The 133305-nt window shown below is 42.9% G+C and overlaps 2 protein-coding genes across 11 annotated transcripts; one reads left to right on the top strand and one right to left on the bottom strand.

The window, feature by feature from the left end:
* Positions 1-28157: 28157 nt before the first annotated feature.
* On the bottom strand, positions 28158-105182 carry LOC130368332 (protein FAM169B-like). Of its 10 annotated transcripts, none has more exons than XM_056571853.1 (9): positions 87339-87467; positions 81501-81637; positions 77947-78046; positions 76235-76320; positions 70804-70981; positions 41835-42014; positions 40555-40679; positions 38171-38357; positions 28158-28540 (listed from the first exon to the last, which is right to left on the bottom strand). In XM_056571853.1, exons 3-9 carry the CDS (start codon positions 77981-77983, stop codon positions 28452-28454), a joined length of 882 nt encoding a protein of 293 aa, XP_056427828.1. In that variant the 5' UTR covers positions 77984-78046; positions 81501-81637; positions 87339-87467; the 3' UTR covers positions 28158-28451. The 10 variants fall into 10 exon arrangements, with proteins under 10 accessions (XP_056427828.1, XP_056427823.1, XP_056427831.1 ...); XM_056571848.1 differs by lacking the exon at positions 87339-87467 and adding an exon at positions 84851-85199; XM_056571856.1 differs by lacking the exon at positions 87339-87467 and adding an exon at positions 84593-84684.
* Positions 105183-119378: 14196 nt separating this feature from the next.
* On the top strand, positions 119379-132345 carry PGPEP1L (pyroglutamyl-peptidase I like; the record flags this gene model as incomplete). The annotated part of the gene is made up of 4 exons (XM_056569804.1): positions 119379-119423; positions 128749-128865; positions 131279-131505; positions 132147-132345. Coding segments are annotated over 4 exons (588 nt in total), but the record flags the coding sequence as incomplete, so codon positions are not given.
* Between the last annotated feature and the right edge of the window lie 960 nt (positions 132346-133305).

Below are 133305 nucleotides of genomic sequence, written 5' to 3'. Positions count from 1 at the left end.
TTGTAGTTCTGCAACATCTGAAGGGCCAGATATTGCAGAACTACACGCCCAGCATCCCTGACTGTTTGGGCCTGCTGGGAGTTGTAGTTTTGCAATAGCTGGAGGCACACTGGTTGGGAAACACTGCGCTAGAGTCTGTTTCCTAACTTTGTGATTCCAACGTGTGTGCCTTCAGCTGTTGCAAAACTACAACTCCCAGAATGCACTGACAGACCGTACATGCTAAGAGTTGTAGTTTTGCAACAGCTGGAGGCACACGGGTTGGAATCACTGAGCTAGTCTGTTTCCTAACTAAGTGGTTCCCCACCAGTGTGCTTACAGCTGTTGAAAAACTACAACTCCCAGCATGGTCTGTCAGTGCATTCTGGGAGTTTTTTGTGGCGCCCCCCTCCCATTTGAATGTACAGGGTACATTCACAAGGGCGGGGGTTTACAGTGAGTTTCCTTCTACAAGTTTGAGCTGCAGCAAATTTGCCACCGCAGCTCAAACTCCCAGCGGAAAACTCACTGTCAACCCCTGCCAGTGTGAATGTACCCTAAAAACACTAGACTACACACATAAAAAAAAGTAAAATACTACATATACGACCCCTTACACGTTACACCCCCCCCCCAATAAAAATGAAAAACGTCTCCTAAACGGAGCCTCCAGCTGTTGCAAAACAACGACTCCCAGTATTGCCGGACAGCCATTGACTGCCCTGGCAAGCTGGGAGTCTTGCTACAGCTGGAGGCACCCTGTTCGGGAAACACAGCTGTAGGGTTTTGGTGGAGAAAAGCCCCATCCTTGTATCTGGGTCCGCCCCTATTGCAAATTCCTCATTTAGGCCTTAAATGTGCATGGCGCTCTCTCACTTCAGAGCCCTGTCGTATTTCAAGGCAACAGTTTAGGGCCACATACGGAGTATGTGTTACAAACTTTGGGGGTCTTTTTCTCCTTTTACCCCTTATGAAAAGGTAAAGTTTGGGACTACACCAGCATGTTAGTGTAAAGAAATAAAACAAATTTACACTAACATGCTGGTGTTGCCCCATACTTTTCATTTTCACAAGAGGTAAAAGGAGAAAAAAAGTACAAAAAATATGGAAGTATGGAAATACCCCATATGTGGATGTAAAGTCCTCTGCGGGCGATCTTCAATGCTCAAAAGAGAAGGAGCGCCATTGGGCTTTTGAAGAGAGAATTAGGCTGGAATTGAAGGCCATGTGCATTTACAAAGCCCCCATGGTGCCAGAACAGTGGATGCCTCCACATGTGACCCCATTTTGGAAACTACAACCCTCACAGAATGTAATAAGGGGTACAGTGAACATTTATGCCCCACAGGTGTCTGACAGATTTTTTAAACTTTAAAAATTGTATTTTTCATTTGCACAGCCCACTGTTCCAAAGATCTGTCAAATGCCAGTGAGGGGTGTAGTTTCCAAAAAGGGGTCACATGTGGGGGGTCCACTCTTCTGGCACCAGGGGGGCTTTGTAAACGCACATGGCCCCCGACTTCCATTCCAACCAAATTCTCTCTCCAAAAGCCCAATAGTGCTCCTTCTCTTTTAAGCATTGTAGTTTACCCGCAGAGCACTTTACATCCATATATGGGGTATTTCCATACTCAGAAGAAATGGGGTTACAAGTTTTTGGGAGCTTTTTCTCCTATTACCCCTTGTGAAAATTTTGTTGAAAAGAATAATTTTTTTATTTTTACGGCCCAATTTAACGAAAGTTCATCAATCACTTGTGGGGTGTTAAGGCTCACTGTACCCCTTGTTACGTTCCTTGAGGGTTGCAGTTTCCAAAATAGTATGCCATGTGGTATTATTTACTGTTCTGGCATCATAGGGGCTTCCTAAATGCGACATGCCCCCCCAAAAACCATTTCAGCAAAATTCGCTCTCCAAAAGCCCATTGTCGCTCCTTCCCTTCTGATCCCTCTAGTGCACCCACAGAACACTTTACATTCACATATAAGGTATTTCCTTACTAGAGAGAAATGGAGTTACAAATTTTGGGGGGCCTTTTCTCCTATTACTACTTGTGAAAATGAAAAATTTGGGGTAGCACCAGCATTTTAGTGTTAAAAATCAAATTTTTCATTTTCACGTCCCACTTTAACGAAAGTTTGTCAATCACCTGTGTGGTGTTAAGGGTCCCCATACTCCTTGTTATGTTCCTTGAGGGGTTTAGTTTCCAAAATTGTATGCCATATGTTTTTTTTTACTGTTCTGGCATCATGGGGACTTCCTAAATGGGACATGCCCCCCAAAAAACATTTCAGCAAAATTCGCTCTCCAAAATGCCATTGTCGCTCCTTCCCTTCTGAGCCCTCTAGTGCACCTACAGAGCACTTTACATCCATATATATGAGGTATTTCCTTACTCGAGAGAAAATTAATTACAAGTTTTGGGGGGCCTTTTTTACCTTTTACCCCTTGTAAAAATGAAAAACATAGGGCTACAATAACATTTTAGTGTAAAAAATTTAGACTTTGATTTTTCTCATCCATTTTGTAGCTATTCCTGTGAAACATCTAAAGGGTTAAAGGAGAACTCCAGAAAAGAAAAACTGTCCTCCATACTGCCTGCAGTGGGGAGAGAAGGAAGGTGTGTATCCATTTTTTTTTTTTTTTTACTGACGGCAGTATGGAGGACAATTTTTCTATTCTGGAGTTCTCCTTTAACAAACGTTTTGAATGTCATTTTGAATACTTTTAGGGGTGCAGTTTTCAGAAATACCCTCAAATTCACTTCTAAACTTAACTGGTCCCTAAAAAATTCTGATTTTGAAATTTTCGGGAAAAATTGGAAAATTGCTGCTATACTTTGAAGCCCTCTGATGTCTTCAAAAAGTAAAAACATGTCAACTTTATGATGCAAACATAAAGTAGACATATTGTATATGTGAATCAATATGTAATTTATTTGACATGTCCCTTTTCCTTACAAGCAGAGAGCTTCAAAGTTAGAAAAATTCTACATTTTCAAATTTTTCCTGAAATTTTGGAATTTTTCACCAAGAAATGATGGAAGTATCGATGTAAATTTACCACTAACATAAAGTAGAATATGTCATGAAAAAAAAAATCTCGGAATCAAGTTTATTAGTAAAAGCATCCCAGAGTTATTAATAAATAAAGTGATAGAGGTCAGATTTGCAAAAAAGAAAAAAATGCTCCCATCCTTAGAGTTATAACGGGCTCTGTCCCCAAGGGGTTAAGGTGAAAATGGGCTGGGTCCTTAAGGGGTTAATTATTTTATTTTATTAATTTATTCACCAATCTAAATGGTATAATTCCATCCACATTATCCAAATTAGTCTTGATTAAATGGAATACCATTTTTGTGTCTGTTTCTGATTCTAGGAAAGCTGAGCGGTCCATCTTATCGTCATGGATAGCCATTGGTCTGGTACTGTATGATCAATCCGACTTGCTGGGATCTCACATGGCTTTTCCACCTTGTTGGACCTCTTTCCTTTGTGTGGGAGAGAGTTCTTTGTCTTTCTGTCTTTCTTTTTCCCTTTTCTCTCTTCCTTTGTGTCTTTATGTTCTCTACAATGTCTAACATCTGGTTTACCAGACTTTTTAATTAGTCATACCTCACTAAATTGGAATTCCCCAATGAATGTAGGTTGGGCGTGTACATATGGTAATGACTAAGACATCACTATATCACCCAGAATGCATTTAGGCATATCACCCATAACGCCTTTTATGATGGTGTAATGACAACTACCCACCTTCTAGGGGTGCTATTGTATAGGGAATTAGCATCATTACCATTAAGGGTTAACTGTCAATAACTGGTCTTAACCGGTTAACGACCATGGACGTCTATACTCGTCCATGTGTTGTTAACCAGGTATGGCGTGGGTTCCCGACTCGAGCCCGAGTCATACTGGCCGGACCCCAGCTAATTCTTGTAGCTGGGGGCCGGCGTTAATAGCCGACATGCGGTGATCACCGTGGCCGGCTATTCAAAGCTGACAGCGGTGTCTAAAGGTGCCTTTATCCCGTTCCTGGTGGTCCAGTTGGGTGGATCGACCCCTCACAGCGCGATAGCAGGGAGCATCCACTTCTGAGGTAGCCTGTGCGAAAATCTGCGAAAATCTAAAATAGCATATTTTTGGTCACTTTTTATACCATAACCAGCGGCACCTTAGACTCTGCTCCCTGGTACGGTTCAGTCAAAGTTCACACAGGACAGTGGATCTAATACAACTACTCAGCCCTTACAGTAAGATCTTTACAGGTGCATGTACTTAGAATAGTAATAGTAGTAAAATAGGTATCCTTGTAACCGTATGGACCTACAGAATAAAGATTTGGTGTCATTTTTACAGAAAAGTGCACTGCATAAAATCGGAAGACCCCAAAAGTTACAAAATGGTTTATGCCTACAAACATTTTTTTTCTGGTTTTGCTGCAAATTTTGTGGTGAAATTATTGATGCCATTATAAAGTACAATTGGTGGCACAAAAGCCCTCATATGGGTCTATATGTCAAAATTGAAAGCGTTATGATTTTTAGAAGGTGATGAGGGAAAAAACCAAAGTGCAAAAACTGAAAAATCCCCCCTTAAGAAGTTAAATTGAATACACATTAGCCATCTAAAGTGCATTTACCTGTATATAATGGGTTCAATCGCACAGTTTTCCATCCTGGGTGTAAGATAACAATGCAGTTTAAAGTGTTCAAATTGTATACACAAAAGTTTTCTGAATTCAAATTCATGTGTGTTTTCTGGGTTTAAAAAAAACCCATCATTTACTTGGATGTAACATAAAAACATAGTTTAAAGTATAAAAATTTAACATGCATTAGTCATCAAATGCGCATTTAAATGTATTTTCTGGGTTTAAACCAAGTTTATTTCCTAACCATCTACAGTTCCATTGCGTGGTGGAAATGTCTGTCCTAGACGGTCACGGTCTGTTCCATCATCTGTCTTTGTCCCCCCCCCCACCCCAGCTGGACACATGTTTGCTAAAACTCTGTTACAGCAGTGTTGCTGCAGGCTGTGTTCCTCCTGCAGCCTTGTCAATCAGCCGTCTCGTGTCCATGACCCTTGGACACGCTTATGCTGCTGTGTGACTCATCAGTGTATCAAGAGGTATGGTGACCCCTAGTTGTGGGATTTTAAAATGCAGTTTTCTTTAATGAAATGTAATTTTTTTTCAAGATGTATATTAGAAAAACTACTGTTTTGCTAAGAAATACAACACATAAAAAGTTTTTATATCAGATAAAGCCCAGATTTATACATTCGAGTTGAAGTTTCCAATAGAGAGTGAATCATGTGTTCTCCTTTATCCTGTGGAATGGAAGTATATAAACGTTCTGAGGGAAATTTATCTAATCATTTAGACTGCTTTTTTTGTTTACATTTGTTGCATGAAAAGTTATTGCATGAAAAGTTGCAAGCTGGCCTGTGCGACATTTTCAGTGATATTTAATTTAGAATGTTTAAATTTCTAATGAAGTGTTCTTATTTAAAGCACCTTGTGCAGTGGTCACTGATTTATCACATGCAACTTTTAGTGAAATGTCGCAGAAATGTTGCATGGGGCAGATTTAGAAGTTATCACGGAGCAGGTCAACCCTGCCCTATAGAACTATCGAAATGTTCGTGTGACTTCTGATACAGCTATCGCACGGACGCCACTTCTCTGCGACATTTAACCAGACTAGAGTAGAACAGTTCTGTGGTGATTCATCAAAGTTTATGCGGGATTTGATAAATTTGGCATATATCCGCCACTTTCTCTGTGACATCTGCAGACTAATAACAACCAAAACTCACACCAGATTTGAGAAATTCCCCCCAATATGTATATGGATGCTAGAAAGAGACCATTCTGCCATGTCATTTCCTTCAAACAACATAAAAATTCATTAGTGTCTTTTACCAATGCCGGTACATTTTTTTAAAGCGTACCCGTCAGATCCAACATAAACACATTTTTTTTAAAATCATAACCCTCTCAATTTTGCACCTAAAAATTCATATTATAGCTTATTTTTTGAACCACCAATTCTACTTTGCAGTGACATCAGTCATTTTACCCAAAAATCTACTGCGAAATGGAAAAAAAAATCATTGTGCGACGAAATTGAAGGAAAAACGCCATTTTGTAACTTTTGGGGGCTTCCGTTTCTACGCAGTACATTTTTCGGTAAAAATGACACCTCTTTATTCTGTAGGTCCATATGATTATGATTCTGTAGGTCCATATGATTAAACCTACTTATATAGGTTTGATTTTGTCGTACTTCTGTAAAAATCATAACTACATGCAGAAAAATGTATACGTTTAAAATTGTCATCTTCTGACCCCTATAAATTTTTTATTTTACTGCTTATGGGGCGGTATGAGAGCTCATTTTTTGCGGCGTGAAGTTTTTAGCGGTACCATATTTGTATTGATCGGACTTTTTGATCGCTGTTTATTCATTTTTTCATTATTTAAAAAGTGACCAAAAATACGTTGACCGTGAGGTTTAAATAATTATATATTTTTATAGTTCGGACATTTACGCACTCGGCAATATCACATATGTTTATATTTATTTTTATTTACATTTTTTTTATGGGAAAAGGGGGGTGATTCAAACTTTTATTAGGCAAAGGGTTAAATGACATTTATTAACTTTTTTTTTACACTTTTTTTGCAGTGTTATAGCTCCCATAGGGGGCTATAACACTGCACACACTGATCTTATACCCTGTTCACTGCAAAGCCATAGCTTTGCATTGATCAGGGTTATCTGCAGTCGATTGCTCAAGCCTGCTTGGAGCAATCAATCACCGAAGGGACACGTCGGAGGAAGGTAAGAGAACCTCCGCTAGAGTCCCAGCTGATCGGGACACCGCATTTTCACTGCAGTGGTCCCGATCAGCCCCACTGAGCAGCCGGGCAGCTTTCACTTTCGGTTTAGATGTGGCTTTCAACTTTGAACGCCGCGTCTGAAGGGTTAATAGCGCGCAGAACCGCGGGCCATGGGACCGACCCGATATGACGCGGGGTCACCGCGTGACCCCGCGTTATATCACGGGAGCTGGCCAAGGACGTAAATATACGTCCTTGGTCATTAAGGGGTTAAACAAACACAACAAACCTTGGAAGTGTACCTGTCAGATCCCCCTAAAAAATGTAAAATAATATGTTACTCAGTACCTAATCCTGATAATGTACATGTAAGATTTATGCCTCTATAACCTATATGTATTATAAAAATCCCTCTTTTCATTAGCTCAAGTTGTTAGAAATCCTCTCAGGGGAAGGGGGCGTGTCCCTCCCTCATGTGTCTGCTCATGTAGCCTTGTGCATGAATTATCTGTTGTCCATGACTCATGGACAAGCTTGATCCTACTGCAGGACTTGTTAGTGTCCCAGTAGGTATGGGGACCCCTAGTGGTGGGATTTTATGGAGCCATTTTCTTTATTAACTATCCCAAAATTTTAAACAACCATATTTAACCCCTTAACCTCTTAAGGACCAAGGACGTACCGGCACGTCCTGAGTCCTTTCCCTTTCTATAACACGGGGCCACGGGTCGGGCCCGGCCTCTAATAACGGCCAGGACCCGTGGCTAATAGTGCGCGGCAATGATTAACCCTTTAGACGCGGCGTTCAAAGCTGAAAGTGAAAGTAAATCACTGCCGGCTAGCTCAGGGGGCTGTTCGAGATGTCCGCAGCGAAATCACGGCATCCCGAACAGCTCTGGGACACGAGGATGGTCTCCTACCTTGCCTCCTGGTGTCCGATCACCAAATGACTGCTCAGTGCCTGAGATCCAGGCATGAGCAGTCAAGCGGCAGAATCATTGATCACTGGTTTCCTATGAGAAACCAGTGATCAATGTAAAAGATCAGTGTGTGCAGTGTTATAGCCCCCTATGGGAGTTATAACATTGCAAAAAAAAGTGGGGAAAAAAAGTGAATAAAGGTTATTTAACCCCTCCCCTAATAAAAGTTTGAATCACCCCCCTTTTCCCATTTAAAAAAAACCCAGTGTAAATAAAAAGAAACAAATGTGGTATCGCCGCGTGCGGAAATGTCCAAATTATAAAAATATATCATTAATTAAACCGCACTGTCCATGGCGTACGCGCAAAAAAGTTCCAAAGTCCAAAATAGTGTATTTTTGGTCACTTTTTATATCATGAAAAAATGAATACAAAGCAACCAAAAGTCTGATCAATACAAAAATGGTATCACGGCGCAAAAAATTAGCCCTTATACTGCCCCATATGTGGAAAAATTTAAAGTTATAGGGGTCAGAAGATGACAATTTTAAACGTATAAATTTTCCTGCATGTAGTTATGATTTTTTTCAGAAGTACGACAAAATCAAACCTATATAAGTAGGGTATCATTTTAATCGTATGGACATACAGAATAAAGAGAATGTGTAATTTTTACCAAAAAATGTACAGCATAGAAACAGAAGCCCCCAAAAGTTACGAAATGGCTTTTTTTTATTTTTTTCAATTTTGTCTCACAATGATTTTTTGGGGGCAAAATGACTGATGTCATTACAAAGTAGAATTGGTGGCACAAAAAATAAGCTATCATATGGATTTTTAGGTGCAAAATTGAAAGAGTTATGATTTTTTAAAGGTGAGGAGGAAAAAACGAAAGTGCAAAAACTGAAAAAACCCTAGTCCTTAAAGGGTTAATGATGCCGGACGTAAATGTATGTCCTGGTGAGCTGGTACTTAACGCACCAGAACGTACATTTACATTCTATGCATAACCACGAGCATTGGAGAGATGCTCGGGTCAAACTAGTCTGTGGATGAAAATATAAAAGAGTTATGATTTTTTGAAGGCGAGGAGGAAAAAACGAAAATGTTAAAATAAAATTGTCTGAGCCCTTAAGGGGTTAATTTTCATCAGTAATAACATATAACATGTTTTTGGATCTGACAGTGCCCATTGAAGTAGATGGGCTACAGCATCCAATGACCACATTGGGTGCCACTCCTGTCAGCTGCCACTCTTGTAACTGTTGTGGGTGGGTTTAAAGAAATTTAAAGATATTGATGGACATTTATCAATCGGGTTTAGTCAGGTTTTCTTTACTATAATTGTCGCACAATTGTCGCAACTGCGACTACAATTTGCATGAAGAACAAGAAAAGCAAGAAAATTCAAACTTGCTTACATAGTAAATTTTTCAAAATGGATTTGCTTTAGTCGGGTATTTATCATCTGCGACAGTCGCAACTGTGCAAAAAGGTAACAAGGCAACAAAGGCAACAAGGTTAAAAATTGACAAAATTTACTCCAGCTCAAACATGGAGCAGAAAAAGCTACTACCAAAGCAAAAAAGGAAAAATTGCTTACGTGAAAGAAAATTATCAACAGGCTGAAACCAGTTGATAAATAAGTCACACATAAGCAAAAAAAAAAAAGTAAGGAAAAAATTACTAAAAAAAAGAATACATAAGCAAAACATTGATAAATGTCCCTCATTGACCCAGATTTATCAAACTGTGTGAGAAAAAAAACTTCCACAGAAACTAATCACAGCTCAGCTTTCGTATATTACCGAGCAGTGCTAAAGTAAAAGTTGAGCTGTGATTGGTTGTTATGGAAAAATCACTCCAGGTTTTCTCTCTCAAAGTTTGATAAATCTGGGCCACAGGCTTATAAATAATGCAAATAGCAAAACATGAAATGTTCCTGTCTGCTTTGGCAATCTGTGAAATAAAGAAATATTAAAAGGAAGAACAAAAACTAAAGCTGGTATAAGTCTATTCCAGTTGCAATATTCAGATGGCAGGGTCAGAATTTGGCGTAAACAAAATGAAAGCATGGACCCATCCTGCCCTGTATCAACGGTTCAGGCTGGTGGTGGTGTAATGGTGTAGGAGACATTTTCTTGCCACACTTTGGGCACCTTAATACCAATAGAACATTGCTTAAATGCAACAGCCTACCTGAGTATTGTTGTTGACCATGTCCATCCCTTTATGACAACAGTGGACCCATCTTCTGATGATACTTCCAGAAGGATAATGCACCATGTCACATCACATCATCTCATACATGACAATGACGTCACTGGACTACCAATGGCCTCCCCAGTCACCAGATCTCTATCCAATAGAAAACCTGCATAAGTAAGACCCCCAATGCGTATAAATAACTTAAGGCAAAGAAAGCTAAAGCAATATAGACCTACAATGTCCTTAACCTAGACACAGGGTTAAGGACATTGTAGGTAGACACACAATATATATACGAAAAATTGTATCAAAATAGGTTTTATTGAATATTCACGAAATACTACAAAAACAACAAAAGAATCCCACCCCTAAAAAAACATGAACACTCCGACACGATTAATAGCATGCAGTGGGGGAACACCGAGTAGATGAGTAATAAAGTAATAGTGTGGCAGAACTAAACCACAAAGGATACCAATAAGGTATCTACTTAGATGTACTATGATAGGCTGGTGGCAACACTAAGTCATGAATTGACACTAAATACACAATTAATAAAAAGTAAGGTGCAGATGTGCGTATATTTAAGGTACAGAGTTCATATGCATGTGCAAATATATACAATACTTAAAGGGGTACTCCACTGGCCAGCGTTCGGAACTAAATGTTCCGAACGCTGTTTTCACGCTGCATGGGGTTGGTCACGCCCCTTGTGACGTCATGACCCCGCCCCTCAATGCAAGTAAATGAGAGGAGGTGTGACAGCTGTCACGCCCCCTCTCATTGACTTGCATTGAGGGAGCGTGACCACAACATCACAAGGGGCATGGCCAACCCCGCAGCCCGAAAACAGCATTCGGAACGTTTAGTTCCGAACGCTGGCCAGAAGAGTACCCCTTTAAGCTAATTGCACCACAATAGTTAGATAGTAATGAGTGATACACAATACAGTGTGATACCAGCCACAAATTGTAGCGTAGCCTACTCTGGTGTTCCCCCACCTCACACACCAACGCATTTCATCCGGGAGTGATGAGGAGGGAAGACACCTGGAGTTATTTATGTGGGGGGCATCCAGATACTAACCAATAGTGTGAAAACGGCGATGGCTCCATTGTGGGATTCTTTGGTTGTTTTTTGTATTATTTTGTGAATATTCAATAAAACTTATTTTGATACCATTTTGGTATATATTGTGTGTCTACTTTATTGCATTTTAGGGGTAAGGACATTGCAGGTCTCTACCCAATAGAGCATAGTTACTTTGTTATGTCCAGCATGTTCCCGAGATTCCCCGCATTATACAGTGGTCCCTCAAGTTACAATATTAATTGGTTCCAGGACGACCATTGTATGTTGAGACCAGAACTCTATGGAAACCTGGTAATTGGTTCTAAAGGCCCCAAAATGTCATCCAAAAATAGGAAAAAGTGAGAATTAAAGAAAAATAAGTAGATAACTAATATAGATAAAGCAAGTCCTTACATATAAAAGTAAGAAAGATCTGCTGGAAGCTGTAAATCACTGTCTATGTCAGTGTTTACCAACCACGGTGCCTCCAGCTGTTGCAAAACTACAACTCCTACCATGCCCGGACAGCCAAAAGCTGTCCGGGCATGCTGGGAGTTGTAGTTTTGCAACAGCTGGGGCCACCCTGCTTGGGAAACACTGGTCTATGAAGAGGACAGGAGCTTCTTCAGGGTGCACACAATGTCCTAAAAAAATAATGGAGTCGCCCTCACCTGGTGTCCAAAGGAGCAGCTAACCCTGGTAGAGGTAAAGTGTACAGAACATGTAATACCTCCCTGTACAGTAGGGGGCGCTATCAGACACCAGTCAGTGCATACACTTCAGTAATACAGGGGTTTTACCATTGAATGCCCATTCTGATTCTAGAGATATGTGGGTTTATAATTGGTCTGACCATTCAGGGAATCAGTCAGATGGGCATGAATTTAATTTTATTAATAGGAGTGAACATTAGGTAATGGGCGGAATTATATGGTCAGGTGGGGTAAATGTTTTTTATATTGAGGGGCATGTGTACACACCCATTACCTGATGTTTACTCCCATTAATAAAAGTAACTTCATGAATATCTCACTATAAAATATAAACCCTCATATCTCAGGAAGAGGAGGGCGTAGAAAGAAACTGTAAAAAAGTCTGTGATCAGGACACCTTAGCTATTTAATGACAGTATAATTTCTTTAACATACGAATTATATCACGTGGTGAACATTAAAAGGTGTTGGCCAGTTCTTTAACTTTTTAATGAAACTTACAGTTTGTGAATGATTCCTGTTAACTAGCTAAATGAGCTGTGTGTGACAGCTCATAGTTACTCTGTTATGTCCCCTGCTATTTCCCAATCCCCGTTTGTGTTCTCATCCATGGTACTCCCCTCCTCCTTGTATTGTTCTGTCATTTTTTACATTTAACAGCAGTCACTCCCATTATTAAAGTTAAAGGGGTACTACTCTACTGGCCAGCATGGCACTGAATGGCGGCTTTCATGCCCCCTCCCATAGACTTGCATTTAGGGGGCATGGTCGGGATGTCACGAGGGGGGGTGGCCGACTCCCGCAGTGCGAAAACAAAGTTCGGAAATATTTAGTTCCCCTTTAAGTTAACGCCCATGTGACTTGAATTGATTCCTTGAATTGACTGACAAACTATAAAACCTCATATCTCTATATGATAATGCAATCTCAGTTTTGGGGGAGTTTTGTCACATGTCGTCCTTCAATTTATCCTGTGGGTTGAGCACAAATCAATAACTACCGTTAAATTCTATCCCCAATGGTTTGTAAAAAGTAAACTCAGGCCCATAGAATCCTCTCAAGTACTGTGCTTGGGTTTTGCTTAAAGGGGTACTCCGTCGCTTAGACATCTTATCCCCTATCCAAAGGATAGGGGATAAGATGCCTGATCGCGGGGATCCCGCCGCTTGCATTGAGGGGCGGAGAATGACGTCACATGGGGGCGGAGGCGTGACGTCACACGCCGCCTGCCCCATGGTCGCCGGTAATCAGACCCGGAGCGAACATGCTCTGGGGACTGATTTTAACTGGGGTGCTGAGTGCAAGATCATTGGGGTCCCCAGCGGTGGGACCCCCGCGATCAGGCATCTTATCCCCTATCCTTTGGATAGGGGATAAGATGTCTAAGCACCGGAGTACCCCTTTAACCCCTTAAGGACTCAGCATTTTTCCGTTTTTGCATTTTCGTTTTTTCCTCCTTACCTTTAAAAAATCATAACCCTTTCAATTTTGCACCTAAAAATCCATATGCTGGCTTATTTTTTGCGCCACCAATTCTACTTTGTAATTACTTCAGTTATTTTACCCAAAAATCTATGGCGAAATGGATAAAAAAAATCATTGTGATACAAAATTGAAAAAAAAACAACCCATTTTGTAACTTTTGGGGGCTTCTGTTTCTACACAGTACATTTTTCGGTAAAAATGACACCTTATCTTTATTCTGTAGGTCCATACGATTAAAATGCTACCCTACTTATATAGGTATGATTTTGTCGTACTTCTGGAAAAAATCATAACTACATGCAGGAAAATTTATACGTTTAACCTCTTCAGGACATAGGGCGTATGGATACGCCCTGCATTCCGAGTCCTTAAGGACCGAGGGTGTATCCATACGCCCGTGGGAATTCCGGTCCCCACCGCTAGCCGGTTGGGGACCGGAGCCGGATGCCTGCTGAAATCGTTCAGCAGGCATCCCGGCATATCGCCCAGGGGGGTCATTATGCCCCCCCATGTCGGTGATCGCTGCAGATCGCTGGACAATTCAGTCCAGCGATCTGCGGCGATTCCGGGTCAATCGGGTCTCCAGTGACCCGGTGACCCGGAATTACTGGCTGTTCGGGGCCGTCTCTGATGGCCCCGAACAGCCAGAGCCTGCAGGGGTGAGGTGGCACTGGTGCCACCTCACGATCGCCCTGATTCGTTGGCCGGATTACCGGCAGACCAATCAGGAAGCCTGCTGCGGGTGTCACTCCCGCACCCGCTCCGCCCCTCTTCCGGAGGACGTGAGTGGGTGCGGGACGTGCACCCCGGGAGCTGGGGACCCCGATCCCCGGCGTGAATGTTGGGATCGGGGCCCCAGCGGCGGCGGCGGCGATGACGAGGGACTGACTCTCCGGCATGGATCGTTGGAGGTGAGTGACAGCCTCCTGCTGTTGCTTAGCAACAGCTCCCAGCATGCAAAAAGGGCATGCTGGGAGCTGTAGTTATGCAACAGCAGGAGGCAGACCACCACAACTCCCAGCATTCCCTTATGGGCATGCTGGGACTTATGATTTTGCAACAGCTGGAGGCACATTTTTTCTATGGAAAAGTGTACCTTCAGCTGTTGTATAACTACAACTCCCAGCTTGCACAAACAGCTAAAGTGCATGCTGGGAGTTGTAGTGGTGCATCTGCTGGTTGCATAATTACAACTGCCAGCATGCCCGTTGGCTGTCGGTGACTGCTGGGAGTTGTAGTTTTGCAACAGCTGAAGGCACACTGATTGTGAAACTTAGAGTTTTTTTTTTTTTACCTAACTCAGTGTTTCACGACCGGTGGGCCTCCAGCTGTTGCAAACTCCAACTTTCAGCAGTCAATGTACACCATGCACCGTACATGCTGGGAGTTGTAGTTTTGCAACAGCTGGAGGCACAATGGTTGTGAAACACCGAGTTAGGTCACAAATTCAGTGATACATAACCAGTATGCCTACAGCTGTTGCAAAACTAAAACTCTGTATAGTCTGTCAGCGCATGCTGGGAGTTGTAGTTTTGCAGCAGCTGGATGTCCCCCCCCCCCCATGTGAATGTACAGGGTACACTCACATGGGCGGAGGTTTACAGCAAGTATCTGGCTGCAAGTTTGAGCTGCGGCAAATTTTCTGTCACAGCTCAAACTGCCAGCGAGAAACTACTACACTAACAAAAAATAAAATAAAAAGTAAAAAACACTACATATACACATACCCCTACACAGCCCCCCTCCCCAATAAAAATGAAAAACGTCTGGTACTCCACTGTTTCCAAAACGGAGCCTCCAGCTGTTGCAAAACAACAACTCCCAGTATTGTCGGACAGCCGTTGACTGTCCAGGCATGCTGGGAGTTTTGCAACAGCTGGAGGCACCCTGTTTGGGAATCACTTGCGTAGAATTCCCCTATGTCCACCCCTATGCAAGTCCCTAATTTAGGCCTCAAATGGGCATGGCGCTCTCACTTTGGAGCCCTGTCGTATTTCAAGGCAACAGTTAAGGGTCACATATGGGGTATCGCCGTACTCGGGAGAAATTGTGTTACAAATTTTGGGGGGTATTTTCTGCTTTTACCCTTTTTAAAAATGTTAAATTTTTGGGAAAACAAGCATTTTAGGTAAAAAAAAATTTTTTTTTTTTTACATATGCAAAAGTCGTGAAACACCTGTGGGGTATAAAGGTTCACTTAACCCCTTGTTACGTTCCCCGAGGGGTCTAGTTTCCAAAATGGTATGCCATGTGTTTTTTTTTTTTGCTGTCCTGGCACCATAGGGGCTTCCTAAATGCGGCATGCCCCCAGAGCAAAATTTGCTTTCAAAAAGCCAAATGTGACTCCTTCTCTTCCGAGACCTGTAGTGCGCCAGCAGAGCACTTTTCACCCCCCATATGGGGTGTTTCTGAATCGGGAGAAATTGGGCTTCAAATGTTTAGGGGTATTTTCTGCTATTACCCTTTTTAAAAATGTAAAATTTTTGGGAAAACAAGAATTTTAGGTAAAAATTTTTTTTTTTTCTTACATTTGCAAAAGCCGTGAAACACCTGTGGGGTATAAAGGCTCACTTTACCCCTTGTTACGTTCCCCGAGGGGTCTAGTTTCCAAAATGGTATGCCATGTGTTTTTTTTTTTGCTGTTCTGGCACCATAAGGGCTTCCTAAATGCAAATCCAAAAACCGTTTCAGAAAAACGTACTCTCCAAAATCCCCTTGTCGCTCCTTCCATTCTGAGCCCTCTACTGCGCCCGCCGAACACTTTACATAGACATATGAGGTATGTGCTTACTCGAGAGAAATTGGGCTACAAATACAAGTAAACATTTTCTCCTTTTACCCCTTGTAAAAATTCAAAAATTGGGTCTACAAGAACATGTGAGTGTAAAAAATGAAGATTGTGAATTTTCTCCTTCACTTTGCTGCTATTCCTGTGAAACACCTAAAGGGTTAAAACGCTGACTGAATGTCATTTTGAATACTTTGGGGGGTGTAGTTTTTATAATGGGGTCATTTATGGGGTATTTCTAATATGAAGACCCTTCAAATCCACTTCAAACCTGAACTGGTCCCTGAAAAATACCGAGTTTGAAAATTTTGTGAAAAATTGGAAAATTGCTGCTGAACTTTGAAGCCCTCTGGTGTCTTCCAAAAGTAAAAACACGTCAATTTTATGATGCAAACATAAAGTAGACATATTGTATATGTGAACCAAAAAATTTTTTATTCGTAATATCCATTTTCCTTACAAGCAGAAAGCCTCAAAGTTAGAAAAATGCAAAATTTTCCAATTTTTCATCAAATTTACGGATTTTTCACCAAGAAAGGATGCAAGTATCAACAAAAATTTACCACTATGTTAAAGTAGAATATGTCACAAAAAAAACTATCTCGGAATCAGAATGATAACTAAAAGCATCCCAGAGTTATTAATGTTTAAAGTGACAGTGGTCAGATGTGCAAAAAACGCTCCGGTCCTTAAGGCCAAAAGGGGCTTGGTCCTGAAGGGGTTAAAATTGTCCTCTTCTGACCCCTATAACTTAGTTATTTTTCTGCGTATGGGGCAGTATGAGGGCTCATTTTTTTGCGCCGTGATCTAAAGTTTTTAGCAGTACCATTCTTGTATTCATAGGACTTATTGATCGCTTTTTATTCATTTTTATAAAAAGTGACCAAAAATGCACTATTTTGGACTTTGGAATTTTTTTGCACGCACGCCATTGACCGTGCGGTCTAATTAACTACATATTTTTATAACTCGGACATTTCCGCACGCGGCGATACCACATATGTTTATTTTAATTTTCACAGTTTTTTTTTTTTTTTTTATGGGAAAAGGGGGGTGATTCAAACTTTTAATAGGGGAGGGGTTAAATGATCTTTATTCACTTTTTTTTTGCATTGGTATTATAGCTTCCATAGGGACCTATAACACTGCACACACTGATCTTTTACATTGATCACTGGTTTCTCATAGGAAACCAGTGATCGATGATTCTGCTGCTTGACTGCTCATGCCTGGATCTCAGGCACTGAGCAGTCATTCGGCAATCGGACAGCGAGGAGGCAGGTATGGACCCTCCGGCTGTACTGTAAGCTGTTCGAGATGGCGCGATTTCACCATGGCTATCCCGAACAGATCCCTGAGCTAACCGGCATACTTTCACTTTCACTTTCGACGCAGCGTTCAACTGTGAACGCTGCGTCTAAAGGGTTAATAGCGCGCGGCAGCGCGATCAACGCCACGCGCTATTAGCCACGGGTCCTGGCCATTGTTAGAGGCTGGGCTCGTGGCCCCGCGTTATAGATCGGGAGCGGACTCATGACGTTCCAGTACGTCATGAGTCCTTAAGGGGTTAATGGGTACTCCGGTGGAAAACATTTTTTTTATCTTTAAATCAACTGGTGCCAGAAAGTTAAACAGATTTGTAAATGACTTCTATTAAAAAATCTTTACTTTTACAGTACTTTTTAGCATCTGTATGCTACAGAGGAAATTCTTTTCTTTTTGAATTTCTTTTTTGTCTTGTCCACAGTGCTCTCTGCTGACACCTGATGCCCGTGTCAGGAACTGTCCAGAGCAGGAGAAAATCACCATAGCAAACCTATGCTGCTCTGGACAGTTCCTGACATGGACAGAGGTGTCAGCAGAGAGCACTGTGGACAAGACAAAAAAGAAATTAAAAAAGAATAGAATTTCCTCTGCAGCATACATCTGCTAAAAAGTACTGGAAGGGTAAAGATTTTTTAATAGAAGTCATTTACAAATCTGTTTAACTTTCTGGCACCAATTGATTTAAAAAATTATCACTTAAGGGGTAACTTCCAATGGCTACATGTGACATAGCTGCCCGCCAGTGCTGTGTCATAGGGGACCACCGCTGCAGCACATCTATTGCTTCTTCAAACTGCCTAAGCCACGCCACCATGTGGCACCTTTGATACCTAGAACTGGAGCTCCATCTGCTCAGTATCCTAGAGTGGGCTACAAGTACCGGGTGGGAAAGGAGGGATAAAGAGACGGATTTCCAGTGAAAACTCTTGGGTTCCCTGACCTTGGACATTTTTGTTCAGAATGCTAGCTTTGGGCGGCCGATGGACCACAGCCGCTCAAACCCAGTGTTCTGAATGCCGGAGTATCGCCAGGAGATCGCAGGTGGGGTCCCAGCGACCGGACCCCCATGATCAGATATCTTATCCCCTATCCTTTAAATATCCCCTTTAAGGGGCATGTCCTTTGCTTTTTCACCTGGACCAAGATATTTAAGCAAAGTTCCCATCTGCAATGGAGCTCTAATTTAGGGTCCGTTTCAGAGACCAAGAACGCAAGCTGAATGGTCTGTCGCACAATGGACATCGATGGTTCACAATGATTTTCAATGGGTCAGTTTGGTTATCAAGCTGCCTGAAAGCAACATGTCTGGTTTTGCCCATAGTGATTGGTTACTGTAGGCAAAACCAGACAGTTTCAAGCAGACTGATAACTCTGGGCCAATGTGTTTTTGTGGAAGCCTGTTTTTTGTGCCATTTGCACCTAGACAGCACAACTAGAGAGAGGGCTGCTCAGCTATTATTTTACCAGAGCTCAATAAGATATGAAAACTCAAACAGTTTTGGCCATTGTTTAGAAAAAAAAAATCATTAAAAAGGTATGAAAAAAGTGATGGAATTTTTGGACAAATGCCCCAAAAAATGGTATGAATGAGGCCTAAAAGTTATCTGGAAGTTGTTGAGTGTATCTCAATCCAAAGCATGTTTTTCTTGTTGTGTTTGATATCAAGGGAAATGTGTTATCAGAAAATCATTTATTGGTATCTTTTTTTCACTATGGCCACTAAGTCTAATAATAAGCTAAGACTTCATGTTTTGCAGAAGAAACCTCTCAGACTTCTCAACAGTCTCCTCCTTATCATTACAGACAAGATTACAATAAATAGTGACAACAATATATATGAAGTATCCATTATTCACAATAGGTGAAGGTAAGAGTGCATGTCTAGAAAATTCTCCCATAGAAGTCAAAAATGTACTTTCTAAATGATCTATGTAGCTGCTGTAAAGAATTAACTACTTTAACACAATAAAAAAACACTTTAAAAAGTATGTGCTGCTGTATTGAAGACCTATAACATTTTTACTTTTATATAGACAAGTGAGGACTTGTTTTCTGTGGGACAATATGTTGGCAGACTAGGGAGCCTTCATTTAGCCATCAGAAACCCATTGGCTCCCTATGATCGTGTAGTGGAGCGGAGGTGTCATTGGGGTAGCAGAGGGAGCGCTTTACCTCTAAAACAACTTAGATGCCACAGTTGCTATTGTCTACAGTATCTAAGGGGTTAGACCATCAGGATGTCAGGTTTACCTGGTGTTGGTTGAACTGCACGGTGGGTAGGGGGGGGGGACATGCCATGCTGTTCCTACCCCACCAGGAAAAGGCATATTCACAGGAATAAGGGATACTGGCAGGTACTAACAGTTTAATATTATTTGTATGGATGGTCTTTATGTATATGGCTGTTTTATAGCTAAGTATGGTAGCTTTGTTCAGTTTTGCATCTAAACTGCAAGGAAGAGGAAAATAAACGCAGTCCTTTCATTTTTTTTTTTTTTTACTTTGACTGCACTTGGTCTATAGCTTTTCATTTCATTGGAGGCCTTTTTACACAAACATAATCAATAATTAAATACATTTTAGGAATACATTTTAGGAAATACAGCAGCTAAGTGACATTTGCTATCTATCTGGTAAAGCTGCCATATTGGAGCTCATCAGGAGACTGGAAACCTGGATAATGTGCATACTGCATGACACCTTGATTTCTCAGTCTCCTAAAGACCCAGCAGAGATAGGCTGCTCATCCTTCCTGCATTTCTTACTGCAGCAGCGCTGTCGTGCCCTCTTCCTGCCCCCCCCCCCCCCCTCCTGCACTAATTTCTTCTCTCCCACATCACTTGTAATGTCAGTTTATGTGTATTCTGCTTTTTTTTGCTTTGGTTCCTGTTCAGACATTATGTTTATGTCTGAACAGTTTCTGTGTTTATTCTCTCTAGTTTGGGAAGAGTTAACCTTCCAGCCCTTCAGCACTGGGAGGATATATAAGGCCTCTTCAGGTGCTGCTCTGGGCTGGTAATTTCACCTGTTAATCACACCAAGTTTTCATTATTTTGCTATATCTGTGTGTTATTTGATATAGATTTTAGCTAGTGTTTCCTGAGTCCGTGTTCACACTTTGCATTTGTCAGTCCTGTTTTGACCTTGTTTGATCCTGGATTTCCTAGGATAGAATCCTGTTCTGAGCCTTGTGCTAATCCATCTATATAGGAGTTAGTCTTGTGTTTGTATTTGTGTTTCTTGTATCTTGGATTTGTGTTTCCTCCTAGGCTAGTATCCTGTTCACACTGATGAGTGTGCCCGCTAGCTAGGAGCCTATTTGGCTTTAGTATTGTTGTCCCTCCATGATTGGAGTGGGGTGTCCAGTGTGTTTCTTGTTCCGAGTCAAGTGTGAACAGTGCTCTTGATTTCCTGACCCATTTAGTGTTCTGACATTGAGTAAACCTGTTCATTTCCGGCACCTGCTGGTTTTGTTTGCTCATATCTAGTCTTATTCATATTATCATATCTGCTGTTACTCTTCATCCTGGTTCTTGAACTTTTTTTTTAGTCTGCTATATCCTGCCTGGTATATCTGTTTGTACTTTGTAGTATTTAGTTATGTTCCTGACTTGTTACCCGACATGTACAGTTTGTTTTGTTTGACTATTGCGTCCATGCACTTTAGCGCAGTATAGGGTCCGTCCTTTGTAGGGACAGTTAGGGCTCACTAACTCCCTGTTCCCTGCCCCCCTATCAAGACATAACTATTCTCTCAGCCCCAGGGGACAAGTCCTGGTAAAAAAAAACTGTGGGAACTCATCCAAGATTTCCAGCCACGACCCTAACCACACCCTCAATCACTTTAATGGCCATTATTGACGGGGCACAACAGTATGTTAAAGGGGTCTAAGGGGACATGATGTTGCCTCATAGCTATGCTTTTTATCCTGTGGCTTTCTGGCTGTTCTAAAACTACAATTCGGCGTGCAGGGAGTTGTAGTTTTGGAACATCCGGAGAGCCACAGATTTAGCTGTCAAGGCATGCTGGGAGTTGTAGTTTTGCAGCAGCTGCAGACCACATGGTAGTGAACGCTGTGAAAAAGGATCCTCCAGGATGCCAGGGCATGATGAGAGTTGTAGTTTTATAACAGCTTGCATGCCAAAGGTTGCAAAACATTGTTTTATAAAACAGATGAATGTGGTGTCTTCATAGTATGCCACCATGACTTCTCACCAGTTTAGGTGGGTCCGCTAAGTACCTCAAATAAAAAAATTCCGGCAACTTATTACAATCCAAACACACTAAGGTAGTCAGGATATGCTGGGAGCAGTAGTTCACCATAAAACCAACATCCTTTGTTATAACTTTCCCTGTTATTCATCACAATTCACAAAAAAGTAAAATTTTGCCTTTCAGGTCAGGCTGATCTACAGGTCCTTTGAGGCTTAAAGGTTAACAGAACATAAAATATGTATTTTCAGTGGGAAGCAGTCTACTGCTACTGTTATCAGTCTGACTGACATTAGGCAAAGATACTATTATAATAGTAAAGGAATCCATATAGGCAACGTTTTCTATAACATATTCATTTCAGATGCACAGTCTCTTTAAGCAGCAGAAGCCATTACACACCGGAATTAGTGTTATCCCCTACAAGCTCAGCAAGCGTTGTGCCTCGATATTGCACAACCGGAAAAGGTGAGCGAAATATCTCACCCTTCTTTGCCTCTCCTTTACTTGATGGTCCTACCCATAGAAGCGCTCCTCTTCCTTTTATATTTTTGGGTCAACATTCTATCCCTATACAGTAAATTGTCCATAACCTGCAATGTTATTACTCTCCAGAAACATGTCCAGACACCTTTTAAATTCTTTTACAGAGTTCACCATGACCACTTCCTCTGGCAGAGAGTTCCACCAGTCTCACTGCTCTTACAGTAAAGAATCCCCATCTGTGCTGGTGTAAAAACCTTTTTTCCTCTAGACGTAGAGGATGCCCCCTTGTTATAGATACAGTCCTGGGTATAAATAGATCACGGGAGAGATCTCTGTATTGTCCTCTGATATATTTATACATAGTTATTAGGTTGCCCCTAAGCATTCTTTTTTCTAAACTAAATAAACCTATTTCTGATAAACTTTCTGGGTACTCTAGTCCTATTTCCCTTATTATTCTGGTTGCCCGTCTTTGAACCCTCTCCAGCTCCACTATATCTTTCTTGTACACTGGTGCCCAGTACTGTACACAGTATTCTATGTGTGGTCTGACTAGTGATTTGTACAGCGGTAGAATTATTTCCTTGTTGTGGGCATCTATGCCCCTATTGATGCACCCCATGATTTTATTTGCCTTGGCAGCAGATGCCTGATGTTGGTCCTTTTCTATGTAAGCTGTCCCCAGTATTTTCCCATATATTCCCTGCCCGGATTATTATTCCTCACGTGCATAAACTTACATTTATCAGTATGAATTCGAGTAGAATACAGACATAGCGCACATCTACAATCTTGCATAATGATCTGATTGCTTCTCAGCATAATATCAAAAACTAACAGGTTGTTAGTATACATTTTTGATCAAAAAGTACAAGCCCACTCGCCACGTCAAGGCCACCTATTCAGAGTGGGTCCCTAACGTCCCTAGCATAAAATGGCGCAGCACCAGGCGGCGACCACCACCGCCGCGACACAGGTGCCCACGGGGGGGGGGGAGCGACCCACTGGCAGAGCGGCCCCAATGCCTCTCAAACCAGTCTATAGGCCGCACCCGCCCGCAGACACAGCACCACGGCAGCAACGGACGCCGCCCCGCACCACACCAGTGTGAACAAGGTGTAATGGCTCACTTACCCTGCTCTCCCAGTCAGACTGGGAGGCTGCTAGGAGTGAAATGGCCCTATTGTGGTTAATTACCACCTATATAGGTTTTGGCTGTGGGGGGTGGGGAAGAGTGCAGCACATGTTCAAAAAAACAAAAAAAAGGGGGAAGAAAGAAATCACAATATGAATTCGAGTAGAATACAGACATAGCGCACATCTACAATCTTGCATAATGATCTGATTGCTTCTCAGCATAATATCAAAAACTAACAGGTTGTTAGTATACATTTTTGATCAAAAAGTACAAGCCCACTCGCCACGTCAAGGCCACCTATTCAGAGTGGGTCCCTAACGTCCCTAGCATAAAATGGCGCAGCACCAGGCGGCGACCACCACCGCCGCGACACAGGTGCCCATGGGGGGGGGAGCGACCCACTGGCAGAGCGGCCCCAATGCCTCTCAAACCAGTCTATAGGCCGCACCCGCCCGCAGACACAGCACCACGGCAGCAACGGACGCCGCCCCGCACCACACCAGTGTGAACAAGGTGTAATGGCTCACTTACCCTGCTCTCCCAGTCAGACTGGGAGGCTGCTAGGAGTGAAATGGCCCTATTGTGGTTAATTACCACCTATATAGGTTTTGGCTGTGGGGGGTGGGGAAGAGTGCAGCACATGTTCAAAAAAACAAAAAAAAGGGGGAAGAAAGAAATCACAATATGAATTCGAGTAGAATACAGACATAGCGCACATCTACAATCTTGCATAATGATCTGATTGCTTCTCAGCATAATATCAAAAACTAACAGGTTGTTAGTATACATTTTTGATCAAAAAGTACAAGCCCACTCGCCACGTCAAGGCCACCTATTCATGCTAGGGACGTTAGGGACCCACTCTGAATAGGTGGCCTTGACGTGGCGAGTGGGCTTGTACTTTTTGATCAAAAATGTATACTAACAACCTGTTAGTTTTTGATATTATGCTGAGAAGCAATCAGATCATTATGCAAGATTGTAGATGTGCGCTATGTCTGTATTCTACTCGAATTCATATTGTGATTTCTTTCTTCCCCCTTTTTTTTGTTTTTTTGAACATGTGCTGCACTCTTCCCCACCCCCCACAGCCAAAACCTATATAGGTGGTAATTAACCACAATAGGGCCATTTCACTCCTAGCAGCCTCCCAGTCTGACTGGGAGAGCAGGGTAAGTGAGCCATTACACCTTGTTCACACTGGTGTGGTGCGGGGCGGCGTCCGTTGCTGCCGTGGTGCTGTGTCTGCGGGCGGGTGCGGCCTATAGACTGGTTTGAGAGGCATTGGGGCCGCTCTGCCAGTGGGTCGCTCCCCCCCCGTGGGCACCTGTGTCGCGGCGGTGGTGGTCGCCGCCTGGTGCTGCGCCATTTTATGCTAGGGACGTTAGGGACCCACTCTGAATAGGTGGCCTTGACGTGGCGAGTGGGCTTGTACTTTTTGATCAAAAATGTATACTAACAACCTGTTAGTTTTTGATATTATGCTGAGAAGCAATAAGATCATTATGCAAGATTGTAGATGTGCGCTATGTCTGTATTCTACTCGAATTTACATTTATCAGTGTTGAACCTCATCTGCCACTTCCCAGCCCAAACCTCCAACTTATCCAGATCCATTTGTAACAGTTCACTGTCCTCTATTGTGTTAACACCTTTACACAGTTTTGTATCATCTAAAAGATTGATACTTTACTACATAATCCCTCGAGAAGGTCATTAATAAATATATTTAAAAAAAACTGTGGTCCCCACTAGTAACAGTAACCCAATAAGGGCATGTACTATTAATAAACACCCTCTGTTACTTATCACTGAGCCAGTTATATACCCATTTGCACACATTCTCCCCCAGCCCAATCCTTCCCATTTTATCTTCCAATCTTTTATGTGGCACAGTATCAAATGCTTTGGGAAAAAACAGATATATGACCTTTTTTATTTTATTAAATTTTATTCTACTGTGCCCACCTTAGGATGACCATTAGATATTGTATGATAAGGGTGTCATTGGATAGGTCTTGGACATAGAAAAAAATTTACATATTCTTGTTTTTAATTCTAATAGTTGTTTTTCAGCATATAGCAAAGTTCGATTTCGGAACAGTGAGCAAACATGCACCCCCCCCCCCCCCCCCACAAGAAAAAGAGGAACATCCTCCTTATTCCTGATAACTACAAGTAGCTTCCTGTTGTGGACAACAGGGCAAGTGACTATCCATTTGATAAACATGTGCGAAATAGATATAAATACAGGTGAAATACTGATATAATATTGATCAAATATGGAACCCATATTCATAATTTAATCTTTATTTTCAGGCTTCAATTGGCTCTTTCCATTAGCAAAACAGAAATAAAGTAGAACATGCTGCCTCTTTAAAATACATGCATATATTAAATGTCTATATGAATAGCCCCATAAGTTGACATTAGCTCTGTAATATAATCAGCAAAACACATATGTAATATGGATACAAAATACGGTCTTGAGAAAGCAGCCTAAATTAGTATGTGTATTCTTGGTAATGCAATTACTTGAGAAAACAGGTGTTACGCCGAGCGCTCCGGGTCCCCGCTCCTCCCCGGAGCGCTCGCTTCACTCTCGCTACTGCAGCGCTCCGGTCAGTTCCACTGACCCGGTGCGCTGCGATACCGTCTCCAGCCGGGATGCGATTCGCGATGCGGGTGGCGCCCGCTCGCGATGCGCATCCCGGCTCCCGTACCTGACTCGCTCTCCGTCTGTCCTGTCCCGGCGCGCGCGGCCCCGCTCCCTAGGGCGCGCGCGCCGGGTCTCTGCGATTTAAAGGGCCACTGCGCCGCTGATTGGCGCAGTGGTTCCAATTAGTGTGTTCACCTGTGCACTCCCTATTTATACCTCACTTCCCCTGCACTCCCTCGCCGGATCTTGTTGCCATTGTGCCAGTGAAAGCGTTTCCTTGTATGTTCCTAGCCTGTGTTCCAGACCTCCTGCCGTTGCCCCTGACTACGATCCTTGCTGCCTGCCCCGACCTTCTGCTACGTCCGACCTTGCTTCTGTCTACTCCCTTGTACCGCGCCTATCTTCAGCAGCCAGAGAGGTTGAGCCGTTGCTAGTGGATACGACCTGGTCACTACCGCCGCAGCAAGACCATCCCGCTTTGCGGCGGGCTCTGGTGAAAACCAGTAGTGACTTAGAACCGGTCCACTAGCACGGTCCACGCCAATCCCTCTCTGGCACAGAGGATCCACCTCCTGCCAGCCGGCATCGTGACAACAGGTATATGTGCATTAGTAAATCTTTACTTATGTGAACCTGTACCAAAAGATATTTTTGATAACACTTCAGTAATCCCGAAAACAATTCTAATAACATCTTTATTTAGTGCAATATCTTATATTCATTATAGCAAAAGATATATGAAAAACAATTCTGTAATAGACTCATAATATACCGTGGGGCAAAAAGGTATTTAATCAGCCACCAATTGTGCAAGTTCTCCCACTTAAAAAAGATGAGAGAGGTCTGTAATTTTCATCATAGGTATACTTCAACTATGAGAGACAGAATGAAAAAAAAAATCCATAAAATCACATTGTCTGATTTTTAAAGAATTTATTTGCAAATTATGGTTGAAAATAAGTATTTGGTCACCTACAAACAAGAAAGATTTCTGGCTCTCACAGACCTGTAACTTCTTCATTAAGAGTCTTCATCTGTCCTCCTCTCGTTACCTGTATTAATGGCACCTGTTTGAACTTGTTATCAGTATAAAAGACACCTGTCCACAACCTCAAACAGTCACACGCCAAACTCTACTATGTCCAAGACCAAAGAGCTGTCGAAGGACACCAGAAACAAAATTGTAGATCTGCACCAGGCTGGGAAGACTGAATCTGCAGCAAGCAGCTTGGTGTGAAGAAATCAACTGTGTGAGCAATTATTAGAAAATAGAAGATATACAAGACCACTGATAATCTCCCTCAATCTGGGGCTCCACGCAAGATCTCACCCCGTGGTGTCAAAATGATCACAAGAACGGTTGGCAAAAATCCCAGAACCACACGTGGGGACCAAGTGAATGACCTGCAGAGAGCTGGGACCAAAGTAACAAAGGCTACCATCAGTAACACACTACGCCACCAGTGAACTCAAATCATGCCGTGCCAGAAGTGTCCCCCTGCTTAAGCCAGTACATGTCCGGGCCCGTCTGAAGTTTGCTAGAGATCATTTGGATGATCCAGAAGAGGATTAGGAGAATGTCATATGGTCAGATGAAACCAAAGTAGAACTTTTTGGTAAAAACTCAACTCGTCGTTTTTGAAGGAGAAAGAATGCTGAGTTGCATCCAAAGAGAACACCATACCTACTGTGAAGTATGGGGGTGGGAAAATCATGCTTTGGGGCTGTTTTTCAGCAAAGGGACCAGGACGACTGATCCGTGTAAAGGAAAGAATGAATGGGGCAATGTATCGTGAGATTTTGAGTGAAAGCCTCCTTCAATCAGCAAGGGCATTGAAGATGAAACGTGGCTGGGTCTTTCAGCATGACAATGATCCCAAACACACCACCCGGGCAATGAAGGAGTTGCTTCGTAATAAGCATTTCAAGGTCCTGTGGTGGCCTAGTTAGTCTCCAGATCTCAACCCCATAGAAAACCTTTGGAGGAGTTGAAAGTCCATGTTGCCCAGCGACAGCCCCAAAACATCACTGCTTTAGAGGAGATCTGCATGGAGGAATGGGCCAAAATACCAGCAACAGTGTGTGCAAACCTTGTGAAGACTTATAGAAAATGTTTGACCTTTGTCATTGCCAACAAAGGGAATATAACAAAGTATTGAGATGAACTTTTGTTATTGACCAAATACTTATTTTCCACCATAATTTACAAATAGATTCTTTAAAAATCAGACAATGGTATTTTATGGATTATATTTTTCTCATTATGTCTCTCATAGTTGAGGTATACCTATGATGAAAATTACAAGCCTCTCTTATCTTTGGGGAGATAAGTGGGAGAACTTGCACAATTGGTTGCCGACTAAATACTTTTTTGCCCCACTGTACAAGGTAAAAATCTGGCCTTTACTATCTTAAGATGTTATTCTAATAAATTGTATTCTGTAATTTTACCACTAGGGGTCAGTACGTGTTCATTTAGGAAATGCTCAGGTTGTAAATACAGTAAGTTGCGAGCAGTCAGGAACCCACTGCAAGTAAAACCCAGACTTAATTGTCTACATAATAATAATTAAAAAACAACAGTGTAAACTTATACTATAATGGAATAAAGAAATACAGTTAAAGCTTTGTAATGTATCCAATTCTATCACAACGCACCTGCTCTAGTAAGCCCACTGGAATATCAGTGTATGCTGACTTTAGTTTTCCTATAGCATATAAGAAATATAAAAAAATAAATACAGGCAACTAGACCACCATTAAGAAAACAGACTATTAGGCAGTTTAACAAATATATTGGGACAAAAGAGCCTTAGTAATGGGATCATAAAGTCACTTCCAAGCACCAAAGTTAGTGGGTAAGTGAATTCATATTATTAATTATTATTATTTTCTATTTAGTTAGTTATTTTCTATAGCACCCTTGGTTACAGGACGCTGTACATATGATAAAAGGTTACAGTAAATATTATTACCATACAAAACGCAAGTACAATGAATGTGAAAAAGGGTAAATTACAGATTGGTATAGAGGGAGAAAGGGCCCTGTCCATGAGGGCATTAAGGAGTTTATTGAGCGGGAGAAACCTTTGGCCACTGCACATGTAATGAAAAAAAAAAAAAAAAAAACAACCTTTAATTGCCTCCAGCGTTCCCGCAGTGCCTCTAGTCCCCAACTGCAATCCTCTTCAGGTAAAAAATAAGGGACGTCGGGGCCCAGAATGACATCAGGCCCAGAGTGTCACACTGCCCCTAAGCCAATCACTGGCCTCTGGGATATCCTACTTCGGCCAGTGATTGGCTGAGGGGCAGTGACACTTCTGGCCCCGATGTCACTCCAGGCCCAGGCATCACGATTTATGAACTGAAGAGGATTGCGGCCGGGGATCACACCAGAGGCACAGCCCCTCCCATAGACTTGCATTGCGGGGGCAGGGTGTGATGTCACAAGGCGGCGGGGCTATAATGCCATGAGCTCCCGGCGTTCGAAACAGTTTGTTCCAAACACTGAGCAGCGAAGTACCCCTTTAATATTTCGATTTTTCAGGCTTTTAGGGAGTATAAAACAAGAAGTTATGAGTATAGATCATACCAGTCTGAAATGCGTTGAACAAATTAAAATTGTTACTGCTGTTTTTTCTGGCCCTAAAGAAAGAAGTAATTAATAGTGAATGGTGCGAGTCTTTAAGACAAATTTGGCATTCTATGTCCCTATTTACAGCTGAAAATCTCAGCCTAACTATGGCTTTAAAGGGGTATTCCCAGGAGGTTTTTTTTACTTGACTATGATACAGGGGCTGTAAAGTTAGTGTAGTTCATAATATAGTTTCTGTACCTGTGTGTGACGATTTTCTCACAATTCTTCTGTGATTTTCACCCCAATATTTATTTTTAACAGCATACAAAATGACTGTTGTCTCAGATTTTTCCCAGGTTGCAATGTGGCCGAGACCTGACTCACTAGTCAACTGATGACCTGGAGCTTCAATAGGTGGAAGGATAGCTTGGTGGGAGAGAGATCAATCTGCAACGAATGCAACTGTAGGCACCCTGATTGAAAACCACAGGCCTTTTGAATGGATGCAGCTCATTTATGTCTGCTTCAATGGGTGGAAGGATCGCTTGGTGGGAGAGAGATCAATCTGCAACGAATGCAACAGCTGTAGGCACCCTGATTGAAAACCACAGGTCTTTTGAATGCAGCTCATTTATGTTTCAATGGGTGGGGTGGCTGATGTGTGGGAGGGAGGAAATGGAATTATGGGATTTGTAGGCAAAGAAGAAAACTCAAAAAGGAAATACCAGTTCACAAAAAGCTAGCCACAACATTATGGTAATCTAACAACATAGCCATTTAGCCCCAAGACAAGTGTAGATCTTTCCTAAGCATGTCCATTATTGTCTGCCAGGTACATACTAAAATCCCCTTATGGTGGATAACCCCTTTAATAACCTAGGATAAGAGCATCATAGGTCTATGATGTTGTTAGTTTGGAACATTAGACCCACAGTAGGGCTGGGACAGTCAACCATAACACAGGTGAAGGCAGGTACCCATATTGTGCTCATGTAAAACTAACCTAAGGCTAATTTCTTCCAGGCCATAAGAAGCCTATGTATAGATAAATCTATATTTTAATACTGTTTACCAAAATAAAATAAAAGAACCAGGATTGCGTGAGAGTAGAACAGGTTAATTATTACTATAATTGCAGGAGAAAAGTCAACACACTAATGAATCTACCTATTTAGAAAGCGATCATGTGAAATTAAATTACATACAAAGAAATCAATGCAAATTCAAGTGCAATATATCAGTAAAGCTGCGTCCCCACAATGAACCCAAAGTATACAACTTACAGTTAGAAAAACTACAGTAAATGTTACATTATTTCTTGTTAAATTACCAGTCGGGAAAGTTCTCTGCAGATAAGCTTTCCACCTACTTTTCCAGTACCATGCCAAAGGGACCAGTTATCCTCCTTTGTCCTAGCTACTTATCTAGTAGGTCTACCGCTAGTATCTAATCAGTGCAAACAATACTTATAATCTAACATCCCTTAAAAAGCTTTAAAAAAGTAATCTTCCTGCGTCAAGTAAATTATTTTATTTAACTTATACATTATTCTTGAAAACCTGAGTAAAAACCCAACCAGCAGCTCATAGGCAATTATTGTCCAGCTTTCCAAGAGCCATGAATTGCAATTCTGTTTGGTTATGCAGTCATATAGATGCAATAGACGTATCACTACATACTTAAAAAAAAGTTGTCCAGTGTCACATAACTTTCTGCCTTAGTGATAACCCACCTCACCTAACTTATTTTTTATTTTTAAGCCAGCCTGAGCTCATGCAGAAACATTTTGTGGTGCCAGAAACCACTTTAAGTGTGCAATTCAGGAGTCTTAGGTTATGTTCACACAGGAAATTCCACCAAAAATGTTGTGCCTAATGACTTAATTGGGATTCCACTGTCCCCTTCACACAGTGGAATTTTGGCAGCAGCAATTCTGCTGCTGAAATTCTGCAAACTTTAAAGACCTGTCTTTAATTTTGCGGAATTCTCTGGGGGAATCCCATTGAAGTCAATGGGGCGTTGAATTTCATCAGAATTCTGTGTTTTGAGAACACAGAATTCTGCTACAATTCAACATAGCTCGCTGAGCAGAACTTGTGCAATATTGTAAAATTCTGCTGTGTGAACATGGCCTCAAAATGTAGAGGAAAATAGTAGCTATATTGTTGTTCTCCACTTTCCTTAACAGACTTAAGAATATTCTTTAGTTTACAAGTAAATCAATATCCTCCTGTAGATCTCTGCTAAGCAATATAGAGTATATTGTAGACTTGGTACAAGAACTTTCCCCTGGTCTTATATTATATAAATTATATTATATTTATATTAAAATTAAAAAAAAATAACTACAGAAGCATTTCCATCATTCCTCTTCTGTCTATTTAGTTTTCTGTTAAAACAATACAGGTCTGGACTTATACAGTCAACAATGAAAAAAAGAACAAGACTGATGGAAATTCCCTGTAGTAACACAATATTAACAATGGAACTACTTACATTTTTGTTTTTCATTAAAAACTCCCCTCTCTCTCGGATTTCCTGTAAATGTGCTTTATAATTTTCTATATGTGAACAGTTGTGGTCAATATGTTTGGCACCAAAGATTATTAAGTAGACCATGGAAAACTTCTCCTGAAATTAAGTGTTTAGGAAAACTGTTTGGGGATATATATATATATATATATATATATATATATATACACTCATTTGTTTCATACAGGAAGAAAAGACACAAAATGCCAGGACAGGATTAATGGCCCTATGAGCAGTGTGAAACACAGGACAAAATCAGATTAACCAGTGGTTATTGAGAAATGAGACTCACCAGTACCAACCTTGTCTGTGCTCATGTGACTTTCCTTAGCCTATGTATTATTGCTTTAATGTGTAAAATTGCCAGTTTTATCTCCTTTTCCCAGATAAAAGTTTCCTGAGCATAACTGGAAGGCTGCAATGGCAGGAGAAACATTGCTCTGTATTAACATGGAATAAAACACCTCCACTGATGAAGATTTGAGTGCTGCAGCTATCTTTTTTTATATATATTGGGGCTAAAAAGTATTTAGTCAGCCACCAATTGTGCAAGTTCTCCTACTTAAAAATATGAGAGAGGCCTGTCATTTTCATCATAGGTATACCTCAACTATGAGAGAAATAATGAGAGAGAAAAAATCCATAAAATCATTGTCTGATTTTAAAATAATTTATTTGCAGATTATGGTGGAAAATAAGTATTTGGTCACATACAAACACAGACCTGTAACTTCTTCTTTAAGAGTCTCCTCTGTCCTACACTCGTCACCTGTATTAATTGCACCTGTTTGAACTTGTTATCAGTATAAAAGACACCTGTCCACAACCTCAAACATTCACACTCCAAACTCTACTATGGCCAAGACCAAAAAGCTGTCAAAGGACACCAGAAACAAAATTGTAGACCTGCACCAGGCTGGGAAGACTGAATCTGCAATAGGCAAGCAGCTTGGTGTGAAGAAATCAACTGGGGGAGCAATTATTAAAAATTAGAAGACATACAAGACCACTCATAATCTCCCTTGATCTGGGGCTCCACGCAAGATCTCACCCCGTGGTGTCAAAATGATCACAAGAACGGTGAGCAAAAATCCCAGAACTACATGGGGGGACCTAGTGAATGACCTGCAGAGAGCTGGGACCAAAGTAACAAAGGCTACCTTCAGTAACACACTACGCCACCAGAGACTCAAATCAAGCAGTGCCAGACGTTTTCCCCTGATTAGCATTTGGATGATCCAGAAGAGGATTGGGAGAATGTCATATGGTCAGATAAAACCAAAGTAGAACTTTTTGGTAAAAACTCAACACGTTGTGTTTAGAGGAGAAAGAATGCTGAGTTGCATCCAAAGAACACTGTACCTACTGTGAAGCATGGGGTGGAAACATCATGCTTTGGGGCTGTTTTTTTAGCAAAGGGACCAGGACAACTGATCCATGTAAAGGAAAGAATGAATGGGGCCATGTATTATGAGATTTTGAGTGAAAACCTCCTTCCATCAACAAGAGCATTGAAGGTGAAACGTGGCTGGGTCTTTAAGCATGACAATGATCCCAAACACAATGCCCGGGCAATGAAGGAGTGGCTTCTTAAGAAGGATTTCAAGGTCCTGGAATGTCCTAGCCATTCTCCAGTTCTCAACCCCATAGAAAACCTTTGGAGGGAGTTGAAAGTCCGTGTTGCCCAGCGACAGCCCCAAAACATCACTGCTCTAGAGGAGATCTGCATGGAGGAATGGGCCAAAATACCAGTAATAGTGTGTGAAAACTTACAGAAAACGTTTGACCTCTGTCATTGCCAACAAAGGATAATACCACTAGGTAACAATACTACACCAAATAACTAACTTACCATTGTCACCAAAAAATACCACTGATTAATCCAAAACAATATCTTTATTTATAGAAATTTATAAATCACAATACCACAAAACATAACAAGACAGACAACCCCTATCCCATAAAAAACATGAACCCCAAAAAACCGGCGTCCCCCTCCACAATATGAACAAATGGTGGTAATATGCACAATATATGCAATCACACCTCCATATTAAGGATATATGAAGCTGGTCCATATGAATAAACATTGTGCGCATATTACCCGTAGCCATCGGGGGACCCCGTGCACCCTCAATGGATGTCGTTTCGTGGGCAACTCCACTTCGTCAGGAGGTATATTCGTCTACGCTTAACTGATTATTTATGCGACGCTCCCTCCAATCGGCACACGGACCGATCGCCGAAACTCCAACCCCGCAGCATCATCGGGCATCAGCGGTCATGTGATCATTACTGGACCAATCCCGATGCGCACACACTGATACTGATACTCACATGAAATAATCAGTTAAGCGTAGCGAATATACCTCCTGACGAAGTGGGGTTGCCCACATAACAACATCCGTTAAGGGTGCACGGGGTCCCTCAATGGCCACAGGTAATATGCCTGGAACAGGTAATGAATGATGCTAGATATCATATGGACTAGCTTCATTACCCTTATTGAAAATATGGAGGTTTGATTGTATTTATTGTGAATATTACCACCATTTGTTCACATTGTGGTGGGGGACGTCGGTGTTATGGGGTACGTGTTTTTTATGGGATAGGGGTTGTATGTCTTGTTATGTATTGTGATATATAAATTTCTATAAATAAAGATATCGTTTTGGATTAATCAGTGGTATTTTTTGGTAACAATTGTAGGTTAGTCATTGGCAACAAATGGTATACAACAAAGTATTGAGATGAACTTTTGTTATTGACCAAATACTTATTTTTCCACCATAATTTGAAAATAAATTCTTTAGCCCCTTGGAGACGGAGGGTTTTCCAGTTTTGCACTTTCATTTTTTCCTCCTTACCTTTTTAAAAATCATAACCCTTTCAATTTTGCAGCTAAAAATCCATATGATGCGCCACCAATTCTACTTTGTAATGACATCAGTAATTTTACCCAAAAATCTACAGCGAAACAGAAAGAAAAATATAATTGCGTGACAAAATTGAAGAAAAAATTCAATTTTTTGGGGACCCCCATTTCTACGCAGTATACTTTTCGGTAAAAATGATACCTTATTTTAATTCTGTAGGTCCATATGATTAAAATGATACCCTACTTATATAGCTTTGATTTTGTCGTACTTCTGGAAAAAATCGTAACTACATGCAGGAAAATTTATATGTTTAAAATTGTCATCTTCTTACCCCTATAACTTTTTTCTTTTTCTACGTATGGGGTGGTATGAGGGCTAATTTTTTGCGCCGTGATCGGAATTTTTTAGCGGTACAATTTATGCATTGATCTGACTTTTTGATCACTTTTTATTCATTTTTTCATGATATAAAAAGTGACCAAAAATACGCTATTTTAGAAAAAGAATGTGCGCGTACGCCATTGACGTGAGATTTAATTAACAATAAATTTTTATAATTCGGACATTTCCGCACACGACGATACCACATATGTTTATTTTTATTTACACAGTTCTTTTTTTTTATTGGGAAAAGGGGGGTGATTCAAACTTTTATTAGGGAAGAAGTTAAATGAGCTTTATTCACTTTTTTTTTCCACTTTCTTTTTGTAGTGTTATAGCTCCCATAGGGGGCTATAACACTGCACACACTGATCTTTTACATTGATCAATGGTTTCTCATCATAAACCATTGATCAATGATTCTGCCGCTTGACTGCTCATGCCTGGATCTAAGGCACTGAGCAGTCATTCGGTGATCGGACAGCATGGAGGAAGGTAGGGGACCCTCCTGCTGTCCTTACAGCTGTCCGGGATGCCACGATTTCATCGCATCAATCCCGAACAGCCCCCTGAGCTAACTGGCAGTTCTTTACTTTCACTCTAGACGTGGCGTTCATATATATATATATATATATATATATATATATATATATATATACACACACACACAGTCATGGCCATAAATGAGGGCACCACTGAAATTTTTCAAGAAAATTAAGTATTTCTCTCAGAAAAGGATTGCAGTAACAATATATTTTGGTATACACGTGTTATTTCCCTTTGTGTGTATTGGAACTTAACCAAAAAGGGGAGGAAAAAAAGCTAATTGGACATGATGTCACAACAAACGCCAAAAATGGGTTGGACAAAATTATTGGCACCCTTAACTTAATATTTGGTTGTACACTCTTTAGAAAAAATAACTGAAATCAGTCACTTCCTATAACCATCAATAAGCTTACACCTCTCAGCCGGAATGTTGGACCACTCTATCGTTGCAAACTGCTCCAGGTCTCTCTTATTGGAAGGGTGCCTTTTCCCAAAAGCTCAATGGGATTTAGATCTGGAATAATTGCTGGCCACTTCAGAACTCTCCAGCGCTTTGTTGCCATCCATTGCTTTTTGACGTATGTTTGGGGTCATTGTCCTGCTGGAAGACCCAAAATCTCAGTCGGGAACCCAGCTTTCACTGGGCTGTACAGTGAGACCCAAAATCCGCTGGTAATCCTCAGATTTCATGATGCCCTGCATACATTGAAGGCCCACAGTGCTAGAGGCAGCAAAACAACCCCAAAACATCATTGAACCTCCACCTTATTTCCCTATTGGTACTGTGTTCTTTTCTTTGTAGGACTCATTCTGTTTTCGGAAAGTAAAATGATGTGCTTTACCAAAAAGCTCTATCTTGGTCTCATCTGTCCACAAGACGTTTTCCCAGAAGGATTTTGGCTTACTCACGTTCATTTTTGCAAAATGTAGTCTTGCTCTTTTATGTCTGTGTCAGCAGTGGGGTCCTCCTGGGTCTCCTGCCATAGCGTTTCATTTCATTTAAATGTCGATGGATAGTTAGCGCTAACACTGATGCTCCCTGAGCCTGCAGGACAGCTTGAATATCTTTGGAACTTGTTTGGGGCTGCTTATCCACCATTAGGACTATCCAGCGTTGACACCTTTCATAAATTTTTCTCTTCCGTCCACGCCCAGGGAGATTAGCTACAGTACCATGGGTAGGAAACTTCCTGAAAATGTTGCACACTGTGGACAAAGGCAAGTCTAGATCTCTGAAGATGGACTTGTAACCTTGAGATCGTTGATATTTTTCCACAATATTGGTTCTCAATTCCTCAGAGAGTTCTCTCCTCCTCTTATTGTTGTCCATGCTTAATGTGGCACACAATGCAAAGACTAAGTGAACTTCTCTCCTTTTTATCTGCTTTCAGCTGTGATTTTTATATTGCCCCAGGTGAGTTTAAAGGAGTATCACATGCTTATTTTTCCACTATTTTGAAAGTGTGCCAATAATTTTGTCCAGCCCCTTTTTGGAGTTTGGTGTGACATTATGAGAAGTGGTCTGTGGTCACCACCTGTAGAACCACTCCTTTATTGCTAATTGCCGTTAATTTCCACCTGTTGTCTGTTCCATTTGCACAACAGCATGTGAAATTGGTTGTTAATCAGAGCTGCTTCCTGAGTGGACAGTGTGAATTCACAGAAGTGTGATTGACTTGGAGTTACATTGTGTTGTTTAAGTGTTCCCTTAATTTTTTTGAGCAGTGTGTATGCATATATATATATATATATATATATATATAAATATATAATGGTGCTGGGGGAAAATAGAAGAAAAAATACTTACCTAACCCTGGTCCCCCACAGCACCGGTTCTTGAATTTTCTTTCTTCTTCCTTTTTCAGAGACAAGCACTTGAAGCAAGATCTGCCAGCTCAGCCAATCAATGGCCACGATGGATCACTCCTGTGGCCAATGATTGGCTAAGCCAGCAGGGCCTGCTCCAAGTGCTTGTCTCGGAAGTAGGAAGAAGAGAGAAGATAGGAGGGCTGTATGGAGCCGAATGGGTGCTGCTGGGGACCAGGGCTAGGTAAGTATGTTTTAAAAAAAAAAAAATTTTCCTCAGTATCATATAATTTATCAAATAACCCCTTTCATCTTGTCTGTGCAGTTGATCCGTATCCACCTATTTCTGAAGATCTTGGCTTTTTATACTAAACAATCAAAGGTGCCAATAAAGCTGACCACAAGTGAGATTATAGCAGCCTATGCCCCTAGGTGTAGTGCATTGTAAACCATGGTGCATTTTATTCACTTTTTACTGAGCTTCTTTACAGTTCCTAGTTCCCTTTTTGCACATGCATTTAGAAGGCATGTTTGTAATTAAAAATCCTTCCTCTGCCCAGCAAAAAGCATGGACAAAGTATATCGTAAACCATTCTCACATCAGCATATTTTACTTTTCTTTGTGTCACAGACTTTTTCAACTTGATTTTTCCGCCTCTTGCTGAGCTGCTGAGTTGAGCATCCAGTGGTCGTGTCATCCTCAGCTGAGACAGTGTTTTCTCTGTCACTATCACCTTGACCCTCTATCACAGGAATCTTCATTCCTTGGTGTTTTGATATTCCTTCTGTAGGACACTTTATCTACAATAAGAAGCATAATATTATATTTACTTGCATCTATCGTGTGTGGAGTCAGCATTTTACCGAATTTACTACTTCCTCGGTGGATCTTGAGATTCTTAATTCTCCAGGAATTGCACTGTCTGCACCTGCTGACTAGTTTTAGTGAGCGGAACAGATCTATACACAGCTCTTAGCAGTTCTGATGGAGGCAATTTGGCCCTAACATTATAAGATGCTGAGATATCAATGATTACTGTATGGATCTACGTCTTTGATCCATAGTCACCTTATCGTAAATGTGGATTAACATCAGTACATAAAAATCTTAAATGCTCCTAAAGAGACAATAAATTTAAAGAATATCTTGTGTAAGTTCTGTTGTATGTGTGAAAGTAGTCTTTTGTTCATAGCTATAACCGCATTTAGGTGGAAGGAGAGATGACAGTATTGTTAGATTGAGATTATAGGGAATCCATAAAACTGACTGCATCTTCACACATACCCCAGGTCTGATACCCTTTAAACACCTTTACAAGCAAGTCTGTGGATATTAGGAGTTGTTTTTTTTTTTGTATCTATGTACTATACGCTAGATATACATATAAAGCAGGAAACATAAAAGAGGCACTCAGGAATATTTTGTTTTTGCTTATATAGTGCAGCCTAGGCTATAATTAGTTAATTTGTAGGTTCATATTATTCTCTAACTGCAGCAGAAAACTATGAAGAATCACATTTTTATTAAAGTTCCAAATATCATCAGAGACATTCACTTAAAATACTTTAACAGGTATGGCAAAGTATACATAAAGAAATCACAATGCAAGTGCCCCGGAAGAAGGAACTATCTCCAAAATGATCGTAGGGGTGGGCGTTCTGGTGGTGATCTTGTGTGTTTGTTTACATGTGGGTATCATTTTAATGTATTTTGCACTTTCATTGTGATATTTCATGTATACTTTGCATATACTTTGTATACCCCAGTTTACATTGTACTCACACCTAAAGTGTGTTGGATGACATTGCACCAAGATATTTGTATTTTTTTTTTTAATTCTGTACATCCCCAGCACGTCCCATTTTTCAGTTGCTACCATCTCTTTTATATGTATTTTAAGTGTATGTCTCTGATGTTTGGAACTTTAATAAAGTTTTGATTCTTGTTATTTTTCTTCTATTGTTGTTTCATTTGTAGGTTTATATTTAATATTGCTGCAATAGCTATAGGTACTCCGCCCTTAGCATCTTATCCCCTATCCAAAGGATAGGGGATAAGAGGTCAGATCGCCGGGGTCCCACTGCTGGGGACCCCAAGGATCTCCGCTGCAGCACCCCGTTTTCATTACTGCACAGAGCAAACTCGCTCTGTGCGTAATGACCGATGATACAGGGGTTGGAGCATCGTGACGTCACGGCCTGCCCTTTTAATGCAAGTCTAGGGGAGGGCCCGTCCCTTTAATGCAAGTCTATGGGCGCCGCCCCTTCCCTTTAATGCAAGTCTAAGGGAGGGGTCTCCAGTTTCGGAAACCTGAGGGTTTCCGGGACTGGGGATGTGGAGTCACACCACGCCCCCTCCATTCATGTCTATGGGAGGTTTCCGAAACTGGAGACGCAGCACCCGCATAGAATCCCGCATAGGGAGATCGCGCGGAGGGGGGGGGGGGGGTCCAAGCGGTGGGCCCCCCCACGATTAGACATCTTATCCCCTATCCTTTGGATAGAGGATAAAATGTTTTTGCCAGGAATACCCGTTTAAGCTGATGTGGCAGGCATTGGTTTTCTTCCATATTAATTCCAATTCCATCACTGAAATGATTTACTAATACTGCCTACATATCCCATGAATTCTCTGGCTTTGCAGAGAGAGAGGGGGTGGGGTCTCATGTCTGCACCTGGTCATCTAATCACCTGGCTAGACTCCAGCAGCCTACACTTCTGAGACTCATAAGTAGGTAGGTTGGGGGTTAGTTAATATTATGTGCAGTTTAAATGCATTTTTCTAGTCAATGTTTAGAAAATTTTGTAATGTGTGTGTTTTTTTTTTTTTTTTTTGTTTATTTGATGTGCGCCTCTACATCAATCCAGGGAGCCTGTACACTGGTTGGTGAGCCTGTGTGCTGCTGGAGGCTTGATAAACACCCACCTATGTACTCCACTTTTATATCCTGGTTTGTCAGTCCACTGTCTAGATTATTTCTGTCTTACATAAACTTACCACTGGGGTCTCACCAAGCTGAATCTGTAACCAAATATTAGTGCGCTGACTCCAGTCACCTGGTGGCTCCACCTCCCAAAGACGATCTTGTTCCTTGTGATTGTCTGCTAGAAATCTGCCAAAAACTGAAAAGAATAGTATGCTAACTTATGATTCCACTGCATAACTATACAGGTGTATATACAGGAGGACCTGTGCCCAACCCAGGGAAATTGGAATTATACAGCCAAGAGGTGTAAATGTTGTACATATATATGCCCAGTACACACCCCCCGGACTGTATAATCCCACCCTTCACCTAAGTCAATCTCATTATTAAAATTAAGTTTACGCCCATGTGACTGATTTCCTGAATTGTCAGGACGACATCGGACGATCAGATCAGCCATTTAAAGCGCTGCATTGCTGCAGATGCCATGATCTGTACTGATCCTGGCATCTGAGGGGTTAATGGCGGACATCAGTGCCATCACTGATGTCCGCTGTTACCGGTGGGTCCCTGGCTGCTGATACTAACCAAGACCTGCCGGTGCTTGCGTCATGTATAGGACGCAAATGTACGTCCTGGTGCACTAAGTCCCAGCACATCAGGACCTACATTTATGTCCTATGTCGTTAAAGGACATGTCCGGTGCTCACTTTTCTTATTGTATCCGTTCCGGGCTGCAAAAAAAAAAAGAAAATAAGCTTTCTCTTGCCTGCCTACGCTCCCCCGGGGCTCCGGTATAGGCGTTCGGTCCCCGGGCTGTATTCTTCTTACTTCCTGTTAGCCAGGCACGTCACACGGAGCTCCAGCCTATCACTGGCCGAGGCGGGACATCGCTGCGGCCGGTGATAGGTTGAAGCTCCGTGTGACGTGCCGGGCTAACAGGAAGTAAGAAGAATACAGCCCAGGGACCGAACACCTGTACTGAAGCACCGGGGGAGCCTAGGCAGTTAAGAGAAAATTTGCTTTCTTTTATTTTTCAGCCCGGAACGGATAAAATAAGAAAAGTGAGCACCGGACATCTCCTTTAAGGGGTAATAAAGCTCCCCTCCCAATACAAAGGGTGGTCTGCTGAGCTTCTAAGTCCCGCATGGAAACCTTATACATTTGGCAAAAATACTAAATGTAGTCACTAGTAGACTATGTTAGCTCCACTAAACTCTATAGGCCAGCTGCAAGCACAAAAGCAGTGTTTATGTTAGCATACCTTTTTACCATTATGTTAGGCCATAACGTGACGTGAATGGGGTACAGGGCCAAGGCAATAACGTATTCTATGCTACACTTTTCTTACCGTGATACATTTCTGGAGAAATAGGGGAGCTGACACCTAAGGCAACTTCTTGTACAAATGTGTGACAAAAGTCTTGTAGCATTGCAATCCCAAAACCATGCCTTCGCCACTTCTCCCGCACATAGATGGTATCCAGCACTGGTAGCATGTAACACTGATTGCTCTTGTCACATAGGTTGCCTAGTTCACACAGAAACCATAAAAAAATATATATATATTTTACATATTATGATTTCCCAGCAGCAATCTGGCAGTGGTTTTATATTATAAGATATGTTGACAGAGCGCCTTTAAAGAAGACCTGTGGCCAACCCCCAAAAAATGAAACTTTACTCTCATTAAATACCGTAGCTTAGGGTATCCTGATCACACCTAAAACAACAATACTATACAGTCTGGTTGAGAATAGGAAAGGAATAAAGGAAAGCATATACTGTAGAATAAGTCAGATGTGGTCTGAAATTATTTATTGGTTAATAATTATGCTACAGTGTCCTCTGCAGGGCCCTTGCATTGGACATAACATAGACAATTTAAATAAAAGCAATAAAAATGGCATTCATAAAAAATCCTGAACTTGATGAAATAGCTAACAACTAGTTCATGTTCCCCAAATTACTTATAGTATTGGCAATGTCTCTTTGATGGGTCGCGCTGTAGATACACACTTTCGTATCTCACTGTAGTGTAATTACGTTGAAGTCTTAGTCAGGTTCTAAGACTTATAAGATTATATATATTAAAAAATTACATATTAAAAAATTATACATTAAAATATTTAGTTATGCAATGGAAGAATCGTTCTATAATAGACAGAAATATGAAACATAACATATGGCTCTTTGTATCAATATGTGAAATAGTATCAATGGATAAATAGGAAGAAGGAGAATTAAGAATGAGGTTATAAACTCAAAAATTAAATTAGATATAAATATTAGATATAAATGTAAAGAAAAATACCTCATAATATGTACTAGATAAATGACTATATGTTAACAAGGTATAGTGTGATATGACTAATAAAAAAAAAAATATTATATATATATATATATATATATATATATATATCTCTCGTATATACTCGAGTATAAGCCGACCTGAGTATAAGCCGAGACCCCTAATTTCAACCCAAAATCCCAGGAAAAGTTATTGACTCGAGTATAAGCCTAGGGTGGGAAATACATCATCCCCCCTGTCATCATCCAGACCCGTCATTAACATCCTCATCATCATCACCGCCTGTCATCATCCAGACCCTCATCATCATCACCCGTCATCATCCCCTTGTCATCATCCCACACATCCCCCTTCATCATCCCCTTGTCATCATCCCCACCCCCCTTCATCATCCCCTTGTCATCATCCCCACCCCCCTTCATCATCCCCTTGTCATCATCCCCACCCCCCTTCATCATCCCCTTGTAATCATCCCACACCCCCCCTTCATCATCCCCTTGTCATCATCCCCACCCCCCTTCATCATCCCACACCCCCCCTTCATCATCCTCTTGTCATCATCCGCCCGCAGTGGTCTTCAACCTGCGGACCTCCAGAGGTTTCAAAACTACAACTCCCAGCAAGCCCGGGCAGCCATCGGCTGTCCGGGCTTGCTGGGAGTTGTAGTTTTGAAACCTCCGGAGGTCCGCAGGTTGAAGACCACTGCGGCCTTCGACATCATCCAGCCCCCTCTCACCCCCCTTTAGTTCTGTACAGTACTCGCCTCCGCTCGGCGCTGGTCCGGTGCTGCAGGACTGTCCGGAGAGGAGGTGGTCCGGTGTGATAGTGGTTCCGGGCTGCTATCTTCACCGGGGGCGCCTCTTCTCCGCGCTTCGGGCCCAGAATAGAGGCGTTGCCTTGACAATGACGCAGAAGTACGTTGGCAATGAACGTACCTCTGCGTCGTTGTCAAGGCAACGTGACTATTCTGGGGCCGGGCCCGAAACGCTTAGAAGAGGCCTCCCCGGTGAAGATAGCAGCCCGGAACCACTATCCCACCGGACCACCTCCTCTCCGGACAGTTCTGCAGCACCGGACCAGCGCCGAGCGGAGGTGAGTACTGTACAGAACTAAAAGGGGGGTGAGAGGGGGCTGGATGATGTCGAAGGCCGCAGTGGTCTTCAACCTGCAGACCTCCGGAGGTTTCAAAACTACAACTCCCAGCAAGCCCGGACAGCCGATGGCTGCCCGGGCTTGCTGGGAGTTGTAGTTTTGAAACCTCTGGAGGTCCGCAGGTTGAAGACCACTGCGGGTGGAGAGTTCACTCGAGTATAAGCCGAGGGGGGTGTTTTCAGCACGAAAAATCGTGCTGAAAAACTCGGCTTATACTCGGGTATATACGAGAGAGAGAGAGATATATATATATATATATATATACACACACACACACACACAATATATATATATATATATATATATATATATATATATATATATATATATATATATAAAAATATGAATGGGTAGGAATGCAGAAAGGGGATTTGTTAGAAACTACAGAGGGAATTGTCATGAGGACGAGGTTGCAGGGTCCGTTCAGGCGTGGAATATGAGACCAGGCTCAGAACGGACCGTTCAACCAAGCCCGTTACAACCAACTTCCTCACAAAAAGCCGAACAGTTCTAGTTCTGTATTTAAACCTCTGGGTTCTAAGCTGGCAAACTTGTATATTTTTCTTCTGCTCTAGATATTTACGTTAAATCATTGCCTCCTCTCCAACTTCTTTTGATTGACTAGATGGCTGTGAAGGTGAGGCCGTAAGGATCTGAATTATAGTATGAAAGTTTGCTGACAAAGGATGTTTTCCATTACTCTTTTTTATATTGTACATGTGTTCAGCGATTCTAGTTTTTAATGGACGCTTTGTTCTACTGTTTTTGCCATGTACATGTAATTACATATATTACATATTTTGAATTGCATAATAATAGCTGTTTAATTTCCCACTGAAATGCTTTGGATGTAGAAATAATTTTTTCTGATTTTCCTTGGGAACTTGGCAGCTCGACAGCGTGAACAGAGGCCACATCGGTGAAACCCCTTAGATGATAACCATGTGTCAGTTCTTTTTTCCTGTTGTCTATTGCGAATAGTTGGGGCAACCTGAATTGCTAGATCAGGTGCTTTAGTGAACACTATTGGTGGTGTGCTGGGTAGTAACACCCCTAGACTTTTATCCTGTTGTAATAGATGACAATTTTTTTCACATATTTGTTTACATTTTTTGTATTCTTGGTTGAAAGGTAAAATTAAGCGTATAGTATTATGATTGGTTTGTGACTGGGGTGCATCTTTAAAGAATTCAGTTCTATCCAGCCTCTGAATCTTTCGTTTGGATTTTTAAAGAGTTTTTTTTCTATATTGACTGGTGGGGATATTGAGGAGCCATCTAGGCAGGTGACAATTTGAAAAAAGAATAAAACTGATTCTTGCTGTGGGTTTGTGAAAAGTGCTACAAACTAATTTAGTGGGGGTTGAAATGATTGGTAAATCTAAAAATTATATGTTGGTGTTACTGATGTGAGGGGTAAAAGTTAAATTCTAAGTATTAATGCTTAAAGGGGTTATCCAGCATAAGGTGATTTTAGTACGTACCTGGCAGACAGGAATGGATATGATTAGCCCCTTAAGGACCAAGGACGTACCGGTACGTCCTTGGTCCTGCTCCCGTGATATATAATGCGGGGTTACACGGTAACCCCGCATCATATCACGGCGGGCCTGGCGTCATAGTGAAGGCGGGACCCGCCGCTAATAGCGCGCAGCACCGATCGTGGCGCCGCGCGCTATTAACCCTTTAGCCGCGCGCTCAGAGCTGAGCCACGCGGCTAAAAGTGAAAGTAAAAACTGCCGGTTAGCTCAGTGGGCTGTTCGGGATAGCCGCGGCGAAATCGCGGCATCCCGAACAGCTTACAGGACAGCGGGAGGGTCCCTACCTGCCTCCTTGCTGTCCGATTGCCGAATGACTGCTCAGTGCCTGAGATCCAGGCATGAGCAGTCAAGCAGCAGAATCATCGATCACTGGTTTCCTATGAGAAACCAGTGATCAATGATAAAGATGAGTGTGTGCAGTGTTATAGGTCCCTATGGGAGCTATAACACTGCAAAAAAAAAGTGAAAAAAAAAAAAGGGAATAAAGATCATTTAACCCCTCCCCTATTAAAAGTTTGAATCACCCCCCTTTTCCCATAAAAAAAAACAAAAAACACAGTGTAAATAAAAATAAACATATATGGTATCACCGCGTGCGGAAATGTCCGAATTATAAAAATATATCGTTAATTAAACCGCTCGGTCAATGGCGTACGTGCAAAAAAATTCCAAAGTCCAAAATAGTGCATTTTTGGTCACTTTTTATATCATTTAAAAATGAATAAAAAGCGATCAATAAGTCCTATCAATGCAAAAATGGTACCGTTAAAAACTTCAGATCACGGCGCAAAAAATGAGCCCTCATACTGACCCATATACGGAAAAATAAAAAAGTTATAGGGGTCAGAAGATGACAATTTTAAATGTATTAATTTTCCTGCATGTAGTTATGATTTTTTTCCAGCAGTACGACAAAATCAAACCTATATAAGTAGGGTATCATTTTAATTGTATGGACCTAAAGAATAAAGATAAGGTGTAATTTTTACCGAAAAATGTACTACGTAGAAACGGAAGCCCCCAAAAGTTACAAAACGGCGGGTTTTTTTCAATTTTGTCGCACAATGATTTTTTTTCCGTTTCACTGTAGATTTTTGGGCAAAATGACTGACGTCATTACAAAGTAGAATTGGTGGCGCAAAAAATAAGCAATCTTATGGATTTTTAGGTGCAAAATTGAAAGAGTTATGATTTTTTAAAAGCAAGGAGCAAAAAACGAAAATTCAAAAACGGAAAAACCCCCGGTCCTTAAGGGGTTAGGGAGGATCTGCGCTTGTCTTGGGGCTAAATGGCTATGTTTTGAGATTACCTTAACACTGTGGCTAGCTGTTTGTGAACCAGTATTTCCTGTTTGACTTCTTTTTTTGACTACAAATCCCACAATTCCATCTTCCTCCTTCCCACACATCAGCCACCCCACCCATTGAAACATTAATGAGCTGCATCCATTCAAATCAATGTGGTTTTCAATCAGGGTGCCTACAGCTGTTGCATTAGTTGCAGATTGATCCCTCCACCCATTGAAGCAGGCAGGCTCCCTTTCATCAGCTGACTAGTGAGTCACGTCTTGGCTGCATTGCAAGCTGGGAAAAATCAGAGACAACAGTAATTTTGTATGCCGGTAAAAAATAAATATTGTAGTGAAAAATCACAGAAGAATTGTGAGAAAACCGTCACACACAGATACAGACACTATTTTATGAACTACACTAACTTCACAGCCCCTGTAGCATAGTCAAATAAAAAAAAATCCTGGAATACCCCTTTAAGTTGTTGATAAATGTATTCAATTCGCTTGTTCATCTGTCCCAGATTATGATTATGTCGTCTATATAACAGCGCCAGAGTACCAGGCCTCGCGTACATCCAACGCATTTCAGTGAGAAATAAAATAGCTATTAACATGCAATTCAAAAGGTGTAATATACGTAATTACATGTACATGTCAAAATCAGTACATGGGTAGAACGAAGCGTCCATTAAAAACTAGAATCGTCGAACACAAGTAAAATATAAAAAAAAGAGTAACGAAAAACATCCCTTGTCAGCACACTTTCATGCTCACCATAATTCATAAGTCAATCAAAAGAGGTTGGAGAGGAGGCGATTATTTAACGCAAATGTCTAGAGCAGAAGCAAGAAAAATATACGAGTTCGTCAGCTTAGAACCCAGAGGTTTAAATGCAGAAATAGAACTGTTTGGCTTTTTGTGAGGAAGTTGGTCGTGATGGGCTTGGTTGCACGGTCCGTTCTGAGCCTGGGCGCGTACTCGACACCTGAACAGACCCTGTGACCTAGTCGTCATGACAATTCCATCTGTAGTTTCTAGCAAAGCCCCTTTCTGCACTCCTTCCTATATATATATATATATATATATATATATATATATATATATATATATATATATATACACATGCTTGAAAAAGGCTCCAGGAGGAGCTGAAACGTTGTAATGCTGACATGAGATATTAAATCACTTTTTTGTTGGAGTGCTGTGCCTGTATCTGGTTCATATATATATATATATATATATATATATATTTTTTTTTTGTCTATTTCTGTCTATTATAGAACGATTCTCCATATGCATGACTAAATATTTAAATCTGTAATTTTTTAATATGCAATGTTTTTATATCTATAATCTTATAAGTCTTAGAACCTATTCTCCATTCTTATATTTTCCTTTTCTATTTTCTCTTTCCCATCTACTGACACTATTTGGTCTTATATATTCCCAGTGGAAATACATATCCCATCCAGATCCAGTCCAGGTTACACCTGTTACCTGGCAAACAAATTGATGCAGGGGTTATATAATGCCATTGTTTTCCTAGGCATTTCATTCATACTACTGGAGCCATCAACTATTGAAAAAGAGGACCTAGCTCCCCGAAATGCATCTAGCCATCCACCCTATCATCGCAAACACTTCAATACAGGCAAGCTTGAATCACTATTCACCCTTACTGCAACACTGTAAACTTTGGAGAACATCATCCCACCTGCGGAATGCACGCTCCTTGGAACCTCACTTACTTTGCTGAGTACCACCAAGAGACTCATCCGGGACATCAATCCTCCAGATTGAAAGAAGAAGCACCTTTCACTGGCACCACGGGTAAGAGGTACTTGGTACCAATCTCCACCCTACTCGTGACTTATATTCAAACTAGCCCTGTGGCGCCAGGGTAGAGTGGGCTGCAAACAGGGGGGCTACGGCGCTGCAGAGCACACTTACCCTGCTATATACCAGTCAAAAATAGACTTACGGCTCGGCGCCGCCCGAGCCATCAACATCAGAGACGGACCATCAGACACACGGTCACAACATCTCTAGTAGACTCTGCTACTTAATATCCACCTATTAACTTATAGCGCAATCACACTATAGTGTGGGACAAAAAGAGTGTACTGGCATCGCTGCATATTGACTTTAACGTAATCACACTACAGTGAGATACGAAAGTGTGTATCTACAGCGCGATCCATCAAAGAGACATTGCTAATACTATAAGTAATTGCTTACCTTTTGGGGAACATGAACAAGTTCATGATTTTTTATTAATGCCCTTTTTATTGCCTTTATTTAAATTGTCTATGTTATGTCCAATGCAAGGGCCCTGCAGAGGACACTGTAGCATAATTATTAACCAATAAATAATTTTAGACCACATCTGACTTATTCTACAGTATATACTTTCCTTTATTTCTTTTCTATTCTCAACCTAGTAGGACTGTATAGTATTGTTGTTTTAGGTATAATTATTTGACACATAGGGTAGTGCGTAACACAGCATCCTCGGTTGGGATATTTTCTTGATCCATGTTGATCTCCCACAACTCTTTTTTCTGTATTATCCTGATCACATACCTTCTTTTTAGTTTACACTCCTGTTTCTAAAATATATGTGAGTTTATAGTTTTTCTGACAATTCAGTAAGTCAGGTGGATGGGAACTTAATTTGAACAATGGAGGTGACTATCAGGTGATAGGTGGGATAATAAATTCAGGGGGGGTAAATGTTGTACACTGAGTTGTTGTATGCCTAATACCCACCCCCTGACTGTATAATCCCGCCCATCACCTGATAGTTATTCTCACTATGAAAATTAAGTTCACGCCCATCTGACTGATTCCCTGAATTGTCAGACAAACTATAAACCCACATATCTAGGGAATGGAAGGGTGTATCAAGAAACTGTAAAAAAAGGAGTGTTATCGGGAAGCCGTAAGCAATTCATAGGTGAACAAAAATAAATAAATATACAAACTATGTTTTTTTATGAAATCACACAAGAGCTACATAGCATTTTACCCAGGCTCAGTAGGTAACCCTTTCCTTGTAGATTTGAATTCGTGGATTATACATCCAAAAGAAAAGGCAACATCTAGGGAATTGTTCATGGCTTTGAATATTCTCATCAGGATTGTGTAGGTTGTCTTCTAGAACTATGTGTTTTGTCCAAACCCTAAAGGGAACCGGTCATCTTGAAAATTCAGTCAAATCTGCAGGCATCATGTTTTATGGCAAATCTGTATTTATTACATTTTTCAAATCCCTGAAGGGAAAAAGCATGACAAACGAAATACAAGTCACAAAAACAGTAACCAGGAAGACCATAAAACATATCCGTCAGACATGGCTATGAACATAGTAAAACAGGGATTCATCAATTAGATATAAATACAGAACACTGTACTTCAGGGAAGTAGGACTTCCATATCGGAAACGAAGAGAGGGAAATAAGAAAAAGAGGAAAGAAGAGAAAAGAGGGAAAAAAGAGAACCAAAGCAGGACGAGGCCAGAGACAAGCAGAAGAGCAGGGAGATGAGACATGACAGAGATGGGGAGGGGAGGAGGGAGAGGGGGGGGGGGAGGATGGGAAGGGGAAGGGAAATCGGTGAGGACAGGGTAGAGGGCATACCTAGGCGGACAGCTAGGGGGTCTATGCCTGCCAGGCCGTTAAAGGCAGGGGACTCCCGAAACGAGTCACAGGTGTGCCAGATGGCAAAGAGCTGCGTGTGTTTATCCCCAACTTATTCAAGGTTTCCACAAACTCCAGTTTGGACGGGGGAGTAGGGGACCTCCAGTGTCGGGGAATAACGGTGTGAGCGGCACTCAGGAAGTGTCACAACAACCTCCCTTTAGCACATGGAATGGAGGAGGAATAGAGCGAGAGGAAGGCGGGGAGCGGGGAGGGCGTGAGTGTCAGAGCAGACCTGATTAAATAAGGCAAATACAGATGTCCAGAACGGCTTAAGACGGGAACAGTCCCACCAAATGTGGAGATAAGAAACCACAGCAGAATTACAATGCCAACAGGAGTCCGACACCACCGAGAACATGGCATGAAGCCTATCCGGACATCTGTACCACCTGGAAAGTATCTTGAAGTTGTGTTCCTATGAATGAGAAGAAAGAGAAGTTTTATGCGTCAAGAGAAACAGTTTTGACACGTCTGATTCAGATATAGATACACTTCGGATATAGATACACCCAAATCTACCTCCTATTTCAGGATGTAAGGGGGTTTAAGGTCGGTCTCTGTCTCCGCCTCTGCCCGCAGAACTCCTTATACTTGAGAAACCACATGGGAAGGGGGACTAGACTCCACACACAACCGCTCAAAGGGGGTGAGCTGCCTAGAAAGCTGGGCCCTCGGGTGTAGTGAGGCATAATACTGTTGTAGCCTCCTATACAAGAGCCAGGAACATGTGGGACGGGAAGTTACAGGAGGTGGTCCTATCAGTTCCGAAGCGCTAAGGGCATGAAATATGGAGGGGAAGAGGCCGCTGGGAGTCCCAGGAGAGCCCAAATGCCTTGGGGGTCTGCAAATTGGGGATTGCTAAAGAGGGGGGTTAGGGGGCCAGGCCTGCTAGATAGCGTCCGCTTTCCCAACGCTAGGTCCCAAACAGGGAGCAGGACTCTAGGGAGGAAGGGAAGAACCGCGCCCGAGGGGCGAAGGTCAGGAGTGATCCGAGGTAGCGCGGCAGGGTGAAGAGGGGACAAGAGGGTAACCCATTGTTTGGAGCTGGAGGGCTGACAGAGATCAACAATCCTGGTGCCGACCGTGGCCAAGTAGTAAAGAAGGAAGGTACAAGGAAAAATGCGGATCAGCTCACCACAATGTTCTTATGGAAAACACCACTCCATAGGTCCAGAAGCACGCAATGAAGGAGCCGCTTCTCCTCGTACCAGTAGAAACAGAAAGGGGGGGGGGGGTATCCAGCTCCCGAAGGAAAAAATAGGGTAAAATTTTACGTTTAATGGAACATATTAAAAACTAAGGGCCACGTGAGTGGAAAGTGACATGCCACTAAAAACAAGTGGAACGCCGATGCGTTTTGAGCTTGCACTCTTAGTCATGGCACTGACACCATGTCCAGCGGGGGTTTAAATAGACACTACACAAATTAGGAGCCCACCGCAAGCCAGACAGTCCCCGCCTTCCTAACCAGGAAATGACGAGTGTTGAACAGGGCGTAGGATACTGGCAGACCCAACAGGTGCAGGGTGATGGTAAGTCAATTAACCCTATGTCTTCCGTATAAGGCCCAGAACTATTTCAAAACATTCAAACAAACAAAAGATCATAATGGATGCATAAGTGTATAGATATAAACCGGCTATGATTCAGGAATGCACCATATGTTATTTTGTTTGTGTAGTAGACCATCATATCGAAAAAGTATAAAGTATAAAGCTCCTAGAAAATTGTAAAGCCACATAATAAGAAAAAATCGCAACATGTGAATATGGTTCACAAATGCAACAATGTTATAACAAATTTAGGTATGCTAGTTATATATACATGGAGTGGTTGTCAAGCATTAATGAAATGAAAAAATACTGATAGTAAATGTTATATATGCTTGAGGGTGCAAAACGGTTGTCATCTCAAGTTACACCACATATCTGGAAGGAAGAACAATCATACCGAATGGGTGTTAAACTAACTTACAACCGAAAAGACGCATACATTAATCGCAGCATGTGAATATGATCCACATAGAAAAACTAACATAATGCGATCAAGTGAACAAACACTGCCAGGTGTAAATATTGACCATAAATTCAATGCACATATTAAAAGCAAGAAAATTAGATATACCATTTCATGTGAATTCAAATAGAAGTTACAGAATGTATAGCCAGATATTGTAAAACCCTAAAAGACCAAAAGCAAATTCGAAGTTAGAAATGAGAACATGGTGACCCAGACAAATGTAATATATAGTTGAGGGTAAAGAAGGAAGTCTGGGAGACCAACACCCCCCCTTTTCTTTACATCTAATCAAAATACGGTTGGCCAGTCTAGGGCCCCCAGGGGACCATAAAAATCTAGAACAGATTGTACGAAGACGTTTTAGATAAGCTACAGGAATGCGTATGGGAAGCACATCCATCTTCAAAGCCGCCATCTTCCCGAACCAGGATAAGGTGAGGAGGCGCCATTGTTTCCACCTCAAACTCTTCCCCCTCAAAGTCCACCGGGCCATGATCTTATCCTTTTCCTTGAAGAAGTGCACCCGGCAAATAACATCCCTGGGAGGTGCGTTGTCAGGCGTTTTTTGGCCCAGGGAGCGATGTTTGCGATCTAATTCCACCGGGCCCTTGGATTCAGGGGGCAACAGCATCGCAAAGATCTTCTGGGCCGCAGCATCTAGGTCAGGGGGAGCCACTGACTCCAGAACACCCCGCAATCGAATATTATTTCGGTGGTGCCGATTCTCAAGGTCCTTCTGATGGGAGAGGAGCTCAGCTATTTGTAGAGAGTGCTCCTGGAGTACCTTAGAGTGAGAGTCCACACAGTCCTGCAAGGCGTCATGGCGCTGATCAAGGTCGATGAGATGTTGACCCAGAGAGCGAAGGTCCCCCTTCACGAGCTCTGTCTCCTTCTTATAGGTGCTTTCGAGCCGGGAGATGCAGCGCTCAAAATCCTGCTTGGTCGGGAGGACCCTGAGGTAAGACTTATTGTCCCATTCGCTGCCCGATTCCTGTTCCTCCAAATCTCCGGGGTCAGAGCGCTGGAAGAGTGGTGGGGAGGCCGAGTCCGCCCTGTTCAGGTCCCCGGCCAGGGAACGAGAGCGTGTGACGGCGGCCATCTTGGTAGCAGAGGTGCCGGACTCCAGGGCAGATTGACTGCCGAAAAAGCGGGTAATGGCACCAGAGTCGTCAGCAAGCCGGTCAGCAAGGTTTATGCGTTTCTTATGGTGAGGCATGAGCGTGGGGTGGATGGTATAGCTGCTGATATAGCGGGGCAAAAGCACGCGGGAGAGCGGAGCGAAGCAAAGCACGTCCTCACTCCTCCATAGGCAAGCCACGTCCCGCCGGCATCATGTTTTAGAGCAGGCAGAGCTTAACAGATTTATATATACATTTGTGGAAAAAGATCCAGGATAACTTGTAGTTTTTTTCATGTACATCTCTGCTCGTACTGGGCTAAGTAGTCAAGTGGGTGGTCCCAATCAGTGATCTCTTTAAATTCACAGCTATACAGAGCAAGCTGTCAGATGCAGAGTAGGACCAACCACATGAACACTTAACCCAGAATTTTTCCCACAAAACTATATATATATATATATATATCTCAATCTGCTCATCTCCTGCAATGGACTGCTTTTTTAATGTGACAGGTACCATTTAAAATATGTTGATATGTTAAAAGGATACATGCTCTATGGGAAGTAAGAAAAATAGAGAAGTCTTGTATCAAACAAAAAGTACCTACCTTGCTGTTTCGTCCAAATGCAATGGTGTCCGCTCACCTCCGGAGCCGAATCTCTGACACACCTGTGCTCTCACGGACCCGCCGGTCCCGCCCCGGCTTCAACAGCGTATAGAAGGAAGAATTGTCCGGCACCAGGTATGCTCTAAAAGATTTCTTTTATTCAAGCCGTAGCAAGGAAGCAAACATCACAGGACTGTAGTAATCTGACGCGTTTCGCTCTCTCTTGAGCTTAAACGTAGACTAAATTCAACAGACCAACATGCAGTTTAAAAATAAGACTCAATGGTCACATGATAAGATACCTGACGTAGGTAGTGATTATAAAAACCCGGCATGGATATCATCTGTTAGTATTGCAGAGTGGATTGGATCCTGTCATTAGTGCGTTATTCACTGTGTGTCTGTCCTATGAGTGTGAATGTTCTCCAAGCACTAAGTGTGAAACCGACAAATATGCACAAATAAATCAATAAACCACAATGTGTTGGAATAGTATATGTATAAACCGATAATAAAATGAAATAGTTTATCTTCATGTTTGAATAACTCAAAAGAGCTCAAAAAAGCTACATACATGAAAATATACGTTGAATGGATCATGACATGTTGGGTGTCACACATGCACGGATAAATAATACAAAAGAATAAGCAATTTCTTTATGTGTGTAATTCATGTAACCTACATGCATGTATACATATACTAAAAGATGATATCTGCATCATTAGTTGCTGGATGTACATAAATAAATTGTAACAAAAATAAATTATAACATTGCACAATTTCCTCTGTTTTGATATGCATGTATATCGGTTGCACATCAATACCATAATTTACAGTAACCGCACTCTAATAGGCATCTAGACACACTAGGTGGAATCACCTTCCCAACCCTCCCACTAAGAGGAATCATTGGTCTACCAAAATAAAACATAAAACATGATATGATAAGGGGCTGTGGTGCTCGGGGCGCTCGGAGCAACTGGGGAGGCATATAAAGCTAGACAATATTCTTATGTACAGGTCATAATTAAATCTAGGCGTTTGTTCATTCCCCGCGGGTATCTGGTATCCAAAAGGAAAATCCAATATGTCTCTCTATTGAAGAGGCGTTTTCTCACATCCCCTCCTCTAATACCCATCTTAACCCTTTCTACACCAGACACCCGCAGGGAATCCAACTCCCCCGCGTGTACATCCCGAAAGTGGCGTGATAACATGGAAATGCCTACTCCTTCACTCCTGCTGTCGGAGATATGTCTCCTAATTCTTGTTTTGAGGGTATTGGTAGTGCACCCTACATATTGCATGTTACACTTGGTACACGTGGCTACATAAACTAGCATTGTAGTATTGCAGTTGATGTATTCACGTAATTGATATGTTTTATTATTTACACAAGATATTATCTCTTTGGAGTGATGCATGTATTTGCATGTAATACATCGACTATGTCCACAACCCCAATTGCCTACAATGTCCAACCAATTACCATGTTTAATTTTACTCTTTGTACTGTAATCTCCTTTTTTAGAGTTAAAAAGACTTGGTGATAGGGAGGAGCCCAATGAGGGTGCTTTTCTAGAGACCGCCATAATGCCCTCTTTAACTACCTCCCTCAATATTGGGTCCCCCTCTAAGACTGGTGTATACTTATGAATAATATTTTTGATTTGGCCAAATTGCGCACTATATGTGGTAACAAAAACTGATCTTTTTTGTTTATTTTTGGTATTTTGTGGACTATCAGTCCTTTTTCTTTTTCCAGTATATTGGATCAGTTGCTCTCTATTAATGTTTTCTACTCTTTCCTGAGCTTTGTTAAGACAGTCTTCTGTATAGCCCCTTCTGACAAATCTGCTTTTAAGCTCTCCTATCTCTTTTTCCCATTGTACAGGATCAGAGCAGTTCCTCTTGGTTCTGCACATCTCCCCAAAGGGGATATTCTGGACCACATGCTTTGGGTGGCAGGAGGATGCCATAAGGACTGAGTTTGTCGCCGTCTCTTTTCTATAGGGGACGACAACAATCTTAGATTCTCTGCTGGATAGGGAGATGTCCAAAAAATTGACTGAGGTAATGCTAAACTGTGCTGTAAATTTCAGATTCAAATGATTATTATTGATATAAGAAATAAACTCAAGAAAACGACATTCTGTGCTCCCCCAAATAATCAATAAATCATCTATGTAACGCCCTATCCAGCAGATATCCTCAAAGAAAGGGTTACTGGGTGTAAACAGGAATTGCTGCTCCCAATAAAACATGAAAATGTTAGCGAAGGAGGGTGAATATTTGGCACCCATGGACGCTCCCCGGGTCTGAAGGAAGAAATCGCCATCAAACATGAAATAATTGTGCTGCAACAAGAATTCAGTAACCATGACGATAAATTCCTTCAGACCCGGGGAGTAACCACTGTACTGATCCAAATGACGTGCCAGGGCAGTGAGACCCGCATCCCATGGGATAGATGGATATAAACCCACTACATCACAGGTGGCCCAAGACATATGTTCACCCCACTCTTTCTGATCTAGAATATTAATAACATGTTTAGTGTCTTGTAAAAAAGTGGGCGTGATTTTAGTGAGGGGTTGCAGATAGTGGTCCACCCACTCCCCAAGGCGCTCAGTGACCGATCCTATACCTGCCACAATCGGTCTAAGGGGAGGTGGAAAAACCCCTTTATGCACCTTGGGGAGTGAGTGAAACACAGGAACTACAGGGGCCTCCACATAGAGATATTCTGCCAACTTACTACTGAGAACACCCATAGCAACTCCCTCTTCCAGAACTCTTTTTAACTTAGTTTGAATTGTTTTTGTTGGATCGTTATTAAGTTTCCTATAGGTGTCACCGTCTGAGAGGAGCTCTACGTTTAACCGTTTATATAGATCAGAGTCAAGCACTGTCACATTACCCCCCTTATCTGCATTACGTATGACAATATAGTTGTTCTCGCTCAATTGTTTTAGTGCCATCCTTTCTCCTTTATTCAAGTTATCGGATGTATGTTTTGACACTATTTTATCATGCAAGTGCACAAGGTCCCTCTCCACCAACTCCTGGAATCTATCCAGGGCCTCCGAACGGGAGGCCACAGGATAGAACCCAGGGTTGGCGGAGTGGAACGGAACATCCAATTCGTCATTAACCACATGATTTTCACATTGCAAACTGCGCAGGTGAACCATATTCATCTGATCTCTAAAGTCCATACTCGTACATAAGTCCACCTGTTGTAATGGTGAAGGAGGCACTTCCGAACTTGCTAGCTGATTATCATCTTCTAATGAAAAAAAGTGTCTCTGTAATGTTAAACCACGTGCTAGTCTATTGACATCCAACAAGGTGTTAAATAGATTAAATGTACAAGTAGGTACAAAGTTCAGTCCTTTGCTCAGCAGGGTAATTTGGGGAGTAGTGAGGATACATGCAGATAAATTAATTACTGTGCTCACCTCGGAGTGAGGAGTGACCTCAAGGCGTATCTCTTGCCTCCGATGTCGGCGGCCGGCCCTCCTGGTTTTTCGTCTCCTTTTTGGCCCCATCGGTTTTTTGGAGCCGCACTTTGTTCCATGTTTCTATTCACATTGGGATCCGTATTCATTGCTGAAGATCCCACGTGTTGTGGGTCTCCTGTTTCAGAAAAGCTCACTCTTCTAGGGGATCTTGAGCTTGGTCTGCGTCTGCGCCTGGATTTGGAGCGTGGAGTGCGCAAGATGGATTTCGGGGTGTCACCTTGCGCCTCTCTATGAAGGTGCCAAGAAAAAACTTGATCATTATTGTAATCCTCCGTATCTCTCCGGAATTTCGTTTTTTTGATCTCCATGATATTACTCTCCACTAGATCCAATTTCTTGAGGATATTTTGTTCCAACTTGGCAAACTCTTCATGATCTTTGTATGGCAACAGTGATTCTTTTAACGTATCTAGCTCCTTTTGCATAGTTGGAAGCTCTGATTCCTCTTCCTCAATAATATACGATATCAATTTCGCAGAGCAATCCAGAAGCGCCAGGTCCCATTTATTAATGAATTTCTGGGAATAATTCTTGACTGGTCTTTTTTTCAGTCTTAGGCCACGTGGGACCAAACTTTTCTCCAAGTTACATAGATGATTTATTGATTATTTGGGGGAGCACAGAATGTCGTTTTCTTGAGTTTATTTCTTATATCAATAATAATCATTTGAATCTGAAATTTACAGCACAGTTTAGCATTACCTCAGTCAATTTTTTGGACATCTCCCTATCCAGCAGAGAATCTAAGATTGTTGTCGTCCCCTATAGAAAAGAGACGGCGACAAACTCAGTCCTTATGGCATCCTCCTGCCACCCAAAGCATGTGGTCCAGAATATCCCCTTTGGGGAGATGTGCAGAACCAAGAGGAACTGCTCTGATCCTGTACAATGGGAAAAAGAGATAGGAGAGCTTAAAAGCAGATTTGTCAGAAGGGGCTATACAGAAGACTGTCTTAACAAAGCTCAGGAAAGAGTAGAAAACATTAATAGAGAGCAACTGATCCAATATACTGGAAAAAGAAAAAGGACTGATAGTCCACAAAATACCAAAAATAAACAAAAAAGATCAGTTTTTGTTACCACATATAGTGCGCAATTTGGCCAAATCAAAAATATTATTCATAAGTATACACCAGTCTTAGAGGGGGACCCAATATTGAGGGAGGTAGTTAAAGAGGGCATTATGGCGGTCTCTAGAAAAGCACCCTCATTGGGCTCCTCCCTATCACCAAGTCTTTTTAACTCTAAAAAAGGAGATTACAGTACAAAGAGTAAAATTAAACATGGTAATTGGTTGGACATTGTAGGCAATTGGGGTTGTGGACATAGTCGATGTATTACATGCAAATACATGCATCACTCCAAAGAGATAATATCTTGTGTAAATAATAAAACATATCAATTACGTGAATACATCAACTGCAATACTACAATGCTAGTTTATGTAGCCACGTGTACCAAGTGTAACATGCAATATGTAGGGTGCACTACCAATACCCTCAAAACAAGAATTAGGAGACATATCTCCGACAGCAGGAGTGAAGGAGTAGGCATTTCCATGTTATCACGCCACTTTCGGGATGTACACGCGGGGGAGTTGGATTCCCTGCGGGTGTCTGGTGTAGAAAGGGTTAAGATGGGTATTAGAGGAGGGGATGTGAGAAAACGCCTCTTCAATAGAGAGACATATTGGATTTTCCTTTTGGATACCAGATACCCGCGGGGAATGAACAAACGCCTAGATTTAATTATGACCTGTACATAAGAATATTGTCTAGCTTTATATGCCTCCCCAGTTGCTCCGAGCGCCCCGAGCACCACAGCCCCTTATCATATCATGTTTTATGTTTTATTTTGGTAGACCAATGATTCCTCTTAGTGGGAGGGTTGGGAAGGTGATTCCACCTAGTGTGTCTAGATGCCTATTAGAGTGCGGTTACTGTAAATTATGGTATTGATGTGCAACCGATATACATGCATATCAAAACAGAGGAAATTGTGCAATGTTATAATTTATTTTTGTTACAATTTATTTATGTACATCCAGCAACTAATGATGCAGATATCATCTTTTAGTATATGTATACATGCATGTAGGTTACATGAATTACACACATAAAGAAATTGCTTATTCTTTTGTATTATTTATCCGTGCATGTGTGACACCCAACATGTCATGATCCATTCAACGTATATTTTCATGTATGTAGCTTTTTTGAGCTCTTTTGAGTTATTCAAACATGAAGATAAACTATTTCATTTTATTATCGGTTTATACATATACTATTCCAACACATTGTGGTTTATTGATTTATTTGTGCATATTTGTCGGTTTCACACTTAGTGCTTGGAGAACATTCACACTCATAGGACAGACACACAGTGAATAACGCACTAATGACAGGATCCAATCCACTCTGCAATACTAACAGATGATATCCATGCCGGGTTTTTATAATCACTACCTACGTCAGGTATCTTATCATGTGACCATTGAGTCTTATTTTTAAACTGCATGTTGGTCTGTTGAATTTAGTCTACGTTTAAGCTCAAGAGAGAGCGAAACGCGTCAGATTACTACAGTCCTGTGATGTTTGCTTCCTTGCTACGGCTTGAATAAAAGAAATCTTTTAGAGCATACCTGGTGCCGGACAATTCTTCCTTCTACCTTGCTGTTTCCATCTACAATTCTGTCACATAAGTATAATTTATTTTCTTACAATTTAAGATACTATAATCTGAAGCATAACTATACAGACTTTTCATACTCTGTAACGGTGTCATTTTTCAAGATATGATTACTGTAACTAAAATGGGACCGGGCAGTAATTAATCTCTTATTACTACCATCACCTTAATACAAAGTCATGGATAGAGTTAAGTGGGATGGATCTGGCTAGCAGGTCATGTTCTCTATGGTTGAACAAGTCAGCAGACTGAGTATATTGTCAAAACACACAGTGGATATTGTCACTTGGTTCTGATGAGACAGTCAACAGGAGGTAATTATTTCTGCTGCTTTAATGCTGGCCTTGGCACAGGGGAGGCCAGAGGAGCCCTCACTGCCAAAAATCACCCTGTTTGTTAAAAACACTGACATCACCAAGAAAGAATGCAGCACAGGCAGCTCACAAACAATGTTTTGCAAGCTAACATCTCACTACAGGCTCAGGGTAAACATGTCATTACTGGACAACAGGGGTCACTTAAGCATCATTAAGTACTGGCACTGGTAAATCAGATTTACTGGCTCTGGGCAAAGGCAAGCCTCTTTTCTCGTAAGCGATTAAACATTTGCTGCAATATATAAATCCATACCTTCCTATATATGTGGCAGCATGTCGAATCCATGTTTGTGGTGTAAATCTTCTCACTAGATGAGTAACATGGAACTGCGGGGGTCTTTTCCTAGAAAATGTTTTTACGTTGCATGCTTTAAAGGGGTTTACTGCTTTGAACTAGCCAAAAATTAGTAAGGTACTCAAACAATAAGGTAAACAGGGTGTCCTGCTGCTACAACCCTGAGCGATCAACAGTAATCAGTGATGAAACCCTACAGCAAGCTTTCAATTATCGCTGCAGGGGAAATTAGGCATTACATAGTTCTTTTTGAAAGCAATGGGCTGTCTGCGATAGGGGAAACATTATTTAAAAATATACAAACAAAAATGGTTTTGGAGAGTAACAGAAAAAAAAATTTCCCTAATGTTTCCATTTTTTTTCCAGGCCTTCCCATCTCTCTGTGTACTGTATATACTGTGTATAACCTGTATACAATGTATATATTGTGGTACTGTATATACAGTCATGGCCGTAAAAGTGTTGGCACCCCTTAAATTTTTCAAGAAAATGAAGTATTTCTCACAGATAAAGATTGCAGTAACATGTTTTGCTATACACATGTTTATTCCCTTTGTGTGTATTGGAACTAAACCAAAAAAAGGGAGGAAAAAAAGTAAATTGGGCATAATGTCACACCAAACTCCAAAAATGGGCTGGACAAAATTATTGGAACCCTTTCAAAATTGTGGAAAAATAAGATTGTTTCAAACATGTGATGCTCCTTTAAACTCACCTGGGGCATGTAAGAGGTGTGGGCAATATAAAAATCACCTGAAAGCAGATTAAAAGGAGAGAAGTTCACTTGGTCTTTGCATTGTGTGTCTGTGTGTGCCACACTAAGCATGGACAATAGAAAGAGAAGAAGAGAACTGTCTGAGGACTTGAGAACCAAAATTGTGGAAAAATATCAACAATCTCAAGGTTACAAGTCCATCTCCATAGATCTAGATTTTCCTTTGTCCACAGTGCCCAACATTATCAAGAAGTTTGCAACCCATGGCACTGGAGCTAATCTTCCTGGGCGTGGACAGAAGAGAAAAATTGATGAAACGTGTCAACGCAGGATAGTCTGGATGGTGGATAAGCAACAAGTTCAAAAGATATTCAAGCTGTCCTGCAGGATCAGGGAGCATTAGTGTCAGCGCGAACTATCTGTCAACATTTAAGTGAAATGAAACGCTATGGCAGGAGACCCAGGAGTACCCCACTGCTGACACAGAGACCTAAAAAAAGAAAGACTACGTTTTGTCAAAATGAACTTGAGTAAGCCAAAATCCTTCTGGGAAAACGTCTTGTGGACAGATAAGACCAAGATGGAGCTTTTTGGTAAAGTACATCCTTCTACTGTTTACAGAAAACGGAATGAGGCCTACAAAGAAAAGAACACAGTACCTACAGTGAAATATGGTGGAGGTTCAATTATGTTTTGGGTTGTTTTGCTGCCTCTGGCACTGGAATGTGTGCAAGACATCATGAAATCGGAGGATTACTAACGGATTTTGCCCAGTGTCAGAAAGCTGGGTTTGCATCCGAGATCATGGGTCTTCCAGTAGGACAATGACCCCAAACATACGTCAAAAAGCACCAAGAAATGGATGGAAACAAAGCGCTGGAGAGTTCTGAAGTGGCCAGCAATGAATCCAGATCTAAATCCCATTGAACACCTTTGGAGAGATCTTAAAGGAGTAGTCCAGTGGTGAACAACTTATCCCCTATCCTAAGGATAGGGAATAAGTTTGAGATCGCGGGGCGTCCGACCGCTGGGGCCCCCTGCGATCTCCTGTACAGAGCCCCGACAGCCCGCGGGAAGGGGGCGTGTCGACCTCCGCACGAAGCGGCGGCCGACACGCCCCCTCAATACAACTCTATGGCAGAGCCGAAGTGCTGCCTTCGGCAATCTCCGGCTCTGCCATAGAGATGTATTGAGGGGGCGTGTCGGCCGCCGCTTCGTGCGGAGGTCAACACCCGCTATCTGGCCGGAGAGCCTGGCCCCCGTACGGAGAGATCGCAGGGGGCCCCAGTGGTCGGACCCCCGCGATCTCAAATTTATCCCCTATCCTTAGGATAGGGGATACGTTTTTCACCACTGGACTACCCCTTTAAAGAAGTAGTTCTGTGCTGAAAAACTTATCCCCTATCCTTTCAGATCGCGGAGGGGGCCAACCACTGGGGCCCCCCGCGATCTCCTGTACGGGGCCCCAGCAGCCAGCGGTAAGTGGGCGTGTTGACCACCGCACGAAGCGGCAGCCGGCTGACATGCCCCCTCAATAGAACTCTATGGCAGAGCCGGAGCGCTGCCTTCAGCAATCTCCGGTTCTGCCATAGCGCTGTGTTGAGGGGGCGTGTCGGCCTCCGCTTCATGTGTGGGTCGATACACGCTATCTGGCCAGCGAGCCGGGGCCCCGTACAAGAGATCACGGGAAACCCCAGCCATCGGACCCCCCGCGATCTGAAACTTATCCCCTATCCTTAGGAAAGGGGATAAGTTTTTCAGCACTGGACTACTCCTTTAATATTGCTGTTGGGAAAAGGAGCCCTTCCAATAAGAAAGACCTGGAGCAGTTTGCAAAGGAAGAGTGGTCCAACATTCCGGTCAGAGGTGTAAGAAGCTTATTGATGGTTATAGGAAGTGACTGATTTCAGATATTTTTTCTAAAGGGTGTGCAACCAAATATTAAGTTAAGGGTGCCAATAATTTTGTCCACCCATTTTTGGAGTTTGGTGTGACATTATGCCTAATTTGCTTTTTTTCCTCCCTTTTTTGGTTTAGTTCCAATACACACAAAGGGAATAAACATGTGTATAGCAAAACACGTGTTACTGCAATCCTTTTCTGTGAGAAATACTTCATTTTCTTGAAAAATTTCAGTGGTGCCAACATTTATGGCCATGACTGTGTGTATATATATGAACGCCGCGTCTAGAGTGATAATAAAGCACTGCCGGTTAGCTCAGTGGGCTGTTCGGGATTGACGCGATGAAATCGTGGCATCCCGGACAGCTGTAAAGACAGCAGGAGGGTCCCCTACCTTCCTCCATGCTGTCCGATCGCCTGAGATCGTCCAGGCATGAGCAGTCAAGCGGCAGAATCATTGATCAATGGTTTACTATAAGAAACCATTGATCAATGTAAAAGATCAGTGTGTGCAGTGTTATAGACCCCTTTGGGAGCTATAACGTTGCAAAAAAAAAAAGTGGAAAAAAAAGTGAATAAAGATTCTTCCCTAATAAAAGTTTGAATCACCCTCCTTTTCCCAATAAAACCAAAAAAACTGTGTAAATAAAAATAAACATATGTGGTATTGTCGTGTGCGGAAATGTCCGAATTATAAGAATGTATTGTTAATTAAATCGCACGTCAATGGCGTACGCGCACATTCTTTTTCTAAAATAGTGTATTTTTGGTCACTTTTTATATCATGCCAACATTTATGGCCATGACTGTACTGTGTACACTCTGTGTGTATACTGTATTTACTATTCTATTCTAATCTGGGACTCTTTTACTGTCTGGGCTTGAATTGATGGTATATTTTGTATAGAGGAATGGTGGAGGAAAGGCAAGAAAGGAACCCAAGATGTTTGTCCAGCTAATTCTGCAGCGACAAGTTGCATCTGAACAGAGTCCTCATGGTGGTCTAGGCTGGATGGAAAAGACAGGAAACGTGAACGACTTCAATCAGAGAAAATTTCCCCTGTGAGTTACTGGATGTAAAATGCACTGTAATCACTTATATGGTGTTCAGAGCCTGTGTAGAGCTGGTATCTACTTCTATTTGGGCACTGTATGGGAGGAATATTGGTCTGGCTACAGATGTTTTTAATTAAGTAACAGAATAGTGGTATTAAGTACTATGTAGTACTAATATGGTCATGAGGTGGTATTATTTGGCCCTTACATAGTGTAATTTTGGTACTGTTGGTTTTGTATAGTAACAGTAAAATGTTAATATGTATGTAATAATATTTGCTCTTTGTGTAGTGGTGTTACTTGGTAAGTTAATGACAGTTTACTTAGCAGTGTATCATACATAAATCAGTTGGTCCTACAGCACTAATTTTATAAAATAGCAAATGCGAATCGGCGTACAATGGCGTTATAACATTTTGATAAAGTTAGAGGGGAGATCTAAACTTTGCTATGGGGCACAGCCATTTCCATTTACGCCTCCAAATGTAGGCCTTATACAATATAATAAATGAATATTAAAATAAAGAATAATTGGCTACTATTCTCATTACACTCGTTGGTCCCTATTTAGTATGTACATGAATGATAAAATAAATAAATATTAAATGAACTAATAACTGATAAATATTTTCATTACACTCTTAGGTTCTTATTCGGGCTGTATGTATATTTTTGGGCAATAATTTATTTTCCCTTCTTTGTTTTGAGAAGGTAGTATACTTTATATAGATCATCCAAGTCTATTATAATTGTTTTCTTTTATAGAGTAGTGAATTATAGAGTAGTACATTTTTCCAAATAGTTTGTTTGGCTTTTATACACTGATTTATTCTTTGACCCCATTCACACTTCTGAATGTGTTTTATGTAATATTTTACTGGTGTTCACTGTGTACATATGTGCATACTGTGTCTAGATGAGCAGCAGAGTTATGGTAAGTCACATGAATATTTGTTCTGAATACTGCTTAAAGTAAGTTTATTTGATCTTAATGTATGCTTTATACTACTTTGTACCACTCTTAACATCAGTAAGGGTTAATGGCAAATATTTGAGCATATTTGCATTTCTCAGCTTCATCTCATGATGTAATTGTATTTTGTTGCTATTAACGCAGTAGTGTTAGGCTTATGATTAAGTGGGCAACCACAAAATGCGTCAAGCTGTTCTATACTGTCTATAACTTGGTGTATACTTTAATGAACTGAAAAGTTTGGGAGTTTTATTGAATTTTGAGACCGCTGGACTTTTTCTTCATTAGATTGTACCACTGCACTTGTGAATATTCATGTGGTCTCGACCCTCTCACCAGAGCTGATTGATTGTTTTATACAATAGTATAGAAGGGAAATGTAGCGGCACTCACCCATACTTAAAAAGATTAGCTTTATTGAAGAATCATTTAAAACAAGCCCAAGGTAAAAAGCTGGCCAGAGAAAGTGGGTAACCATGGCAGCCATAACCTTGTTTAATCAGGTTCAGCTGATTCCCACTTCTCTACCTTGGGCTCCTTTTAAATGATTCTTATGTATTTGTAAGTGCCGCTACTTTTAATTTCTATACCATTGTGGTGTTTTTTTGTTTTTTTTTGTAGTTGCTAGCCCACACCCCTCACCAGTTACAAAGGTATAGGGATTTTGCTATTTGGTTGATTGTCTGTCCTTTTCCCTGAATAGCCAGGTGGGCGTAAACTCTATTTAAAAAAAGGAGTGTAAAGTCTGAACTAAGGGGGTGTGAGCCTGATTCACGCCCCCCTCCCCCAGCCTTACAGCTTCACGCTCTGACACTGATTTATAATCTTCAGTCTGATTTATGTTCCCGCTCAACCTTGTATTCATTCACACCTCATGAGGGTAACATTCATACCCTTTTTTAAATAAAGTTCATGCCCACCTGTCTGCAGATAATCAACATGATAGTAAAATCCAGGAAGGATGGGGGGGGGGGGGGGGGGGGGAGCATAGCGAAACAGGGCACTTGAGCCTACAGACTTGAAGTAACTAAATTTTTTTTACTGAACATGTCCTTTAAAGTGTAACTATTTAAGTTTCTAAACTAAAATAAAAATAGCTCTCTGTGCTGTTTATTAGCTTCATTCACTTGCAGGAAGTACAGTCCAATTCAACATGGTGCTGAGTTGAAGAAGACTTGTGTTACGCCGAGCGCTCCGGGTCCCTGCTCCTCCCCGAAGCGCTCGCGGCGTTTCTCTCCCTGCAGCGCCCCGGTCAGACCCGCTGACCGGGAGCGCTGCACTGACATTGCCGGCGGGGATGCGATACGCATAGCGGGACGCGCCCGCTCGCGAATCGCATCCCAAGTCACTCACCTGTCCCGGTCCCCGGCTGTCATGCTCTGGCGCGCGCGGCTCCGCTCTCTAGGGCGCGCGCGTGCCAGCTCTCTGAGATTTAAAGGGCCAGTGCACCAATGATTGGTGCCTGGCCCAATCACCCTAATTAGTTTCCACCTGCTCCCTGGCTATATTACCTCACTTCCCCTGCACTTCCTTGCCGGATCTTGTTGTCTTAGTGCCTAGAGAAAGCTTCTTCTGTGTTTACCATTACTGTGTTCCTGACCTACTGCTAGTACCATTGACTACGAACCTTGCCGCCTGCCCCGACCTTCTGCTACGTCTGACCTTGCTCTTGTCTACTCCCTTGTACCGCGCCTATCTCAGCAGTCAGAGAGGTTGAGCCGTTGCCAGTGGATACGACCTGGTTGCTACTGCCGCTGCAAGACCATCCCGCTTTGCGGCGGGCTCTGGTGAATACCAGTAGCAACTTAGAACCGGTCCACCGACACGGTCCACGCCAATCCCTCTCTGGCACAGAGGATCACCTCCAGCCTGCCGAATCGTGACAGTAGATCCGGCCATGGATCCCGCTGAGGTCCCCCTGCCAGTTGTCGCTGACCTCACCAGGGTGGTCGCCCAGCAATCCCGACAGATCGCCCATCTAAGTCACCAGCTGTCGCAAGTGTCCACCATGTTACAGCAACTTCAGTCGCAGCAACAGCAGCCACCATCTCCTGCACCTCCTCCGCAGCGAGTGGCCGCTCCTAACCTCCGCTTGTCCCTGCCGGACAAATTTGATGGGGACTCTAGACTCAGCCGTGGTTTCCTGTCACAATGTTCCCTACATTTGGAGATGTTGCCGGACCAATTTCCTACAGAACGGTCGAAGGTGGCTTTCGTGGTTAGTCTCCTGTCTGGGAAGGCTTTGTCTTGGGCCACACCGCTCTGGGACTGCGATGATCCTTTCACCGCCACTGTACACTCCTTCTTCTCTGAGGTTCGCAGTGTCTTCGAGGAACCAGCCCGAGCTTCTTCTGCCGAAACTGCCTTGTTAAACCTGGTCCAGGGTAGTTCTTCTGTAGGCGAATACGCCATCCAATTTCGTACCCTCGCCTCTGAATTATCCTGGAACAACGAGGCTATCTGCGCGACCTTTAAAAAAGGCCTATCCAGTAACATCAAAGATGTGCTGGCCGCACAAGAAATTCCTGCCAACCTGCATGAAATTGACATGCGTTTTTCTGAAAGACACCAGGAACTCCGCCAGGAAAAAGACCTTAATCCCTGGGCACCTCTCTCACGGAATCCCTTGCAATCTACCCCTGTGCCTCCCGCCGAGGAGGCTATGCAAGTGGATCGGTCTCGCCTGACTCTTGAAGAGAGGTCTCGCCGTAGGGATAAAAATCTATGTCTGTACTGCGCTAGTACCGAACATTTCTTGGTGGATTGCCCTATTCGTCCTCCATGTCTGGAAAACGCACGCACGCACCCAGCTCACGTGGGTCTGGCGTCTCTTGGTACGGAGTCTGCTTCTCCATGTCTCACTGTGCCCGTGCAGATTTCTCCTTCTGCCAACTCCTCCTTCTCTGCCGTGGCCGTCTTGGACTCTGGTTCTTCTGGAAATTTTATTCTGGCCTCTTTGCTTGATAGGTACTGCATCCCGGTGACCCGTCTCATCAAGCCGCTCTACATTTCTTCGGTCAACGGAGTCAAGTTGCACTGCACTGTGCGTTACCGCACAGAGCCCCTGCTTATGAACATTGGACTGCATCACGAGAAAATTGAATTTTTGGTTCTACCCAACTGCACCTCTGAAGTCCTCCTCGGTCTGCCATGGCTCCAGCATCATTCTCCCACCCTTGACTGGACAACCGGGGAGATCAAGAATTGGGGTCCTGCTTGCTGCAAGAAATGCCTCACGTCTGCTCCCAGCCCCGTCTGTCGAGCCTCAGTGTCTCCTCCTGTGCCTGGTCTCCCCAAGGCCTATCAGGACTGTGCCGTGCCTCCTCATAGCCCCCGTCCTGGTGACACTCTGCCCCGTGCCAAGCCTCACCCTCTGCCCCCCTCCCCATTCCCACTCCTTCTGAACTGTCTGCCGTTCATGAGTATACCCAGGACTTCACTGTCCCCCAGAAGGAGACTCTACAATCGCTCCCAATGTCCTCGTCCCATGTGGAGCGACATCCCGACAAAAAGAGGGGGAGACCTAAGGGGGGGTACTGTTACGCCCCGCTGACCGCTGACCGGGAGAACTGCACTGACATTGCCGGCGGGGATGCGGTTCGCATAGCGGGACGCGCCCGCTCGCGAATCGCATCCCAAGTCACTCACCTGTCCCGGTCCCCGGCTGTCATGCTCTGGCGCGCGCCAGCTCTCTGAGATTTAAAGGGTCAGTGCACCAATGATTGGTGCCTGGCCCAATCACCCTAATTAGTTTCCACCTGCTCCCTGGCTATATTACCTCACTTCCCCTGCACTTCCTTGCCGGATCTTGTTGCCTTAGTGCCTAGAGAAAGCTTCTTCTGTGTTTACCATTATTGTGTTCCTGACCTCCTGCTATTACCATTGACTACGAACCTTGCCGCCTGCCCCTTCTGCTACGTCTGACCTTGCTCTTGTCTACTCCCTTGTACCGCGCCTATCTCAGCAGTCAGAGAGGTTGAGCCGTTGCCAGTGGATACGACCTGGTTGCTACCGCCGCTGCAAGACCATCCCGCTTTGCGGCGGGCTCTGGTGAATACCAGTAGCAACTTAGAACCGGTCCACCGACACGGTCCACGCCAATCCCTCTCTGGCACAGAGGATCCACCTCCAGCCTGCCGAATCGTGACAACTTGATACAGGCCTTTCCTTCCTACTGATGTCAGAAGCAGAAGGAAAGAGGGGAAGAAAGAGGTATCTAAAATAGATTGAATAAGCAAAAAGGGAACTACAAGCTTTGTGTGTAGAGGAAACCTGTTAGTTGCTAATAAAGTTGTAGATACAGTGACCAGTGACCGGACTGCAGCTCCCTGGCCTGTCCCCCTCGCTGCATCCGACTAGTCCCTTGATGAGGCAGGGGAGCTGGGTGGGCCGCCTCCCCGTCTCCATCCTGCGCTGGAGCGCAATGGCAATGCAATTGGAACAGCTACAAGTTAGGAAGTACATAAGCTAAAAACATAAGTGACCCTTCATTTTACAGCTATTCACCTGCACTATTACCCAGTGAAATAGCTGTCAGATTCTCGTTAAGCTTTGCAGGAAAGGATTTCACAAAAGTACTGCACATGACAACCTCACTGTAAAGTCTGAATCATTTACTGGAGGTATGCTTTAATAACTAGGCAATATTACAGTTTAATAGGGATACAGATCCTAAGCTGATTAAAAACCCACCTAGTAAACGATTAATAAGGCAGCTGAGGGAAACAGAGATTTATGAAAGAAGAGATGCCGGTTATATCATTGACAAATATTATTTCCTTAAGACAATTAAAACCATATGACAATTAGTCACCAGGCTCTACAGCACAATTCCAGGGATGCATTGAAAATGTGGTTTCAATTCATTATTAATAGAGAACCTGAAATCTCTCTTCCTTTCTTTTTGTAAGCTTATAAGCACTTGTGTTTAAAAAAAAATTCCCCTGTAACATTTGAAAGTAATACAAAATTGTAATTGTATATGCACAAGACTTGACATTGAAGTGGAAGGACAATAGAATACAGATAGAGTGACAGTTTGGGCACTCACCTTTGTTTTTGTACGTGTAAAATGCCACAGCCTCTTTGTGATGCCAGAATATCTTGGCCAGCTCCCCTGCAGAGTGTGGAAGGAAGCAAACCCCATTCTCTGAATCACCTCCTTCCACAAAGCCACACACTAGGCAGTTCAGAACAAAGAGGACAATCCTTTCTCCACATGTCTGAACCTGGGGAATGACAAACATGATTACTCAAGGGAAGTACCAGTTCTCAAAAAAATCACAAACTGCTGACAAGATCAGTTCTCAGTCTGACTAAATGAGTAATAAAGAGATCGATCTGCGCTTCAGGTCCTCCAGAAACTGTGACATGATGCTAGGAAAAATAACATTAGGAAACCCTAATCTGTCACAATGTGCCCCAGCTAAACTGATGGCACAGACATTGCAAAGCTTAGAACAAGTATGGCTAACACTATTGGATATTTGCTGTGTTTTAAGGCCAAATTCAGATGAGCTAGACGTGCTGTGGATATGAATTTCACTCTAAAATTCGGAAACACAGTATAGTACAACACAATTGGATTAGGTCTTCAAAAGCAGACTATACAGTGATATCAGTGTGGCCCTGCTACACATTTCTAAATGCAAAGAATGAGCTGTGAGTTTTCCACAAATTCTGAACATACCTTATAGGGGTAAATCCAGCATTTTCAAATGTTTCCCCTATCCACAGGATAAGTGTCTGAATGAGGCAAGTCCTATCACTAGGACCCCCTGCTATTTTTACAATAGGGCCTGACTCTCCCTGTGCATAAGTACAGCGCTCATGTATCTTCAGCACACCCATATAGTGTTCATGGAGGGGATATGTCCACCCCTCTCTCTGTGCACAGGGAGACTCAAGCCCCATTCTGGAGATCACGGGGGTGGGTTGTCCCAGCAGTCAACCACATACCCCCACCCACTCCCCCATGACCCAAAAAGTATTAAAACTCCGGTGTACCCCTTTAAAAGGGTGTTTTAGGGGAAAATATCTTACTAGGGGGGCAGTAAATAATAAAAATAAAAAAAAAACATGTACTCACCTATTGCCGATCCCCTGTTGGTGCTGCCGCGGTCTGTCTGGCAGTCAGACCGCGGCAGCACATAAACACAGCAGGACTCCCATACCAGCACCCCAGAACACAGCACATCTAGAACCTGGGAACTGTTAGTGGACCTGAGGAAGGAATTAGTGAATGCCGAAATGCGTTGTTGTCAATATCAAAATCAAATGTTCATTGTCCTGTGCTGCTTGAGTCCTGTGCTGCTTGAGTCCTGTGCTGCTTGAGTCCTGTGCTGCTTGAGTCCTTCTTTCTCGTCCAAAGTCTGTGCAGTGCCTCCCAAACCGTTTTTTTCACTTTATCCACTTCTTGCTATCCTCTATCGGCCGCCAACCCTGGGTCTGATACCGGTTAGAGCGCAGCAGCCAGCACCCGCAATTGCCTCCGTCATTGCCACTGTTGCACAGCCAAGTGCAGCTATTTACAAGGTTGGTATATCAATTTGATGGAGGGTGCACACCAGTGAATATACCTTACCAGGGAGAGTGTTTTGTGTTTTTTTTTTTAATCTCTCCCCTTAAGCCCATTTATTTGCAGAAATTATACCAAATCTGCACTTATTTCCACAGCTATTTTCTTGAGAAAATAAGCGCAGATTCAGAATAATTTCTACTCCATTTACCATGGAAAAGAAAGGTGCAAGTCCCAAGTGGAAATAAGCAAGGACATTTTCCTCGTCAGTTTCTCAGTGTGAATGTACACTAAACTTCCATTTAGCTTTATAAGTGCTGCCTTCCAGTGATGTATCCTTATTCTACCCTAAATACCCGGAAATAGAAATTGATGAGTTTAAGTCTGTGGTACAGTTGTAGTTCTGCCATGACTTTGTGAAATTTGTGAAATTTAGTGGTTTCACCATGATTTCAGAAAAACTAAGGCAAAACCACGATGGAACAGCAATGTATAAAAACAGTCCTAACATTCCCGTTCTGTTCACTTGCTATCTTAATCTTCTACATAGGTAAAAAAAAAATAAAAAAATTACAGCTGTTACCAAAGTTTACCCTACCTTCAATGGTTGTTATTCATCTCCCCACAGTCTGGAAAGGCACATAAATTCATATTTATTGAATAAAGTACCTTTGCACAAAAATATACTGTAGATGTGTAAACCTCTTGGAGATTACATCTACAGTCATGGCCGTAAATGTTGGCACCCATGACATTTTTCAAGAAAATGAAGTATTTCTCACAGAAAAGGATTCCAGTAACACATGTTTTGCTATACACATGTTTATTTACTTTGTGTGTATTGGAACTAAACCAAAAAAGGGAGGAAAAAAAGCTAATTTGACATAATGTCACACCAAACTAGAAAAATGGGCTGGACAAAATTATTGACACCCTTTCAAAATCGTGGAAAAAAAAAATAGCTTGAAGCATGTGATGCTCCATTAAACTCACCTGGGGCAAGTAACAGGTGTGGCCAATACAAAATTAACACCTGAACGCAGATAAAAAGGAGAGAAGTTAACTTAGTTTTTGCATTGTGTGTCTGTGTGTGCCACACTAAGCATGGACCACAGAAAGGGGAGAAGAGAACTGTCTGAGGACTTGAGAACCAAAATTGTGGAAAAATATCAACAATCTCAAGGTTATAAGTCCATCTCCAGAGATCTAGATTTGCCTTTGTCCACAGTGCGCAACATTATCAAGAAGTTTGCAACCCATGGCACTGTAGCTAATCTCCCTGGGCCTGGACGGAAGAGAAAAATTGATGAAATGTGTCAACGCAGGATAGTCCGGATGGTGGATAAGCAGCCCCAAACAAGTTCCAGAGATATTCAAGCTGTCCTGCAGGCTCAGGGAGCATCAGTGTCAGCGCGAACTATCCGTCGACATTTAAATCAAATGAAACGCTATGGCAGGAGACTCCACTGCTGACACAGAGACATAAAAAAGCAAGACTACATTTTGCCAAAATGAACTTGAGTAAGCCAAAATCCTTCTGGGAAAATGTCTTGTGGACAGATGAGACCAAGATCTTTTTGGTAAAGCACATCATTCTACTGTTTACCGAAAACGGAATGAGGCCTACAAAGAAAAGAACACAGTACCTACAGTGAAATATGGTGGAGGTTCAATTATGTTTTGGGGTTATTTTGCTGAGTTGTCTTGCCGACATAAAGTTTTGGGCATCCACATTCTGCAATATAGACGACATTGGTTGTTTGACAGTTTATAAAGTCTCGAATCTCATATTTGCGGCCATCAGCTGGATTTATGAAATCCTTTTTCTTTGGTAGAAATTTACAAAATGTACAGGAGCCGCAGGGATATGATCCCTTTGTACTCAACTGTAACCATGATATTTCTCTTTTTTCATTATAGTGGCTTCGCACGAGATGTTCCCTGACATTGCGTCCTCTATGATATGTGACACTCGGATGAGGAGTAAGTACTTCTTTTAGGACGTTATCGGCCAATAGAATTGGCCAATATCTCTTCAGAACATTCATGACCTGTCTGTTATTTTGGTCAAAAGTACCAATGCATCTTATTAATTTTCTTTCCAGTGTTGGTGTTTTGGTCACGAGTAACTCCGATCTAGGTGTACTCTTAGCTCGGGCGAATGCCCTGTGTAATACCTTTTTCGGGTATCCCCTGGCTATAAATCTCTGATATAGTACATTAGATTCTTCTAGGAACGATTCTTCACTGGAGCAATTCTCCCTGCTCGTAGATACTGGCCAATTGGAATGCCATTTTTTAACGGTTTTGGGTGATGGCTTCCCCATTGTAGAAAACTATTAGTGGAAGTGGCCTTCCTATGAATTTTTGTAAGGATGCTGCCTCCAGGTCCAAAGGAGATCTCCAAATCTAAAAAAAATACAGTGCATGTGCTTGTATTTCTGATGTAAAGTGCATGCCTATTTCATTTTGATTAAGTGCCTGACAAAATTGTGAAAATGGGTGATGGTGCTCCCCCAAAAAAGTAAAACGTCGTCAATATAACGACCCCAAAATAAAATGTGCTGTGTAAATTCTCTATATGTGTCGGAAAATACCACAGTGTCCTCCCACCAGATTTGCTAGACTCGGTGCACATGCTGTGCCCATTGCTGTGCCTTGTTTTTGTAAATAAAAGTGCCCATCAAACATAAAATAATTATGTGTAAGTAGAAATAAGATAAGTGAGGTGACAAACTCATTGTGTCTGGTAAATTGGGTCCCTCTGGTGCAAAGAAAATGTTCAACCGCCTTGATTCCCAAATGGTGCTGTATGTTTGTGTAGAGAGCTTCCACGTTCAAACTTGCAATAAAGGTACCTGGCGGAAAGGAGATCTCCTGTAGCCTGGAGACAGCATCCCTTGTGTCCTTGATGTATGACGGTAAAGTGGTTACAAAGGGGGCAAGTATCTGGTCTACATATAGACTGATGCCCTCAGTGAGATTATCGTTACCCGAAATTATCGGACGACCAGGCATGGGAGTTTTTTGCTTATGCAATTTCGGCAAAGCATAGAATGTAGCCACTGTTGGTTTCATGTTGCACATTACCCCAAACTCATCTTCATTGATCATGAGACCTATCTCAGCTTCTGTTAAGAGGCTCTTTAGTTCCAGGACATACTTTGTAGTGGGATTTGAATCAAGTCGTGTATACGTTTCTTTTTCATTCAACAATCTCAAGGCCATATTTTTATAATCCTCTTTAGTCATGATCACAACATTGCCCCCCTTATCGGAGGGCCTCTGGCACTAGGTGCCTTAAATGTGTGCAAGGCATCATGAAATCTGAGGATTACAAATGGATTTTGGGTCGCATTGTACAGCCCAGTGTCATAAATGCTGGGTTTCCATCCGTGATCTTGGGTCTTTTAGCAGGACAATGACCACAAACATATATGTCAAAAAGCACCCAGAAATGGATGGCAACAAAGTGTTGGAGAGTTCTGAAGTGGCCAGCAATGAGTCCAGATCTAAAGCCCATTGAACACATGTGGAGAGATCTTAAAATTGCTGTTGGGAAAAGGCGCCCTTCCAATAAGAGAGACCTGGAGCAGTTTGCAAAGGAAGAGTGGTCCAACATTTCGGCTGAGAGGTGTAAGAAGCTTATTGATGTTATAGGAAGCGACTGATATCAGTTATTTTTTCCAAATGGTGTGCAACCAAATATTAAGTTAAGGGTGCCAATAATTTTGTCCAGCCCATTTTTTGAGTTTGGTGTGATTATGTCCAATTTGCTTTTTTCCTCCCTTTTTTGGCTTACTTCCAATACACACAAAGGGAATAAAGATGTGTATAGCAAAACATATGTTACTGCAATCCTTTTCTGTGAAAAATACTTAATTTTCTTGAAAAATTTCAGGGGTGCCAACATATACGGCCATGACTGTATAAGTATACCCCTTTAAATAAACATAGCACTCACCTGTTTTAAACCCTGTTGGACTGGCATGCATGATTGCAATACTTCATCTACACCCCACCACTTGCCATTCATATACACAGCTAAAACTGAAATAAATGAAAGGATTAAAAATATGACAAGGGTTTCCTTATAGAAATTAAATTACCAAGCCCCTCTACTGTTAGTAGACTAGTACTTCTGCACAATAGTCACAGGGTTAGCCTATCTTTTATTAGTACTTTTGAAAATATCCCCCTGTAAAGTGCACCCTGTGAGGACATGGTGTGATCAATCAATGTATACCATCTTACCGATGGAAGAAATAGATGTCCCACCTGGTATGTCAAAATAGGTAGCCTTTTATTACATCCAGTAAAATCGCAGAGAAACACTCAACAAGAGCTATGTCCAATGCATTTCTGAGGTCATCAGACACCCTTATTAATCCATGAATAAGAACGTCCAGTGACATCAGAAACGCATTAGCCTTAGCTCTTGTTGAATGTTTCTCTGTGATTTTACTGGACACAATAAAAGGCTACCTATTTTGACACACATTGGGCTAGCCTTCCTTTTCTTTTATACGTTGTTAACTGTTACAGTTAAGCCTTGGCTGTGCTGAGGCATGAGGAAGGAGCCATTGGTGAGCTGGATTTACCTTGTTTCTACTTTTATACTATGTAACTTGCCATATACATTTGCTGACCCAAGGCTGTTGTCACACTAAGCACTATCATGGAAAAAACACAACAAAAAAATTGTTTATCTGTGTTGTGTTTTTTTTTAATACCTAAAAAGTGCTGTGGCCAGATATTAGGAGGAAGTCAATAGGTAGATATAAAACACATTTCAAACAATGCTTTCCTAAAAACTTTAGGTATAGCATTTTTAAGGCGTTCTGTGGCATCTTTACTCCAAAGAACTCCAATGTTTACTTTCACCTTTTGTTGCATTCTTCAAGAGAATAAGGCTAGCCACATGGCGTGTGTCATGACCATCTAGCCTTAAATGCATGATATATGAGTCACATGGTCTGTAAATGTCAAAAAATGGTTAAAAAAAAACACAACCAGAAAAACACCTGTACACCTGCCACAAAAACTGCATAAAAACGCACAAAGCACTATAAAGAAAAATGGCAGTTTAAGAAGCTTTTTTTTTTTTAAGCCAAAAAAGTAAAAACATCAGACAAAAATGTATGTGATGGAGGCCTTCGGCTGAGTTCACATGCTGTGGTCTTTGTACGTCTCTAAAGGTCAGAGATAAGAACTGCATTAAAAAACCACACGTTTAATGTGAATCACTATGGTTTTACAATGCACTTTTTAAAAGGTGACTATCAATTGAGCCCTAAGGAAGGATCCCGTCAACACTGCATTGCCAGTGTATTGTAATGCAAGAACTGTATACAGGACTTCTGTCACTCTGTATACTGCTTGCGGCGGAGAACTGAGTTACCGTAGTTTAGAGATGGGATCCTTCTGCAGGACTCATATCATAGTTACCCTTTAACAAGGGGGTTTTAACAGGTAAAACATTAAAAAAATGTGATTCACCTATTAAACCATAGTGTTAAAAACCACATGGTTAAAGCACTGTGATTTGCGGTAAAAGATGATGTGGTTTTATCTCTGACTGGAAGAATGTGAATAAATATGGCACAAAAACCACTGCGAGTAACCTCAGACTTATCCGCAGTTATCTACACTTTATTGCCAAAAACTATTTCACACCTGAGTCTCTTTTCTTTGGATTTACTAAGAGCAGCATTTTCTGAGAGTCCTCATCACGGTACAAAGGTGCATGAAGAACAGATTTTCCATCTATCTTTATCTGCAAAGGAACATTGTTTAAATGAGGCCATTAAAGTTCCAAATGTGACAATGTTGTAAGAGAATTTCAACCAGATGCTCGGTTTTTAGTGGAATTTTCACAGACCTTTCACCAGTAAAAGTTTTACTTACATGGTATCCTTGTTGACTAATATGTTCTGAGGGTATCAATTCACATTCTTACTTTATCTTTTAAAAATGTTGACTTGGTTTCTCCTCTGCTGCCTTTTGTTTTCACATATAGTGCATACTTTCCATATAATCTCCTGAACAATCTTCTAAATGGACTTATGATATGATCAAAGGTAAGAATTACTCTGGTCATAAATTAGAATTTTGCTCAGGAAGTGATATAGAGAACAGTAGCATAGAAACTAAGAAATATTTTGAATACTGACCTATGAAAAAATATTTTTGACCAAAATAAAAATAAAACGAAACATAAATAAAATGCTTTCAAAGGTGTCCATAACCTTGAACAGCGAACAGTGCCCAGGAATGTTAAAACTTGTAAGTGACAGCTAGTCACCCACTCTTCAAATATGTCATTCCACTGAAGATACACAATGGCCCTCATTTACTAAGAGTGTCGGGTTTATCTCTGAGTGTTTCTTCCTTTACTCCCTGTATTTTTCTCCCTGATTTACTAATGTGTCACACGGGTTAGAAATTGTGTCGCATGGTAAATTTTATATATGCCCCCGACACAGCGCAATCATATGCCCCCAGCAACACATGTATATACAGTATATATGCCCCCCGCACAGCGCAAACATATGCCCCTGGCACATCTATATACATATGCCTCAAGCGCTATCAAGGACAAGCATTTTATTAGCAGAGCATCACTCTGGGAAGCCGCTGCACGATGCTCTGCTAATGCTCCGCTTGTCAATCATAGCAAATCAGAGGCATATGTGTATAGAAGTGAAGTGGGGAGCAGACATATAGCCGCATCTGGTCCCCACTCCGCTTCTATACACAATCCTCAGCAAACACCTCAGCTGCCCCATCGCCTCCCCCATCCCCGGTGTTATAATTACCTGTTTCCGAGGTTTTCGCTTATTCTGGCTCCGGAGCTGTGGCTGTGCGCTGCGATGCACAATGACGGGTGACGTCACCAAACGCGACGTCACCGTAAGTGCGCACAGTGACAGCGCCGGAGCCAGAAGAAGCGCGGGCCACGGGAACAGGTAATTATAACACCGGGGATGGGGGAGGCGATGGGGCAGCTGAGGTGTTTGCTGAGGATTGTGTATAGAAGCGAAGTGGGGACCAGATATGGCTATATGTCTGCTCCCCACTTCATTTCTATACACATATGCCTCTGATTCGCTATGATTGACAAGCGGAGCATTAGCAGAGCATCGTGCAGCGGCTTCCCAGAGTGATGCTCTGCTAATAAAATGCTTGTCCTTGATAGCGCTTGAGGCATATGTATATAGCTGTGCCGGGGGCAGATGTTTGCGCTGTGCGGGGGGCATATATACTGTATATACATGCGCTGCTGGGGGCATATGTTTGCGGTGTGCGGGGGGCATATATACTGTATATACATGCGCTGCTGGGGGCATATGTTTGCGCTGTGCGGGGGGCATATATACTGTATATACATGCACTGCTGGGATCATATGTTTGTGCTGTGCGGGGGGCATATATACTGTATATACATGCGCTGCTGGGGGCATATGATTGCGCTGTGCCGGGGGCATATATACTGTATATACATGCGCTGTTGGGGGCATATGTTTGCGCTGTGCGGTGGGCAAATATATATATCTCTTAACATAAAAAACGACTTTGTACGAACGTGAACATGTTTTTTACAACAGCTAGCAGCTGTCGGGAAAAAAAAAAAGGACAAAACCCGAGTAATGTGGTCGGAAAAATTGGTAAATCTGTGTGAAAGTAAGGTTTTGGTCGGGAAACGCCCCTTTTTCGGCTTTTCAGCAAGCCGAGTCGGGTGGTTTGGGAATTAGTGTCGCGCCATGGCGCAGACAATGTGCGACAACATAAACCCGACAAATGCTGTCAGTTTGGTGATAGTAAATGAGGGACAATATGTATTTAAAGAAGATATCTTATGGCCAAAAACATATCCCCTGGAGCAGTGCGGATACGGGATAAGTTTTCCGGCATGAGACTTCTCCTCTAAGGATGAGTTCACATATGTCCGTCTCTAGCCTAAACTCGCCGCAACCGATGCCACAACTGATGATAAAAGTGCATCAGTTGGCATCAGTTGTTTAGGATCCGGCATTCATTATTCTGCATGCTGGACAGGGGAACGCAACAAGATGCGTTCCCCTGTCCGGCACCCATGTGTCACGTTTCACTGTCCAACTCAAGATGCCGGGTAAAGGTGAACTGTCCCATTCAAATGAACGGGATCAGTTCTAAAATCAGTTTCCTTTCAGTGCTTTTTCTACAGTGCTGGAGGAAAACATCACCAGACATATATGAAGGGTGCCTAACTTGTTATACGAGAACACACTGTTTGGCACTATTTAAAAGAGAACTCTCTGGATAAAATAAGTCTCTGTGTGTGAGTATATATGCCAATGTGTGTCCTTTAAGATTTGGACAGAGACTTTTGTTTCCAGTGTGTATAATCCCCATAAATGGGAATGCCTTTTATTGGTTACTATTTTCATTTGTTGCTCTCTTGGTTACAAATAACAGAAGAGAGAATAAGCAATCTTTTTATTTTATACATGCACAGAATAGTAATGGTGTGCTAAATTCACAACGACAAACCACAGGAGGGCTATGTAGAGACCTCCACATACTGCTTACTGTAGTAGCAGGGATGAGGCGATCCAAGCTAAATTAGAGCCCCATGTAAGCAAGCTGCACATGTATGTAGACAGATCTTTAATCATTGCAGGGTGTGTAGAAATCACACAATGTTACAAATCTGAAATAGAAAAATTTTCTTTTCCTAAAGACATCTATGGAATGATGACTCCTACTTGGTCTTACAGCTGAAGCCAGTGGAGGGCGCTCAAATGAAATACAAGTATGGCCTCAACCTTACTGGAAAAGCATGCAAAACAGCTGAGGATTCATAAGAATTTCTGCTCAGTTTAGGAAGAGCCTTTTGGATGAAGGAGATGAATATAGTTGAGGCATTGAAAATATGTGAGGGACGTGGGGGGACTCTAAAACAGGAAAGGGAAGAAAAAAATAGGTTCAAACGGGGTCTCTGCCTGTCGATGTTGAGAGCTAGACAGTTTGGGTGGGCCTTTTTACTGGCAAACATGTTATTTTAAGGTTGCACAACTGGAAATTAGGTACACAGATCAGTAAGAGAAACAACATAGAAATGCAGGCAAGGAAATTCAGGCTGAAAGCCACAGTTACGTCTGAAAAGAAACTATGAAAATCATTGGTTGGCAATATAGATCTACATACTGGTTATATTCAATTGAGACGTCAAATAACAACACACATACCTTCTCTCCATCCGGACAGGAGAAGAATTCAGCAGGGGGTCCACAATGCTCTCTTAAATACAGGTAGTGCTGGGCTGAATTCTCCAAGACACCTCGCAAATCTGACCATGTTATATCTTCAACAGGGGAGCCGGGTTCTATAAAATGACATCCTGTGTTAGGTGCGGAACATGCATCAGTCTCAGTAACCTCTTGAGAACATGAGGTTTTCATAGAAAAGCAGTAATTCTGTGATGTAAACAGTAAAGTAGCCTTCAGGTTAAATAGCAATTGCCTAGCATAATACTATTGTAGTTATTTCTTTTATTTCATCAGTAGACACTAGAGTCCATTACCAGAAGGCAGACTGCAGTCTGGGAAAGGACATCAGCGGAAGTTCCCTGCAGTACTTGCTTTATGCTCTTTCCATGTTAGATTAGGGGAATATTATTTAAGCAATTCTTCTATAATCTGTAGATGAAGGTATAGTATACCTATTTTTAAAGCTGATTATTACTTTAAGAAATAATTAAACCCATGGCTCAGCCCATGTGGATCGCCAGTAGAGGAAAGGTGGTAGGCTGGGCCTTGCAGTGCCACAGCCAGTCACAGGCTTGTGGAGTTCCCTCATTCCTGCAGGAGAAGGTCTGTAATAGTTTTGGGAATAGTACTGTAGGCATGGTATAGAATATATATAGTTGCACGCACTGGTTAACTTTAAATAAATGCAATCTCTCTATTTTACTTAACCCAAAGGAACAACAGATAATTCACAGTTAATGAACAACATTTGTTCTAGTTCTACAAAGAATATGTAGACAGAGCACACTGACTTCAGGCTGACCTTCTCCTGCTCAGACTCTAAGTAAAGGCCTTTTTTAGATGGGCCGATGCTGCTCTGATAATCAACACCGATCTCTGTGCTTGTTTACGGAGCCCTCACAAGACTCAATCAATTGCTGGATCGTTGGATGTGGCCCTTTAAATTCATCACTGTCGGCTGCACATCAACTGTTTACAATATGTGGCAGATAATGATAATTTAAAGGGCTTCTCCGGTGCTTAGACATCTTAACCCCTATCCAAAGCATAAGCTGGGGAGCCCTGTGATCTTGCACGCGGCACCCCATTTGTAATCAGTACCCGGAGCGTGTTCGCTCCGGGTCTGATTACCGAAGACCACAGGGCCGGCGGCGTGTGACATCACGCCTCCGCCCCCGTGTGACGTCACGCTCTGCCCCTCAATGCAAGCCTATGGGAGAGGGAGTGACAGCTAACGGGGTGTTGCATGCAATATGGGGTACAAACGGGGTGCTGCATGCAATATTGCCGGGGGTCCCCAGCGGCGGGACTCCCGCGATCAGGCATCTTATCCCCTATCCTTTGGATAGGGGATAAGATGTCTAAGCACCAGAGAACCCCTTTAAATAGCTACACAAAAGATTCAAGTAGCAGACAACTCATATGATGCCGATAGCCGTTTTACACAAGCTGATTGGGCCACTTGCCCAGTAAACAACCTATGCAAAAGGGCTTTAAGTTTTAGTAGACACAGTCCTGTGTGCAGGAGGAATCTATGGAGAAAGCAGAGGAGTATGGCTAGCTTAAAAATTTGCTACAATGTAGCATACTAAATAAAACATTGGCCAAAATACCCAGTCCTTATTGGTGACCAATACATCAGTACAGTGGTCCCTCAACATACAATGGTAATCCGTTCCAAATGGACCATCATTTGTTGAAACCATCTTATGTTGAGGGTTCCGTGCAATGTAAAGTATGGGACAGTGGTCTACAACCTGCGGACCTCCAGATGTTGCAAAACTACAACACGTTGGCTGTCCGGGCATGCTGGGAGTTGCAGTTTTGCAACATCTGGAGGTCCGCAGGTTGTAGACCACTGGTATTGGAGGTGTCCCCGCCGCTCCGGACCGTCAACGCTCGTCACCGCTGCCCTGGATGTAGCCCTGCATCGCTGTCGCCGCGTCCCCAGGGTGTCCCCGACGCTCCGGCAAGGCCTCTGCTTCCCCGGCATCCTCGCTCTCCGTCGCCGCCATCACGTGGCTATGCACGCCGCTCCTATTGGATGACGGGACGGCGTGTGCAGCGACAGGACGATGGAGAGCGCCGACGATGCAGATAATCCCGTAGAGGACGCGCCGGTGCCCCGAGGACAGGTAAGTGATCGTCAGCGTAAATGGCTATCCGGTGGCAGATGAAGCAGTCTGCGCTGCCGGATAGCCGTTTATGGGATGGCCCCGACATACAAAAGCATTGTATGTTGATGCTGCCTTCAACATGCGATGGCCTCTGAGAGGCCATCATATGTTGAAATGATTGTATGTCGGGGCCGTCATAGGTCGGGGGGTAACTGTATAGATATAAAACGTTATCAGCCTAGAGTTCAAGCTGCTTAGCTCACATAAGCTGTGTACACACTTTGTGGTTGTATTATAGTTATTGATACAATTGCTAAGAAACTGTGGGATAAACACTGTCAGAGGGGGAGATTTATCAAAATCTGTCCAGAGGAAAAGTTGCCAAGTTGCCCATAGCAACCAGTCAGATCGCTTCTTTCATTTTTAACAAGGCCTCTGCAAAATGAAAGAAGCGATCTGATTGGTTGCTATGGGCAACTGGGTAACTTTTCCTTTGCACAGGTTTTGATAAATCTCCCCCCTGAGAGGGAGGTTTTTTAAAGACATTCTTGCTACAAGTGTTGTGAAAATCAAGAAAAAGCAAAGTAGAATGTTACTGGATTGTCTGGACTGGAAACAATGGTAGCAAACCCTAAGCTTTGACAAAGTATTAGGTTCGATTCAAGCTTCTGAACATTTCCACTCACAGACAACAAGCAAAGATCTTGCAAACAGTGATTAAGTGCCGAACAAAGTATATTGGCAAGTTGTTACAATTTTTATTATAACATTACAAAATGTTGGAAACCCTATTAATGTCTCTGCAAGGTATTAATTTTGGGCCAGCACTCTTTTTACTTTCTAATATACACTGAAGTACACATAACACAGGGGAAACCGTATAGATTGAAGTATGTCAAGGGTTAAAAGTAAGATAATCCGTAAATGAATGTGAATATAAACCAATGTCCTTACAGTAACTGCACAGGCAATACTGTGTGACCACAAGAAGGGTATATTTAGCAGCAGTGCCCTGTGCAGAGGGAATTCTGGGCATTACTGAGTCCATCTTAAACAGACAAGAACTGGTAAACAACCCCCTCCCTCTCTCCATCCCTAGGAGTGAAGACTGAAGGGGCTTGCTTGGATATCAGCTTCCTTCCATTTGTTTCTACGGAATTCAGCTCCCCCGTAAGGAATGCATTTATATAAGGGAATGGAAAATAAGTGAACCTGGTGTTAGACGTGTTAGAAAAGACATGGGAAACAGAGTGAGCACGTCCTCTAGCACTATGTTCTCCGTCATGGGGTAATGTACAATGCATTGTGAGGTGGTGGAGGATAACACATCCCAGACATCGCTGCTCACATTCTGGGATAAACAGGAAACAAAACCGTTAAATAGAAGAAAAAGTTAGGAATTCTTAAAAAGCTGCATGCTGCATCTGGAGTACTAGTCTGTCCTGTGTGTATGACACTGTTTGCGAACAAAGCTGTCGTAATTGAAAACGTATGCTTCAATATCCCAGCAGCCTAGCCATGCCCCTTGATATATGATCAAATAAAAGCCGCAATGAGTTACATGCCGAATTTCCACTCACAATTATATCAGTTTTCTGTCACATGAAGACATAATATAAGCCCCATGTGTATCACTAAGTGACTAGTGAGGTCCTGTACACGCACATACATTGTGCAATTGAACTGCAAGGGGCCACATATGCAACCTAAATAACTGCTCCTATATTAACCGATAATACTCCAAGGCATTTGTTTTACATACAAGGCTATCTTCACACTATGTTAGCAGTGTCTGTTTATCATATGCATCAGGAAAGTTCCAGGCGTACAGTATACAAATCTGCAGTCCCCCCTTACCAGAACTGAAAAGGAGTGTCATTTTGGCATTTGTCCAGATGGTATATTTTGGGGTTTACAATTATTTGCTTAAAGCGACAGGGCATAATACTACAAAACAAAGACAGCGACACAGAAAAAATATGGTAACATGTTTTCTTTTTAAAGGGGCCTCCACTGAAAAACCTTTTTTTTTATCGACTGGTGCCAGAAAGCTAAACAGATTTGTAAATTACTTCTATTAAAAAATCTTTATCATTTCAGTACTGATCAGCTGCTGTATAATCCACAGGAAGTTCTTTTCTTTTTGAATTTCCTTTCTGTCTTACCACAGTGCTCTCTGGTGACACCTCTGTCCATGTCAGAAACTGTCCAGAGCAGGATAGGTTTGCTATCGGGATTTGCTCCTACTCTGGACAGTTTCTAAAATGGAGTTGCCAGCAGAGAGCACTGGGGCCAGACAGAAAAGAAATTAAAAAAGAAAAGAACTTCCTCTGTAGTATACAGCAGCTGATAAGTACTGGAAGGATTAAGATTTTTTAATAGAAGTAATCTCAAAATCTGTTTAACATTCTTGCACCAGTTAATTAAAAAACAAAAAAATGTTTTCCAGTGGAGTACCCCTTTAACATGGGAGCCCATGTATAATGGCATTAGTGGTATGCAATAAATAAAATTAATCTGACTCTCTATTACTTAAAGGGGTTCTCCGGTGCTTACACATCTTTTCCCCTATCCAAAGGATAGGGGATAAGATGCCTGATCGCGGGAGTCCCGCCGCTGGGGGCCCCCGGGATCATGCACGCGGCACCCCATTTGTAATCAGTCCCCGGAGCGTGTTCGCTCCGGGACTGATTACAGGCGACCACCGGGCCGGCGGCGTGTGACGTCACACTTCCACCCCCGTGTGACGTCACCCTCCGCCCCTCAATGCAAGCCTACGGGAGGGGGCGTGATAGGGGAAAAGATGTGTAAGCACCGGAGAACCCCTTTAAGGGTGATTTTGTTTTGTACATAAGGAGCTTCCAAATCTGATGGTTGAGTAGGATCTGATCAGTGGAATCCTTCAGAGATAGGCTGGATTCATACACAGTATTTTGGGCCTCATTTTGGTTTTAGTATAACCAGAAGTGGGTCCAAAACACAGAAAAAGATGCAAATCTTTTCATTATAGTATTACTTTCTCTCTTGTTCCACTTCTAATTTTGGTAAAACTACTGGCCAAAATGAGGCCCAAAATACTGTGTGTGAACCAAGCAGTATACATTCAGTGATCCACCCGACCTATATCATGGAAGGACACTACAAGACACAATGTCAAAACACAGATAAATGTCTAGCTCCATAAAATGTAGAGCTTTATTGATCATCCCCTGTCTGTAATCTTGTTCTCGTGTGACTTGTAATCCAACAGGTGTTTCTAAATTTACAGTTGTGCGGGACCTTTCTTTTTTTACTGTGTGAAAATAGTCTACAACACAAACAACAAAAATTACAACTCCTCTTGACATAGAGCAGAGCAGGAGAAAATCCCCATAGCAAGCATATGCTTCTCTGGACGGTTCCTAAAATGGACAGCAGAGAGCACTGTGGTCGTGACATAAGAGAAATCCAAAAAGAAAAACATTTCCTCTGTAGTATACAGTCCCTTAAAAAGTACTGGAAGGATTAAGATTTTAAATAGAAGTAATTTACAAATCTGTTTAACTTTCTGGCACTAGTTGATTAGAAAAAAAAAGTTTTCCACGGGAGTACCCCTTTAAAGAAAAATGGTCATCCTGTTCACCCACATTAAAAGGTATACACTAGGTTATAGTGCGGATGAACAGGAGACTGATGAGAGGTCCCTGATTACAATACGGACCTTCATTCCGAAGATATGTCCCATTAAAGATCTGCTTCTATCTTCTCTGAACTGTGTGCTGGAGGCAGGCCCGCTGGGTCAATTTGAATATTCATTATCTGTGACTCCACGTCCTAGTGACGTGGAGTTGCTGGTCACATGACCACATGTGCCGAGTGAGTGCTCACATGACCATGATATCAAATTGACCAGGCAGGCCTGCCTCCAGCTCACAATTTAAAAAAGATAAAAGCAGATCTTCGGTGGGACAGATCCGGAACAAAGGCATGTATTTAAGTCAGTGACCCCTTATTGGTCTCCTGTTCCCCCACACTATAACCCTGTGTATTGGGTTTAGTGTAGGTGAACAGGATGACCTTTTTCCTTTAAGGAACTGTCTCATGCTGATGTCACTATTTTCAATTGAAGCCGCCCAGACCATCAACTGATTCCATGTGTTCGGTTTTAGAAACCTCCAGTCGTTGCAGTGACTAGTTCTCAAAAGCTGTCCACCCTGATGACTAGTTATGGGGCATTAGCATACAGAGCAGGACAGTTTTAAAGTTCATTTTCTGAATTTTCCGGGATCGGGTTGAGCTCTCCAGGACACAATCAGGCGCAGTATTATAGAAGGTATTATGGCTTCTTGTTGCTTTAATAATGTTTTTTCTTATGACAGGTTCCCTTTTATAGTGAAAACTTTTTTCATAGGAAGTAACACTTCTGGCTTCCAAAATTTAATGGTATTTGTCATCAGACAGAGCTTTATATTTTCTGACCTCTATAAAATGCCCTGGAAAATAATTGACATACTAAGCTGATGAGGTAGAGTAAGTGGAAAAGCCATCATGTGGGCAGAGAGAAGGCTGAAAATGCTCACATGACTACGTATGCATAATATGCAGGTGATCTGTACTGCCCTTCCAAACATCCAAAGATCCAACTGGCTTCAAGGGAATTCAAGCATGCTCATTGAGCATCAAACAAGGCACCACAATGACCAAACTGAAAAAAATATATAACAAATATTACATATTAGGGGGAAAAATGCTTACATTAGACTATAGACTGACAAGCCATAACATTTACAACAGATTAAACTGATCAGCCATATTGCATTCACTAGACTGTGGACTGAATGATTGCAGAGTTTACGCCAGATTTATGACTACAGAGCTTACACCAGACTGTGGACTAAAGAGCTTACACCAGACTGTGGACTAAAGAGCTTACACTAGACTGTGGACTAAAGAGCTTACACCAGACTGTGGACTGAATGACTACAGAGCTTACACTAGACTGTGGACTGAATGACTACAAAGCTTACACCAGACTGTGGACTAAAGAGCTTACACTAGACTGTGGATTGAAGAGTTTACACCAGACTGTGGACTAAAGAGCTTACAATAGACTGTGGACTGAAGAGCTTACACTAGACTGTGGACTAAAGAGCTTACACTAGACTGTGGACTAAAGAGCTTACACTAGACTGTGGACTAAAGAGCTTACACTAGACTGTGGACTGAATAACTACAGAGCTTACACTAGACTGTGGACTAAAGAGCTTACACTAGACTGTGGATTGAAGAGTTTACACCAGACTGTGGACTAAAGAGCTTACAATAGACTGTGGACTGAAGAGCTTACACTAGACTGTGGACTAAAGAGCTTACACTAGACTGTGGACTGAAGAGCTTACAATAGACTGTAGAGCTTACACTAGACTGTGGACTAAAGAGCTTACACTAGACTGTGGACTAAAGAGCTTACACTAGACTGTGGACTAAAGAGCTTACACTAGACTAAGGACTGAATAACTACAGAGCTTACACTAGACTGTGGACTAAAGAGCTTACACTAGACTGTGGACTGAAGAGCTTACACTAGACTGTGGACTAAAGAGCTTACAGTAGACTGTGGACTAAAGAGTTTACACTAGACTGTGGACTGAAGAGCTTACACTAGACTGTGGACTAAAGAGCTTACAGTAGACTGTGGACTAAAGAGTTTACACTAGACTGTGGACTAAAGAGCTCACACTAGAGTGTGGACTAAAAAGCTTACACTAGACTGTGGACTGAAGAGCTTACACTAGACTGTGGACTAAAGAGCTTACACTAGACTGTGGACTGAAGAGCTTACACTAGACTGTGGACTAAAGAGCTTACACTAGACTGTGGACTGAAGAGCTCACACTAGAGTGTGGACTAAAAAGCTTACACTAGACTGTGGACTGAAGAGCTTACACTAGACTGTGGACTAAAGAGCTTACACTAGACTGTGGACTGAAGAGCTTACACTAGACTGTGGACTAAAGAGCTTACAGTAGACTGTGGACTAAAGAGTTTACACTAGACTGTGGACTAAAGAGCTCACACTAGAGTGTGGACTAAAAAGCTTACACTAGACTAGACTGTGGACTAAAGAGCTTACACTAGACTAGACTGTGGACTAAAGAGCTTACACTAAACTGTGGACTGAATGACTACAGAGCTTACAGTACACTGTGGACTAAAGAGCTTACACTAGACTGTGGACTTAAGAGCTTACACTAGACTGTGCACTAAAGAGCTTACACTAGTCTGTGGACTAAAGAGCTTACACTAGACTGTGGACTAAAGAGTTTACACTAGACTGTGGACTAAAGAGCTTACACTAGACTGTGGACTGAAGAGCTTACACTAGACTGTGGACTGAAGAGCTTACACTAGACTATGGACTAAAGAGCTTATACTAGACTATGGACAAAAGAGCTTACACTAGACTAGACTGTGGACTAAAGAGCTTACACTAGACTGTGGACTGAATGACTACAGAGCTTACAGTAGACTGTGGACTAAAGAGCTTACACTAGTCTGTGGACTAAAGAGCTTACACTAGACTGTGGACTAAAGAGTTTACACTAGACTGTGGACTAAAGAGCTTACACTAACTAGACTGTGGTCTGAATGACTACAGAACTTCCACTAGACTGTGGACTAAAGAGCTTACACTAGACTGTGGACTGAATGACTACAGAGGTTACACTAGACTGTGGATTGAATAGCTTACACTAGACTGTGGACTAAATGACTGCAGAGTTTACACTAGACTGTGGACTGAATGACTACAGAGCTTACACTAGACTGTGGATTGAATAGCTTACACTAGACTGTGGACTAAATGACTGCAGAGTTTACACTAGACTGTGGAAAGAAGGACTGCAGAGCTTACACTTCAATGTGGAATGAAAAGCTTAGACTAGAGCTTTGTACTTATTATGGTGCAAAAAGCTCATTCTCCACAAGTCTTTTGCTTAGTTTTGGTTCTACTTACTGGTTACTGGTACAAGGGCAGATTAGACACGTATTCCTGCCATAATGCAGGTCAGCGACAATGATGTTAGGGGGATGCAGCACAGGTGCAAAATACTAATGAACAACTATTATTATGTTACTGGTACCCTGTGCATGCCTACTAATAAGCAGCTCCCCCCCCCCCCTCATGAATCGTAGACGTGTAAGTGGTTGTTCATGGGTATTTTGCACCTGTGCGACCTCCCCCATATAGCATTGTGGCTGACCTGCATCATGGTGGGAATATGTGTCTAACCTGCCCTTGTACCAGTAACCAGTAAGAATGGCCTCTTTTCTGTAATTTTTTGAGTAATTTTGTCCCATTTTCTGTGATTAGGTTTGCTTCTACAACATCTGCAGCCACCCAGGACCCCCCAAACCCCCCCATCCACAATGTAAGCTGGTATGTCATTTTCCTGCTGTCTCTAACACTAAGGGTCCATTCACACTATAAAAATTCCACACAGAATTGGATTCTGACAGAAGATTGAACAGAAAAGTGCCATTTGTAAATGGAATGGCAGATTGCTGTGGATATAAGTGCCAATTCTGGACCATTTTAAATGGTGTCAATCCACTCGGTAAGCAGTTTCCTCTTATCTCTCCCTGTGTCACAGTCATCAGAGTCCCCTCATCTCCCCGTTTCACAGTGATTAGTGTTCCCTAATCTCTCCATGTGTAACAGTCATCAGTGTCCCCCTATCTCTCTCTGTGTCACAGTCATCAGTGTCCCCACATTTATCTCTGTGTTTCACAGTCATTAGTTTTCCCTAATCTCTTCCTATGTCACAGTAATCAGTGTCCCCCTCCTCTCCCTGTGTCACAGTCATTACTGTCCCCTCATCTCTCTCTCTGTGTCACAGTCCTTAGTTTTCCCTAATCTCTTCCTCTGTCACAGTCATTAGTGTCCCTTTATCTTTTTAAAGGGGTTTCCTGGGGGAAATCTGTTTTATCATTTTGATATGATAGATGGCACATTTCTCAAAAAGACATTGAAGTTTAATAAATGTAAAGATATGCACTGATTTATCAATCTGTCTGAGACAGAAACTGGAGTGATTTTCCCAAGCAACAAATCACAGCTCATGTTTTATATCTTATGGGGCTCTGGTAAAATGAAAGCTTAGCCGTGATTGGTTGCTTGGGAAAATCACTCCAGTCTCTGTCTCAGATTGATAAATCAGGGCCAAAATGTACAATTATGTGCTAAATAATAAGACACTGAGTAAAACTACTACCGAAAAGGACTTAGGCATACTGGTGGACAGTAAAGTCCACTTTAGTGATCAGCACCAGGCAGCGGCTGCCAAGGCTAACAAAGTCATGGGATGTCAGGAGAGACATAGAGGCTCAGTACAGGAACATAGTTTTGCCTCTATATAAATCATTAGTCAGACCACACACAGGAGTATTGTGTCCAATTATGGCCACCTGTCTATAAGAAGGACATGGCTGAACTGGAGAGGGTGCCAAGGGCGACAAAGATTAATAATGTTATGGGAGGATTACAGGACCAAAACAGGTTATTAAGCTTGGGGTTATTTAGTTTAGAGAAAAGACGTATTAGGGGCGATCTGATCATAATATACAAATATATGAACAGACAGTATTGAAATCTTTCTAGTGATCTTTTTATACCCAGGCCAATAACCATGACAAGGGGGCATCCTCTACATCTAGTGGAAAAAAGTTTTTAACATCATCACAGACGGGGATTCTTTACTGTAAGAGCAGTGATACTATGGAACTCTCTGCCGCATGATGTTGTGATGTCTGACTCAATAAACAAGTTCAAGGGGACCTGGATGTTTTGATAGAAAAATATAATATTACAGGTTATGGATACTAGATTTATAGGGATATAACTTTGATCCAGGAATTTATTCTCATCGCATTTTTGAGGGTCGGGAAGGAATTTTTCCTCTGTCGTGGAGCAATTGGCATCAGCCTCGTGGGGCTTTTTGCCTTCCTCTGGATCAACACAGTAGGGTTCTAGGTTGGACTTGATTGACTATTCTTTTTTCAACCTTACAAACTATGCTACTTCGAGTTCCAACCAAAGTGAGGGCTCATGCACACAGTCATATCAGAGATCTGTGCATGAGCCATATGGTTAGATATTGTCATTAGCAATTATTAAATGATCCTGCTAGGAGCTGTAATATACTAGTGTAAATGGAGCCTTATCATTCAGCATAGACCAGTTATTACAAATGTTTTTATTTTACCAACTTTATCACAGGAAACCACTGACACCTCTGTTTTGCGAGCGAGCAAGCTTAGCTCATTTTGTGTAGAAACCTCTACAGGGCAATAAACAGAATATACCCATTCTAAATATCTGTACTGAACATTTTGGGGGAATTTATCATACCCTGTGCAGAATTGTGCAAACTTTTCCAACCAAAATTTTTTGGCAAAGTGAGTATTTGTTACAATTTGCTTGATTTTGCCACTTTACACTGGTTCAGGAAATTATAAATTTCCGTGTTTACTAAACATTGCCATCAACACTTAATATTATGTATTTATTATCTAACGCACATCAATGCCAATTTTCTGTTGACCTATAAATAATATTTGCATTGACTTATTATAAACGTCACATTCTGATGTCAGAATCAGATGACTAAGGAAATGAGTAGTGCAATATGGGCAACGCTCATCTATTCCTAAGGAAGACATGTAGTGCTTCTTGTCTGTCTAAAAATATGCTATTCACCAGCTGCAGTGTGTGTTATATAGTTTTATGGTTATCCAGAAATTAAAAAAACAGAGCTAATTTCTTCCAGAAAAAGCACCACATTACCTATAATGTAACTGAGCTGCAATATCACACACAACCTGAGGTCAGATGTGGTGCTGTTTTATATGGAAAATCCTAAAAAAAATCCTTTAAAAAACTGCCACTAGGTGTCTCCTTAGTTGTCCAAAGCCTGTATGGCTTCAGATGATGTCATGCCTGCTGGTTAATGCCTCTTCCCAGTCTGTGAATATGAGACTGAGCAAAAAAATACAGAGCAATATCAAGCTATAAAACTAACAAATAATAAAAATAAAGGAAGGGGTGGTTTATCATGATGGGGGCAGTGAACTGGGAGGATTATAAAATTTAACAAGATCATAAGGGGTACCGTATTTTCCGGCATATAAGACGACCCCCAACGTTTACAGTTAGAATATAGAGTTTGGGATATACTCACCATATAAGACTACGCCTCTACCGTGATACGGTACCTTGCCATTGTTCCCCACACTAGGTTGTCAGCATAGTTCCCCCTACATTAGGTTGCCAGCATAGTTCCCCCACTGTCAGGGAACGACTATGTATATTACCGTATATACTCGAGTATAAGCCGAGTTTTTCAGCATGATTTTTCGTGCTGAAAACACCCCCCCTCGGCTTATACTCGAGTGAACTCTCCACCCGCAGTGGTCTTCAACCTACGGACCTCCAGAGGTTTCAAAACTACAACTCCCAGCAAGCCCGGGCAGCCATCGGCTGTCCGGGCTTGCTGGGAGTTGTAGTTTTGAAACCTCCGGAGGTCCGCAGGTTGAAGACCACTGCGGCCTTCGACATCATCCAGCCCCCTCTCTCCCCCTTTAGTTCTGTACAGTACTCACCTCCGTTCGGCGCTGGTCCGTGGCTGCAGGACTGTCCGGAGAGGAGGTGGTCCTGCGGGCTGCTATCTTCACCGGGGAGGCCTCTTCTAAGCGCTTCGGGCCCGGCCCCAGAATAGTCACGTTACCTTGACAACGACGCAGAGGTACGTTCATTGCCAACGTACTTCTGCGTCATTGTCAGGGCAACACCTCTATTCCGGGCCGGAAGCGCGGAGAAGAGGCCTCCCGGTGAAGATAGCAGCCCGGAACCACTATCCCACCGGACCACCTCCTCTCCGGAGGTGAGTACTGTACAGAACTAAAGGGGGTGAGAGGGGGCTGGATGATATCTAAGGCCGCAGTGGTCTTCAACCTGCGGACCTCCGGAGGTTTCAAAACTACAACTCCCAGCAAGCCCGGACAGCCGATGGCTGCCCGGGCTTGCTGGGAGTTGTAGTTTTGAAACCTCTGGAGGTCCGCAGGTTGAAGACCACTGAAGGCGGATGATGAGAAGAGGATGATGAAGGGGGGGTGTGGGATGATGACAAGAGGATGATGAAGGGGGGTGGGGATGATGACAAGGGGATGATGAAGGGGGGTGTGTGGGATGATTACAAGGGGATGATGAAGGGGGGTGGGGATGATGACAAGGGGATGATGAAGGGGGGATGTGTGGGATGATGACAAGGGGAAGATGACAGGTGATGATGATGAGGGTCTGGATGATGACAGGCGGTGATGATGATGAGGATGTTAATGACGGGTCTGGAGGATGACAGGGGGGGGATGATGTATTTCCCACCCTAGGCTTATACTCGAGTCAACTTTTCCTGGGATTTTGGGTTGAAATTAGGGGTCTCGGCTTATACTCGGGTCGGCTTATACTCGAGTATATACGGTATGTGTTTTTACGCCACTGCACTTAAGCGCAGGAAGGGACTAGTGCCCAGTTGTTGATCCATTGTTTAGGATGGATGGGGAAGTAGGCAGGGAGAGTCTTTTTAGGGTCAGGTAGGGCTCACTCTCCCTGTCCCCCAGTCTGTCATGACACCAGCCTTTAACTTGTCAATGTCCCCATTGTGGAAACTAATCATAAAAATTGACAGAACATTTTTAACAGTGGTAATTAACAACATTACCCATGAAAAAAAAAAAAAAAAACATGGAGAGAACATACAAACTCTTTGCAGATTTTCACCTGGATGGTGTGTGAAACAAGGACAAATGTTATAATATCATAGGCACTGTTCTGGCCACAATCCAAAACAACAACAATACTACACACAATCAGCATAGTTCCCCACATTAGGTTGTAGTTCCACCACATTAGGTTGGCAGTAAAGTTCCCCTACATTAGGTTGGCAGTAAAGTTCCCCCCACATTAGGTTGTAGTTCCCCCACATTAGGTTGTAGTTCCCCCACATTAGGTTGCCATTATAGTTTCCCCCTTATCAGGTTGTAGTTCCCCACATTAGGTTGGCAGTATAGTCCCCCCCCCCACATTAGGTTGTAGTTCCCCCACATTAGGTTGCCATTATCGTTTACCCCTCATCAGGTTGTAGTTCCCCCACATTAGGTAGGCAGTATAGTTTCCCCACATTAGGTTGTAGTTCCCCCACATTAGGTAGGCAGTATAGTTTTCCCCACATTAGGTTGTAGTTCCCCCACATTAGGTAGGCAGTGGACCCCACAGACATACAGCCTTCAGCCACATACAGTGTATGGCTGGAGGCTGTATGTCTGTTTACTGCCCCACTTCAATGGTCCGACCACCACTCCTCCGGTGGTCGTTGCACCAAAGATGACGTGCTGGTAACTTACCATGGTCGCTGCTCTGTTCTGCTGTTGCTAGGGGCATCAGTGACGTCCCGGCATGCGCTACCTCCCAGCAGCCCCAGAAAAAATCTGAATTTTTCAGGGATCAGTTCAGTTTTGAAGTGAATTTGAGGGTCTTTATGTTAGAAATCCTGCACAATGGACCCCATAATAAAAACTGCACCCCTCAAAGTATTTAAAATGACATTCAGAAAGTTTGTTAACCCTTTAAGTATTTCACACAAATAGCAGCAAAGTGGAGGAGAAAATTCAAAATCTAAATTTTTTACACTAACATGTTCTTGTAGACCCATTGTTTTCATTTTTACAAGGGGTGAAAGGAGAAAAGCCCCCCAAAATGTGTAACCCAATTTCTCCCGAGCAAGGGAATACCTCATATGTGGAAGTAAAGTGCTTGTTGGGTGCATTAGAGGGCTCAGAAGGGAAGGATTGACAACGGGTTTTTGGAGAGAGAAGTTAGGTGAAATGGTTTTTGGGGGGCATGTCACATTTAGGAAGCCCCCATGGTGCCAGAACATCAAAAAAAAAAAAAACACATGGCACACTATGTGGAAAACTACAACCCTCAAGGACTGTAACAAGGGGTATAGTGAGCATTTACGACCCACAGGTGTTGCGCCCGCAGAGCACTTTACACCCACATATGGGGTATTTTCTTACTCAGATGAAATGATGTTACAAATCTTGGGGAGCCTTTTTTTCCTATTACCCCAAGTGAAAATTAAAATTTGGGGCAACACCAGCATTTTAGTGAAAAAAAAATAATACAAATTTTCATTTTCACTTCCAAATTTAACGAAAATTTGTCAAACACATGTGAGGTGTTAAGGCTCACTGCACCCCTTATTATGTTCCTTGAGGGGTTTAGTTTCCAGAAATAGGGTCTAATGTTGATGTTTTGTTTTTTGCGTTTATGTCAGAACCGCTGCAACTATCAGCCACCACTGTCCAAATCCCCAATTTAGACCTCAAATGTACATGGTGCGCTCTCACTCCTGAGCCCTGTTCTGCACCCGCAGAGCACTTTACGTCCACATATGGGGTATTTCCATACTCCGGAGAAATTGCATTACAAATTTTGGGGGTCTTTTTTTCCCTTTTACCTCTTGTATTGGGCAACACCAGCATGTTAGTGTAAAAAAAATATATATTTTTTTTACACCAACATGCTGGTGTAGACCCCAACCTTTCCATTTCATAAGGGGTAAAAGGAGAAAAAGACCCCCAAAATTAGCAACGCAATTTCCCCAGAGTACGGAAATACCCTATACAGAGGGGCAAAAAAGTATTTAGTCAACATACTATTTAGTAACAATTGTGCAAGTTCTCCCACTTAAAAAGATGAGAGAGGCCTGTAATTTTAATCATAGGTATACCTCAACTATGAGAGACATAATGAGAAAAAAAGAATCCATAAAATCACATTGTCTGATTATTTAAGAATTTATTTGCAAATTATGGTGGAAAATAGATATTTGTTCAATAACAAAAGTTCATCTCAATACTTTATATTATACCCTTTGTTGGCAATGACAGAGGTCAAACGTTTTCTGTAAGTCTTCACAAGGTTTTCACACACTGTTGATGGTATTTTGGCCCATTCCTCCATGCAGATCTCCTCTAGAACAGTGATGTTTTGAGGCTGTCACTGGGCAACATGGACTTTAAACTCCCTTCAAAGGTTTTCTATGGGGTTGAGATCTGGAGACTGGCTAGGCCACTCCAGGACCTTGAAATGCTTCTTACGAAGCCACTCCTTCATTGCCCGAGCGGTATGTCTGAGATTATTGTCATGCTGAAAGACCCAGCCACATTTCATTTTCAATGCCCTTGCTGATGGAAGGAGGTTTTCACTCAAAATCTCACAATACATGGCCCCATTCATTCTTTCCTTTACACGGATCAGTCATCCTCGTCCCTTAGCAGAAAAACAGCCCGAAAGCATGATGTTTCCACCCCCCATGCTTGACAGTAGGTATGGTGTTCTTTGGATGCAACTCAAGCATTATTTCTCTACCAAACACAACGAGTTGAGTTTTTACCAAAAAGTTCTCCCAGTCCTCTTCTGGATCATCCAAATGCTCTCTAGCAAACTTCAAACGGGTCTGGACATGTACTGGCTTAAGCAGGGGGACACGTCTGGCACTGCATGATTTGAGTCCCTGGCGGCATAGTGTGTTACTGATGGTAGCCTTTGTTACTTTGGTCCCAGATCTGTGGTTTTGTATGTTTTCCATTTTCTAATAATTGTTCCTCCAGTTGATTTCTTCACACCAAGCTGCTTGCCTATTGCAGATTCAGTCCTCCCAGCGTGGTGCAGGTCTACAATTTTATTTCTGGTGTCCTTCGACAGCTCTTTGGTCTTGGCGATAGTGGAGTTTGGAGTGTGACTGTTTGAGGTTGTGGACAGGTGTCTTTTATACTGATAAGTTCAAACAGGTGCCATTAATACAGGTAATGAGTGAAGGACAGAGGAGACTCTTAAAGAAGAAGTTACAGGTCTATGAGAGACAGAAATCTTGCTTGTTTGTAAGTGACCAAATACTTCTTTTCCACCATAATTAGCAAATAAATTCTTTAAAAAATCAGACAAAGTGATTTAATGGATTTTTTTTTCTCATTCTGTCTCTCTTAGTTGAGGTATACCTATGATGAAAATTACAGGCCTCTCTTATCTTTTTAAGTGGGAGAACTTGCACAATTGGTGGCTGACTAAATACTTTTTTTGTCCCACTGTATGTGGCACTAAACTGTTGTCTTGAAATATGACAGCACTCCGGAGTGCGAGAGCGCCATGCGCATTTAAGGCCTAAATTAGGGATTTGCATTGGGCGGACCCAGATGCAAGCATGGTGTTAGCCACCAAAAATACCCTACGGCAGTGTTTCCTAAACAGCCTCAAGCTGTTGCAAAACTCCTGGCATGTCTGGACAGTCAGTGGCTGTTCGGAAATGCTTGGAGTTGTTGTTTTGCAACAGCAGGAGGCTGTTTTGGAATCAGTGCCGTATGAGATGTCTTACATTTTTCTGGGGGGGGTGTAGCTGTGTAAGGGTGTATGTATACGTAGTGTTTTACTCTTTATTTTGTGTAGTGTTTTTAGTAGTGCTGGGCGGTATACCGGTTCATACTGAATTTTTTTTCCCTGCACGATATGAATTTTTCCCATACCGCAATACCCCCCCCCCTCGAATGAATGAATTATCAGTCACAGCGTCTGTCCCCACATCTTGGAACTAATCATATGTGACCCACGGGCACTGTTCAGCTTCTCTCCCACCCCCCCCCCCCCCCCCACCCCAATGAATTATCAGCCCCCACATCGGGGAACTAATCATATGTCACTCGCGAGAACTGCTTCTCTCCCCCCCTCCCCCCCCACAAATAGTTATCAGCCGCTGCGCTGTACTGTACTAGCCTGTGCCCGGGCTGCAAAAATAAACAAAATAAACTTTACCTCACCTTCCTGTTACCGGCCTCACGGTCCCTCCGCTGAGGTCCTGGGATTGGGAACGTCACAGAGCCGTCAGCCTATCACCAGTCGCAGCGATGTCCCACCTCAGCTGGTGATAGGCTGAGCGCACTGTCATGTAAGGAGCCGACTGGCTTCTTACATGACAATGCGCTCAGCCTATCACCGGCTAAGGTGGGACATCGCTGCGGCCGGTGATAGGCTGACCGCAGCGGAGGGACCGTGAGGCCAGTAACAGGGACGTCAGAAGGTGAGTTAAAGTTTATTCTGTTTATTTTTGCAGCCCGGGCACAGGATAGTACATCGCAGTGGCTAATAATTATTTGGGGGGGTGGGAGAGAAGCTGCGTTCATGGGTAACATATGATTAGTTCCCCGATGTGGGGGACAGCGCAGCGCTGGACCGATAAACCAGGGGTGGGGGGGGGGAAATACTGCTAAATACCGTGGAACCGCCATAACTTGCAGAAATACAGTGATACACATTTTTGGTCATACCACACTCTAGTTTTTATGGTACATTCACACGGGCGGGGGTTCACAGCGAGACTCCCTATGGGAGTTTGCATGCTGGGAGTTGTAGTTTTGCAACAGCAGGAGGTTTGCCACAGCTCACTGACAGACCGTGCATGCTGGGAGTTGTAGTTTTGCAACAGCTGGAGGCACACTGGTTGGAAAACACTAAGTTAGGTGTTTCCACACCAGGGTACCTCCAGCTGTTGCAAAACTACAACTCCCTGCATGCAAAGACAAAGGGAATACTGGGAGTTGTAGATGTGTGTCTCCTGCTTTTGTGCATGCTGGGAGTTGTAGTTATGCAACAACAGGAAGCACAGCCCTTACCTCCTGCTGTTGCTCTCCCGCGCCTCTCTTCCTTTGCCGCAACCAGTTCTGGGGCCCCGATCCCGCCACCAGTCCTGGGGCCCCGATCCCGCCGCCAATGCTGGGGATCATGAGCCCCCGCTGCCGGTGGACACTAGCAAGAACCCGCTCTCGCCCTCCAAACTAGAGGCGGAGCAGGTGCCCTTAGTGACACCGCCCAGCAGGAGTCCTGATTCTTCGGCCGGTAGCGGCTGATGAATCAAGGCGATCGTGAGGTGGCACCAGTGCCACCTCACTCCTGTTGGGCAAGGGTGATTGGTGCTGTCTCGGACACCACCAATCAACCTTATCTTCCGTGTCATCGGAGACCCGTATGACGGAATCGCCGGTCTGAATTGACATGGGGACTCAGGACCCCCCAGGCATTGGCACAGGATGCCTGCAGAACGATTTCAGCAGGCATCCCATTCAATTCAGTGCCAGGTTACCAGGCGTGAATGGAAATCGGTCCTTAAGTCCCAGGACGCGAGGGCGTACCTGTACGCCCTTCCTCCTGGTGGGGTTAAGGACAATGGGGAGATCAAAACCTGTGTAGAGGAAAAGTTGACCAGTTGCCCATAGCAACCAGATTGCTTCTTTCATTTTTTTTAGAGGCCCTTTCAAAAATGAAAGAAGCGATCTGATTGGTTGCTATGGACAACTGGCCAACTTTTCCTCTACACACGTTCTGATAAATCTCCCTCAATGGACGTAAATGTACATCCTGGTGCGCTAGCACGTAACTGGGTACTATGATTAGAATATTTTTTTGTATATGATACAGCAGGTAAAATAAATAAGATTTGTAATTTACTCCCTGTAAAATAATGTCCTTTTATGTCACTTTCATGGCCTTATAAATCTGTCGACTAGGTATCTCCCTTCTGGTCCAGACTGCACATACTTTGGCCTCCTGCTGGACTGGCAGGAGACCAAACTCAGTAAGTGCAATCTGGCCATAGGCAGTGAATAGCACTCGCTCTCCCTGTTTCATTCACAGGTAGAGAGCAGTTGCTATAAAAAAAATTTAATGACAAGGTGAGGAACCACCACAATGACTAGTTACCCATGGCTGTCTTAAACTATGATTGCTCTGATAGGTCCGAACTTTTCAGAGTAAATCATAGTGTTGCAGGACCCTGAGTCCCTGCACCTGTTTTTTCTGCTTGTTGTTTGGGCAGCATAAAACATGTTCCCTTTAAAGGGTTACTATAATTATAAAAAGCTTTGACATATTGCCCATAGGTCATTGCTGAGACTCGATAAGTTTGCTTAAAAGCTGGGGAAGTGTGCAGCACCGCACTCCCCTCCCCGGCCAGCCGGCAGATCCAACCTGTTTGCAACACAGACTTAGGCTACTTTCACAGTGCCGTTATGACACAGCAGTGTGACTCACGTCAGGGGAGCCGGGAAGAATAGTGGGAGAAAAAATACTGCTTGCGCCATCTTTTTCTCCCACTATTCCTGTAAAAAAAAAAAATGGCATGTACAGACCCCATAATAGTAAATGGAAACCGTTGAGACCTGTCACGAGATCGGCCGTTAAAGACACACACACAAAAAAAGAGAGAGAGACAAACGGCCATTCTTGACGGGGCGCAATTGCAGTGTGAAAGGGGCCTTACATAGGAAGAAGGTTGGATTTGATTGATAGAGGGATTGAGCAGCATTGCTTATTGCTAGCAATCAGAGGGTCTCAGTAGTGAGGGCTGCTGCGATCAAATGTTTTGACATGCCTGGGCATTATTTCCAACTTTTTTTTTGTTTTAACCCCTTAAGGACTCATGACGTACCGCTATGTCATGAGTCCGCTCCCGATCTATAACGCGGGGCCACGGCGTGGCCCCGCATCATAGCGGGTCGGGCCCGGCCTCTAACAACGGCCAGGACCCATGGCTAATAGCGCGCGGCATTGATAGCGCTGCCGCGCGCTATTGTTGAACGCTGCATCTAAAGTTAAAGCATGCCAGTTAGCTCAGGAAGCTGTTCGGGATAGCCACGGTGAAATCACGGCATCCCGAACAGCTTACAGGACAGCAGGAGGGTCGCTACCTGCCTCCTCGCTGTCCGATCGCCGAATGACTGCTCAGTGCCGAGATCCAGGCATGAGCAGTCAAGCAGCAGAATCATCGATCACTGGTTTCCTATGAGAAACCAGTGATCAATGTAAAAGATCAGTGTGTGCAGTGTTATAGGTCCCTATGGGAGCTATAACACTGCAAAAAAAAAAAGTGAATAAAGATCATTTAACCCCTTCCCTATTAAAAGTTTGAATCACGCCCCTTTTCCCATAAAAAAAAAAAAAAAGAGTGTAAATAAACATATGTGGTATCTCCGCGAGCAGAAATGTACGAATTATAAAAAAATATTGTTAATTAAACCGCACGGTCAATGGCGTGTGCGCTAAAAAATTCCAAAGTCTAAAATAGTGCATTTTGGTCCCTTTTTACATCAAGAAAAAATGAATAAAAAGCGATCAAAATGTCCGATCAATGCAAAAATGGTACCGCTAAAAACTTCAGATCACGCCGCAAAAAATAAGCCCACATACCGCCCCATACGCAGAAAAATAAAAAAGTTATAGGGGTCAGAAGAGGCCATTTTAAACGTATACATTTTCCTGCATGTAGTTATGATTTTTTCCAGAAGTACGACAAAATCAAACCTATATAAGTAGGGTATCATTTTAATCGTATGGACCTACAGAATAAAGATTAGGTGTCATTTATACCGAAAAATGTACTGTGTAGAAACGGAAGCCCCCAAAATTACAAAATTGCGTATTTTTTTTCCAATTTTGTCTCACAATGATTTTTTTTCTGTTTCGTCACAGATTTTTGGGTAAAATGACTGATGTAATTACAAAGTAGAATTGGTGGCGCAAAAAATAAGCCAGCATATGGATTTTTAGGTGCAAAATTTAAAGAGTTATGATTTTTTTAAAGGTAAGGAGGGAAAAACGAAAATGCAAAAACGGAAAAACGCTGAGTCCTTAAGGGGTTAATGATAGTAACCTTATAAGGCTGGGTTCCCACTGTGGAATTTCTGCCAGAGATCCAAGCCGGAGGCACTAGGACCGCACGGACTGCATTGCCATCCCCATAGATGCAATGCATTTCAGAGCAGATCTCACAAAAGATCCACCCAGAAATGCATTGCCGTCTATGAGGACCGCAGTGCAGTCCATTCGGTCTTAGTGCCGCCGGTTAAATCTCGGGCAGAAATTCTGCTCAGAGATTCTGTAGTGTGAACCTAGCCTAAGGGGTTACTCTTTCACATTCTTGTTATCTGCACATCAAAGACATCTACAAAATATGTTTTGTTTTTTTTACTAAGGCTAAAACTTTTATTGTTGCTTCATTCTCACCCAGACTATTGTAACTCTTTACTAATAGGCCATCTTTTCTCTAAACACTAATGTCTAATATTTAAACCACCTAAACTGTAAAGTGCTGCAGTATGTGTTGGTGCTATAAAAAAAAAAAATAATACTAATATTATCCAGCCTTTCAAAATGAGGTGAATATGACAATGCTGCAGTACCTTACACTAACACCACTGAGGCTGTGTTTACACTTTGTTTTCGCTGCATTTTTAGCTTCGATATGTGAAGTCCAATGAAACATAGTAGTTTGCAATTGTTGGGGAACACTGATGCGTGTGTTGCAATTGTTGGGGAACACTGATGCGTGCGTTGCAATTGTTGGGGAACACTGATGCGTGCGTTGCAATTGTTGGGGAACACTGATGCGTGTGTTGCTAGAAATTTAAGCAGAACAACTGAGGGTACGTTTACACATACATAATGTACATGTGAATGCACCCTGATACCATATACAGTGTTTATAAACCAGGGTGCCTCGAGCTGTTGCAAAACTACTACTCCCAGCATGCCTGGACAGCATTTTGCTGGGAGTTGTAGTTGGAGGTTCACTGGTTCGGAAACACCGCTATATGCACTGTGTCACTTCATTTCTTGCGGTTAGAGGAACATAAGGGCAGTTGCCCATAGCAACATATAAAATTCCAGCTTTTCAAAAAAATAAAATAAAAAAAAACGCTTTTGAAAAATAAGAGCACTCTGATTGTTGCTATAGGCAACTGCTCCCTCATGGTTTCCATCCAGCACCTGGCAGCCAGTCCTGACAATTTACAGGACCTTCCATAAGGTCAGGCTGATTAGTGTTCCTTTAGCTGCACACATAGAAGTACCAGGGCTGTTACACAGACAGCAGATATTTAGAGTTGCCCATAGCAACAGGTTTTCTACTTCTCATCAATAACAGCTGTAAATAGAGATTTGCTATAGGGAAAACTACAACTCCCATAATGCACACAGTCTGTGGCTATTAAGGCGTGTTTGGCATTCTGAGAGCCGCAGGTGTTCTACATGTAGTAACTGGCAGCAGCTTAACGTGTGGCCCTCCAGCTTTATAAGTCCCAACAGAAGAGACATAGGCCTGTAACCAGGCCGTGGTGCTGATAAGCGCAGCGTGTGGCCGTGTGTACAGGGCTGACGTATAACCGCAGCCCCCAGCCCCTCCAGCGTCCCGTCCCCCTCACACAGTACCTCCTGCCCGCACAGCGGTGGGACACGTTACGCTCGGCCGCTCCATCATATCCTGCCGCCCTCCTCCTCCGCCCCCTGACACTCCCCGCCAGTCCGGGGCTGCCATAGGCCGAGGCTAATCCCTGACTTAGGACGCGGTGTGAGGCCCGGGGGAGGCAGGGATGGAAGTTGGAACCGGTTCCTTTTGTGGGAAACTACAGCTCTCACTATGCCCAAAGAGCCATACACAATACTGAGGGTTGTAGTTACATCAACACCTGAGGTGTCTGCCCTACAGTGCAATGTCCATGTAATGTGATAACTGGCAGGTGAAGTCAGAGGGATCTCAGTCACACCAGCCCCCATAGGGTGCAGGTATAGGTGGTCACATACCCCCATAGGGTGCAGGTATAGGTGGTCACATACCCCCATAGGGTGCAGGTATAGGTGGTCACACACACCCCATAGGGTGCAGGTATAGGTGGTCACACACACTCCATAGGGTGCAGGTATAGGTGGTCACACACACTCCATAGGGTGCAGGTATAGGTGGTCGCACACCTCCATAGGGTGCAGGTATAGGTGGTCACACACACTCCATAGGGTGCAGGTATAGATGGTCACACACCCCCATAGGGTGCAGGCATAGGTGGTCACACACACTCCATAGGGTGCAGGGATAGGTGGTCACATACCCCCATAGGGTGCAGGTATAGGTGGTCACATACCCCCATAGGGTGCAGGTATAGGTGGTCACACACACTCCATAGGGTGCAGGTATAGGTGGTCACACACACTCCATAGGGTGCAGGTATAGGTGGTCGCACACCTCCATAGGGTGCAGATATAGGTGGTCACACACACTCCATAGGGTGCAGGTATAGGTGGTCACACACACTCCATAGGGTGCAGGTATAGGTGGTCACATACCCCCATAGGGTGCAGGTATAGGTGGTCACACACACTCCATAGGGTGCAGGTATAGGTGGTCACACACCCCCATAGGGTGCAGGTATAGGTGGTCACACACACCCCATAGGGTGCAGGTATAGGTGGTCACACACATTCCATAGGGTGCAGGTATAGGTGGTCGCACACCTCCATAGGGTGCAGGTATAGGTGGTCACACACACCCCATAGGGTGCAGATATAGGTGGTCACATACCCCCATAGGGTGCAGGTATAGGTGGTCACATACCCCCATAGGGTGCAGGTATAGGTGGTCACATACCCCCATAGGGTGCAGGTATAGGTGGTCACACACACTCCATAGGGTGCAGGTATAGGTGGTCGCACACCTCCATAGGGTGCAGATATAGGTGGTCACACACACTCCATAGGGTGCAGGTATAGGTGGTCACACACACTCCATAGGGTGCAGGTATAGGTGGTCACATACCCCCATAGGGTGCAGGTATAGGTGGTCACACACCCCCATAGGGTGCAGGTATAGGTGGTCACACACACCCCATAGGGTGCAGGTATAGGTGGTCACACACACTCCATAGGGTGCAGGTATAGGTGGTCGCACACCTCCATAGGGTGCAGGTATAGGTGGTCACACACACCCCATAGGGTGCAGATATAGGTGGTCACATACCCCCATAGGGTGCAGGTATAGGTGGTCACATACCCCCATAGGGTGCAGGTATAGGTGGTCACATACCCCCATAGGGTGCAGGTATAGGTGGTCACACACACTCCATAGGGTGCAGGTATAGGTGGTCACACACCCCCATAGGGTGCAGGTATAGGTGGTCACACACACCCCATAGGGTGCAGGTATAGGTGGTCACACACACTCCATAGGGTGCAGGTATAGGTGGTCGCACACCTCCATAGGGTGCAGGTATAGGTGGTCCCACACACCGCATAGGGTGCAGGTATAGGTGGTCACATACCTCCATAGGGTGCAGGTATAGGTGGTCACTCACCCCCATAGGGTGCAGGTATAGGTGGTCACACACCCCCATAGGGTGCAGGTATAGGTGGTCACACACACCCCATAGGGTGCAGGTATAGATGGTCACACACACTCCATAGGGTGCAGGTATGGGTGGTCGCACACTTCATAGGGTGCAGGTATAGGTGGTCACACACCCCCATAGGGTGCAGGTATAGGTGGTCACACACCCCTATAGGGTGCAGGTATAGGTGGTCACACACACCCATAGGGAGCAGGTATAGGTGGTCACACACACTTCATAGGGTGCAGGGATAGATGGTCACACACCCCCATAGGGTGCAGGTATAGGTGGTCACACACACTCCATAGGGTGCAGGTATGGGTGGTCGCACACCCCATAGGGTGCAGGTATAGGTGGTCGCACACACTCCATAGGGTGCAGGTATAGGTGGTCACACACACTCCATAGGGTGCAGGTATGGGTGGTCGCACACTCCATAGGGTGCAGGTATAGGTGGTCACACCCCCCCATAGGGTGAAGGTATAGGTGGTCACACACCCCTATATGGTGCAGGTATAGGTGGTCACACACCCCCATAGGGTGCAGGTGTAGGTGGTCACACACACTCCATAGGGTGCAGGTATAGATGGTCACACACCCCCATAGGGTGCAGGTATAGGTGGTCACACACACTCCATAGGGTGCAGGTATGGGTGGTCGCACACCCCATAGGGTGCAGGTATGTGTGGTCGCACACTCCATAGGGTGCAGGTATGGGTGGTCGCACACCCCATAGGGTGCAGGTATGGGTGGTCGCACACCGCATAGGGTGCAGGCATGGGTGGTCACACACACTCCATAGGGTGCAGGTATAGATGGTCACACCCCCCCATAGGGTGCAGATATAGGTGGTCACACACACTCCATAGGGTGCAGGTATGGGTGGTCGCACACCCCATAGGGTTCAGGTATAGGTGGTCGCACACTGCATACGGTGCAGGTATAGATGGTCGCACACACTCCATAGGTTGCAGGTATAAGTGGTCACACAAACTCCATAGGGTGCAGGTATGGGTGGTCGCACACCCCATAGGGTGCAGGTATGGGTGGTCGCACACCCCATAGGGTGCAGGTATGGGTGGTCGCACACCCCATAGGGTGCAGGTATGGGTGGTCGCACACCCCATAGGGTGCAAGTATAGGTGGCCGCACACCCCATAGGGTGCAAGTATAGGTGGTCGCACACCCCCATAGGGTGCAGGTATAGGTGGTCGCACACCCCCATAGGGTGCAGGTATGGGTGGTCACACACACTCCATAGGGTGCAGGTATGGGTGGTCGCACACACTCCATAGGGTGCAGGTATGGGTGGTCGCACACACTCCATAGGGTGCAGGTATGGGTGGTCGCACACACTCCATAGGGTGCAGGTATGGGTGGTCGCACACACTCCATAGGGTGCAGGTATAGGTGGTCGCACACCGCATAGCGTGCAGGTATAGGTGGCCGCACACCCCATAGGGTGCAGGTATAGGTGGCCGCACACACTCCATAGGGTGCAGGTATAGGTGGTCACACACCCCCATAGGGTGCAGGTATAGGTGGTCACACACCCCTATAGGGTGCAGGTATAGGTGGTCACACACACCCATAGGGAGCAGGTATAGGTGGTCACACACACTTCATAGGGTGCAGGGATAGATGGTCACACACCCCCATAGGGTGCAGGTATAGGTGGTCACACACACTCCATAGGGTGCAGGTATGGGTGGTCGCACACCCCATAGGGTGCAGGTATAGGTGGTCGCACACACTCCATAGGGTGCAGGTATAGGTGGTCACACACACTCCATAGGGTGCAGGTATGGGTGGTCGCACACTCCATAGGGTGCAGGTATAGGTGGTCACACCCCCCCATAGGGTGAAGGTATAGGTGGTCACACACCCCTATATGGTGCAGGTATAGGTGGTCACACACCCCCATAGGGTGCAGGTGTAGGTGGTCACACACACTCCATAGGGTGCAGGTATAGATGGTCACACACCCCCATAGGGTGCAGGTATAGGTGGTCACACACACTCCATAGGGTGCAGGTATGGGTGGTCGCACACCCCATAGGGTGCAGGTATGTGTGGTCGCACACTCCATAGGGTGCAGGTATGGGTGGTCGCACACCCCATAGGGTGCAGGTATGGGTGGTCGCACACCGCATAGGGTGCAGGTATGGGTGGTCACACACACTCCATAGGGTGCAGGTATAGATGGTCACACCCCCCCATAGGGTGCAGATATAGGTGGTCACACACACTCCATAGGGTGCAGGTATGGGTGGTCGCACACCCCATAGGGTTCAGGTATAGGTGGTCGCACACTGCATACGGTGCAGGTATAGATGGTCGCACACACTCCATAGGTTGCAGGTATAAGTGGTCGCACAAACTCCATAGGGTGCAGGTATGGGTGGTCGCACACTCCATAGGGTGCAGGTATGGGTGGTCGCACACCCCATAGGGTGCAGGTATGGGTGGTCGCACACCCCATAGGGTGCAGGTATGGGTGGTCGCACACCCCATAGGGTGCAGGTATAGGTGGCCGCACACCCCATAGGGTGCAAGTATAGGTGGCCGCACACCCCCATAGGGTGCAGGTATAGGTGGTCGCACACCCCCATAGGGTGCAGGTATAGGTGGTCGCACACCCCCATAGGGTGCAGGTATAGGTGGTCACACACACTCCATAGGGTGCAGGTATGGGTGGTCGCACACACTCCATAGGGTGCAGGTATGGGTGGTCGCACACACTCCATAGGGTGCAGGTATGGGTGGTCGCACACACTCCATAGGGTGCAGGTATAGGTGGTCGCACACCGCATAGCGTGCAGGTATAGGTGGCCGCACACCCCATAGGGTGCAGGTATAGGTGGCCGCACACACTCCATAGGGTGCAGGTATAGGTGGTCACACACCCCCATAGGGTGCAGGTATAGGTGGTCACACACCCCTATAGGGTGCAGGTATAGGTGGTCACACACACCCATAGGGAGCAGGTATAGGTGGTCACACACACTTCATAGGGTGCAGGGATAGATGGTCACACACCCCCATAGGGTGCAGGTATAGGTGGTCACACACACTCCATAGGGTGCAGGTATGGGTGGTCGCACACCCCATAGGGTGCAGGTATAGGTGGTCGCACACACTCCATAGGGTGCAGGTATAGGTGGTCACACACACTCCATAGGGTGCAGGTATGGGTGATCGCACACTCCATAGGGTGCAGGTATAGGTGGTCACACCCCCCATAGGGTGCAGGTATAGGTGGTCACACACCCCTATATGGTGCAGGTATAGGTGGTCACACACCCCCATAGGGTGCAGGTGTAGGTGGTCACACACACTCCATAGGGTGCAGGTATAGATGGTCACACACCCCCATAGGGTGCAGGTATAGATGGTCACACACCCCCATAGGGTGCAGGTATAGGTGGTCACACACACTCCATAGGGTGCAGGTATGGGTGGTCGCACACCCCATAGGGTGCAGGTATAGGTGGTCGCACACTGCATAGGGTGCAGGTATAGATGGTCGCACACACTCCATAGGGTGCAGGTATAGGTGGTCGCACACACACTCCATAGGGTGCAGGTATAGGTGGTCGCACACTCCATAGGGTGCAGGTATGGGTGGTTGCACACCCCATAGGGTGCAGGTATGGGTGGTCGCACACCGCATAGGGTGCAGGTATGGGTGGTCACACACACTCCATAGGGTGCAGGTATAGATGGTCGCACCCCCCCCATAGGGTGCAGGTATAGATGGTCGCACCCCCCCCATAGGGTGCAGATATAGGTGGTCACACACACTCCATAGGGTGCAGGTATGGGTGGTCGCACACTGCATAGGGTGCAGGTATAGGTGGTCGCACACACTCCATAGGGTGCAGGTATAGGTGGTCGCACACTCCATAGGGTGCAGGTATGGGTGGTTGCACACCCCATAGGGTGCAGGTATGGGTGGTCGCACACCCCATAGGGTGCAGGTATGGGTGGTCGCACACCCCATAGGGTGCAGGTATGGGTGGTCGCACACACTCCATAGGGTGCAGGTATAGATGGTCACCCCCCCCCATAGGGTGCAGATATAGGTGGTCACACACACTCCATAGGGTGCAGGTATGGGTGGTCGCACACCCCATAGGGTGCAGGTATAGGTGGTCGCACACTGCATACGGTGCAGGTATAGGTGGTCGCACACACTCCATAGGTTGCAGGTATAAGTGGTCGCACAAACTCCATAGGGTGCAGGTATGGGTGGTCGCACACTCCATAGGGTGCAGGTATGGGTGGTCGCACACCCTATAGGGTGCAGGTATGGGTGGTCGCACACCCCATAGGGTGCAGGTATGGGTGGTCGCACACCCCATAGGGTGCAGGTATGGGTGGTCGCACACACTCCATAGGGTGCAGGTATGGGTGGTCGCACACACTCCATAGGGTGCAGGTATGGGTGGTCGCACACACTCCATAGGGTGCAGGTATAGGTGGTCGCACACCGCATAGCGTGCAGGTATAGGTGGCCGCACACCCCATAGGGTGCAGGTATAGGTGGCCGCACACCGCATAGGGTGCAGGTATAGGTGGCCGCACACCCCATAGGGTGCAGGTATAGGTGGCCGCACACCCCATAGGGTGCAAGTATAGGTGGCCGCACACCCCCATAGGGTGCAGGTATAGGTGGTCGCACACCCCATAGGGTGCAGGTATAGGTGGTCGCACACCCCCATAGGGTGCAGGTATAGGTGGTCACACACACTCCATAGGGTGCAGGTATGGGTGGTCGCACACACTCCATAGGGTGCAGATATGGGTGGTCGCACACACTCCATAGGGTGCAGGTATGGGTGGTCGCACACCGCATAGCGTGCAGGTATAGGTGACCGCACACCCCATAGGGTGCAGGTATAGGTGGCCGCACACCGCATAGGGTGCAGGTATAGGTGGCCGCACACACCACATAGGGTGCAGGTATAGGTGGCCGCACACCCCATAGGGTGCAGGTATAGGTGGCCGCACACCCCCATAGTGTGCAGGTATAGGTGGTCGCACACCCCCATAGGGTGCAGGTATAGGTGGGCGCACACCCCATAGGGTGCAGGTATAGGTGGTCGCACACCCCTTAGGGTCCAGGTATAGGTGGTCACACACTCCATAGGGTCAGGGTATAGGTGGCCACACACACTCCATAGGGTCCAGGTACAGGTGGCCACACACACTCCATAGGGTCCAGGTTGAGGGGGTCGCACACTCCATAGGGTACAGGTAGAGGTGGTCGCACATTCCATAGGGTGCAGGTATAGGTGGTCACACACTCCATGGGGTCCAGGTATAGGTGGTCACACACTCCATGGGGTCCAGGTATAGGTGGTCACACACTCCATAAGGTGCAGGTATAGGTGGTCACACACTCCATAAGGTGCAGGTATAGGTGGTCACACACTGCCGCTGCGTATCATTCAGCTAGCACTGCGCAGGCACACTGAGGCGGGTGCGAGCGCCTGCTGGATGACGCCCAGCAGTGTGCATGTTAGATTAGCTGAAGGGCGCATGAGGTGGGACATGTGTGTCAATCACACTGCGGTCCCAGCACTGACATACAACCGGTGGGCGTGGCAGGGCATCGCGTACCTCACGTCATGCCTATTCGACAGTCAGTGGCTTTGATCAATAGCATTTTTTGGGGTCATGAAAGCCTGCAAATATTAGGTAAAAACATTCTACCCACCACCAGCACAAAGTACAAAGGCTGTGTGCAGGTTATTGCACCCAGATTTCATGACAGTTGTGCTTAAAGGGGTACTCTGGTGGAAAACGTTTTTTTTTATCAACTGGTGCCAGAAAGTTCAGATCTGTAAATTACTTCTATAAAAAAATCTTAATCCTTCCAGTACTTATGAGCTGCTGAATGCTACAGAGGAAATTATTTTCTTTTTGGAACACAGAGCTCTCTGCTGACATTATGACCACAGTGCTCTCTGCTGACACCTCTGTCCATTTTAAGAACTGTCCTGATTAGGAGAAAATCCCCATAGAAAACATATGCTGCTCTGGACAGTTCCTAAAATTAATGCTTGATCCTCACTGTATCACTTGTGCATCCAGATGCAAACATCTGTGTACCTTGGATGCACTTTTATGCACTATTGATTGTCTGTTATCACTATTGTTATTATCTATATGTAAATTTATGATGTAATCAATGACATCACTATGTCCACCATATTTATACCTCCACATGTGTAAATAGCTTGAGAAAGGCTGCATGTTAGCAGCTTAAACGTTTCCTTCTGCATCTTTGATGGAATAAATACTTTTTTACAAGATTTTTACCACATCTTGGAGTGCTGGAGTGTTCTTTTACCTACTTGAAGTCTGGAGTTCCGTGACCAGGGTCTCCCACTGAATTGCACCCACCTTCATCTGCTCTGACGGTGTGCTGCTTTTTCTTTATTTATCTACATATGGTTTATGGAGCTTGCACCCAACAAGTTTTCTACTATGGACTCTACCTCGATCAACCCCCTTGCTGGCACTACCATTCCATCTGGTGATGCAACATACACAGATATGGACATTGACAGACTTCTGGCATGTGTGGACAGAGATGCTGCGTTTCTTCACACACCATCTATTATAGACATCCAGCATCAATACAAATCTGAATCTAGGAAGATGCTCTCACTTACTTTGCATTTGACCACACTCGGGGAATACTCCAAAAACCCCAAAATTCCCCGTGGCCTACGGGTTCAACCACAATATAGTGCCTGTGATCCGGACTACAGGACAAAGTATGAACTTATTGCCAATAGGTTTGCATAAGGATTCTTTTAAATATTGATTTTCTCCAAAGAGACATTCTCACTACCCGTGCTAAGATGACTTCCATAGAGGGATCCCTGAAGTCAGCACTACCAACCGGTGAACTTGAAATATTTATGAATAAACAAATTTCATCTCTTCAAAAAATATGCTGTGAGCAGGAAAACTTTAAGCGCCACAAATGGCATCGGGATGCCCAGAATTACGAGAATGCTTGAGTTTATGCATGGAATGATTCATAAAACAAGCAATCTAAAAGAATTCGGGACTTTAAAAACAATAATCGGACTCAGCCTCAGTCTAATTTACAAAGAGATACTGTTACATCAGTTAGTGGACCTACGTCACCCAGAGAGGCTATCCACGTACATTAGTATCACATTGTAAGAATTAAGTACTTGCCACTGATAGAAAAGAACTGATTTATAATTCCTCTATTAAATCTTCTGAGAAACGTGTGGCCCTTGTGTCACAATTTAATGACCAATCTTCGGGTATTGCAGGTATAATAAAACAACATTGGCATTTATTACACCATGCATTCCCTGAGATTCCTGAATTTGGTTTACCACCATTAATGTCCTATAGGCATGCCCCTAATTTGTGAGACAAATTTGTGAAGACTGATTGCTCCATCAAGACTCCCTCTGGCCAAAGGTATTTAACAGTCAAAAGCAGGGGATGTTTTCCCTGCTGTCATTGTGTGAACTGTTCTAAAATGATTAAGGGACCCTCTTTTGTACATCCGAGCAAGGTGTATAACATCAAACACTACTTAACTTGCACTCCTAGTTATGTTGTATATGTTCTTTTTTGTCCATGCAATTTATTGAATGTGGGAGAGACTACCAGTGAGTTTTGTGTTCGGTTTAACCAACACCGTTACACGATACGCAATGGTAGACTTGACCTTCCTGTTTCTAAACATTTTACCGAATGTAGCCCTACTGAACGAGACTTGAGATTTACAATTGTTGACCATATTCCACCACCTAAAAGAGGTGGAAATCGCGCTGCAGCATTGCATCGGTGTGAAGTGCGGTGGATTTTCAATCTCCAAACAGTTAAACCAAATGGTCTTAACGTTGAATTTCTTATTATGAATATTGCATAAACTCTGGTATTCCACTACATATCAGACTCTATAGAATATCCATTCTGTTTTGCGAGATTTATATTGTGTACTGTTTTGTACTTGTATTGGTTATTTATTCACTGTAGGTTTTATTTCTTCCAGAGAAGGCAAGACGGACCCCTCATGAATTTCTATACATCATGGCTTTCTTTTCTTCCATTGAGGATCGGCCGAAACGACAAGATATCTATATATATTGTTGGGCTTGGCACTGGGTAAAACATTGTAGTTTCTTTTTCTGATTTAATAAATGAGCAATTTACCATATGTATTCCACCTGGCTGGTTAGTTACTGTTGGCAACGGGTCGTTACTGTTGGCAACGGGTCGGTGTGAATGTGCCACCCCAATTATGGGTATTACTACTGAGCAATCATTCTACTGTCCCCTGTGTCAGTGTCTCGAGGTTACGGTAATTTTGCCCTAGGGGGTCCCAGATTTCTGTGTCTTGTATGTTTGCACCTGCTACTTATGACCCATATATACCATATTGCTTCTTATATATGTTTATTATATTTATTGCCATTACTTTATTTTTACGCATTCCTGTGGCAATTCTACCTGTATTTAATTTGCCCTGACCTGTGTTGCCCTTAACTGCCATTATATGCCCCATACGCTTGCGCACAGTTCTTTCCCTGTATGTGCCAATACTTAACATGTCCACGCAGTGCTTCTGCTTCAGTGCGCATGCGCGGACATACGTACTTCCGGCCGAGCCCTGTGGCTTTTGTTTACAACCACCCGCGCTGGCGTATGCGCATCTAGCATGACAGCGCCACCGGCGTGCGTTTATGTGTCATGATGGGCCCGCCTGTAATCTCCGCCTCTGTAAGTTTTTATATTTATGCTTCTTTCACAATGTATTAATGCTTGATCCTCACTGTATCACTTGTGCATCCAGTTGCTAACATCTGTGTACCTTGGATGCACTTTTATGCACTATTGATTGTCTGTTATCACTATTGTTATTATCTATATGTAAATTTATGATGTAATCAATGTCATCACTATGTCCACCATATTCATACCTTCACATGTGCACTATGTAAATTGCTTGAGAAAGGCTGCATGTTAGCAGCTGAAACGTTGCCTTCTGCATCTGTGCTGGAATAAATACTTTTTTTTAAACAAGATTTTTACCACATCTTGGAGTGCTGCAGTGTTCTTTTACCTACTTGAAGTCTGGAATTCCGTGACCAGGGTCTCCCACTGAATTGCACCCACCTTCATCTGCTCTGACGGTGTGCTGCTGTTGGCACCCCTGAAATTTTTCAAGAAAATAAAGTATTTCTCACAGAAATGGATTGCAGTAACACATGTTTTGCTATACACGTTTATTCCCTTTGTGTGTATTGGAACTAAACCAAAAAAGGGCCGGAAAAAAAGGCAAATTGGACATAATGTCACACCAAATTCCAAAAATTGTCTGGACAAAATTATTGGCACCCAATTTTTTGTGAAAAAATAAGATTGTTTCAAGCATGTGATGATCCTTTAAACTCACCTGGGGCAAGTAACAAGTGTGGGCAATCTAAAAATCACACCTGAAAGCAGATAAAAGGGAGAAAAGTTCACTTAGTCTTTGCATTTTGTGTGTCTGTGTGTGCCACACTAAGCATGGACAGCAGAAAGAGGAGAAGAGAATTGTCAGAACTTGAGAACCAAATTTGTGGAAAAAGATCAAACAATCTCAAGGTTACAAGTCCATCTACAGAGATCCAGATTTGCCTTTGTCCACAGTTCTCAACATTATCAAGAAGTTTGCAACCCATGGCACTGTAGCTAATCTCCCTGGGCATGGACGGAAGAGAAAAATTGATGAAAGGTGTCAACAGGATAGTCCAGATGGTGGATAAGTTCCAAAAGATATTCAAGCTGTGCTGCAGGCTCAGGGAGCATCAGTGTCAGCGAGAACTATCCGTCAACATTTAAATGAAATGAAATGCTATGGCAGGAGGACCCCAATGCTGACACAGAGACATAAAAAAGCAAGACTACATTTTGCCAAAATTTACTTGAGTAAGCCAAAATAGTTTGGGGAAAAGTCTTGTGGACAGATAAGACCAAGATAGAGCTTTTTGGTAAAGCACATCATTCTACTGTTTACCGAAAATGGAATAAGCCTTCAAAGAAAATAACTCAGTACCTACAGTGAAATATGGTGGAGGTTCAATTATATAGTTAGTACGGTCAAAAAAAGACATAAGTCCATCAAGTCCATCAATTATGTTTTATTTTTTTTTACTTATTTATTTTTGGTGCTTTTGGCATGTGTGCAAAGCATCATGAAATCTGAGGATTACCAATGGATTTTGGGTCGCACTGTACAGCCCAGTGTCAGAAAGCTGGCTTTGCGTCCGAGATCTTGGGTCTTCCAGCAGTACATTGACCCCAAACATACATAAAAAAAACACCCAGAAATGGATGGCAACAAAGCGCTGGAGAGTTCTGAAGTGGCCAGCAATGAGTCCAGATGTAAATCCTATTGAACACCTGTGGAGAGATCTTAAAATTGCTGTTGGGAAAAGGCGCCCTTCCAATAAGAGAGACCTGGAGCAATATGCAAAGGAAGAGTGGTCCAACATTCCGGCTGAGAGCTGTAAGAAGCCTATTGATGGTTATAGGTAGCAAAGGGTGTGCAACCAAATATTAAGTAAAGGGTGCCAATAATTTTGTCCAGCCCATTTATGGAGTTTGGTGTGACATTGTGCCCAATTTGCTTTTTTCCTCCCTTTTTTGGTTTAGTTCCAAGACACACAAAGGGAATAAACATGTGTATAGCAAAACATGTTTTACTGCAATCCTTTTCTTTGAGGAAACACTTAATTTTCTTGGAAAATTTCAGGGGTGCCAACTTTTATGGCCATGACTATAGTTCCTGTGGAATAAAAACATGTAGAATGTCTTTTCCTGTCGAGTATGGAGTAAAAATGCAATCCTTTCTTTGGAAATAAGTGCAATCTTTCCTGTAGAATAAAACACAATTGCAGTCTTCCTGTGGAAATAAATGCAATACTTGGTCTCGTAAAAGCAGGATCGTCTAGCCGTTGCGTTGTTAACGGATCGTCGACGGCTGCGAGGGAGGGAGAGTTCTGTGCGATGTGGTGCTGGCAGTGGATTCCTCGTGCATCCTGGGTGGGAAATGCAGTGATCCCCCATCCTACACAACTACACAACTTCCTCTGAAACATACAGCATATTAAAGGAAATCTGTCATCAGAATCACCCGCACTAAACCTGTTACACAGGCTTGTAGTGCAGGTGATCCTGCTTAAAACGCTCCTTACCTGGTTAAAAATGGTTCAGCGCTTCTTAAGATATCTATATTTTTAGTTTTCTGTTATTCCCTGGCTTGGGACTCAGTGGGAGGTGTTATCATCTGGGACTAGGCCACACGTCATTCTAGCTGGGCGGAGCTGCCGCCCGGCTCATGAATATTCATGAACTTATCCTCCTGGCCCTCCACACCAGACCGAGAAAGAAGAATTAGACCAGGAGGATAAGTTCATGAATATTCATGAGCCGGGCGGCAGCTCCGCCCAGCTAGAATGACGTGTGGCCGAGTCCCAAGCCAGGGAATAACAGAAAACTAAAAACATAAATATCTTAAGAAGCGCTGAACCATTTTTAACCAGGTAAGGAGCGTTTTAATCAGGATCACCCACACTACAAGCCTGTGTAACAGGTTTAGTGCGGGTGATTCTGATGACAGATTTCCTTTAAGTACTAAAGGGCTTAATATCTTTAAGTAGAAGTCATTTACAAATCTGTATAAAACTTTCGGCACCAGTTGATTTGGGAACACAACTATATGCTTGTTTATAAAATCTCTACACAGACACAAAGAATTTAAGGTCCAGGTTAACAATGGACTGGAGATATGGAGCGCAAAATATAAAAGTGCTGGTACTGGATCTTCCCGCACCCATCACCACTTGGATGAGATTGCTCCCATCTGAGGAAGGTGGAGGGGCAGTTAGACAGAGATGGTGCCTGGAGAAGATGCTACCTTGGTGTGGCAAGTCAAGGGGATCTTGGAAATGATACTGAAGGAGTTGAACGAGTTGAGAAGACTTTTTCCTCCCCTATTTTTGTTCTCTTATTTTTTATTTATTGACATTTTTTATTTATTTTATCTATATTTTTTATTTAATGTTATTTTAATAGTAATGTAATATATTTATCATATATGATGTTTCTATCAAAGCACCCCTCCATCATCTTCTGCTAAGGTAGGGTAATAGCAAGAAGTTGTATAATGGGCAAATGTGTCTGGGGAGGGTTGAGGCCCCAACCAATTAGAGGATATGTGTATGGGTGGGGGGGGGGGGGGGGGGGGGAATATAAGTGCAAATAGGATGGGTATTATTTATTGTTATTGGTGGATTTCGTATGTCATAAAATATACTATTTAAAAAAAATCTCTGCACATATTAATAACTGCGTTTTTGTCTAACATGTTTTAATTTTTTTGGAAGGTTTTGGCCCATACAGAAATTATTTTATTAACTCAAGTTGGGAAGCAGTAAAGGTAATCAGCCAAGTACTTTTTTTGTATGCCTGTTTGATATGGGGCTATAAGTTATACACAATAGTAATGCATTTTGTTCCACGTATTATGTCTTCCCTACACCAAGACAAAAAACACAAGTTCGCACATGCAAGATCTGTACACCAGACAGTCATGAGTGACTCGAAATTATGTTGGTGCAATCTAACTTAAGAAGCATACATAAAGATGTATTACGGCTCAATGTTTCACCCACATGATGCTTAGGATGGTTTAATCGGGGGGCTCCAAGGCTATGTTCACGCGACTGAATGTCCGCACGGAGAATCTCTGAGCGGATATTCTTGACACTGCGGGACATCGGCATTACCTGACATGCTAGGACCACACAGGAATGCGCCATCTCATAGACAGCTATGCATTCCATGCGGACTCCACACAAAGAATGAACATGTGCGGACACAGAAAATCTTTTCGGTGCCGGAAGCATCTGGAACGGAAATTGCGCATTGTGCACAGTGCAGCAGAATCCCATTGAACTCAACGGGACACTGCTGCGGCGGAATCTCCGTGCCGGATTCCAATGTGGGATCCGGGATGGAAATTCTGACATGTGAACATGGCCTAATAGACCGACTCCTGGCAATAACCTCATTATGAGGTTTTCTAGTCTGATAATAAAAGTGACCTATAGTTGTGGTCAACACTATTGGCACCCTTGACTGTTTAGTATATAAAAAAAACTTTCTTAGTATTCTTAGAGTTTGACCCTCTTTTTTTTTTTTTTTTTTTTTTTTTACATATTTGGACATGCTATTAAAGTATTCTGTCATAGAACCCCATAGAAAACCTCTTTTTAGAAATGATTCCATGTACATCAGGGGTCTCAAACTGGTGGTCCTCCAGATGCTGCAAAACATCAACTCCCAGCATTTCCGACAGCCATTAGCTGCAGCAAATGGCTGTCTTGGTATGTCCAGGCATGCTGGGAATTGAAGTTTTGCAACATCTGGAGGGCCGCCAGTTTGAGACCCCTGATGTACATGGAGTCATTTCTAAAAAGATGTTTTCTATGAGGTTCTCGCACCTTTCTGTCGGTTGTTTCTTCCCCTGCAGTTCTCTCAAGCTTATGAATGTTTACAAGGTTCCTTTCCCTAATAGCAGATTTCTGCAAGGGTGTATTCACTCATTCAGGTTTTTAATTTCAATTATTGAAAACAAAACCCGGTTCAAATCAATTAATAGAGAACACATATAAAAGAAAAGGCTAATACTTCTCCTGTTTTCGGATCCATTCCTGTTGTTGTATTCGATAATTGCAATTAAAAACCTGAGTGTGTGGGAACATACCCTATAATTGTCAATTGGATTGAGACCAGAACTTCTTCTCATATGGGGCTTTCAAGGACTAGAAAAACAGAGCTGGTTTCTTCTAACAGCAGCACCACACCTGACCTTAGGTTGTGTGTGGTATTGCAGCTCAGTTCCTTTGAAGTGAACAAAACCAAGTTGTTATACCACATGGAACCTAAGGCATGTGTTGTTCTGTTTTTTGGAAGAAATTAGCTATGTTCTTCTATGCCTGGATAAGCCCTTTATAACCCCTAGACAACACAGGATGTACCTGTATGCTCTTGCTGCCTGGTCCTAAACGCACCAAGGCATACATGTAGGCCCTGCAGCGTTTACTGTCTATGAAGTATGCACAGGAATGTAAAGAAAAGTTTTAAAAATTATATAAAAGCCCCATTCACTAATGAAAATAAAAACTACACCCCTTTTCTTATATTGCAAAAACAATAAATGCTGATTTTTGGCCACATCATTTATCAGAAAAAAAAATTATAAAAAGCAATAAAGTCCCATCAAAACAAAAATGTGTGTGTCTAGCACCCATATTTCTCCCACAAATACCATCTGTTTTTTTTTTAATCCAGTGCCTTGGAGGGGATGTGCATGACTCATGACTCTGCTGTGCTTGATCTCTTCATCTAATCACTGCAAGCTGCCCTGTAAACCCCCCCTCTCTGTTTTCATGCTGCAGTCTGACAGGACAGGAGTGAGCACAGACCGGTGATTGTCCAAGATGAAGCACAGGCAGGGACAAATTCCAGTAAGTGAGGGTGAGACTAAGATAATGCTGCAGCCAGACATGATTATCTTCTGGAAGGTACAGGGAACCCTAGTGGTGTTGCCATGATTTCTAAGAAAAGGAAATACAATGTGTTCTCTAAGATGTGTGCTTTGGGTCATTATTCCCTGCGGTAGGACCTATTTTGATAAAGCTTAAACCTAGTTTTCTTACACTTGGGAGCACATATTTTAAAATGCTCTGATAATCCTCCAATGTTATTGTTCCTGTAAGCCCATGTTCACACATTTTTATTATCAGCAAGATGTATCTCATGCTATCATGGAACACCATATAGCCATATAGGACTATCAGACTTAGGACACAGAGAAGGTACCTCTCTTTCAAATCACCCTGCTCCCTGGCATATGTTTAATACAATCCAGCATCATCATAAGTCCACTGGATCCTCCCCCACCAGAAATTCAGACTCCTAGGTACGGAATTCCTGCAATTATTAGTCAGACACCACTTCATGATGTCAGATTATACCGTCAAATTACGATAAATTCCTTTTGCATCCATGCATCAACCATCTTATAGTGTCTTGCTTAGTCAACAAATATCACCCTCTTGTTTGACAAACTAAGAAACAAAAATTGTTCATCCACCAGTCACCAAAGGATAAATGGAATAATCACCCTGGTCTAATTCATATTTAGTCTATGCAAGCAAAAAAAAAAGCTTAGATGTCAGTAACATATGTCCTTATCATGAGAGCAAGTCAGTACATAAACTGTCAGTGTGCATAATGCATGCTAAACCTATATGTTCACTCACGCAATCGAGCCGGTCTTAATGATATAATGTAACCTTTCTGCATTGTGCATTGCACTCAGTGTTAAATAATCTTTTAACAAAACCCATATCCATGGGACATAATATAATTTGTTATATTTTATCCTTATTCAAATATGCAACCTTGCAGAGCTTATTTTACCTATTTATTTATACATGTAGTATGTTCCACACCTTGCATTATCCCTCAAGCCACTTCCATGTCCACTTATGTATTACATTTGTATCAAATATGTATTAACAATGTAACCAGCGTACTCTGGGATAGTGTTGAGCGGCATAGGCCATATTCGAATTTGCGATATTTTGCGAATATATGGCCGAATATTCGTCATATAGTCGCAAAATTTGCATATTCGTAATATTCACGTTTTATTTTCGCGTATGCGAAAATTTGCATTTGTGAACATTAGCATAAACCAAAATTAGCATAAGCGAAAACTAGCATATGCAAATTTTCGCATATGCGAAAATTCTAACGCCAGTCTCACACAGTAGTATTAGAGCCTTCTTTACACCACACAAGCTGGAAGCAGAGAGGGGTGATCACTGTGATGTTTACTGTGAAAAAAAAATATTTGAAAAACAAAACAAAAAAAAAAAAAACGAATATTCGTAATTACGAATATATAGTGCTATATTCGCGAATATTTGCGAATTCGCGAATATGCGATAATCGCGAATAAAATTCGCATTGCGAATATTCGCGAGCAACACTACTCCGGGATATTACTATGCGCTATTCCCAACACGCAACAATCCAGCATATACATTCCACAATCATCATTATGCACCCTGTATCTGCATATTGTACCTACGCTATGTTATTCTTCAAGTCACTTAGTGTTTAATTTGTACCAACAATGTATCCAGAGAGACACTGTGTGATGTCCAGCTCACCACCAGGTCAAAGGTGCACGGAAGCGTAAGAACAGCACGCGTAGAGAAGCCAGAAACAAAAGGGAATTCCTGCACCAGGGTCACAGACTAAGAACGCTGCTTTATTAACTCATCGACAGGAACACGGTACACAGCATGCACGAACCAAGGAGTCACTCCTTGGTTTGTGCATGCTGTGTTCCGTGTTCCTGTCGATGAGTTAATAAAGCAGCGTTCTTAGTCCGTGACCCTGGTGCAGGAATTCCCTTTTGTTTCTAACAATGTATCGCAGGAATCTAGCATTGACATCCTGCGATCATCATCATTAGAGATAAGCGAACTTCCAGTAATTTGATTCGTCATGAACTTCTCGGCAGTCGCTGACTTTCAAGGAACTATTTGACATAAAGCCAATTTTTTCCCCTTACTTTTTTTTCTTTTTCTTCCCTTCGTCTTTATTCCTCCTTCCTGGAATAAACCTCCGATTAAGCACCATTGTGTCTTTTTACTAATTTTTTTTCATCAAGGAATCCAAGATAACAAAAAAAAAACACCAATTTTTTTTTTCCTTTCGTTATGGTCAACTTTTATCAAGATCTTCCACTCCTCTTTCCCTCTCTTTTTTTATACATATTTCTTTATTGAAATGTAATAACATACAATACAATCAGCACTATCCTTACATTACATTAGAATTCTTTCCAAAACCATCTTCCAAAAAAAATTACAATATTAACACAAAATTTACCTGTTCAATACCCCCCCCCCCCTTCCTCCCAAGAGCATGAGAGGTGAAAGAAAAAATATATGGGGGGGAAAGAAAAAAGAAATAGGAAAGAAAAAGAAAAAATATTAAGAACTTTTTCTTACAATACTACCAAAATTTCCATACTTTTTTCCATCTCGCCAGGCCTTTCCTGCCCTTTGCCCACAATCTTTCTTTCCTCTTCAGGAACTGCATCTCATTTTGTCATTCACCTATTTTCGGACCTTCAGATTTCCCCCACTTTCGCAAAATTAACAATCTTGCGTAGAACAAAGCTAAACATAGGAATTCTTTAGCATCCCCGTATTTTCAATATCTCCCAATATTTCTGCATATGTATTGGTGTGTAATACAGCCTGTGTAATATTTTAAACTGCATGATTTTATGTTGCATATTATTCGAGACACCATTTAAATTCAACCCGATATTTTCCCACACTTCCTTCGATGTGACCCCTAGATCCTGCCTTCACTTTAATTTCTTCCAGTCCAGCTTATCAGTGCATCAAAAAATTTGTGTTTATTGATTATGACAGAATTTGTATTTGTCGTGCAAGCTACCGCATGACTAAATTGAATATAATAAAATACATCTCTATCTCCCAAGGCAAAATTATCCTGGAGATATTGAAATTTGTGCAGTGCCCCATTCTCAAACATTTGCTGAACCCTAAATATTCCCTTTTTTTCCAAAAAGAACTATCACATGTCAAAAGTTATTTGAAGTGGAGTAAAATTCATACTATTTTCACCTATAAATTTCTTCAAGAAACTCCAAATTTTATCATATTTCAATATAACCGTACCCAATTCCCCTTCCCCATATCCCAGAAAACTAGTCTCTAACAATTCAAAAAAGTTTCCTAGTCCCGAATCCTTAACCGTTCTTTTTTAATGCTTCCGATTGCAGGAGAGTCAACACTTTAGATTAAACAACCCATATCTTTTTAAACTTATTTCTAAATAAGTCCATGTTTACTTTAGCGTAGACCCTCACCTTTACAATATCTTAACCTCTACCCCAACAAGAGGATTCTATTTATCTAAGATTTCCAATCAGTCAACTTCTTTCCTCAGTAGGCATACTATGTAACCACTTGTCCCAAATTGCATGAAACTTATGTAACCTTCCCACCTTTATTGAAAAGCCAAGCTGGTAATTAATTAATTATCTTACACTGCTCCCCACAAAATACTGTCACCGATGGTATCTTCCTAGACATCCATTTTCTTGCCACCGACAGCCTAATTCCGAAAAAACTGCTTACCCTGCAGGATTTTCCCAGCCGATTTTCTCTTTCTGGATCATCCATTACCTTGGTATTTAACCTTTCTTTACAATATTCAAAAGCTTTATACCAAAACTATTTTACGGGTGTGCATTTAACCCCTTAAGGACCGGAGGTTTTTCCGTTTTTGCATTTTCGTTTTTTGCTCCTTGCCTTTAAAAAATCATAACTCTTTCAAATTTACACCTAAAAATCCATATGATGGCTTATTTTTTGCGCCACCAATTCTACTTTGTAATGACGTCAGTCATTTTGCCCAAAAATCTATGGTGAAGCGGGAAAAAAAATCATTGTGCGACAAAATTGAAAAAAAAATGCTGTTTTGTAACTTTTGGGGGCTTCCGTTTCTACGTAGTACATTTTTCGGTAAAAATGACACCTGATATGTATTCTGTAGGTCCATACGATTAAAATGATACCCTACTTATATAGGTTTGATTTTGTCGGACTTCCGGAAAAAATCATAACTACATGCAGGAAAATTAATACGTTTAAAATTGTCATCTTCTGACCCCTATAACTTTTTTATTTTTCCGTGTATGGGGCGGTATGAGGGCTCATTTTTTGCGCCGTGATCTGAAGTTTTTAACGGTACCATTTTTGCATTGATAGGACTTATTGATCACTTTTTATTCATTTTTAAATGATATAAAAAGTGACCAAAAATGCACTATTTTGGACTTTGGAATTTTTTTGCGCGCACGCCATTGACCGAGCGGTTTAATTAATGATATATTTTTATAATTCGGACATTTCCGCACGCGGTGATACCACATATGTTTATTTTTATTTTTATTTACACTGTGTTTTTTTTTTTATTGGAAAAGGGGGGTGATTCAAACTTTTAATAGGGGAGGAGTTAAATGATGTTTATTCACTTTTTTTTTTCACTTTTTTTTTGCAGTGTTATAGGTCCCATAGGGACCTATAACACTGCACACACTGATCTTCTATGTTGATCACTGGTTTCTCATAAGAAACCAGTGATCAACGATTCTGCCGGATGACTGCTCATGCCTGGATCTCAGGCACTGAGCAGTCATTCGGCGATCGGACAGCGAGGAGGCAGGTAGGGGCCCTCCCGCTGTCCTGTCAGCTGTTCGGGATGCCGCGATTTCACCGCGGCTATCCCGAACAGCCCACTGAGCTAGCCGGGATGCTTTCGGTTTCACTTTAGACGCGGCGTTCAACTTTGAACGCCGCGTCTAAAGGGTTAATAGCGCGCGGCACAGCGATCAATGCCGCGCGCTATTAGCCACGGGTCCCGGCCGTTGTTAGAGGCCGGGCCCGAACCGCTATGACGCGGGGCCACGCCGTGGCCCCGCGTTATAGATCGGGAGTGGACACATGACGTTCCAGTACGTCATGTGTCCTTAAGGGGTTAAAGTACTTATGGTAGAACCCCCTTTCTACTTCGCACCTTACAGATTAAATTTTTCTTTATTTTATCCATCTTTTATCCATCTTTGATAACAAATATAGTATAATCTGTGGTTAAAATAAATAAATAAAACTTTAACTTAACGAGCACAATTATTCCTCTTCAGCATCTCTCCAATTTCTCAGTGTGAACATACCCTTACAAGGACCATTTTTGGGAGGGGGATAAACGAAATACTGCAATATGTTTTTTTCCCCTTCTTTTACAGTGTTTAACCCCTTTAAGGACCCGCGGTTTTTCTGTTCTTGCATTTTCATTTTTTCCTCCTTACCTTTAAAAAATCATAACTCTTTCAATTTTGCAACTAAAAATCCATTCGATGGCTTATTTTCACACCACCAATTCTACTTTGTAATGACATCAGTCATTTAACCCAAAAATTTACAGCGAAAGGGGAAAAAATCATTTTGAGACAAAATTGAAAAACACAATTTTGTAACTTTTGGGGGCTTCTGTTTCTACACAGTACATTTTTTGGTAAAAATTACACCTTCTTATTCTATAGGTCCATACAATTAAAATGATACACTACTTTTATAGGTTTGATTTTATATTACTTCTGAAAAAAAATCATAACTACATGCAGGAAAATTTATACGTCTAAAATTGTCATCTTCTGACCCCTATAACTTTTATTTTTCCGCATTTGGGGCGGTATGAGGGCTCATTTTTTGCGTCGTGATCTGAAGTTTTTAAAGGTATAATTATTGTATTGATCAGACTCATTGATCGCTTTTAATACATTTTTTTCATGATATAAAAAGTGATCAAAAATATGCTATTTTGGACTTTTTTGCGCGTATGCCATTGACCGTGCAGTTTAATTAACGATAACAAATTTTTATAATTCGGACATTTCCGCACGTGGCAATACCACATATGTTTGTTTACGCTTTTGGGAATAGGGGGGTGATTCAAACTTTTATTAGGGAAGGGGTTAAATCAGTGTTTCCCAAACGCAGTCCTCAAGCACCCCCAACAGGTCATGTTTTCTGGATTTCCTTAGTCTTTCACAGGTGATATAACTGTGGAGATGACTGATTCACTGACCATAATTATATCACCTGTGAAAGATGGGTGCTTGAGGACTGCGTTTGGGAAACACTGGGTTAAATGAACTTTTTTTTTGCAATGTTATAGCTCCCATAGGGGGCTATAAGACTGCACACACTGATCTTTTACATTGATCAATGGTTTCTCATAGGAAATCATTGAACGATGATTCTGCCGCTTGACTGCTCATGCCTGGATCTCAGGCACTGAACAGTCATTCGGTGATCGGAGACCAGGAGGCAGGTAAGGGGACCCTCTTGCTGTCCTACAGCTGTTGGGGACACCACGATTTCACTGCGGCTGTCCCGAACAGACCGCTGAGCTAGCTGGGGGTAGTTTACTTTCACTTTAGACGCAGCGATCAACTTTGAACGCTGCGTGTAAAGGGTTAATAGCGCGCGGCACCACGATCAGTGCCACGCACTATTAGCCACGGGTCCAAGCCGTTGTTAGAGGCGGGGCCTGACCCGCTATGACACGTTATAGAACGGGAGTGGACTCAGGACGTACAGGTACACCCTGGGTCCTTAAGAGGTTAATTACATTTTTACTCCCTTTCAAAATGTCCCTCCATTCCATATCTATTATCTCTCCCAAATCCTTTCCTTACTTATGGTGATAACAGCATTTCTGGTTTGCTCAGGTAGCTCTTATGTCTTTGCCATTGTGAACAAAGATCAGGGAATACAAATGGTATACATGGTATATAAAACATTCAAGTGTGCCAATACAATAATGTTGACCATAACTGTAAGGCTATGTTCATGCATCTTTTTTTTTAGCCTTTTTTTTTTCATAAGTTTTTCATCTGATCACTCTAGGTTTGTTTTTTTTAGCCTTTATTTATTTATTGCTTTTGGCCCATTTGGTCCAAAATGAACCTAAAGAAATTTTGTATAAACACAACACAGCTTAAAAATACTGACATCTGATCAAAAGTCAGCTATGGCAGAATTTATGCGTTGTAGTTCACCATTACCTTGTTTCAGGAGCTGGCAAAACTTGGTCTTGGTGGTAGTGTTGAACTTAAGATTCTGCATCTTCCAGTGGAATATAGTGAAGTGGAAAAAAAGATCAAATGGATATGGACGGAGTTGCAGCCGCAGGTTGGTCTATGAAAGGCAGCTGAACACGCAGAAATGCACAATGTAACATGATGGGGCACACTAAAGGGGTTGTCTGAATGAAATTTATTTACAACTGTTAAATAAATGAGCATAAATTAGTAAATTTAGTTATGTGATTACCTTTCTGTGGTGTCTCATGCTTTCCTTCTGCTTTTGATGCAAACTGTCTGCGTTGTTGTCTATATTGGCACAACTTCCCGTCTAGTGAACATCCTGTAATGGACTTCCTGTTTTTTGTGTACACTCTAGGCAGTGATTTAACCAACTTTATCTCCCTTCCACTATGTGGGAGGGATTATATTCAAGAACATATAGTGGGAGGGCAATAGGGTTGACTGCTAGTTCCCGGCTAGAATGTCCTGACCAAAAGCAGAAGGAAAGCACGAATGACCACAGAAAGGTACTATAACTATAATTTACCAGAGAATGGTGGTCAATTATATGTACTCCGATTAGTCCCCGGTAATTAGTGGTGTACCCAAGGTTCAGTAATGGGCCCGCTCTTGTTTAATTTAATTATTGATGATATAGAGGATGGTATAAACAGCTGTTTCTATCTTTGCAGATGACACCAAGCTTTGTAGCACGGTACAGTCTATAGAAGATGTGCATAAGTTACAAGATGACTTGGATAGACTAAGTGTCTGGGCGTCCACTTGGCAAATGAGGTTTAATGTCAATAAATGTAAAGTTATGCATCTGGGTACTAATAACCTGCATGCATCGTATGTCTTTGGCAGGGGGGGGGGGTAAACTGGGAGAGTCACTGGTAGAGAAGGATCTGGGTGTACGTGTACATCATAGACTACAGAATAGCTTGTAATGTCAGGCAGCTGCTTCTAAGGTCAGCAGGATATTGTCATGTATTAGAAGAGGCCTGGACTTGAGGAACAGGGACATAATACTCCCCCTTTATAAAGTATTGGTACAGCCTTACCTAGAATATGCTGTTCAGTTTTAAGTATCAGTTCATAAAAGGGATGTTGTGGAGCTGGAGAAGGTGCAGAGAAGTGCAACTATACTAATAAGGGGCATGGAGCATCTTCGCTATGAGGAAAGTTGTTCAGTCTTGAGAAGAGACGTTTAAGGGGGATATGATCAACGTATATAAATGGCCTATACAAAAAATATGGGGAAAAACTGTTCCATGTGAAACCCTTTCAAAGGATTAGGGGGCATTCCCTCTGTCTGGGGAAGAAAAGGTTTAGTCATAAGGGCCGACACGCATCCTTTACCATAAGAACTATGAATTTATGGAACAGTCTACCTCAGGAACTGGTCACAGCAGGAACAGTTGAAAGCTTCAAAACAGGGATAGCTACATTCCTAGAACAATATAACATTAATGCTTATGCAGAAATATAAAATCACATCCCTTCCCCTTCAATTCCTTGGTTGAACTTGATGGACATATGTCGTTTTTCAACTGTACTATGTAATGATGATATGTTGATTCACAAGATGGTAAAAAATAGGTTTCATCATCGGACAACCGCTTTAGGGCAATGACCCCACATAGCAGCTGCAAACTGTGCTGACATGCAACGTAGTATTTAAATAGTAAAATGGCTGCGCAGTTTTGCATTTGACTTATGTTTAATTGTGAAAATGCACATCTATAAATCAATTTACTCCAATTTGCAGTAAAGCTACATAATGGCAAATTTTTTTGACACTTAGGGCTGCACCAGCTTATTGTAGTGTTACTGATATTTGATTGTCAAGTAACAGCTGCAGTCCGAAGAATACATGGAGTAATCAGAAGCACTACAAAAGTAGAAGTGTAGCCTTTAGGATGGGTTCACACAGACTTTTCTTTGCATGTTGAAGATCAGGTCAAAATACAGAAAAAAAAAAACTGCATGTACTTTGTGTGATTTGCTACTGTGTGATGTTTTTCTTTACTCCATTGTTGGTTTTTCTCTCATGAACATAACTCACACACCGCTGCCTCACTACACCCAGAAGGCAGTGGCGCCTGCGCTTTGCTCAGAGAGCAGATTGCTCACACCCACTGGCAGAATAGTAAATTAATTTGCATATTTATGAGAGGGGTGGCCCGGGAAGTTAATATAGAGGAGGCTGGAGAGCTCAGCAGGCCAGCACCCCTCCTCCATTGCGCACAGAAGCACAATAAGTACAGGAATATAAACGGGCAGAACTCCAGAAATACTCTCTTACCAATTATTCACCCACACTATAACCCCGTATACTGGGTTTAGTGTAGGTGAACTAGCTATCCATTTCTCTTTAATAATTGATAGATAAACATTGTAAAACCATTAGAAGTTTTTACCCAATTTGTTCCTAAATGAAACTTCTAAATAAACTTACTTTTCACTGTATTCATTTCCTGTTATTCTTCACTGGCAAAAATGGCAACATACACTAGCTGTCTGTGCATGTTGGAATGATGTCTTCATCCAAAGCAATTGCCCTGGAGCAATGCGGAAGAAACAAAGGCTACATGGAGAAAGACCTCAGCGGCGCTCACCCACAAGGAGGCTGCTGTTTGCTGGAAGGACCGGAAAGAATAGAGTCTGCCGTGAATATGAAAAGCGTCTGCAAAAACATATCATGGCCAGGGGTTCATGTTATCCATTCCAGAGATGCAGGGAGGTAAAAAATAAAAATAGTTCAGATCAGAGCTTTGACTATGCCTGGAAAGAACAGCAAAGCACATGTTTATATGCATCTCATAAGCCTGAAACTGTCCATAAACCACAGAATGCAGCTGGTCTTGGAAGGTTGTTGTCCTAGATGGCAAAATCAAAAGCTAAAATGAACCATGCCTTAATCTATGGCCGGTGCTAAGTTCTGTTGATTATGTCAGAAAATTGTATAGACCCAGGTCTGTGGTATAAATGCCACATGACACAAATGACAGGACCCAATATCCTGAACAGTCCAGCATGGACAGAAAAGAAAATTCTGGCAGTAGTCAACAGAAAATGGTCAGTCAGCACTTTTCGGCATCTGAAACATATATAGCATATGGCCAAAATTTAGATGATTTTCTAAAGAGTATTACATTCCTCAACTAGTGACTACTATGTTACAGAATGGAGCGCACACTAGACCAATTCTTAGAAGCTTCTGCTCAGGAACAGGGCAGTTTTAATAACAGCCCATATGTGCTGTACATACACCGTACAGAAACTGACACTTGTAGACAAAGTTCTAATATGAAATATCTGACATTTTTACTGCTTGAGTTGGCATTCTTTTGCTGATATCTCTCTCTCGCTCTCTTTTTAAAGGTACCTCTGTGAATATGCCTACTATCTCTCCCTGTACTGTGGCTCTGGAAAAGCAGTTTTTATTCATGTGCCACCATTAAGTAGAATCATAACTTCGAGAATACTGGGACAAGTCTTGCATATCATCATCCAAGAAGTGCTGAGACAGCTGAATAACACCTATGTGGTTGACGAGAACAGCAGATTTGCTCAGGTGTAGCCAGAGAAAATTCATTCAGATATGAATAAGAAAATGAATTAAAAATAGAGCTATCCAGGAAATGAAAAACAGAGCAAATCCCCCCCCCCCCCCCCCCCCCCAAAAAAAAAAACCCAGCAACACACCTGTCATCAGGTTATCTTCAATATTACAAATTGGCTCTATTTGCCGGGCGGGGACCGTACCGGGATGCCTGGTGAAAGAGTTCAGCAGGCATCCCGTGCCAACGCCTGGGGTCCTGAGTCAATTCAGACCGGCAATTCCAGGTCATACGGGTCTCCTGTGACCCAGTAACGCGGAAAATAAGGAGGATCAGGGCTCTTCAAGACACCGCTCCATCTGAAGGGATTGGAGTGAGGTGGCAGGGGTGCCACCCCTTCTATTGGTTGGTCAGAAGCGACCGACCAATAGCAAATTCGGGGCAGAGGGGGGGGGGGGTTAAAGTTTGGTTCCCCCACTCTGCACTCCCACGCTAGTCCGGGCAGAGCAGGTGAACTGTCCTGTAAGCTGTGACAGAGGTCCCTTACCAACGGTGACGATCAGCGGCTGGAAGTCCCTGGTGCAGCAGCGGCGATGAGGTGCAGCCATGTTGCCTAGCAACATCTGGAGAGCCACAGTTTGGAGACCACTATACAGTGATCTCCTAACTGTAGCCTTTCAGATGTTCCAAAACTACAACTCCCAGCAAGCCCAGACAGCAGTTTGCTGTTCGTGCATGCTGGCATTTGTAGTTTTGCAAGATTTAGAGGGGTACAGTTTGGAGATCACAACGCAGTGATCTCCAAACTGTAGCCTTCCAGATGTTGCAAAACTACAATTCCCAGCATGCCCACACAGCAGTTTGCTGTCTGGGCATGCTGGGATGTGTAGTTTTGTAACATCTGGAACGCTACAGTTTGGAGATCACTGTGTGGTGGTTTCTTAACTATGACCCTCTAAATCTTGCAAAACTACAACTCC

Source organism: Hyla sarda, chromosome 4 (assembly GCF_029499605.1).
Source record: "Hyla sarda isolate aHylSar1 chromosome 4, aHylSar1.hap1, whole genome shotgun sequence".
Classification (NCBI taxonomy): Eukaryota; Metazoa; Chordata; class Amphibia; order Anura; family Hylidae; genus Hyla; species Hyla sarda.
The sequence above is the reverse complement of the archived record's forward strand: the minus strand, read 5'-3'. Positions and strand labels throughout refer to the sequence as shown.

Bases quoted from the DNA above. Each gene is read 5' to 3' on its own strand.
- LOC130368332 (XM_056571847.1), bottom strand. From the start codon at position 105,096: ATGGCAGCCCCGGACTGGCGGGGAGTGTCAGGGGGCGGAGGAGGAGGG. The intron at 70,982-76,234 runs GTGAGTGCTATG...GTCATTCCCCAG, and splicing joins TCCAACAGGGTTTAAAACAG to GTTCAGACATGTGGAGAAAG. The intron at 38,358-40,554 runs GTAAGTTTATGT...TTCTTATTGTAG, and splicing joins AGCTTGGTGAGACCCCAGTG to ATAAAGTGTCCTACAGAAGG.